The following is a 144,179-nucleotide window of genomic DNA, read 5'->3' as shown; positions in this document are numbered from 1 at the left end:
CCCAATGGGAGTCTCAGTAATTTACATTGAACACTATGGGAGTCTCACTGATTAACACTGAACCCTTTGGGAAGTCTTTCTGATTAACAATGAACCCTGTGGGAGTCTCACTGATTAACACTGAACCCTGTGTGAGTCTCATTGATTAACACTGAACCCTGTTGGAGTCTCACTGATTAACACTGAACCCTATGGGAGTCTCACTGATAAACACTGAACCCTGTGGGAGTCTCACTGATTAACACTGAACCCTATGGGAGTCTCACTGATTAACACTGAACCCTGTGGGAGTCTCACTGATTAACACCGAACCCTATGGGAGTCTCACTGCTTAACACTGAACCCTATGGGAAGTCTCACTGATTAACACAGAACCCTGTGGGAGAGTCACTGATTAACACTGAACCCTGTGGGAGTCTCACTGATCAACACTGAACCCTATGGGTGTCTCACTGATTAACACTGAACCTCATGGGAGTCTCACTGATTAACACTGAGCCCTGTGGGAGTCTCACTGATTAACACTGAGCCCTGTGGGAGTCTCACTGATTAACACTGAACCCTGTGGGAGTCTCACTGATTAACATGTGAACCCTGTGGGAGTCTCACTGATTAACACTGAACCCTATGGGAGTCTTACTGATTAACACTGAACCCTATGGGAGTCTCACTGATAAACACTGAACCCTGTGGGAGTCTCACTGATTAACACTGAACCCTATGGGAGTCTCACTGATTAACACTGAACCCTGTGGGAGTCTCACTGATTAACACCGAACCCTATGGGAGTCTCACTGCTTAACACTGAACCCTGTGGGAGTCTCACTGATTAACACAGAACCCTGTGGGAGTCTCACTGATTAACACTGAACCCTGTGGGAGTCTCACTGATCAACACTGAACCCTATGGGTGTCTCACTGATTAACACTGAACCTCATGGGAGTCTCACTGATTAACACTGAACCCTGTGGGAGTCTCACTGATTAACACTGAACCCTATGGGAGTCTCACTGATTAACACTGAACCCTGTGGGAGCACCAATGATTAACACTGAACCCTATGGGAGTCTCACTGATTAACACTGAACATGATGGGAGTCTCACTGATTAACACAGAACCCTGTGGGAGTCTCATTGATTAACACTGAACCCTGTGGGAGTCTCACTGATTAACACTGATCCCTGTGGGAGTCTCACAGATTAACAATGAACCCTGTGGGAGTCTCACTGATTAACACTGAATCCTATGGAAGTCTCACTGAATAACACTGAACCCTATGGGAGTCTCACTGATTAACACCGAACCCTATGGGAGTCTCAATGATTAACACCGAACCCAATGGGAGTCTCAATAATTTACACTGAACACTATGGGAGTCTCACTGATTAACACTGAACCCTTTGGGAAGTCTCTCTGATTAACAATGAACCCTGTGGGAGTCTCACTGATTAACACTGAACCCTGTGGGAGTCTCATTGATTAACACTGAACCCTGTTGGAGTCTCACTGATTAACACTGAACCCTATGGGAGTCTCACCGATTAACACTGAACCCTGTGGGAGTCTCACTGATTAACACCGAACCCTATGGGAGTCTCACTGCTTAACACTGAACCCTATGGGAGTCTCACTGATTAACACTGAACCCTGTGGGAGTCTCACTGATTAACACAGAACCCTGTGGGAGTCTCACTGATTAACACTGAACCCTGTGGGAGTTTCACTGATCAACACTGAACCCTATGGGTGTCTCACTGATTAACACTGAACCTCATGGGAGTCTCACTGATTAACACTGAACCCTGTGAGAGTCTCACTGATTAACACTGAACCCTATGGGAGTCTCACTGATTAACACTGAACCCTGTGGGAGCACCAATGATTAACACTGAACCCTATGGGAGTCTCACTGATTAACACTGAACATGATGGGAGTCTCACTGATTAACACTTAACCCTGTGGGAGTCTCATTGATTAACACTGAACCCTGTGGGAGTCTCACTGATTAACACTGATCCCTGTGGGAGTCTCACTGATTAACAATGAACACTGTGGGAGTCTCACTGATTAACACTGAATCCTATGGAAGTCTCACTGAATAACACTGAACCCTATGGGAGTCTCACTGATTAACACCGAACCCTATGGGAGTCTCAATGATTAACACCGAACCCAATGGGAGTCTCAGTAATTTACACTGAACACTATGGGAGTCTCACTGATTAACACTGAACCCTTTGGGAAGTCTCTCTGATTAACAATGAACCCTGTGGGAGTCTCACTGATTAACACTGAACCCTGTGGGAGTCTCATTGATTAACACTGAACCCTGTTGGAGTCTCACTGATTAACACTGAACCCTTTGGGAGTCTCACCGATTAACACTGAACCCTGTGGGAGTCTCACTGATTAACACCGAACCCTGTGGGAGCCCCACTGATTAACACCGAACCCTATGGGAGTCTCACTGATTAACACTGAACCCTATGGGAGTCTCGATGATTAACACTGAGCCCTGTGGGAGTCTCACTGATTAACACTGAACCCTGTGGGAGTCTCACTGATTAACACTGAACCCTATGGGAGTCTCACTGATTAACACTGAACCCTGTGGGAGCACCAATGATTAACACTGAACCCTATGGGAGTCTCACTGATTAACACTGAACATGATGGGAGTCTCACTGATTAACACTGAACCCTGTGGGAGTCTCATTGATTAACACTGAACCCTGTGGGAGTCTCACTGATTAACACTGATCCCTGTGGGAGTCTCACTGATTAACAATGAACCCTGTGGGAGTCTCACTGATTAACACTGAATCCTATGGAAGTCTCACTGAATAACACTGAACCCTATGGGAGTCTCACTGATTAACACCGAACCCTATGGGAGTCTCAATGATTAACACCGAACCCAATGGGAGTCTCAGTGATTTACACTGAACACTATGGGAGTCTCACTGATTAACACTGAACCCTGTGGGAGTCTCATTGATTAACACTGAACCCTGTTGGAGTCTCACTGATTAACACTGAACCCTATGGGAGTCTCACCGATTAACACTGAACCCTGTGGGAGTCTCACTGATTAACACCGAACCCTGTGGGAGCCCCACTGATTAACACCGAACCCTATGGGAGTCTCACCGATTAACACTGAACCCTATGGGAGTCTCACTGATTAACACTGAACATGATGGGAGTCTCACTGATTAACACTGAACCCTGTGGGAGTCTCATTGATTAACACTGAACCCTGTGGGAGTCTCACTGATTAACACTGATCCCTGTGGGAGTCTCACTGATTAACAATGAACCCTGTGGGAGTCTCACTGATTAACACTGAATCCTATGGAAGTCTCACTGAATAACACTGAACCCTATGGGAGTCTCACTGATTAACACCGAACCCTATGGGAGTCTCAATGATTAACACCGAACCCAATGGGAGTCTCAGTAATTTACACTGAACACTATGGGAGTCTCACTGATTAACACTGAACCCTTTGGGAAGTCTCTCTGATTAACAATGAACCCTGTGGGAGTCTCACTGATTAACACTGAACCCTGTGGGAGTCTCATTGATTAACACTGAACCCTGTTGGAGTCTCACTGATTAACACTGAACCCTATGGGAGCCTCACCGATTAACACTGAACCCTGTGGGAGTCTCACTGATTAACACCGAACCCTGTGGGAGCCCCACTGATTAACACCGAACCCTATGGGAGTCTCACTGATTAACACTGAACCCTATGGGAGTCTCGCTGATTAACACTGAGCCCTGTGGGAGTCTCACTGATTAACACTGAACCCTGTGGGAGTCTCACTGATTAACACTGAACCCTGTGGGAGTCTCACTGATTAACACTGAACCCTGTGGGAGTCTCACTGATTAACACTGAACCCTATGGGAGTCTTACTGATTAACACTGGACCCTATGGGGGTCTCACTGATAAACACTGAACCCTGTGGGAGTCTCACTGATTAAGACTGAACCCTATGGGAGTCTCACTGATTAACACTGAACCCTGTGGGAGTCTCACTGATTAACACCAAACCCTATGGGAGTCTCACTGATTAACACTGAACCCTATGGGAATCTCCCTGACTAACACTGAACCCTGTGGGAGTCTCACTTATTAACACCGAACCCTATGGGAGTCTGACTGATTAACACTGAACCCTATGGGAGTCACACTGATTAACACCGAACCCTGTGGGAGCCCCACTGATTAACACTGAACCCTATGGGAGTCTCACTGATTAACACTGAACCCTATGGGAGTCTCTCTGATTAACACTGAGCCCTGTGGGAGTCTCACTGATTAACACTGAGCCCTGTGGGAGTCTCACTGATTAACACTGAACCCTGTGGGAGTCTCACTGATTAACACTGAACCCTGTGGGAGTCTCACTGATTAACACTGAACCCTGTGGGAGTCTCACTGATTAACACTGAACCTATGGGAGTCTTACTGATTAACACTGAACCCTATGGGAGTCTCACTGATAAACACTGAACCCTGTGGGAGTCTCACTGATTAACACTGAACCCTATGGGAGTCTCACTGATTAACAATGAACCCTGTGGGAGTCTCACTGATTAACACCGAACACTATGGGAGTCTCACTGATTAACACTGAACCCTATGGGAGTCTCACTGATTAACACTGAACCCTGTGGGAGTCTCACTGATTAACACAGAACCCTGTGGAAGTCTCACTGATTAACACTGAACCCTGTGGGAGTCTCACTGATCAACACTGAACCCTATGGGTGTCTCACTGATTAACACTGAACCCCATGGGAGTCTCACTGATTAACACTGAACCCTGTGGGAGTCTCACTGATTAACACTGAACCCTATGGGAGTCTCACTGATTAATACTGAACCCTGTGGGAGCACCAATGATTAACACTGAACCCTATGGGAGTCTCACTGATTAACACTGAACACGATGGGAGTATCACTGATTAACACTGAACCCTGTGGGAGTCTCATTGATTAACACTGAACCCTGTGGGAGTCTCACTGATTAACACCGAACCCTGTGGGAGCCCCACTGATTAACACCGAACCCTATGGGAGTCTCACTGATTAACACTGAACCCTATGGGAGTCTCGCTGATTAACACTGAGCCCTGTGGGAGTCTCACTGATTAACACTGAACCCTGTGGGAGTCTCACTGATTAACACTGAACCCTGTGGGAGTCTCACTGATTAACACTGAACCCTGTGGGAGTCTCACTGATTAACACTGAACCCTGTGGGAGTCTCACTGATTAACACCAAACCCTATGGGAGTCTCACTGATTAACACTGAACCCTATGGGAATCTCGCTGATTAACACTGAACCCTGTGGGAGTCTCACTTATTAACACCAAACCCTATGGGAGTCTGACTGATTAACACTGAACCCTATGGGAGTCACACTGATTAACACCGAACCCTGTGGGAGCCCCACTGATTAACACTGAACCCTATGGGAGTCTCACTGATTAACACTGAACCCTATGGGAGTCTCTCTGATTAACACTGAGCCCTGTGGGATTCTCACTGATTAACACTGAGCCCTGTGGGAGTCTCACTGATTAACACTGAACCCTGTGGGAGTCTCACTGATTAACACTGAACCCTGTGGGAGTCTCACTGATTAACACTGAACCCTGTGGGAGTCTCACTGATTAACACTGAACCTATGGGAGTCTTACTGATTAACACTGAACCCTATGGGAGTCTCACTGATAAACACTGAACCCTGTGGGAGTCTCACTGATTAACACTGAACCCTATGGGAGTCTCACTGATTAACACTGAACCCTGTGGGAGTCTCACTGATTAACACCGAACACTATGGGAGTCTCACTGATTAACACTGAACCCTATGGGAGTCTCACTGATTAACACTGAACCCTGTGGGAGTCTCACTGATTAACACAGAACCCTGTGGAAGTCTCACTGATTAACACCGAACCCTGTGGGAGTCTCACTGATCAACACTGAACCCTTTGGGTGTCTCACTGATTAACACTGAACCCCATGGGAGTCTCACTGATTAACACTGAACACGATGGGAGTATCACTGATTAACACTGAACCCTGTGGGAGTCTCATTGATTAACACTGAACCCTGTGGGAGTCTCACTGATTAACACCGAACCCTATGGGAGTCTCACTGATTAACACTGAACCCTATGGGAGTCTCACTGATTAACACTGAACCCTGTGGGAGTCTCACTGATTAACACTGAACCCTATGGGAGTCTCACTGATTAACACTGAACCCTATGGGAGTCTCGCTGATTAACACTGAGCCCTGTGGGAGTCTCACTGATTAACACTGAACCCTGTGGGAGTCTCACTGATTAACACTGAACCCTATGGGAGTCTCACTGATTAACACTGAACCCTGTGGGAGCACCAATGATTAACACTGAACCCTATGGGAGTCTCACTGATTAACACTGAACATGATGGGAGTCTCACTGATTAACACTGAACCCTGTGGGAGTCTCATTGATTAACACTGAACCCTGTGGGAGTCTCACTGATTAACACTGATCCCTGTGGGAGTCTCACTGATTAACAATGAACCCTGTGGGAGTCTCACTGATTAACACTGAATCCTATGGAAGTCTCACTGAATAACACTGAACCCTATGGGAGTCTCACTGATTAACACCGAACCCTATGGGAGTCTCAATGATTAACACCGAACCCAATGGGAGTCTCAGTAATTTACACTGAACACTATGGGAGTCTCACTGATTAACACTGAACCCTTTGGGAAGTCTCTCTGATTAACAATGAACCCTGTGGGAGTCTCACTGATTAACACTGAACCCTGTGGGAGTCTCATTGATTAACACTGAACCCTGTTGGAGTCTCACTGATTAACACTGAACCCTATGGGAGTCTCACCGATTAACACTGAACCCTGTGGGAGTCTCACTGATTAACACCGAACCCTGTGGGAGCCCCACTGATTAACACCGAACCCTATGGGAGTCTCACCGATTAACACTGAACCCTATGGGAGTCTCACTGATTAACACTGAACATGATGGGAGTCTCACTGATTAACACTGAACCCTGTGGGAGTCTCATTGATTAACACTGAACCCTGTGGGAGTCTCACTGATTAACAGTGATCCCTGTGGGAGTCTCACTGATTAACAATGAACCCTGTGGGAGTCTCACTGATTAACACTGAATCCTATGGAAGTCTCACTGAATAACACTGAACCCTATGGGAGTCTCACTGATTAACACCGAACCCTATGGGAGTCTCAATGATTAACACCGAACCCAATGGGAGTCTCAGTAATTTACACTGAACACTATGGGAGTCTCACTGATTAACACTGAACCCTTTGGGAAGTCTCTCTGATTAACAATGAACCCTGTGGGAGTCTCACTGATTAACACTGAACCCTGTGGGAGTCTCATTGATTAACACTGAACCCTGTTGGAGTCTCACTGATTAACACTGAACCCTATGGGAGCCTCACCGATTAACACTGAACCCTGTGGGAGTCTCACTGATTAACACCGAACCCTGTGGGAGCCCCACTGATTAACACCGAACCCTATGGGAGTCTCACTGATTAACACTGAACCCTATGGGAGTCTCGCTGATTAACACTGAGCCCTGTGGGAGTCTCACTGATTAACACTGAACCCTGTGGGAGTCTCACTGATTAACACTGAACCCTGTGGGAGTCTCACTGATTAACACTGAACCCTGTGGGAGTCTCACTGATTAACACTGAACCCTATGGGAGTCTTACTGATTAACACTGGACCCTATGGGGGTCTCACTGATAAACACTGAACCCTGTGGGAGTCTCACTGATTAAGACTGAACCCTATGGGAGTCTCACTGATTAACACTGAACCCTGTGGGAGTCTCACTGATTAACACCGAACCCTATGGGAGTCTCACTGATTAACACTGAACCCTATGCGAATCTCGCTGATTAACACTGAACCCTGTGGGAGTCTCACTTATTAACACCGAACCCTATGGGAGTCTGACTGATTAACACTGAACCCTATGGGAGTCACACTGATTAACACCGAACCCTGTGGGAGCCCCACTGATTAACACTGAACCCTATGGGAGTCTCACTGATTAACACTGATCCCTATGGGAGTCTCTCTGATTAACACTGAGCCCTGTGGGAGTCTCACTGATTAACACTGAGCCCTGTGGGAGTCTCACTGATTAACACTGAACCCTGTGGGAGTCTCACTGATTAACACTGAACCCTGTGGGAGTCTCACTGATTAACACTGAACCCTGTGGGAGTCTCACTGATTAACACTGAACCTATGGGAGTCTTACTGATTAACACTGAACCCTATGGGAGTCTCACTGATAAACACTGAACCCTGTGGGAGTCTCACTGATTAACACTGAACCCTATGGGAGTCTCACTGATTAACACTGAACCCTGTGGGAGTCTCACTGATTAACACCGAACACTATGGGAGTCTCACTGATTAACACTGAACCCTATGGGAGTCTCACTGATTAACACTGAACCCTGTGGGAGTCTCACTGATTAACACAGAACCCTGTGGAAGTCTCACTGATTAACACTGAACCCTGTGGGAGTCTCACTGATCAACACTGAACCCTATGGGTGTCTCACTGATTAACACTGAACCCCATGGGAGTCTCACTGATTAACACTGAACCCTGTGGGAGTCTCACTGATTAACACTGAACAATTTGGGAGTCTCACTGATTAATACTGAACCCTGTGGGAGCACCAATGATTAACACTGAACCCTATGGGAGTCTCACTGATTAACACTGAACACGATGGGAGTATCACTGATTAACACTGAACCCTGTGGGAGTCTCATTGATTAACACTGAACCCTGTGGGAGTCTCACTGATTAACACCGAACCCTGTGGGAGCCCCACTGATTAACACCGAACCCTATGGGAGTCTCACTGATTAACACTGAACCCTATGGGAGTCTCGCTGATTAACACTGAGCCCTGTGGGAGTCTCACTGATTAACACTGAACCCTGTGGGAGTCTCACTGATTAACACTGAACCCTGTGGGAGTCTCACTGATTAACACTGAACCCTGTGGGAGTCTCACTGATTAACACTGAACCCTGTGGGAGTCTCACTGATTAACACCGAACCCTATGGGAGTCTCACTGATTAACACTGAACCCTATGGGAATCTCGCTGATTAACACTGAACCCTGTGGGAGTCTCACTTATTAACACCGAACCCTATGGGAGTCTGACTGATTAACACTGAACCCTATGGGAGTCACACTGATTAACACCGAACCCTGTGGGAGCCCCACTGATTAACACTGAACCCTATGGGAGTCTCACTGATTAAAACTGAACCCTATGGGAGTCTCTCTGATTAACACTGAGCCCTGTGGGATTCTCACTGATTAACACTGAGCCCTGTGGGAGTCTCACTGATTAACACTGAACCCTGTGGGAGTCTCACTGATTAACACTGAACCCTGTGGGAGTCTCACTGATTAATACTGAACCCTGTGGGAGTCTCACTGATTAACACTGAACCTATGGGAGTCTTACTGATTAACACTGAACCCTATGGGAGTCTCACTGATAAACACTGAACCCTGTGGGAGTCTCACTGATTAACACTGAACCCTATGGGAGTCTCACTGATTAACACTGAACCCTGTGGGAGTCTCACTGATTAACACCGAACACTATGGGAGTCTCACTGATTAACACTGAACCCTATGGGAGTCTCACTGATTAACACTGAACCCTGTGGGATTCTCACTGATTAACACAGAACCCTGTGGAAGTCTCACTGATTAACACTGAACCCTGTGGGAGTCTCACTGATCAACACTGAACCCTATGGGTGTCTCACTGATTAACACTGAACCCCATGGGAGTCTCACTGATTAACACTGAACACGATGGGAGTATCACTGATTAACACTGAACCCTGTGGGAGTCTCATTGATTAACACTGAACCCTGTGGGAGTCTCACTGATTAACACCGAACCCTATGGGAGTCTCACTGATTAACACTGAACCCTATGGGAGTCTCACTGATTAACACTGAACCCTGTGGGAGTCTCACTGATTAACACTGAACCCTATGGGAGTCTCACTGATTAATACTGAACCCTATCGGAGTCTCACTGATTAACACCGAACCCTGTGGGAGTCTCACTGATTAACACTGAATCCTATGGGAGTCTCACTGATTAACACTAAACCCTGTGGGAGTCTCACTAATTAACACTGAACCCTATGGGAGTCTCACTGATTAACACTGAACCCTGTGGGAGTCTCACTGATTAACACTGAACCCTATGGGAGTCTCACTGATTAATACTGAACCCTATGGGAGTCTCACTGATCAACTCCGAACCCTATGGGAGTCTCACTGATTAACACCGAACCCTGTGGGAGTCTCACTGATTAACACTGAACCCTCTGGGAGTCTCACTGATTAACCCTGAACCCTATGGGAGTCTCACTGATTAACACCGAACCCTGTGGGAGCCCCACTGATTAACACCGAACCCTATGGGAGTCTCACCGATTAACACTGAACCCTATGGGAGTCTCACTGATTAACACTGAACATGATGGGAGTCTCACTGATTAACACTGAACCCTGTGGGAGTCTCATTGATTAACACTGAACCCTGTGGGAGTCTCACTGATTAACAGTGATCCCTGTGGGAGTCTCACTGATTAACAATGAACCCTGTGGGAGTCTCACTGATTAACACTGAATCCTATGGAAGTCTCACTGAATAACACTGAACCCTATGGGAGTCTCACTGATTAACACCGAACCCTATGGGAGTCTCAATGATTAACACCGAACCCAATGGGAGTCTCAGTAATTTACACTGAACACTATGGGAGTCTCACTGATTAACACTGAACCCTTTGGGAAGTCTCTCTGATTAACAATGAACCCTGTGGGAGTCTCACTGATTAACACTGAACCCTGTGGGAGTCTCATTGATTAACACTGAACCCTGTTGGAGTCTCACTGATTAACACTGAACCCTATGGGAGCCTCACCGATTAACACTGAACCCTGTGGGAGTCTCACTGATTAACACCGAACCCTGTGGGAGCCCCACTGATTAACACCGAACCCTATGGGAGTCTCACTGATTAACACTGAACCCTATGGGAGTCTCGCTGATTAACACTGAGCCCTGTGGGAGTCTCACTGATTAACACTGAACCCTGTGGGAGTCTCACTGATTAACACTGAACCCTGTGGGAGTCTCACTGATTAACACTGAACCCTGTGGGAGTCTCACTGATTAACACTGAACCCTATGGGAGTCTTACTGATTAACACTGGACCCTATGGGGGTCTCACTGATAAACACTGAACCCTGTGGGAGTCTCACTGATTAAGACTGAACCCTATGGGAGTCTCACTGATTAACACTGAACCCTGTGGGAGTCTCACTGATTAACACCGAACCCTATGGGAGTCTCACTGATTAACACTGAACCCTATGCGAATCTCGCTGATTAACACTGAACCCTGTGGGAGTCTCACTTATTAACACCGAACCCTATGGGAGTCTGACTGATTAACACTGAACCCTATGGGAGTCACACTGATTAACACCGAACCCTGTGGGAGCCCCACTGATTAACACTGAACCCTATGGGAGTCTCACTGATTAACACTGATCCCTATGGGAGTCTCTCTGATTAACACTGAGCCCTGTGGGAGTCTCACTGATTAACACTGAGCCCTGTGGGAGTCTCACTGATTAACACTGAACCCTGTGGGAGTCTCACTGATTAACACTGAACCCTGTGGGAGTCTCACTGATTAACACTGAACCCTGTGGGAGTCTCACTGATTAACACTGAACCTATGGGAGTCTTACTGATTAACACTGAACCCTATGGGAGTCTCACTGATAAACACTGAACCCTGTGGGAGTCTCACTGATTAACACTGAACCCTATGGGAGTCTCACTGATTAACACTGAACCCTGTGGGAGTCTCACTGATTAACACCGAACACTATGGGAGTCTCACTGATTAACACTGAACCCTATGGGAGTCTCACTGATTAACACTGAACCCTGTGGGAGTCTCACTGATTAACACAGAACCCTGTGGAAGTCTCACTGATTAACACTGAACCCTGTGGGAGTCTCACTGATCAACACTGAACCCTATGGGTGTCTCACTGATTAACACTGAACCCCATGGGAGTCTCACTGATTAACACTGAACCCTGTGGGAGTCTCACTGATTAACACTGAACAATTTGGGAGTCTCACTGATTAATACTGAACCCTGTGGGAGCACCAATGATTAACACTGAACCCTATGGGAGTCTCACTGATTAACACTGAACACGATGGGAGTATCACTGATTAACACTGAACCCTGTGGGAGTCTCATTGATTAACACTGAACCCTGTGGGAGTCTCACTGATTAACACCGAACCCTGTGGGAGCCCCACTGATTAACACCGAACCCTATGGGAGTCTCACTGATTAACACTGAACCCTATGGGAGTCTCGCTGATTAACACTGAGCCCTGTGGGAGTCTCACTGATTAACACTGAACCCTGTGGGAGTCTCACTGATTAACACTGAACCCTGTGGGAGTCTCACTGATTAACACTGAACCCTGTGGGAGTCTCACTGATTAACACTGAACCCTGTGGGAGTCTCACTGATTAACACCGAACCCTATGGGAGTCTCACTGATTAACACTGAACCCTATGGGAATCTCGCTGATTAACACTGAACCCTGTGGGAGTCTCACTTATTAACACCGAACCCTATGGGAGTCTGACTGATTAACACTGAACCCTATGGGAGTCACACTGATTAACACCGAACCCTGTGGGAGCCCCACTGATTAACACTGAACCCTATGGGAGTCTCACTGATTAAAACTGAACCCTATGGGAGTCTCTCTGATTAACACTGAGCCCTGTGGGATTCTCACTGATTAACACTGAGCCCTGTGGGAGTCTCACTGATTAACACTGAACCCTGTGGGAGTCTCACTGATTAACACTGAACCCTGTGGGAGTCTCACTGATTAATACTGAACCCTGTGGGAGTCTCACTGATTAACACTGAACCTATGGGAGTCTTACTGATTAACACTGAACCCTATGGGAGTCTCACTGATAAACACTGAACCCTGTGGGAGTCTCACTGATTAACACTGAACCCTATGGGAGTCTCACTGATTAACACTGAACCCTGTGGGAGTCTCACTGATTAACACCGAACACTATGGGAGTCTCACTGATTAACACTGAACCCTATGGGAGTCTCACTGATTAACACTGAACCCTGTGGGATTCTCACTGATTAACACAGAACCCTGTGGAAGTCTCACTGATTAACACTGAACCCTGTGGGAGTCTCACTGATCAACACTGAACCCTATGGGTGTCTCACTGATTAACACTGAACCCCATGGGAGTCTCACTGATTAACACTGAACACGATGGGAGTATCACTGATTAACACTGAACCCTGTGGGAGTCTCATTGATTAACACTGAACCCTGTGGGAGTCTCACTGATTAACACCGAACCCTATGGGAGTCTCACTGATTAACACTGAACCCTATGGGAGTCTCACTGATTAACACTGAACCCTGTGGGAGTCTCACTGATTAACACTGAACCCTATGGGAGTCTCACTGATTAATACTGAACCCTATCGGAGTCTCACTGATTAACACCGAACCCTGTGGGAGTCTCACTGATTAACACTGAATCCTATGGGAGTCTCACTGATTAACACTAAACCCTGTGGGAGTCTCACTAATTAACACTGAACCCTATGGGAGTCTCACTGATTAACACTGAACCCTGTGGGAGTCTCACTGATTAACACTGAACCCTATGGGAGTCTCACTGATTAATACTGAACCCTATGGGAGTCTCACTGATCAACTCCGAACCCTATGGGAGTCTCACTGATTAACACCGAACCCTGTGGGAGTCTCACTGATTAACACTGAACCCTCTGGGAGTCTCACTGATTAACCCTGAACCCTATGGGAGTCTCACTGATTAACACAGAACCCTGTGGGATTCTCACTGATTAACACTGAAACCTGTGGGAGTCTCACTGATTAACATTGAACCCTATGGGAGTCTCACTGATTAACACTGAACCCTGTGTGAGTCTCACTGATTAACACAGAACCCTGTGGGGGTCTCACTGATCAACACTGAACCCTGTGGGAGTCTCAGTGATTAACACTGAACCCTGTGGGAGTCTCACTGATTAATACTGAAAACTATGGTAGTGTCACTGATTAACACGGAACCCTGTGGGAGTCTCACTGTTTAACACTGAACCCTATGGAAGTCTCACTGAATAACGCTGAACCCTATGGGAGTGTCACTGATTAACACTGAACCCTATGGGAGTGTCACTGATTAACACTGAACCCTGTGGGAGTCTCAATGATTAACACTGATCCCTGTGGGAGTCTCACTGATTAACACTGAACCCTGTGGGAGTCTCACTGATCAACACTGAACCCTATGGGTGTCTCACTGATTAACACTGAACCCCATGGGAGTCTCACTGATTAACACTGAACCCTGTGGGAGTCTCACTGATTAACACTGAACCCTATGGGAGTCTCACTGATTAATACTGAACCCTGTGGGAGCACCAATGATTAACACTGAACCCTATGGGAGTCTCACTGATTAACACTGAACACGATGGGAGTATCACTGATTAACACTGAACCCTGTGGGAATCTCATTGATTAACACTGAACCCTGTGGGAGTCTCACTGATTAACACCGAACCCTATGGGAGTCTCACTGATTAACACTGAACCCTATGGGAGTCTCACTGATTAACACTGAACCCTGTGGGAGTCTCACTGATTAACACTGAACCCTATGGGAGTCTCACTGATTAATACTGAACCCTATCGGAGTCTCACTGATTAACACCGAACCCTGTGGGAGTCTCACTGATTAACACTGAATCCTATGGGAGTCTCACTGATTAACACTAAACCCTGTGGGAGTCTCACTAATTAACACTGAACCCTATGGGAGTCTCACTGATTAACACTGAACCCTGTGGGAGTCTCACTGATTAACACTGAACCCTATGGGAGTCTCACTGATTAATACTGAACCCTATGGGAGTCTCACTGATCAACTCCGAACCCTATGGGAGTCTCACTGATTAACACCGAACCCTGTGGGAGTCTCACTGATTAACACTGAACCCTCTGGGAGTCTCACTGATTAACCCTGAACCCTATGGGAGTCTCACTGATTAACACAGAACCCTGTGGGATTCTCACTGATTAACACTGAAACCTGTGGGAGTCTCACTGATTAACATTGAACCCTATGGGAGTCTCACTGATTAACACTGAACCCTGTGTGAGTCTCACTGATTAACACAGAACCCTGTGGGGGTCTCACTGATCAACACTGAACCCTGTGGGAGTCTCAGTGATTAACACTGAACCCTGTGGGAGTCTCACTGATTAATACTGAAAACTATGGTAGTGTCACTGATTAACACGGAACCCTGTGGGAGTCTCACTGTTTAACACTGAACCCTATGGAAGTCTCACTGAATAACGCTGAACCCTATGGGAGTGTCACTGATTAACACTGAACCCTATGGGAGTGTCACTGATTAACACTGAACCCTGTGGGAGTCTCAATGATTAACACTGATCCCTGTGGGAGTCTCACTGATTAACACTGAACCCTGTGGGAGTCTCACTGATCAACACTGAACCCTATGGGTGTCTCACTGATTAACACTGAACCCCATGGGAGTCTCACTGATTAACACTGAACCCTGTGGGAGTCTCACTGATTAACACTGAACCCTATGGGAGTCTCACTGATTAATACTGAACCCTGTGGGAGCACCAATGATTAACACTGAACCCTATGGGAGTCTCACTGATTAACACTGAACACGATGGGAGTATCACTGATTAACACTGAACCCTGTGGGAATCTCATTGATTAACACTGAACCCTGTGGGAGTCTCACTGATTAACACCGAACCCTATGGGAGTCTCACTGATTAACACTGAACCCTATGGGAGTCTCACTGATTAACACTGAACCCTGTGGGAGTCTCACTGATTAACACTGAACCCTATGGGAGTCTCACTGATTAATACTGAACCCTATGGGAGTCTCACTGATTAACACCGAACCCTGTGGGAGTCTCACTGATTAACACTGAATCCTATGGGATTCTCACTGATTAACACTAAACCCTGTGGGAGTCTCACTAATTAACACTGAACCCTATGGAAGTCTCACTGATTAACACTGAACCCTGTGGGAGTCTCACTGATTAACACTGAACCCAATGGGAGTCTCACTGATTAATACTGAACCCTATGGGAGTCTCACTGATCAACACCGAACCCTATGGGAGTCTCACTGATTAACACCGAACCCTGTGGGAGTCTCACTGATTAACACTGAACCCTCTGGGAGTCTCACTGATTAACCCTGAACCCTATGGGAGTCTCACTGATTAACACAGAACCCTGTGGGAGTCTCACTGATTAACACTGAAACCTGTGGGAGTCTCACTGATTAACATTGAACCCTCTGGGAGTCTCACTGTTTAACACTGAACCCTATGGAAGTCTCACTGAATAAAGCTGAACCCTATGGGAGTGTCACTGATTAACACTGAACCCTATGGGAGTGTCACTGATTAACACTGAACCCTGTGGGAGTCTCAATGATTAACACTGATCCCTGTGGGAGTCTCACTGATTAACAATGAACCCTGTGGGAGTCTCACTGATTAACACTGAATCCTATGGAAGTCTCACTGATTAACACTGAACCCTATGGGAGTCTCACTGATTAACACCGAACCCTATGGGAGTCTCACTGATTAACACCGAACCCAATGGGAGTCTCAGTGATTTACACTGAACACTATGGGAGTCTCACTGATTAAAACTGAACCCTTTGGGAGTCTCTCTGATTAACAATGAACCCTGTGGGAGTCTCACTGATTAACACTGAACCCTGTGGGAGTCTCATTGATTAACACTGAACCCTGTTGGAGTCTCACTGATTAAAACTGAACCCTATGGGAGTCTCACCGATTAACACTGAACCCTGTGGGAGTCTCACTGATTAACACTGAACCCTATGGGAATCTCTATGATTAACACTGAACCCTGTGGGAGACTCACTTATTAACACTGAACCCTATGGGAGTCTGACTGATTAACACTGAACCCTATGGGAGTCTCACTGATTAACACCGAACCCTGTGGGAGCCCCACTGATTAACACTGAACCCTATGGGAGTCTCGCTGATTAACACTGAGCCCTGTGGGAGTCTCACTGATTAACACTGAGCCCTGTGGGAGTCTCACTGATTAACACTGAACCCTGTGGGAGTCTCACTGATTAACACTGAACCTTATGGGAGTCTTACTGATTAACACAGAACCCTATGGGAGTCTCACTGATAAACACTGAACCGTGTGGGAGTCTCACTGATTAACACTGAACCCTATGGGAGTCTCACTGATTAACACTGAACCCTGTGGGAGTCTCACTGATTAACACCGAACCCTATGGGAGTCTCACTGATTAACACTGAACCCTATGGGAGTCTCACTGATTAACACTGAACCCTGTGGGAGTCTCACTGATTAACACAGAACCCTGTGGGAGTCTCACTTATTAACACTGAACCCTGTGGGAGTCTCACTGATCAACACTGAACCCTATGGGTGTCTCACTGATTAACACTGAACCCCATAGGAGTCTCACTGATTAACACTGAACCCTGTGGGAGTCTCACTGATTAACACTGAACCCTATGGGAGTCTCACTGATTAACACTGAACCCTGTGGGAGCACCAAGGATTAACACTGAAACCTATGGGAGTCTCACTGATTAACACTGAACACGATGGGAGTCTTACTGATTAACACTGAACCCTGTGGGAGTCTCATTGATTAACACTGAACCCTGTGGGAGTCTCACTGATTAACACCGAACCCTATGGGAGTCTCACTGATTAACACTGAACCCTATGGGAGTCTCACTGATTAACACTGAACCCTGTGGGAGTCTCACTGATTAACACTGAACCCTATGGGAGTCTCACTGATTAATACTGAACCCTATGGGAGTCTCACTGATTAACACCGAACCCTGTGGGAGTCTCACTGATTAACACTGAATCCTAAGGGAGTCTCACTGATTAACACTGAACCCTGTGGGAGTCTCACTAATTAAAACTGAACCCTATGGGAGTCTCACTGATTAACACTGAACCCTGAGGGAGTCTCACTGATTAACACTGAACCCTATGGGAGTCTCACTGATTAATACTGAACCCTATGGGAGTCTCACTGATCAACACCGAACCCTATGGGAGTCTCACTGATTAACACCGAACCCTGTGGGAGTCTCACTGATTAACACTGAACCCTCTGGGAGTCTCACTGATTAACCCTGAACCCTATGGGAGTCTCACTGATTAACACAGAACCCTGTGGGAGTCTCACTGATTAACACTGAAACCTGTGGGAGTCTCACTGATTAACATTGAACCCTATGGGAGTCTCACTGATTAACACTGAACCCTGTGTGAGTCTCATTGATTAACACAGAACCCTGTGGGGGTCTCACTGATCAACACTGAACCCTGTGGGAGTCTCAGTGATTAACACTGAACCCTGTGGGAGTCTCACTGATTAACACTGAAAACTATGGTAGTGTCACTGATTAACACGGAACCCTGTGGGAGTCTCACTGTTTAACACTGAACCCTATGGAAGTCTCACTGAATAAAGCTGAACCCTATGGGAGTGTCACTGATTAACACTGAACCCTGTGGGAGTCTCAATGATTAACACTGATCCCTGTGGGAGTCTCACTGATTAACACTGAACCCTGTGGGAGTCTCACTGATCAACACTGAACCCTATGGGTGTCTCACTGATTAACACTGAACCCCATGGGAGTCTCACTGATTAACACTGAACCCTGTGGGAGTCTCACTGATTAACACTGAACCCTATGGGAGTCTCACTGATTAATACTGAACCCTGTGGGAGCACCAATGATTAACACTGAACCCTATGGGAGTCTCACTGATTAACACTGAACACGATGGGAGTATCACTGATTAACACTGAACCCTGTGGGAATCTCATTGATTAACACTGAACCCTGTGGGAGTCTCACTGATTAACACCGAACCCTATGGGAGTCTCACTGATTAACACTGAACCCTATGGGAGTCTCACTGATTAACACTGAACCCTGTGGGAGTCTCACTGATTAACACTGAACCCTATGGGAGTCTCACTGATTAATACTGAACCCTATGGGAGTCTCACTGATTAACACCGAACCCTGTGGGAGTCTCACTGATTAACACTGAATCCTATGGGATTCTCACTGATTAACACTAAACCCTGTGGGAGTCTCACTAATTAACACTGAACCCTATGGAAGTCTCACTGATTAACACTGAACCCTGTGGGAGTCTCACTGATTAACACTGAACCCTATGGGAGTCTCACTGATTAATACTGAACCCTATGGGAGTCTCACTGATCAACACCGAACCCTATGGGAGTCTCACTGATTAACACCGAACCCTGTGGGAGTCTCACTGATTAACACTGAACCCTCTGGGAGTCTCACTGATTAACCCTGAACCCTATGGGAGTCTCACTGATTAACACAGAACCCTGTGGGAGTCTCACTGATTAACACTGAAACCTGTGGGAGTCTCACTGATTAACATTGAACCCTCTGGGAGTCTCACTGATTAACACTGAACCCTGTGTGAGTCTCATTGATTAACACAGAACCCTGTGGGGGTCTCACTGATCAACACTGAACCCTGTGGGAGTCTCAGTGATTAACACTGAACCCTGTGGGAGTCTCACTGATTAACACTGAAAACTATGGTAGTGTCACTGATTAACACGGAACCCTGTGGGAGTCTCACTGTTTAACACTGAACCCTATGGAAGTCTCACTGAATAAAGCTGAACCCTATGGGAGTGTCACTGATTAACACTGAACCCTATGGGAGTGTCACTGATTAACACTGAACCCTGTGGGAGTCTCAATGATTAACACTGATCCCTGTGGGAGTCTCACTGATTAACAATGAACCCTGTGGGAGTCTCACTGATTAACACTGAATCCTATGGAAGTCTCACTGATTAACACTGAACCCTATGGGAGTCTCACTGATTAACACCGAACCCTATGGGAGTCTCACTGATTAACACCGAACCCAATGGGAGTCTCAGTGATTTACACTGAACACTATGGGAGTCTCACTGATTAAAACTGAACCCTTTGGGAGTCTCTCTGATTAACAATGAACCCTGTGGGAGTCTCACTGATTAACACTGAACCCTGTGGGAGTCTCATTGATTAACACTGAACCCTGTTGGAGTCTCACTGATTAAAACTGAACCCTATGGGAGTCTCACCGATTAACACTGAACCCTGTGGGAGTCTCACTGATTAACACTGAACCCTATGGGAATCTCTATGATTAACACTGAACCCTGTGGGAGACTCACTTATTAACACTGAACCCTATGGGAGTCTGACTGATTAACACTGAACCCTATGGGAGTCTCACTGATTAACACCGAACCCTGTGGGAGCCCCACTGATTAACACTGAACCCTATGGGAGTCTCGCTGATTAACACTGAGCCCTGTGGGAGTCTCACTGATTAACACTGAGCCCTGTGGGAGTCTCACTGATTAACACTGAACCCTGTGGGAGTCTCACTGATTAACACTGAACCTTATGGGAGTCTTACTGATTAACACAGAACCCTATGGGAGTCTCACTGATAAACACTGAACCGTGTGGGAGTCTCACTGATTAACACTGAACCCTATGGGAGTCTCACTGATTAACACTGAACCCTGTGGGAGTCTCACTGATTAACACCGAACCCTATGGGAGTCTCACTGATTAACACTGAACCCTATGGGAGTCTCACTGATTAACACTGAACCCTGTGGGAGTCTCACTGATTAACACAGAACCCTGTGGGAGTCTCACTTATTAACACTGAACCCTGTGGGAGTCTCACTGATCAACACTGAACCCTATGGGTGTCTCACTGATTAACACTGAACCCCATAGGAGTCTCACTGATTAACACTGAACCCTGTGGGAGTCTCACTGATTAACACTGAACCCTATGGGAGTCTCACTGATTAACACTGAACCCTGTGGGAGCACCAAGGATTAACACTGAACCCTATGGGAGTCTCACTGATTAACACTGAACACGATGGGAGTCTTACTGATTAACACTGAACCCTGTGGGAGTCTCATTGATTAACACTGAACCCTGTGGGAGTCTCACTGATTAACACCGAACCCTATGGGAGTCTCACTGATTAACACTGAACCCTATGGGAGTCTCACTGATTAACACTGAACCCTGTGGGAGTCTCACTGATTAACACTGAACCCTATGGGAGTCTCACTGATTAATACTGAACCCTATGGGAGTCTCACTGATTAACACCGAACCCTGTGGGAGTCTCACTGATTAACACTGAATCCTAAGGGAGTCTCACTGATTAACACTGAACCCTGTGGGAGTCTCACTAATTAAAACTGAACCCTATGGGAGTCTCACTGATTAACACTGAACCCTGAGGGAGTCTCACTGATTAACACTGAACCCTATGGGAGTCTCACTGATTAATACTGAACCCTATGGGAGTCTCACTGATCAACACCGAACCCTATGGGAGTCTCACTGATTAACACCGAACCCTGTGGGAGTCTCACTGATTAACACTGAACCCTCTGGGAGTCTCACTGATTAACCCTGAACCCTATGGGAGTCTCACTGATTAACACAGAACCCTGTGGGAGTCTCACTGATTAACACTGAAACCTGTGGGAGTCTCACTGATTAACATTGAACCCTATGGGAGTCTCACTGATTAACACTGAACCCTGTGTGAGTCTCATTGATTAACACAGAACCCTGTGGGGGTCTCACTGATCAACACTGAACCCTGTGGGAGTCTCAGTGATTAACACTGAACCCTGTGGGAGTCTCACTGATTAACACTGAAAACTATGGTAGTGTCACTGATTAACACGGAACCCTGTGGGAGTCTCACTGTTTAACACTGAACCCTATGGAAGTCTCACTGAATAAAGCTGAACCCTATGGGAGTGTCACTGATTAACACTGAACCCTATGGGAGTGTCACTGATTAACACTGAACCCTGTGGGAGTCTCAATGATTAACACTGATCCCTGTGGGAGTCTCACGGATAAACAATGAACCCTGTGGGAGTCTCACTGATTAACACTGAATCCTATGGAAGTCTCACTGATTAACTCTGAACCCTATGGGAGTCTCACTGATTAACACCGAACCCTATGGGAGTCTCACTGATTAACACCGAACCCAATGGGAGTCTCAGTGATTTACACTGAACTCTATGGGAGTCTCACTGATTAACACTGAACCCTTTGGGAGTCTCTCTGATTAACAATGAACCCTGTGGGAGTCTCACTGATTAACACTGAACCCTGTGGGAGTCTCATTGATTAACACTGAACCCTGTTGGAGTCTCACTGATTAAAACTGAACCCTATGGGAGTCTCACCGATTAACACTGAACCCTGTGGGAGTCTCACTGATTAACACTGAACCCTATGGGAATCTCGCTGATTAACACTGAACCCTGTGGGAGACTCACTTATTAACACTGAACCCTATGGGAGTCTGACTGATTAACACTGAACCCTATGGGAGTCTCACTGATTAACACCGAACCCTGTGGGAGCCCCACTGATTAACACTGAACCCTATGGGAGTCTCGCTGATTAACACTGAGCCCTGTGGGAGTCTCACTGATTAACACTGAGCCCTGTGGGAGTCTCACTGATTAACACTGAACCCTGTGGGAGTCTCACTGATTAACACTGAACCTTATGGGAGTCTTACTGATTAACACAGAACCCTATGGGAGTCTCACTGATAAACACTGAACCGTGTGGGAGTCTCACTGATTAACACTGAACCCTATGGGAGTCTCACTGATTAACACTGAACCCTGTGGGAGTCTCACTGATTAACACCGAACCCTATGGGAGTCTCACTGATTAACACTGAACCCCATGAGAGTCTCACTGATTAACACTGAACCCTGTGGGAGTCTCACTGATTAACACTGAACCCTATGGGAGTCTCACTGATTAACACTGAACCCTGTGGGAGCACCAAGGATTAACACTGAACCCTATGGGAGTCTCACTGATTAACACTGAACACGATGGGAGTCTTACTGATTAACACTGAACCCTGTGGGATTCTCATTGATTAACACTGAACCCTGTGGGAGTCTCACTGATTAACACCGAACCCTATGGGAGTCTCACTGATTAACACTGAACCCTATGGGAGTCTCACTGATTAACACTGAACGCTGTGGGAGTCTCACTGATTAACACTGAACCCTGTGGGAGTCTCATTGATTAACACTGAACCCTGTTGGAGTCTCACTGATTAAAACTGAACCCTATGGGAGTCTCACCAATTAACACTGAATCCTAAGGGAGTCTCACTGATTAACACTGAACCCTATGGGAATCTCGCTGATTAACACTGAACCCTGTGGGAGACTCACTTATTAACACTGAACCCTATGGGAGTCTGACTGATTAACACTGAACCCTATGGGAGTCTCACTGATTAACACCGAACCCTGTGGGAGCCCCACTGATTAACACCGAACCCTATGAGAGTCTCACTGATTAACACTGAACCCTATGGGAGTCTCACTGATTAACACTGAACCCTGTGGGAGTCTCACTGATTAACACTGAACCCTATGGGAGTCTCACTGATTAACACTGAACCCTATGGGAGTCTTACTGATTAACACAGAACCCTATGGGAGTCTCACTGATAAACACTGAACCGTGTGGGAGTCTCACTGATTAACACTGAACCCTATGGGTGTCTCACTGATTAACACTGAACCCTGTGGGAGTCTCACTGATTAACACCGAACCCTATGGGAGTCTCACTGATTAACACTGAACCCTATGGGAGTCTCACTGATTAACACTGAACCCTGTGGGAGCCCCACTGATTAACACTGAACCCTATGGGAGTCTCACTGATTAACACTGAACCGTGGGGGAGTCTCACTGATCAACACTGAACCCTATGGGTGTCTCACTGATTAACACTGAACCCCATGGGAGTTTCACTGATTATCACAGAACCCTGTGGGAGTCTCACTGATGAACACTGAACCCTATGGGAGTCTCACTGATTAACACTGAACCCTATGGGAGCACCAATGATTAACACCGAACCCTATGGGAGTCTCACTGATTAACACCGAACCATGTGGGAGTCTCACTGATTAACACTGAACCCTCTGGGAGTCTCACTGATTAACCCTGAACCCTATGGGAGTCTCACTGATTAACACAGAACCCTGTGGGAGTCTCACTGATTAACACTGAAACCTGTGGGAGTCTCACTGATTAACATTGAACCCTATGGGAGTCTCACTGATTAACACTGAACCCTGTGTCAGTCTCATTGATTAACACAGAACCCTGTGGGGGTCTCACTGATCAACACTGAACCCTGTGGGAGTCTCAGTGATTAACACTGAACCCTGTGGGAGTCTCACTGATTAACACTGAAAACTATGGTAGTCTCATTGATTAACACTGAACCCTGTTGGAGTCTCACTGATTAAAACTGAACCCTATGGGAGTCTCACCAATTAACACTGAACCCTATGTGAGTGTCACTGATTAACACTGAACCCTATGGGAGTGTCACTGATTAACACTGAACCCTGTGGGAGTCTCAATGATTAACACTGAACCCTATGGGAGTCTCACTGATTAACAATGAACCCTGTGGGAGTCTCACTGATTAACACTGAATCCTATGGAAGTCTCACTGATTAACACTGAACCCTATGGGAGTCTCACTGATTAACACCGAACCCTATGGGAGTCTCACTGATTAACACCGAACCCAATGGGAGTCTCAGTGATTTACACTGAACACTATGGGAGTCTCACTGATTAACACTGAACCCTATGGGAGTCTTACTGATTAACACAGAACCCTGTGGGAGTCTCACTGATAAACACTGAACCCTGTGGGAGTCTCATTGATTAACACTGAACCCTGTTGGAGTCTCACTGATTAAAACTGAACCCTATGGGAGTCTCACCGATTAACACTGAACCCTGTGGGAGTCTCACTGATTAACACTGAACCCTATGGGAATCTCGCTGATTAACACCGAACCCTGTGGGAGACTCACTTATTAACACTGAACCCTATGGGAGTCTGACTGATTAACACTGAACCTTATGGGAGTCTCACTGATTAACACCGAACCCTGTGGGAGCCCCACTGATTAACACTGAACCCCATGGGAGTCTCGCTGATTAACACTGAGCCCTGTGGGAGTCTCACTGATTAACACTGAGCCCTGTGGGAGTCTCACTGATTAACACTGAACCCTGTGGGAGTCTCACTGATTAACACCGAACCCTATGGGAGTCTCACTGATTAACACCGAACCCTGTGGGAGTCTCACTGATTAACACTGAACCGTGTGGGAGTCTCACTGATTAACACTGAACCCTATGGGAGTCTCACTGATTAACACTGAACCCTGTGGGAGTCTCACTGATTAACACCGAACCCTATGGGAGTCTCACTGATTAACACTGAACCCTATGGGAGTCTCACTGATTAACACTGAACCCTGTGGGAGTCTCACTGATTAACACAGAACCCTGTGGGAGTCTCACTTATTAACACTGAACCCTGTGGGAGTCTCACTGATCAACACTGAACCCTATGGGTGTCTCACTGATTAACACTGAACCCCATGGGAGTCTCACTGATTAACACTGAACCCTGTGGGAGTCTCACTGATTAACACTGAACCCTATGGGAGTCTCACTGATTAACACTGAACCCTGTGGGAGCACCAAGGATTAACACTGAACCCTATGGGAGTCTCACTGATAAACACTGAACCCTGTGGGAGTCTCATTGATTAACACTGAACCCTGTTGGAGTCTCACTGATTAAAACTGAACCCTATGGGAGTCTCACCGATTAACACTGAACCCTGTGGGAGTCTCACTGATTAACACTGAACCCTATGGGAATCTCGCTGATTAACACCGAACCCTGTGGGAGACTCACTTATTAACACTGAACCCTATGGGAGTCTGACTGATTAACACTGAACCCTATGGGAGTCTCACTGATTAACACCGAACCCTGTGGGAGCCCCACTGATTAACACTGAACCCCATGGGAGTCTCGCTGATTAACACTGAGCCCTGTGGGAGTCTCACTGATTAACACTGAGCCCTGTGGGAGTCTCACTGATTAACACTGAACCCTGTGGGAGTCTCACTGATTAACACCGAACCCTATGGGAGTCTCACTGATTAACACCGAACCCTGTGGGAGTCTCACTGATTAACACTGAACCGCGTGGGAGTCTCACTGATTAACACTGAACCCTATGGGAGTCTCACTGATTAACACTGAACCCTGTGGGAGTCTCACTGATTAACACCGAACCCTATGGGAGTCTCACTGATTAACACTGAACCCTATGGGAGTCTCACTGATTAACACTGAACCCTGTGGGAGTCTCACTGATTAACACAGAACCCTGTGGGAGTCTCACTTATTAACACTGAACCCTGTGGGAGTCTCACTGATCAACACTGAACCCTATGGGTGTCTCACTGATTAACACTGAACCCCATGGGAGTCTCACTGATTAACACTGAACCCTGTGGGAGTCTCACTGATTAACACTGAACCCTATGGGAGTCTCACTGATTAACACTGAACCCTATGGGAGTCTCACTGATTAACACTGAACCCTGTGGGAGCACCAAGGATTAACACTGAACCCTATGGGAGTCTCACTGATTAACACTGAAAACTATGGTAGTCTCATTGATTAACACTGAACCCTGTTGGAGTCTCACTGATTAAAACTGAACCCTATGGGAGTCTCACCAATTAACACTGAACCCTATGTGAGTGTCACTGATTAACACTGAACCCTATGGGAGTGTCACTGATTAACACTGAACCCTGTGGGAGTCTCAATGATTAACACTGAACCCTATGGGAGTCTCACTGATTAACAATGAACCCTGTGGGAGTCTCACTGATTAACACTGAATCCTATGGAAGTCTCACTGATTAACACTGAACCCTATGGGAGTCTCACTGATTAACACCGAACCCTATGGGAGTCTCACTGATTAACACCGAACCCAATGGGAGTCTCAGTGATTTACACTGAACACTATGGGAGTCTCACTGATTAACACTGAACCCTATGGGAGTCTTACTGATTAACACAGAACCCTGTGGGAGTCTCACTGATAAACACTGAACCCTGTGGGAGTCTCATTGATTAACACTGAACCCTGTTGGAGTCTCACTGATTAAAACTGAACCCTATGGGAGTCTCACCGATTAACACTGAACCCTGTGGGAGTCTCACTGATTAACACTGAACCCTATGGGAATCTCGCTGATTAACACCGAACCCTGTGGGAGACTCACTTATTAACACTGAACCCTATGGGAGTCTGACTGATTAACACTGAACCCTATGGGAGTCTCACTGATTAACACCGAACCCTGTGGGAGCCCCACTGATTAACACTGAACCCCATGGGAGTCTCGCTGATTAACACTGAGCCCTGTGGGAGTCTCACTGATTAACACTGAGCCCTGTGGGAGTCTCACTGATTAACACTGAACCCTGTGGGAGTCTCACTGATTAACACCGAACCCTATGGGAGTCTCACTGATTAACACCGAACCCTGTGGGAGTCTCACTGATTAACACTGAACCGTGTGGGAGTCTCACTGATTAACACTGAACCCTATGGGAGTCTCACTGATTAACACTGAACCCTGTGGGAGTCTCACTGATTAACACCGAACCCTATGGGAGTCTCACTGATTAACACTGAACCCTATGGGAGTCTCACTGATTAACACTGAACCCTGTGGGAGTCTCACTGATTAACACAGAACCCTGTGGGAGTCTCACTTATTAACACTGAACCCTGTGGGAGTCTCACTGATCAACACTGAACCCTATGGGTGTCTCACTGATTAACACTGAACCCCATGGGAGTCTCACTGATTAACACTGAACCCTGTGGGAGTCTCACTGATTAACACTGAACCCTATGGGAGTCTCACTGATTAACACTGAACCCTGTGGGAGCACCAAGGATTAACACTGAACCCTATGGGAGTCTCACTGATAAACACTGAACCCTGTGGGAGTCTCATTGATTAACACTGAACCCTGTTGGAGTCTCACTGATTAAAACTGAACCCTATGGGAGTCTCACCGATTAACACTGAACCCTGTGGGAGTCTCACTGATTAACACTGAACCCTATGGGAATCTCGCTGATTAACACCGAACCCTGTGGGAGACTCACTTATTAACACTGAACCCTATGGGAGTCTGACTGATTAACACTGAACCCTATGGGAGTCTCACTGATTAACACCGAACCCTGTGGGAGCCCCACTGATTAACACTGAACCCCATGGGAGTCTCGCTGATTAACACTGAGCCCTGTGGGAGTCTCACTGATTAACACTGAGCCCTGTGGGAGTCTCACTGATTAACACTGAACCCTGTGGGAGTCTCACTGATTAACACCGAACCCTATGGGAGTCTCACTGATTAACACCGAACCCTGTGGGAGTCTCACTGATTAACACTGAACCGTGTGGGAGTCTCACTGATTAACACTGAACCCTATGGGAGTCTCACTGATTAACACTGAACCCTGTGGGAGTCTCACTGATTAACACCGAACCCTATGGGAGTCTCACTGATTAACACTGAACCCTATGGGAGTCTCACTGATTAACACTGAACCCTGTGGGAGTCTCACTGATTAACACAGAACCCTGTGGGAGTCTCACTTATTAACACTGAACCCTGTGGGAGTCTCACTGATCAACACTGAACCCTATGGGTGTCTCACTGATTAACACTGAACCCCATGGGAGTCTCACTGATTAACACTGAACCCTGTGGGAGTCTCACTGATTAACACTGAACCCTATGGGAGTCTCACTGATTAACACTGAACCCTGTGGGAGCACCAAGGATTAACACTGAACCCTATGGGAGTCTCACTGATTAACACTGAACACGATGGGAGTCTTACTGATTAACACTGAACCCTGTGGGAGTCTCATTGATTAACACTGAACCCTGTGGGAGTCTCACTGATTAACACGGAACCCTATGGGAGTCTCACTGATTAACACTGAACCCTATGGGAGTCTCACTGATTCACACTGAACCCTGTGGGAGTCTCACTGATTAACACTGAACCCTATGGGAGTCTCACTGATTAACACTGAACCCTGTGGGAGTCTCACTGATTAACACTGAATCCTAAGGGAGTCTCACTGATTAACACTGAACCCTGTGGGAGTCTCACTAATTAAAACTGAACCCTATGGGAGTCTCACTGATTAAAACTGAACCCTATGGGAGTCTCACCGATTAACACTGAACCCTGTGGGAGTCTCACTGATTAACACTGAACCCTATGGGAATCTCGCTGATTAACACTGAACCCTGTGGGAGACTCACTTATTAACACTGAACCCTATGGGAGTCTCACTAATTAACACTGAACCCTGTGGGAGTCTCACTGATTAACACTGAACCCTATGGGAGTCTCACTGATTAAAACTGAACCCTGTGGGAGGCTCACTGATTAACACTGAACCCTATGGAAGTCTCCCTGATTACCACTGAACCCTGTGGGAGTCTCACTGATTAACACTGAACCCTATGGGTGTCTCACTGATTAACACTGAACCTTATGGGAGTCTCACTGATTAACACTGAACCCTATGGGAGTCTCACTGATAAACACTGAACCGTGTGGGAGTCTCACTGATTAACACTGAACCCTGTGGGAGCCCCACTGATTAACACTGAACCCTATGGGAGTCTCACTGATTAACACTGAACCCTGTGGGAGCCTCACTGATTAACACTGAACCCTATGGGAGTCTCACTGATAAACACTGAACCCTGTGGGAGTCTCATTGATTAACACTGAACCCTGTTGGAGTCTCACTGATTAAAACTGAACCCTATGGGAGTCTCACCGATTAACACTGAACCCTGTGGGAGTCTCACTGATTAACACTGAACCCTATGGGAATCTCGCTGATTAACACCGAACCCTGTGGGAGACTCACTTATTAACACTGAACCCTATGGGAGTCTGACTGATTAACACTGAACCCTATGGGAGTCTCACTGATTAACACCGAACCCTGTGGGAGCCCCACTGATTAACACTGAACCCCATGGGAGTCTCGCTGATTAACACTGAGCCCTGTGGGAGTCTCACTGATTAACACTGAGCCCTGTGGGAGTCTCACTGATTAACACTGAACCCTGTGGGAGTCTCACTGATTAACACCGAACCCTATGGGAGTCTCACTGATTAACACCGAACCCTGTGGGAGTCTCACTGATTAACACTGAACCGTGTGGGAGTCTCACTGATTAACACTGAACCCTATGGGAGTCTCACTGATTAACACTGAACCCTGTGGGAGTCTCACTGATTAACACCGAACCCTATGGGAGTCTCACTGATTAACACTGAACCCTATGGGAGTCTCACTGATTAACACTGAACCCTGTGGGAGTCTCACTGATTAACACAGAACCCTGTGGGAGTCTCACTTATTAACACTGAACCCTGTGGGAGTCTCACTGATCAACACTGAACCCTATGGGTGTCTCACTGATTAACACTGAACCCCATGGGAGTCTCACTGATTAACACTGAACCCTGTGGGAGTCTCACTGATTAACACTGAACCCTATGGGAGTCTCACTGATTAACACTGAACCCTGTGGGAGCACCAAGGATTAACACTGAACCCTATGGGAGTCTCACTGATTAACACTGAACACGATGGGAGTCTTACTGATTAACACTGAACCCTGTGGGAGTCTCATTGATTAACACTGAACCCTGTGGGAGTCTCACTGATTAACACGGAACCCTATGGGAGTCTCACTGATTAACACTGAACCCTGTGGGAGTCTCACTGATTAACACCGAACCCTATGGGAGTCTCACTGATTAACACTGAACCCTATGGGAGTCTCACTGATTAACACTGAACCCTGTGGGAGTCTCACTGATTAACACAGAACCCTGTGGGAGTCTCACTTATTAACACTGAACCCTGTGGGAGTCTCACTGATCAACACTGAACCCTATGGGTGTCTCACTGATTAACACTGAACCCCATGGGAGTCTCACTGATTAACACTGAACCCTGTGGGAGTCTCACTGATTAACACTGAACCCTATGGGAGTCTCACTGATTAACACTGAACCCTATGGGAGTCTCACTGATTAACACTGAACCCTGTGGGAGCACCAAGGATTAACACTGAACCCTATGGGAGTCTCACTGATTAACACTGAAAACTATGGTAGTCTCATTGATTAACACTGAACCCTGTTGGAGTCTCACTGATTAAAACTGAACCCTATGGGAGTCTCACCAATTAACACTGAACCCTATGTGAGTGTCACTGATTAACACTGAACCCTATGGGAGTGTCACTGATTAACACTGAACCCTGTGGGAGTCTCAATGATTAACACTGAACCCTATGGGAGTCTCACTGATTAACAATGAACCCTGTGGGAGTCTCACTGATTAACACTGAATCCTATGGAAGTCTCACTGATTAACACTGAACCCTATGGGAGTCTCACTGATTAACACCGAACCCTATGGGAGTCTCACTGATTAACACCGAACCCAATGGGAGTCTCAGTGATTTACACTGAACACTATGGGAGTCTCACTGATTAACACTGAACCCTATGGGAGTCTTACTGATTAACACAGAACCCTGTGGGAGTCTCACTGATAAACACTGAACCCTGTGGGAGTCTCATTGATTAACACTGAACCCTGTTGGAGTCTCACTGATTAAAACTGAACCCTATGGGAGTCTCACCGATTAACACTGAACCCTGTGGGAGTCTCACTGATTAACACTGAACCCTATGGGAATCTCGCTGATTAACACCGAACCCTGTGGGAGACTCACTTATTAACACTGAACCCTATGGGAGTCTGACTGATTAACACTGAACCCTATGGGAGTCTCACTGATTAACACCGAACCCTGTGGGAGCCCCACTGATTAACACTGAACCCCATGGGAGTCTCGCTGATTAACACTGAGCCCTGTGGGAGTCTCACTGATTAACACTGAGCCCTGTGGGAGTCTCACTGATTAACACTGAACCCTGTGGGAGTCTCACTGATTAACACCGAACCCTATGGGAGTCTCACTGATTAACACCGAACCCTGTGGGAGTCTCACTGATTAACACTGAACCGTGTGGGAGTCTCACTGATTAACACTGAACCCTATGGGAGTCTCACTGATTAACACTGAACCCTGTGGGAGTCTCACTGATTAACACCGAACCCTATGGGAGTCTCACTGATTAACACTGAACCCTATGGGAGTCTCACTGATTAACACTGAACCCTGTGGGAGTCTCACTGATTAACACAGAACCCTGTGGGAGTCTCACTTATTAACACTGAACCCTGTGGGAGTCTCACTGATCAACACTGAACCCTATGGGTGTCTCACTGATTAACACTGAACCCCATGGGAGTCTCACTGATTAACACTGAACCCTGTGGGAGTCTCACTGATTAACACTGAACCCTATGGGAGTCTCACTGATTAACACTGAACCCTGTGGGAGCACCAAGGATTAACACTGAACCCTATGGGAGTCTCACTGATAAACACTGAACCCTGTGGGAGTCTCATTGATTAACACTGAACCCTGTTGGAGTCTCACTGATTAAAACTGAACCCTATGGGAGTCTCACCGATTAACACTGAACCCTGTGGGAGTCTCACTGATTAACACTGAACCCTATGGGAATCTCGCTGATTAACACCGAACCCTGTGGGAGACTCACTTATTAACACTGAACCCTATGGGAGTCTGACTGATTAACACTGAACCCTATGGGAGTCTCACTGATTAACACCGAACCCTGTGGGAGCCCCACTGATTAACACTGAACCCCATGGGAGTCTCGCTGATTAACACTGAGCCCTGTGGGAGTCTCACTGATTAACACTGAGCCCTGTGGGAGTCTCACTGATTAACACTGAACCCTGTGGGAGTCTCACTGATTAACACCGAACCCTATGGGAGTCTCACTGATTAACACCGAACCCTGTGGGAGTCTCACTGATTAACACTGAACCGTGTGGGAGTCTCACTGATTAACACTGAACCCTATGGGAGTCTCACTGATTAACACTGAACCCTGTGGGAGTCTCACTGATTAACACCGAACCCTATGGGAGTCTCACTGATTAACACTGAACCCTATGGGAGTCTCACTGATTAACACTGAACCCTGTGGGAGTCTCACTGATTAACACAGAACCCTGTGGGAGTCTCACTTATTAACACTGAACCCTGTGGGAGTCTCACTGATCAACACTGAACCCTATGGGTGTCTCACTGATTAACACTGAACCCCATGGGAGTCTCACTGATTAACACTGAACCCTGTGGGAGTCTCACTGATTAACACTGAACCCTATGGGAGTCTCACTGATTAACACTGAACCCTGTGGGAGCACCAAGGATTAACACTGAACCCTATGGGAGTCTCACTGATTAACACTGAACACGATGGGAGTCTTACTGATTAACACTGAACCCTGTGGGAGTCTCATTGATTAACACTGAACCCTGTGGGAGTCTCACTGATTAACACGGAACCCTATGGGAGTCTCACTGATTAACACTGAACCCTATGGGAGTCTCACTGATTCACACTGAACCCTGTGGGAGTCTCACTGATTAACACTGAACCCTATGGGAGTCTCACTGATTAACACTGAACCCTGTGGGAGTCTCACTGATTAACACTGAATCCTAAGGGAGTCTCACTGATTAACACTGAACCCTGTGGGAGTCTCACTAATTAAAACTGAACCCTATGGGAGTCTCACTGATTAAAACTGAACCCTATGGGAGTCTCACCGATTAACACTGAACCCTGTGGGAGTCTCACTGATTAACACTGAACCCTATGGGAATCTCGCTGATTAACACTGAACCCTGTGGGAGACTCACTTATTAACACTGAACCCTATGGGAGTCTCACTAATTAACACTGAACCCTGTGGGAGTCTCACTGATTAACACTGAACCCTATGGGAGTCTCACTGATTAAAACTGAACCCTGTGGGAGGCTCACTGATTAACACTGAACCCTATGGAAGTCTCCCTGATTACCACTGAACCCTGTGGGAGTCTCACTGATTAACACTGAACCCTATGGGTGTCTCACTGATTAACACTGAACCTTATGGGAGTCTCACTGATTAACACTGAACCCTATGGGAGTCTCACTGATAAACACTGAACCGTGTGGGAGTCTCACTGATTAACACTGAACCCTGTGGGAGCCCCACTGATTAACACTGAACCCTATGGGAGTCTCACTGATTAACACTGAACCCTGTGGGAGCCTCACTGATTAACACTGAACCCTATGGGAGTCTCACTGATAAACACTGAACCCTGTGGGAGTCTCATTGATTAACACTGAACCCTGTTGGAGTCTCACTGATTAAAACTGAACCCTATGGGAGTCTCACCGATTAACACTGAACCCTGTGGGAGTCTCACTGATTAACACTGAACCCTATGGGAATCTCGCTGATTAACACCGAACCCTGTGGGAGACTCACTTATTAACACTGAACCCTATGGGAGTCTGACTGATTAACACTGAACCCTATGGGAGTCTCACTGATTAACACCGAACCCTGTGGGAGCCCCACTGATTAACACTGAACCCCATGGGAGTCTCGCTGATTAACACTGAGCCCTGTGGGAGTCTCACTGATTAACACTGAGCCCTGTGGGAGTCTCACTGATTAACACTGAACCCTGTGGGAGTCTCATTGATTAACACTGAACCCTGTGGGAGTCTCACTGATTAACACGGAACCCTATGGGAGTCTCACTGATTAACACTGAACCCTATGGGAGTCTCACTGATTCACACTGAACCCTGTGGGAGTCTCACTGATTAACACTGAACCCTATGGGAGTCTCACTGATTAACACTGAACCCTGTGGGAGTCTCACTGATTAACACTGAATCCTAAGGGAGTCTCACTGATTAACACTGAACCCTGTGGGAGTCTCACTAATTAAAACTGAACCCTATGGGAGTCTCACTGATTAAAACTGAACCCTATGGGAGTCTCACCGATTAACACTGAACCCTGTGGGAGTCTCACTGATTAACACTGAACCCTATGGGAATCTCGCTGATTAACACTGAACCCTGTGGGAGACTCACTTATTAACACTGAACCCTATGGGAGTCTCACTAATTAACACTGAACCCTGTGGGAGTCTCACTGATTAACACTGAACCCTATGGGAGTCTCACTGATTAAAACTGAACCCTGTGGGAGGCTCACTGATTAACACTGAACCCTATGGAAGTCTCCCTGATTACCACTGAACCCTGTGGGAGTCTCACTGATTAACACTGAACCCTATGGGTGTCTCACTGATTAACACTGAACCTTATGGGAGTCTCACTGATTAACACTGAACCCTATGGGAGTCTCACTGATAAACACTGAACCGTGTGGGAGTCTCACTGATTAACACTGAACCCTGTGGGAGCCCCACTGATTAACACTGAACCCTATGGGAGTCTCACTGATTAACACTGAACCCTGTGGGAGCCTCACTGATTAACACTGAACCCTATGGGGGTCTCACTGAATAACACAGAACCCCAGGGGAGTTTCACTGATTAACACAGAACCCTGTGGGAGTCTCACTGATGAACACTGAACCCTATGGGAGTCTCACTGATTAACACCGAACCCTGTGGGAGTCTCACTGATTAACACTGAACCGTGTGGGAGTCTCACTGATTAACACTGAACCCTATGGGAGTCTCACTGATTAACACTGAACCCTGTGGGAGTCTCACTGATTAACACCGAACCCTATGGGAGTCTCACTGATTAACACTGAACCCTATGGGAGTCTCACTGATTAACACTGAACCCTGTGGGAGTCTCACTGATTAACACAGAACCCTGTGGGAGTCTCACTTATTAACACTGAACCCTGTGGGAGTCTCACTGATCAACACTGAACCCTATGGGTGTCTCACTGATTAACACTGAACCCCATGGGAGTCTCACTGATTAACACTGAACCCTGTGGGAGTCTCACTGATTAACACTGAACCCTATGGGAGTCTCACTGATTAACACTGAACCCTGTGGGAGCACCAAGGATTAACACTGAACCCTATGGGAGTCTCACTGATAAACACTGAACCCTGTGGGAGTCTCATTGATTAACACTGAACCCTGTTGGAGTCTCACTGATTAAAACTGAACCCTATGGGAGTCTCACCGATTAACACTGAACCCTGTGGGAGTCTCACTGATTAACACTGAACCCTATGGGAATCTCGCTGATTAACACCGAACCCTGTGGGAGACTCACTTATTAACACTGAACCCTATGGGAGTCTGACTGATTAACACTGAACCCTATGGGAGTCTCACTGATTAACACCGAACCCTGTGGGAGCCCCACTGATTAACACTGAACCCCATGGGAGTCTCGCTGATTAACACTGAGCCCTGTGGGAGTCTCACTGATTAACACTGAGCCCTGTGGGAGTCTCACTGATTAACACTGAACCCTGTGGGAGTCTCACTGATTAACACCGAACCCTATGGGAGTCTCACTGATTAACACCGAACCCTGTGGGAGTCTCACTGATTAACACTGAACCGTGTGGGAGTCTCACTGATTAACACTGAACCCTATGGGAGTCTCACTGATTAACACTGAACCCTGTGGGAGTCTCACTGATTAACACCGAACCCTATGGGAGTCTCACTGATTAACACTGAACCCTATGGGAGTCTCACTGATTAACACTGAACCCTGTGGGAGTCTCACTGATTAACACAGAACCCTGTGGGAGTCTCACTTATTAACACTGAACCCTGTGGGAGTCTCACTGATCAACACTGAACCCTATGGGTGTCTCACTGATTAACACTGAACCCCATGGGAGTCTCACTGATTAACACTGAACCCTGTGGGAGTCTCACTGATTAACACTGAACCCTATGGGAGTCTCACTGATTAACACTGAACCCTGTGGGAGCACCAAGGATTAACACTGAACCCTATGGGAGTCTCACTGATTAACACTGAACACGATGGGAGTCTTACTGATTAACACTGAACCCTGTGGGAGTCTCATTGATTAACACTGAACCCTGTGGGAGTCTCACTGATTAACACGGAACCCTATGGGAGTCTCACTGATTAACACTGAACCCTATGGGAGTCTCACTGATTCACACTGAACCCTGTGGGAGTCTCACTGATTAACACTGAACCCTATGGGAGTCTCACTGATTAACACTGAACCCTGTGGGAGTCTCACTGATTAACACTGAATCCTAAGGGAGTCTCACTGATTAACACTGAACCCTGTGGGAGTCTCACTAATTAAAACTGAACCCTATGGGAGTCTCACTGATTAAAACTGAACCCTATGGGAGTCTCACCGATTAACACTGAACCCTGTGGGAGTCTCACTGATTAACACTGAACCCTATGGGAATCTCGCTGATTAACACTGAACCCTGTGGGAGACTCACTTATTAACACTGAACCCTATGGGAGTCTCACTAATTAACACTGAACCCTGTGGGAGTCTCACTGATTAACACTGAACCCTATGGGAGTCTCACTGATTAAAACTGAACCCTGTGGGAGGCTCACTGATTAACACTGAACCCTATGGAAGTCTCCCTGATTACCACTGAACCCTGTGGGAGTCTCACTGATTAACACTGAACCCTATGGGTGTCTCACTGATTAACACTGAACCTTATGGGAGTCTCACTGATTAACACTGAACCCTATGGGAGTCTCACTGATAAACACTGAACCGTGTGGGAGTCTCACTGATTAACACTGAACCCTGTGGGAGCCCCACTGATTAACACTGAACCCTATGGGAGTCTCACTGATTAACACTGAACCCTGTGGGAGCCTCACTGATTAACACTGAACCCTATGGGGGTCTCACTGAATAACACAGAACCCCAGGGGAGTTTCACTGATTAACACAGAACCCTGTGGGAGTCTCACTGATGAACACTGAACCCTGTGGGAGTCTCACTGATTAACACTGAACCCTATGGGTGTCTCACTGATTAACACTGAACCCTATGGGAGTCTCACTGATTAACACTGAACCCTGTGGGAGTCTCACTGATTAACACTGAACCCTATGGGAGTCTCACTGATTAACACTGAACCCTATGGGAGTCTCACTGATTAACACTGAACCCTATGGGAGTCTTACTGATTAACACAGAACCCTATGGGAGTCTCACTGATAAACACTGAACCGTGTGGGAGTCTCACTGATTAACACTGAACCCTATGGGTGTCTCACTGATTAACACTGAACCCTGTGGGAGTCTCACTGATTAACACCGAACCCTATGGGAGTCTCACTGATTAACACTGAACCCTATGGGAGTCTCACTGATTAACACTGAACCCTGTGGGAGCCCCACTGATTAACACTGAACCCTATGGGAGTCTCACTGATTAACACTGAACCGTGGGGGAGTCTCACTGATCAACACTGAACCCTATGGGTGTCTCACTGATTAACACTGAACCCCATGGGAGTTTCACTGATTATCACAGAAACCTGTGGGAGTCTCACTGATGAACACTGAACCCTATGGGAGTCTCACTGATTAACACTGAACCCTATGGGAGCACCAATGATTAACACCGAACCCTATGGGAGTCTCACTGATTAACACCGAACCATGTGGGAGTCTCACTGATTAACACTGAACCCTCTGGGAGTCTCACTGATTAACCCTGAACCCTATGGGAGTCTCACTGATTAACACAGAACCCTGTGGGAGTCTCACTGATTAACACTGAAACCTGTGGGAGTCTCACTGATTAACATTGAACCCTATGGGAGTCTCACTGATTAACACTGAACCCTGTGTGAGTCTCATTGATTAACACAGAACCCTGTGGGGGTCTCACTGATCAACACTGAACCCTGTGGGAGTCTCAGTGATTAACACTGAACCCTGTGGGAGTCTCACTGATTAACACTGAAAACTATGGTAGTCTCATTGATTAACACTGAACCCTGTTGGAGTCTCACTGATTAAAACTGAACCCTATGGGAGTCTCACCAATTAACACTGAACCCTATGTGAGTGTCACTGATTAACACTGAACCCTATGGGAGTGTCACTGATTAACACTGAACCCTGTGGGAGTCTCAATGATTAACACTGAACCCTATGGGAGTCTCACTGATTAACAATGAACCCTGTGGGAGTCTCACTGATTAACACTGAATCCTATGGAAGTCTCACTGATTAACACTGAACCCTATGGGAGTCTCACTGATTAACACCGAACCCTATGGGAGTCTCACTGATTAACACCGAACCCAATGGGAGTCTCAGTGATTTACACTGAACACTATGGGAGTCTCACTGATTAACACTGAACCCTATGGGAGTCTTACTGATTAACACAGAACCCTGTGGGAGTCTCACTGATAAACACTGAACCCTGTGGGAGTCTCATTGATTAACACTGAACCCTGTTGGAGTCTCACTGATTAAAACTGAACCCTATGGGAGTCTCACCGATTAACACTGAACCCTGTGGGAGTCTCACTGATTAACACTGAACCCTATGGGAATCTCGCTGATTAACACCGAACCCTGTGGGAGACTCACTTATTAACACTGAACCCTATGGGAGTCTGACTGATTAACACTGAACCCTATGGGAGTCTCACTGATTAACACCGAACCCTGTGGGAGCCCCACTGATTAACACTGAACCCCATGGGAGTCTCGCTGATTAACACTGAGCCCTGTGGGAGTCTCACTGATTAACACTGAGCCCTGTGGGAGTCTCACTGATTAACACTGAACCCTGTGGGAGTCTCACTGATTAACACCGAACCCTATGGGAGTCTCACTGATTAACACCGAACCCTGTGGGAGTCTCACTGATTAACACTGAACCGTGTGGGAGTCTCACTGATTAACACTGAACCCTATGGGAGTCTCACTGATTAACACTGAACCCTGTGGGAGTCTCACTGATTAACACCGAACCCTATGGGAGTCTCACTGATTAACACTGAACCCTATGGGAGTCTCACTGATTAACACTGAACCCTGTGGGAGTCTCACTGATTAACACAGAACCCTGTGGGAGTCTCACTTATTAACACTGAACCCTGTGGGAGTCTCACTGATCAACACTGAACCCTATGGGTGTCTCACTGATTAACACTGAACCCCATGGGAGTCTCACTGATTAACACTGAACCCTGTGGGAGTCTCACTGATTAACACTGAACCCTATGGGAGTCTCACTGATTAACACTGAACCCTGTGGGAGCACCAAGGATTAACACTGAACCCTATGGGAGTCTCACTGATTAACACTGAACACGATGGGAGTCTTACTGATTAACACTGAACCCTGTGGGAGTCTCATTGATTAACACTGAACCCTGTGGGAGTCTCACTGATTAACACCGAACCCTATGGGAGTCTCACTGATTAACACTGAACCCTATGGGAGTCTCAGTGATTCACACTGAACCCTGTGGGAGTCTCACTGATTAACACTGAACCCTATGGGAGTCTCACTGATTAACACTGAACCCTGTGGGAGTCTCACTGATTAACACTGAATCCTAAGGGAGTCTCACTGATTAACACTGAACCCTGTGGGAGTCTCACTAATTAAAACTGAACCCTATGGGAGTCTCACTGATTAAAACTGAACCCTATGGGAGTCTCACCGATTAACACTGAACCCTGTGGGAGTCTCACTGATTAACACTGAACCCTATGGGAATCTCGCTGATTAACACTGAACCCTGTGGGAGACTCACTTATTAACACTGAACCCTATGGGAGTCTCATTAATTAACACTGAACCCTGTGGGAGTCTCACTGATTAACACTGAACCCTATGGGAGTCTCACTGATTAAAACTGAACCCTGTGGGAGTCTCACTGATTAACACTGAACCCTATGGAAGTCTCACTGATTACCACTGAACCCTGTGGGAGTCTCACTGATTAACACTGAACCCTATGGGTGTCTCACTGATTAACACTGAACCTTATGGGAGTCTCACTGATTAACACTGAACCCTATGGGAGTCTCACTGATAAACACTGAACCGTGTGGGAGTCTCACTGATTAACACTGAACCCTGTGGGAGCCCCACTGATTAACACTGAACCCTATGGGAGTCTCACTGATTAACACTGAACCCTGTGGGAGCCTCACTGATTAACACTGAACCCTATGGGGGTCTCACTGAATAACACAGAACGCCATGGGAGTTTCACTCATTAACACAGAACCCTGTGGGAGTCTCACTGATGAACACTGAACCCTGTGGGAGTCTCACTGATTAACACTGAACCCTATGGGTGTCTCACTGATTAACACTGAACCCTATGGGAGTCTCACTGATTAACACTGAACCCTGTGGGAGTCTCACTGATTAACACTGAACCCTATGGGAGTCTCACTGATTAACACTGAACCCTGTGGGAGCACCAAGGATTAACACTGAACCCTATGGGAGTCTCACTGATTAACACTGAACACGATGGGAGTCTTACTGATTAACACTGAACCCTGTGGGAGTCTCACTAATTAAAACTGAACCCTTATGGAGTCTCACTGATTAACACTGAACCCTGAGGGAGTCTCACTGATTAACACTGAACCCTATGGGAGTCTCACTGATTAATACTGAACCCTATGGGAGTCTCACTGATCAACACCGAACCCTATGAGAGTCTCACTGATTAACACTGAACCCTATGAGAGTCTCACTGATTAACACTGAACCCTATGGGAGTCTCACTGATTAACACTGAACCCTGTGGGAGTCTCACTGATTAACACTGAACCCTATGGGAGTCTCACTGATTAACACTGAACCCTGTGGGAGTCTCACTGATTAACACTGAACCCTATGGGTGTCTCACTGATTAACACTGAACCCTGTGGGAGTCTCACTGATTAACACTGAACCCTGTGGGAGTCTCACTGATTAACACTGAACCCTATGGGAGTCTCACTGATTAACACTGAACCCTGTGGGAGCCCCACTGATTAACACTGAACCCTATGGGAGTCTCACTGATTAACACTGAACCCTATGGGAGTCTCACTGATTAACACTGAACCCTGTGGGAGTCTCACTGATTAACACTGAACCCTATGGGAGTCTCACTGATTAACACTGAACCCTGTGGGAGTCTCACTGATTAACACTGAACCCTATGGGAGTCTCACTGATTAATACTGAACCCTATGGGAGTCTCACTGATCAACACCGGACCCTATGAGAGTCTCACTGATTAACACTGAACCCTATGGGAGTCTCACTGATTAACACTGAACCCTGTGGGAGTCTCACTGATTAACACTGAACCCTATGGGAGTCTCACTGATTTACACCGAACCCTGGAGGAGTCTCACTGATCAACACTGAACCCTGTGGGAGTCTCATTGATTAACACTGAACCCTGTTGGAGTCTCACTGATTAAAACTGAACCCTATGGGAGTCTCACCAATTAACACTGAACCCTGTGGGAGTCTCACTGATTAACACTGAACCCTATGGGAGTCTGACTGATTAACACTGAACCCTATGGGAGTCTCACTGATTAACACCGAACCCTGTGGGAGCCCCACTGATTAACACTGAACCCTATGGGAGTCTCGCTGATTAACACTGAGCCCTGTGGGAGTCTCACTTATTAACACTGAACCCTATGGGAGTCTGACTGATTAACACTGAACCCTATGGGAGTCTCACTGATTAACACCGAACCCTGTGGGAGCCCCACTGATTAACACTGAACCCTATGGGAGTCTCGCTGATTAACACTGAGCCCTGTGGGAGTCTCACTGATTAACACTGAGCCCTGTGGGAGTCTCACTGATTAACACTGAACCCTGTGGGTGTCTCACTGATTAACACTGAACCCTATGGGAGTCTTACTGATTAACACAGAACCCTATGGGAGTCTCACTGATAAACACTGAACCGTGTGGGAGTCTCACTGATTAACACTGAACCCTATGCGAGTCTCACTGATTAACACTGAACCCTGTGGGAGTCTCACTGATTAACACCGAACCCTATGGGAGTCTCACTGATTAACACTGAACCCTATGGGAGTCTCACTGATTAACACTGAACCCTGTGGGAGTCTTACTGATTAACACAGAACCCTGTGGGAGTCTCACTGATTAACACTGAACCGTGGGGGAGTCTCACTGATCAACACTGAACCCTATGGGTGTCTCACTGATTAACACTGAACCCCATGGGAGTCTCACTGATTAACACTGAACCCTGTGGGAGTCTCACTGATTAACACTGAACCCTATGGGAGTCTCACTGATTAACACTGAACCCTGTGGGAGCACCAATGATTAACACTGAACCCTATGGGAGTCTCACTGATTAACACTGAACACGATGGGAGTCTTACTGATTAACACTGAACCCTGTGGGAGTCTCATTGATTAACACTGAACCCTGTGGGAGTCTCACTGATTAATAACGAACCCTATGGGAGTCTCACTGATTAACATTGAACCTTATGGGAGTCTCACTGATTAACACTGAACCCTGTGGGAGTCTCACTGATTAACACTGAACCCTATGGGAGTCTCACTGATTAACACTGAACCCTGTGGGAGCCCCACTGATTAACACTGAACCCTATGGGAGTCTCACTGATTAACACTGAACCCTGTGGGAGCCCCACTGATTAACACTGAACCCTATGGGAGTCTCACTGAATAACACAGAACCCCATGGGAGTTTCACTGATTATCACAGAACCCTGTGGGAGTCTCACTGATGAACACTGAACCCTGTGGGAGTCTCACTGATTAACACTGAAACCTATGGGAGTCTCACTGATTAACACTGAACCCTATGGGAGTCTCACTGATTAACACTGAACCCTGTGGGAGTCTCACTGATTAACACTGAACCCTATGGGAGTCTCACTGATTAACACTGAACCCTGTGGGAGTCTCACTGATTAACACTGAACCCTATGGGAGTCTCACTGATTAATACTGAACCCTATGGGAGTCTCACTGATCAACACCGGACCCTATGAGAGTCTCACTGATTAACACTGAACCCTATGGGAGTCTCACTGATTAACACTGAACCCTGTGGGAGTCTCACCGATTAACACTGAACCATATGGGAGTCTCACTGATTTACACCGAACCCTGGTGGAGTCTTACTGATCAACACTGAACCCTGTGGGAGTCTCATTGATTAACACTGAACCCTGTTGGAGTCTCACTGATTAAAACTGAACCCTATGGGAGTCTCACCAATTAACACTGAACCCTGTGGGAGTCTCACTGATTAACACTGAACCCTATGGGAATCTTGCTGATTAACACTGAACCCTGTGGGAGACTCACTTATTAACACTCAACCCTATGGGAGTCTGACTGATTAACACTGAACCCTATGGGAGTCTCACTGATTAACACCGAACCCTGTGGGAGCCACACTGATTAACACTGAACCCTATGGGAGTCTCGCTGATTAACACTGAGCCCTGTGGGAGTCTCACTGATTAACACTGAGCCCTGTGGGAGTCTCGCTGATTAACACTGAGCCCTGTGGGAGTCTCACTGATTAACACTGAACCCTATGGGAGTCTCGCTGATTAACACTGAGCCCTGTGGGAGTCTCACTGATTAACACTGAACCCTGTGGGAGTCTCACTGATTAACACTGAACCCTATGGGAGTCTTACTGATTAACACAGAACCCTATGGGAGTCTCACTGATAAACACTGAACCGTGTGGGAGCCTCACTGATTAACACTGAACCCTATGCGAGTCTCACTGATTAACACTGAACCCTGTGGGAGTCTCACTGATTAACACCGAACCCTATGGGAGTCTCACTGATTAACACTGAACCCTATGGGAGTCTCACTGATTAACACTGAACCCTGTGGGAGTCTCACTGATTAACACAGAACCCTGTGGGAGTCTCACTGATTAACACTGAACCGTGTGGGAGTCTCACTGATCAACACTGAACCCTATGGGTGTCTCACTGATTAACACTGAACCCCATGGGAGTCTCACTGATTAACACTGAACCCTGTGGGAGTCTCACTGATTAACACTGAACCCTATGGGAGTCTCACTGATTAACACTGAACCCTGTGGGAGCACCAATGATTAACACTGAACCCTATGGGAGTCTCACTGATTAACACTGAACCCTGTGGGAGTCTCATTGATTAACACTGAACCCTGTGGGAGTCTCACTGATTAACACCGAACCCTATGGGAGTCTCACTGATTAACACTGAACCTTATGGGAGTCTCACTGATTAACACTGAACCCTGTGGGAGTCTCACTGATTAACACTGAACCCTATGGGAGTCTCACTGATTAATACTGAACCCTATGGGAGTCTCACTGATTAACACCGAACCCTGTGGGAGTCTCACTGATTAACACTGAATCCTAAGGGAGTCTCACTGATTAACACTGAACCCTGTGGGAGTCTCACTAATTAAAACTGAACCCTATGGGAGTCTCACTGATTAACACTGAACCCTGTGGGAGTCTCACTGATTAACACTGAACCCTATGGGAGTCTCACTGATTAATACTGAACCCTATGGGAGTCTCACTGATCAACACCGAACCCTATGAGAGTCTCACTGATTAACACTGAACCCTATGGTAGTCTCACTGATTAACACTGAACCCTGTGGGAGTCTCACTGATTAACACTGAACCCTATGGGAGTCTCACTGATTAACACCGAACCCTGTGGGAGTCTCACTGATTAACACGGAACCCTATGGGAGCCTCACTGATTAACACAGAACCCTATGGAAGTCTCACTGATTAACAATGAACCCTGTGGGAGTCTCACTGATTAACACTGAACCCTGTGGGAGTCTTACTGATTAACACTGAACCCTGTGGGAGTCTCACTGATTAACACTGAACCCTATGGAAGTCTCACTGATTACCACTGAACCCTGTGGGAGTCTCACTGATTAACACTGAACCCTATGGGCATCTCACTGATTAACACTGAACCCTGTGGGAGTCTCACTGATTAACACTGAACCCTGTGGGAGTCTCACTGATTAACACTGAACCCTATGGGAGTCTCACTGATTAACACTGAACCCTGTGGGAGCCCCACTGATTAACACTGAACCCTATGGGAGTCTCACTGATTAACACTGAACCCTGTGGGAGCCCCACTGATTAACACTGAACCCTATGGGAGTCTCACTGAATAACACAGAACCCCATGGGAGTTTCACTGATTATCACAGAACCCTGTGGGAGTCTCACTGATGAACACTGAACCCTGTGGGAGTCTCACTGATTAACACTGAACCCTATGGGAATCTCGCTGATTAACACTGAACCCTGTGGGAGACTCACTTATTAACACTGAACCCTATGGGAGTCTGACTGATTAACACTGAACCCTATGGGAGTCTCACTGATTAACACCGAACCCTGTGGGAGCCCCACTGATTAACACTGAACCCTATGGGAGTCTCGCTGATTAACACTGAGCCCTGTGGGAGTCTCACTGATTAACACTGAGCCCTGTGGGAGTCTCACTGATTAACACTGAACCCTGTGGGAGTCTCACTGACTAACACTGAACCCTATGGGAGTCTTACTGATTAACACAGAACCCTATGGGAGTCTCACTGATAAACACTGAACCGTGTGGGAGTCTCACTGATTAACACTGAACCCTATGCAAGTCTCACTGATTAACACTGAACCCTGTGGGAGTCTCACTGATTAACACCGAACCCTATGGGAGTCTCACTGATTAACACTGAACCCTATGGGAGTCTCACTGACTAACAGTGAACCCTGTGGCAGTCTCACTGATTAACACAGAACCCTGTGGGAGTCTCACTGATTAACACTGAACCCTGTGGGAGTCTCACTGATCAACACTGAACCCTATGGGTGTCTCACTGATTAACACTGAACCCCATGGGAGTCTCACTGATTAACACTGAACCCTGTGGGAGTCTCACTGATTAACACTGAACCCTATGGGAGTCTCACTGATTAACACTGAACCCTGTGGGAGCACCAATGATTAACACTGAACCCTATGGGAGTCTCACTGATTAACACTGAACATGATGGGAGTCTTACTGATTAACACTGAACCCTGTGGGAGTCTCATTGATTAACACTGAACCCTGTGGGAGTCTCACTGATTAACACCGAACCCTATGGGAGTCTCACTGATTAACACTGAAACCTATGGGAGTCTTACTGATTAACACAGAACCCTATGGGAGTCTCACTGATAAACACTGAACCGTGTGGGAGTCTCACTGATTAACACTGAACCCTATGCGAGTCTCACTGATTAACACTGAACCCTGTGGGAGTCTCACTGATTAACACCGAACCCTATGGGAGTCTCACTGATTAACACTGAACCCTATGGGAGTCTCACTGATTAACACTGAACCCTGTGGGAGTCTCACTGATTAACACAGAACCCTGTGGGAGTCTCACTGATTAACACTGAACGGTGTGGGAGTCTCACTGATCAACACTGAACCCTATGGGTGTCTCACTGATTAACACTGAACCCCATGGGAGTCTCACTGATTAACACTGAACCCTGTGGGAGTCTCACTGATTAACACTGAACCCTATGGGAGTCTCACTGATTAACACTGAACCCTGTGGGAGCACCAATGATTAACACTGAACCCTATGGGAGTCTCACTGATTAACACTGAACACGATGGGAGTCTTACTGATTAACACTGAACCCTGTGGGAGTCTCATTGATTAACACTGAACCCTGTGGGAGTCTCACTGATTAACACCGAACCCTATGGGAGTCTCACTGATTAACACTGAACCTTATGGGAGTCTCACTGATTAACACTGAACCCTGTGGGAGTCTCACTGATTAACACTGAACCCTATGGGAGTCTCACTGATTAATACTGAACCCTATGGGAGTCTCACTGATTAACACCGAACCCTGTGGGAGTCTCACTGATTAACACTGAATCCTAAGGGAGTCTCACTGATTAACACTGAACCCTGTGGGAGTCTCACTAATTAAAACTGAACCCTATGGGAGTCTCACTGATTAACACTGAACCCTGTGGGAGTCTCACTGATTAACACTGAACCCTATGGGAGTCTCACTGATTAATACTGAACCCTATGGGAGTCTCACTGATCAACACCGAACCCTATGAGAGTCTCACTGATTAACACTGAACCCTATGGTAGTCTCACTGATTAACACTGAACCCTGTGGGAGTCTCACTGATTAACACTGAACCCTATGGGAGTCTCACTGATTAACACCGAACCCTGTGGGAGTCTCACTGATTAACACTGAACCCTATGGGAGCCTCACTGATTAACACAGAACCCTATGGAAGTCTCACTGATTAACAATGAACCCTGTGGGAGTCTCACTGATTAACACTGAACCCTGTGGGAGTCTTACTGATTAACACTGAACCCTGTGGGAGTCTCACTGATTAACACTGAACCCTATGGAAGTCTCACTGATTACCACTGAACCCTGTGGGAGTCTCACTGATTAACACTGAACCCTATGGGCATCTCACTGATTAACACTGAACCCTGTGGGAGTCTCACTGATTAACACTGAACCCTGTGGGAGTCTCACTGATTAACACTGAACCCTATGGGAGTCTCACTGATTAACACTGAACCCTGTGGGAGCCCCACTGATTAACACTGAACCCTATGGGAGTCTCACTGATTAACACTGAACCCTGTGGGAGCCCCACTGATTAACACTGAACCCTATGGGAGTCTCACTGAATAACACAGAACCCCATGGGAGTTTCACTGATTATCACAGAACCCTGTGGGAGTCTCACTGATGAACACTGAACCCTGTGGGAGTCTCACTGATTAACACTGAACCCTATGGGAATCTCGCTGATTAACACTGAACCCTGTGGGAGACTCACTTATTAACACTGAACCCTATGGGAGTCTGACTGATTAACACTGAACCCTATGGGAGTCTCACTGATTAACACCGAACCCTGTGGGAGCCCCACTGATTAACACTGAACCCTATGGGAGTCTCGCTGATTAACACTGAGCCCTGTGGGAGTCTCACTGATTAACACTGAGCCCTGTGGGAGTCTCACTGATTAACACTGAACCCTGTGGGAGTCTCACTGATTAACACTGAACCCTATGGAAGTCTCACTGATTACCACTGAACCCTGTGGGAGTCTCACTGATTAACACTGAACCCTATGGGCATCTCACTGATTAACACTGAACCCTGTGGGAGTCTCACTGATTAACACTGAACCCTGTGGGAGTCTCACTGATTAACACTGAACCCTATGGGAGTCTCACTGATTAACACTGAACCCTGTGGGAGCCCCACTGATTAACACTGAACCCTATGGGAGTCTCACTGATTAACACTGAACCCTGTGGGAGCCCCACTGATTAACACTGAACCCTATGGGAGTCTCACTGAATAACACAGAACCCCATGGGAGTTTCACTGATTACCACAGAACCCTGTGGGAGTCTCACTGATGAACACTGAACCCTGTGGGAGTCTCACTGATTAACACTGAACCCTATGGGAATCTCGCTGATTAACACTGAACCCTGTGGGAGACTCACTTATTAACACTGAACCCTATGGGAGTCTGACTGATTAACACTGAACCCTATGGGAGTCTCACTGATTAACACCGAACCCTGTGGGAGCCCCACTGATTAACACTGAACCCTATGGGAGTCTCGCTGATTAACACTGAGCCCTGTGGGAGTCTCACTGATTAACACTGAACCCTGTGGGAGTCTCACTGATTAACACTGAACCCTATGGGAGTCTTACTGATTAACACAGAACCCTATGGGAGTCTCACTGATAAACACTGAACCGTGTGGGAGTCTCACTGATTAACACTGAACCCTATGCGAGTCTCACTGATTAACACTGAACCCTGTGGGAGTCTCACTGATTAACACCGAACCCTATGGGAGTCTCACTGATTAACACCGAACCCAATGGGAGTCTCAGTGATTTACACTGAACACTATGGGAGTCTCACTGATTAACACTGGACCCTTTGGGAGTCTCTCTGATTAACAATGAACCCTGTGGGAGTCTCACTGATTAACACTGAACCCTGTGGAAGTCTCATTGATTAACACTGAACCCTGTTGGAGTCTCACTGATTAACACTGAACCCTATGGGAGTCTCACCGATTAACACTGAACCCTGTGGGAGTCTCACTGATTAACACTGAACCCTATGGGAATCTCGCTGATTAACACTGAACCCTGTGGGAGTCTCACTTATTAACACTAAACCCTATGGGAGTCTGACTGATTAACACTGAACCCTATGGGAGTCTCACTGATTAACACCGAACCCTGTGGGAGCCCCACTGATTAACACTGAACCCTATGGGAGTCTCACTGATTAACACTGAACCCTATGGGAGTCTCGCTGATTAACACTGAGCCCTGTGGGAGTCTCACTGATTAACACTGAGCCCTGTGGGAGTCTCACTGATTAACACTGAACCCTGTGGGAGTCTCACTGATTAACACTGAACCCTATGGGAGTCTTACTGATTAACACAGAACCCTATGGGAGTCTCACTGATAAACACTGAACCCTGTGGGAGTCTCACTGATTAACACTGAACCCTATTGGAGTCTCACTGATTAACACTGAACCCTGTGGGAGTCTCACTGATTAACACCGAACCCTATGGGAGTCTCACTGATTAACACTGAACCCTATGGGAGTCTCACTGATTAACACTGAACCCTGTGGGAGTCTCACTGATTAACACAGAACCCTGTGGGAGTCTCACTGATTAACACTGAACCCTGTGGGAGTCTCACTGATCAACACTGAACCCTATGGGTGTCTCACTGATTAACACTGAACCCCATGGGAGTCTCACTGATTAACACTGAACCCTGTGGGAGTCTCACTGATTAACACGGAACCCTATGGGAGTCTCACTGATTAACACTGAACCCTGTGGGAGCACCAATGATTAACACTGAACCCTATGGGAGTCTCACTGATTAACACTGAACACGATGGGAGTCTTACTGATTAACACTGAACCCTGTGGGAGTCTCATTGATTAACACTGAACCCTGTGGGAGTCTCACTGATTAACACCGAACCCTATGGGAGTTTCACTGATTAACACTGAACCCTATTGGAGTCTCACTGATTAACACTGAACCCTGTGGGAGTCTCACTGATTAACACTGAACCCTATGGGAGTCTCACTGAATAATACTGAACCCTATGGGAGTCTCACTGATTAACACTGAACCCTGTGGGAGTCTCACTGATTAACACTGAATCCTAAGGGAGTCTCACTGATTAACACTGAACCCTGTGGGAGTCTCACTAATTAACACTGAACCCTATGGGAGTCTCACTGATTAACACTGAACCCTGTGGGAGTCTCACTGATTAACACTGAACCCTATGGGAGTCTCACTGATTAATACTGAACCCTATGGGAGTCTCACTGATCAACACCGAACCCTATGAGAGTCTCACTAATTAACACTGAACCCTATGGGAGTCTCACTGATTAACACCGAACCCGGTGGGAGTCTCACTGATTAACACTGAACCCTATGGGAGTCTCACTGATTAACACTGAACCCTGTGGGAGCCCCACTGATTAACACTGAACCCTATGGGAGTCTCACTGATTAACACTGAACCCTGTGGGAGCCCCACTGATTAACACTGAACCCTATGGGAGTCTCACTGAATAACACAGAACCCCATGGGAGTTTCACTGATTATCACAGAACCCTGTGGGAGTCTCACTGATGAACACTGAACCCTGTGGGAGTCTCACTGATTAACACTGAACCCTATGGGAATCTCGCTGATTAACACTGAACCCTGTGGGAGACTCACTTATTAACACTGAACCCTATGGGAGTCTGACTGATTAACACTGAACCCTATGGGAGTCTCACTGATTAACACCGAACCCTGTGGGAGCCCCACTGATTAACACTGAACCCTATGGGAGTCTCGCTGATTAACACTGAGCCCTGTGGGAGTCTCACTGATTAACACTGAGCCCTGTGGGAGTCTCACTGATTAACACTGAACCCTGTGGGAGTCTCACTGATTAACACTGAACCCTATGGGAGTCTTACTGATTAACACAGAACCCTATGGGAGTCTCACTGATAAACACTGAACCGTGTGGGAGTCTCACTGATTAACACTGAACCCTATGCGAGTCTCACTGATTAACACTGAACCCTGTGGGAGTCTCACTGATTAACACCGAACCCTATGGGAGTCTCACTGATTAACACCGAACCCAATGGGAGTCTCAGTGATTTACACTGAACACTATGGGAGTCTCACTGATTAACACTGGACCCTTTGGGAGTCTCTCTGATTAACAATGAACCCTGTGGGAGTCTCACTGATTAACACTGAACCCTGTGGAAGTCTCATTGATTAACACTGAACCCTGTTGGAGTCTCACTGATTAACACTGAACCCTATGGGAGTCTCACCGATTAACACTGAACCCTGTGGGAGTCTCACTGATTAACACTGAACCCTATGGGAATCTCGCTGATTAACACTGAACCCTGTGGGAGTCTCACTTATTAACACTAAACCCTATGGGAGTCTGACTGATTAACACTGAACCCTATGGGAGTCTCACTGATTAACACCGAACCCTGTGGGAGCCCCACTGATTAACACTGAACCCTATGGGAGTCTCACTGATTAACACTGAACCCTATGGGAGTCTCGCTGATTAACACTGAGCCCTGTGGGAGTCTCACTGATTAACACTGAGCCCTGTGGGAGTCTCACTGATTAACACTGAACCCTGTGGGAGTCTCACTGATTAACACTGAACCCTATGGGAGTCTTACTGATTAACACAGAACCCTATGGGAGTCTCACTGATAAACACTGAACCCTGTGGGAGTCTCACTGATTAACACTGAACCCTATTGGAGTCTCACTGATTAACACTGAACCCTGTGGGAGTCTCACTGATTAACACCGAACCCTATGGGAGTCTCACTGATTAACACTGAACCCTATGGGAGTCTCACTGATTAACACTGAACCCTGTGGGAGTCTCACTGATTAACACAGAACCCTGTGGGAGTCTCACTGATTAACACAGAACCCTGTGGGAGTCTCATTGATCAACACTGAACCCTATGGGTGTCTCACTGATTAACACTGAACCCCATGGGAGTCTCACTGATTAACACTGAACCCTGTGGGAGTCTCACTGATTAACACGGAACCCTATGGGAGTCTCACTGATTAACACTGAACCCTGTGGGAGCACCAATGATTAACACTGAACCCTATGGGAGTCTCACTGATTAACACTGAACACGATGGGAGTCTTACTGATTAACACTGAACCCTGTGGGAGTCTCATTGATTAACACTGAACCCTGTGGGAGTCTCACTGATTAACACCGAACCCTATGGGAGTTTCACTGATTAACACTGAACCCTATTGGAGTCTCACTGATTAACACTGAACCCTGTGGGAGTCTCACTGATTAACACTGAACCCTATGGGAGTCTCACTGAATAATACTGAACCCTATGGGAGTCTCACTGATTAACACTGAACCCTGTGGGAGTCTCACTGATTAACACTGAATCCTAAGGGAGTCTCACTGATTAACACTGAACCCTGTGGGAGTCTCACTAATTAACACTGAACCCTATGGGAGTCTCACTGATTAACACTGAACCCTGTGGGAGTCTCACTGATTAACACTGAACCCTATGGGAGTCTCACTGATTAATACTGAACCCTATGGGAGTCTCACTGATCAACACCGAACCCTATGAGAGTCTCACTAATTAACACTGAACCCTATGGGAGTCTCACTGATTAACACCGAACCCGGTGGGAGTCTCACTGATTAACACTGAACCCTATGGGAGCCTCACTGATTAACACAGAACCCTATGGAAGTCTCACTGATTAACACTGAACCCTGTGGGAGACTCACTGATTAACACTGAACCCTGTGGGAGTCTCACTGATTAACACTGAACCCTGTGGGAGTCTCACTGATTAACACTGAACCCTATGGAAGTCTCACTGATTACCACTGAACCCTGTGGGAGTCTCACTGATTAACACTGAACCCTATGGGTGTCTCACTGATTAACACTGAACCCTGTGGGAGTCTCACTGATTAACACTGAACCCTGTGGGAGTCTCACTGATTAACATTGAACCCTATGGGAGTCTCACTGATTAACACTGAACCCTGTGGGAGCCCCACTGATTATCACAGAATCCTGTGGGAGTCTCACTGATTAACACTGAACCCTGTGGGAGTCTCACTGATTAACACTGAACCCTATGGGAGTCTCACTGATTAACACTGAACCCTGTGGGAGCCCCACTGATTATCACAGAATCCTGTGGGAGTCTTACTGATGAACACTGAACCCTGTGGGAGTCTCACTGATTAACACTGAAACCTATGGGAGTCTCACTGATTAACACTGAACCCTATGGGAGTCTCACTGATTAACACTGAACCCTGTGGGAGTCTCACTGATTAACACTGAACCCTATGGGAGTCTCACTGATTAATACTGAACCCTATGGGAGTCTCACTGATCAACACCGAACCCTATGAGAGTCTCACTGATTAACACTGAACCCTATGGGAGTCTCACTGATTAACACTGAACCCTGTGGGAGTCTCACTGATTAACACTGAACCCTATGGGAGTCTCACTGATTAACACCGAACCCTGTGGTAGTCTCACTGATCAACACTGAACCCTGTGGGAGTTTCAGTGATTAACACTGAACCCTGTGGGAGTCTCACTGATTAACACTGAAAACTATGGTAGTGTCACTGATTAACACTGAACCCTGTGGGAGTCTCACTGTTTAACACTGAACCCTATGGAAGTCTCACTGAAAAACACTGAACCCTATGGAAGTCTCACTGAATAACGCTGAACCCTATGGGAGTGTCACTGATTAACACTGAACCGTGTGGGAGTCTCACTTATTAACACTGAACCCTGTGGGAGTCTCACTGATTAACACTGAACACTGTGAGAGTCTCACTGATTAACACTGAACCCTGTGGGAGTCTCACTGATTAACACTGAACCCTATGGGAGTCTCACTGATTAACACTGATCCCTGTGGGAGTCTCACTGATTAACAATGAACCCTGTGGGAGTCTCACTGATTAACACTGAATCCTATGGAAGTCTCACTGATTAACACTGAACCCTATGGGAGTCTCACTGATTAACACCGAACCCTATGGGAGTCTCACTGATTATACCGAACCCAATTGGAGTCTCAGTGATTTACACTGACCACTATGGGAGTCTCACTGATTAACACTGAACCCTTTGGGAGTCTCTCTGATTAACAATGAACCCTGTGGGAGTCTCACTGATTAACACTGAACCCTGTGGGAGTCTCATTGATTAACACTGAACCCTGTTAGAGTCTCACTGATTAACACCGAACCCTATGGGAGTCTCACCGATTAACACTGAACCCTATGGGAGTCTCACTGATTAACACCGAACCCTGTGGGAGCCCCCTGATTAACACTGAAACCTATGGGAGTCTCACTGATTAACACTGAATCCTATGGGAGTCTCGCTGATTAACACTGAGCCCTGTGGGAGTCTCACTGATTAACACTGAGCCCTGTGGGAGTCTCACTGATTAACACTGAACCCTGTGGGAGTCTCACTGATTAACACTGAACCCTGTAGGAGTCTCACTGATTAACACTGAACCCTGTGGGAGTCTCACTGATTAACACTGAACCCCATGGGAGCCCCACTGATTAACACTGAACCCTGTGGGAGTCTCACTGATTAACACTGAACAATATGGGAGTCTCACTGATTAACACTGAACCCTGTGGGAGTCTCACTGATTAACACTGAACCCTATGGGAGTCTCACTGATTAACACTGAACCCCATGGGAGCCCCACTGATTAACACTGAACCCTGTGGGAGTCTCACTGATTAACACTGAACCCTATGGGAGTCTCACTGATTAATACTGAACCCTATGGGAGTCTCACTGATCAACACCGAACCCTATGAGAGTCTCACTGATTAACACTGAACCCTATGGGAGTCTCACTGATTAACACTGAACCCTGTGGGAGTCTCACTGATTAACACTGAACCCTATGGGAGTCTCACTGATTAACACCGAACCCTGTGGGAGTCTCACTGATCAACACTGAACCCTGTGGGAGTTTCAGTGATTAACACTGAACCCTGTGGGAGTCTCACTGATTAACACTGAAAACTATGGTAGTGTCACTGATTAACACTGAACCCTGTGGGAGTCTCACTGTTTAACACTGAACCCTATGGAAGTCTCACTGAAAAACACTGAACCCTATGGAAGTCTCACTGAATAACGCTGAACCCTATGGGAGTGTCACTGATTAACACTGAACCGTGTGGGAGTCTCACTGATTAACACTGAACCCTGTGGGAGTCTCACTGATTAACACTGAACACTGTGAGAGTCTCACTGATTAACACTGAACCCTGTGGGAGTCTCACTGATTAACACTGAACCCTATGGGAGTCTCACTGATTAACACTGATCGCTGTGGGAGTCTCACTGATTAACAATGAACCCTGTGGGAGTCTCACTGATTAACACTGAATCCTATGGAAGTCTCACTGATTAACACTGAACCCTATGGGAGTCTCACTGATTAACACCGAACCCTATGGGAGTCTCACTGATTACACCGAACCCAATTGGAGTCTCAGTGATTTACACTGACCACTATGGGAGTCTCACTGATTAACACTGAACCCTTTGGGAGTCTCTCTGATTAACAATGAACCCTGTGGGAGTCTCACTGATTAACACTGAACCCTGTGGGAGTCTCATTGATTAACACTGAACCCTGTTGGAGTCTCACTGATTAACACCGAACCCTATGGGAGTCTCACCGATTAACACTGAACCCTATGGGAGTCTCACTGATTAACACCGAACCCTGTGGGAGCCCCCTGATTAACACTGAAACCTATGGGAGTCTCACTGATTAACACTGAACCCTATGGGAGTCTCGCTGATTAACACTGAGCCCTGTGGGAGTCTCACTGATTAACACTGAGCCCTGTGGGAGTCTCACTGATTAACACTGAACCCTGTGGGAGTCTCACTGATTAACACTGAACCCTGTAGGAGTCTCACTGATTAACACTGAACCCTGTGGGAGTCTCACTGATTAACACTGAACCCTATGGGGGTCTTACTGATTAACACTGAACCCTATGGGAGCTCACTGATAAACACTGAACCCTGTGGGAGTCTCACTGATTAACACAGAACCCTGTGGGTCTCACTGATTAACACTGAACCCTGTGGGAGTCTCACTGATTAACACTGAACCCTGTGGGAGTCTCATTGATTAACACTGAACCCTGTTGGAGTCTCACTGATTAACACTGAACCCTATGGGAGTCTCACCGGTTAACACTGAACCCTGTGGGAGTCTCACTGATTAACACTGAACCCTATGGGAATCTCGCTGATTAACACTGAACCCTGTGGGAGTCTCACTTATTAACACTGAACACTGTGAGAGTCTCACTGATTAACACTGAACCCTGTGGGAGTCTCACTGATTAACACTGAACCCTATGGGAGTCTCACTGATTAACACTGAACCCTATGGGAGTCTCACTGATTAACACTGAACCCTATGGGATTGTCACTGATTAACACTGAACCCTGTGGGAGTCTCACTGATTAACACTGATCCCTGTGGGAGTCTCACTGATTAACAATGAACCCTGTGGGAGTCTCACTGATTAACACTGAATCCTATGGAAGTCTCACTGATTAACACTGAACCCCATGGGAGTCTCACTGATTAACACTGAACCCTGTGGGAGTCTCACTGATTAACACTGAACCCTATGGGAGTCTCACTGATTAACACTGAACCCTGTGGGAGCACCAATGATTAACACTGAACCCTATGGGAGTCTCACTGATTAACACTGAACACGATGGGAGTCTCACTGATTAACACTGAACCCTGTGGGAGTCTCATTGATTAACACTGAACCCTGTGGGAGTCTCACTGATTAACACCGAACCCTATGGGAGTCTCACTGATTAACACTGAACCCTATGGGAGTCTCACTGATTAACACTGCACCCTGTGGGAGTCTCACTGATTAACACTGAACCCTATGGGAGTCTCACTGATTAACACTGATCGCTGTGGGAGTCTCACTGATTAACAATGAACCCTGTGGGAGTCTCACTGATTAACACTGAATCCTATGGAAGTCTCACTGATTAACACTGAACCCTATGGGAGTCTCACTGATTAACACCGAACCCTATGGGAGTCTCACTGATTACACCGAACCCAATTGGAGTCTCAGTGATTTACACTGACCACTATGGGAGTCTCACTGATTAACACTGAACCCTTTGGGAGTCTCTCTGATTAACAATGAACCCTGTGGGAGTCTCACTGATTAACACTGAACCCTGTGGGAGTCTCATTGATTAACACTGAACCCTGTTGGAGTCTCACTGATTAACACCGAACCCTATGGGAGTCTCACCGATTAACACTGAACCCTATGGGAGTCTCACTGATTAACACCGAACCCTGTGGGAGCCCCCTGATTAACACTGAAACCTATGGGAGTCTCACTGATTAACACTGAACCCTATGGGAGTCTCGCTGATTAACACTGAGCCCTGTGGGAGTCTCACTGATTAACACTGAGCCCTGTGGGAGTCTCACTGATTAACACTGAACCCTGTGGGAGTCTCACTGATTAACACTGAACCCTGTAGGAGTCTCACTGATTAACACTGAACCCTGTGGGAGTCTCACTGATTAACACTGAACCCTATGGGGGTCTTACTGATTAACACTGAACCCTATGGGAGCTCACTGATAAACACTGAACCCTGTGGGAGTCTCACTGATTAACACAGAACCCTGTGGGTCTCACTGATTAACACTGAACCCTGTGGGAGTCTCACTGATTAACACTGAACCCTGTGGGAGTCTCATTGATTAACACTGAACCCTGTTGGAGTCTCACTGATTAACACTGAACCCTATGGGAGTCTCACCGGTTAACACTGAACCCTGTGGGAGTCTCACTGATTAACACTGAACCCTATGGGAATCTCGCTGATTAACACTGAACCCTGTGGGAGTCTCACTTATTAACACTGAACACTGTGAGAGTCTCACTGATTAACACTGAACCCTGTGGGAGTCTCACTGATTAACACTGAACCCTATGGGAGTCTCACTGATTAACACTGAACCCTATGGGAGTCTCACTGATTAACACTGAACCCTATGGGATTGTCACTGATTAACACTGAACCCTGTGGGAGTCTCACTGATTAACACTGATCCCTGTGGGAGTCTCACTGATTAACAATGAACCCTGTGGGAGTCTCACTGATTAACACTGAATCCTATGGAAGTCTCACTGATTAACACTGAACCCCATGGGAGTCTCACTGATTAACACTGAACCCTGTGGGAGTCTCACTGATTAACACTGAACCCTATGGGAGTCTCACTGATTAACACTGAACCCTGTGGGAGCACCAATGATTAACACTGAACCCTATGGGAGTCTCACTGATTAACACTGAACACGATGGGAGTCTCACTGATTAACACTGAACCCTGTGGGAGTCTCATTGATTAACACTGAACCCTGTGGGAGTCTCACTGATTAACACCGAACCCTATGGGAGTCTCACTGATTAACACTGAACCCTATGGGAGTCTCACTGATTAACACTGCACCCTGTGGGAGTCTCACTGATTAACAATGAACCCTGTGGGAGTCTCACTGATTAACACTGAATCCTATGGAAGTCTCACTGATTAACACTGAACCCTATGGGAGTCTCACTGATTAACACCGAACCCTATGGGAGTCTCACTGATTAACACCGAACCCAATTGGAGTCTCAGTGATTTACACTGACCACTATGGGAGTCTCACTGATTAACACTGAACCCTTTGGGAGTCTCTCTGATTAACAATGAACCCTGTGGGAGTCTCACTGATTAACACTGAACCCTGTGGGAGTCTCATTGATTAACACTGAACCCTGTTGGAGTCTCACTGATTAACACTGAACCCTATGGGAGTCTCACCGATTAACACTGAACCCTGTGGGAGTCTCACTGATTAACACTGAACCCTATGGGAATCTCGCTGATTAACACTGAACCCTGTGGGAGTCTCACTTATTAACACTGAACCCTATGGGAGTCTGACTAATTGACACTGAACCCTATGGGAGTCTCACTGATTAACACCGAACCCTGTGGGAGCCCCCTGATTAACACTGAAACCTATGGGAGTCTCACTGATTAACACTGAACCCTATGGGAGTCTCGCTGATTAACACTGAGCCCTGTGGGAGTCTCACTGATTAACACTGAGCCCTGTGGGAGTCTCACTGATTAACACTGAACCCTGTGGGAGTCTCACTGATTAACACTGAACCCTGTGGGAGTCTCACTGATTAACACTGAACCCTGTGGGAGTCTCACTGATTAACACTGAACCCTATGGGAGTCTTACTGATTAACACTGAACCCTATGGGAGTCTCACTGATAAACACTGAACCCTGTGGGAGTCTTACTGATTAACACTGAACAATATGGGAGTTTCACTGATTAACACTGAACCCTGTGGGAGTCTCACTGATTAACACTGAACCCTATGGGAGTCTCACTGATTAACACTGAACCCTATGGGAGTCTCACTGATTAACACTGAACCCTATGGGAGTGTCACTGATTAACACTGAACCCTGTGAGAGTCTCACTGATTAACACTGATCCCTGTGGGAGTCTCACTGATTAACAATGAACCCTGTGGGAGTCTCACTGATTAACACTGAATCCTATGGAAGTCTCACTGATTAACACTGAACCCCATGGGAGTCTCACTGATTAACACTGAACCCTGTGGGAGTCTCACTGATTAACACTGAACCCTATGGGAGTCTCACTGATTAACACTGAACCCTGTGGGAGCACCAATGATTAACACTGAACCCTATGGGAGTCTCACTGATTAACACTGAACACGATGGGAGTCTCACTGATTAACACTGAACCCTGTGGGAGTCTCATTGATTAACACTGAACCCTGTGGGAGTCTCACTGATTAACACCTAACCCTATGGGAGTCTCACTGATTAACACTGAACCCTATGGGAGTCTCACTGATTAACACTGCACCCTGTGGGAGTCTCACTGATTAACACTGAACCCTATGGGAGTCTCACTGGTTAATACTGAACCCTATGGGAGTCTCACTGATTAACACCGAACGCTGTGGGAGTCTCACTGATTAACACTGAATCCTATGGGAGTCTTACTGATTAACACTGAACCCTGTGGGAGTCTCACTGATTAACACTGAACCCTATGGGAGTCTCACTGATTAACACTGAACCCTGTGGGAGCACCAATGATTAACACTGAACCCTATGGGAGTCTCACTGATTAACACTGAACACGATGGGAGTCTCACTGATTAATAGTGAAGCCTATGGGAGCCTCACTGATCAACACCGAACCCTATGAGAGTCTCACTGATTAACACTGAACCCTATGGGAGTCTCACTGATTAACACTGAACCCTGTGGGAGTCTCACTGATTAACACTGAACCCTATGGGAGTCTCACTGATTAACACCGAACCCTGTGGGACTCACTGATTAAGACTGAACCCTATGGGAGCCTCACTGATTAACACAGAACCCTATGGAAGTCTCACTGATTAACACTGAACCCTGTGGGAGTCTCACTGATTAACACTGAACCCTGTGGGAGTCTCACTGATTAACACTGAACCCTGTGGGAGTCCCACTGATTAACACTGAACCCTATGGAAGTCTCATTGATTACCACTGAACCCTGTGGGAGTCTCACTGATTAACACTGAACCCTATGGGAGTCTCACTGATTAACACTTAACCCTGTGGGAGCCCCACTGATTAACACTGAACCCTATGGGAGTCTCACTGATTAACACTGAACACTATGGGAGTCTCACTGAATAACACAGAACCCCATGGGAGTTTCACTGATTATCACAGAACCCTGTGGGAGTCTCACTGATGAACACTGAACCCTGTGGGAGTCTCACTGATTAACACTGAAACCTATGGGAGTCTCACTGATTAACACTGAACCCTATGGGAGTCTCACTGATTAACACTGAACCCTGTGGGAGTCTCACTGATTAACACTGAACCCTATGGGAGTCTCACTGATTAACACTGAACCCTGTGGGAGTCTCACTGATTAACACTGAACCCTATGGGAGTCTCACTGATTAATACTGAACCCTATGGGAGTCTCACTGATCAACACCGAACCCTATGAGAGTCTCACTGATTAACACTGAACCCTATGGGAGTCTCACTGATTAACACTGAACCCTGTGGGAGTCTCACTGATTAACACTGAACCCTATGGGAGTCTCACTGATTAACACCGAACCCTGTGGGAGTCTCACTGATTAACACTGAACCCTATGGGAGTCTCACTGATTAACACTGAACCCTGTGGGAGCACCAATGATTAACACTGAACCCTATGGGAGTCTCACTGATTAACACTGAACACGATGGGAGTCTCACTGATTAACACTGAACCCTGTGGGAGTCTCATTGATTAACACTGAACCCTGTGGGAGTCTCACTGATTAACACCTAACCCTATGGGAGTCTCACTGATTAACACTGAACCCTATGGGAGTCTCACTGATTAACACTGAACACGATGGGAGTCTCACTGATTAATAGTGAAGCCTATGGGAGCCTCACTGATGAACACCGAACCCTATGAGAGTCTCACTGATTAACACTGAACCCTATGGGAGTCTCACTGATTAACACTGAACCCTGTGGGAGTCTCACTGATTAACACTGAACCCTATGGGAGTCTCACTGATTAACACCGAACCCTGTGGGACTCACTGATTAACACTGAACCCTATGGGAGCCTCACTGATTAACACAGAACCCTATGGAAGTCTCACTGATTAACACTGAACCCTGTGGGAGTCTCACTGATTAACACTGAACCCTGTGGGAGTCCCAGTGATTAACACTGAACCCTATGGAAGTCTCAATGATTACCACTGAACCCTGTGGGAGTCTCACTGATTAACACTGAACCCTATGGGTGTCTCACTGATTAACACTGAACCCTGTGGGAGTCTCACTGATTAATACTGAACCCTGTGGGAGTCTCACTGATTAACACTGAACCCTATGGGAGTCTCACTGATTAACACTTAACCCTGTGGGAGCCCCACTGATTAACACTGAACCCTATGGGAGTCTCACTGATTAACACTGAACACTATTGGAGTCTCACTGAATAACACAGAACCCCATGGGAGTTTCACTGATTATCACAGAACCCTGTGGGAGTCTCACTGATGAACACTGAACCCTATGGGAGTCTCACTGATTAACACTGAACCCTGTGGGAGTCTCACTGATTAACACTGAACCCTATGGGAGTCTCACTGATTAATACTGAACCCTATGGGAGTCTCACTTATCAACACCGAACCCTATGAGAGTCTCACTGATTAACACTGAACCCTATGGGAGTCTCACTGATTAACACTGAACCCTGTGGGAGTCTCACTGATTAACACTGAACCCTATGGGAGTCTCACTGATTAACACCGAACCCTGTGGGAGTCTCACTGATTAACACTGAACCCTATGGGAGTCTCACTGATTAACACTGAACCCTGTGGGAGCACCAATGATTAACACTGAACCCTATGGGAGTCTCACTGATTAACACTGAACACGATGGGAGTCTCACTGATTAACACTGAACCCTGTGGGAGTCTCATTGATTAACACTGAACCCTGTGGGAGTCTCACTGATTAACACCTAACCCTATGGGAGTCTCACTGATTAACACTGAACCCTATGGGAGTCTCACTGATTAACACTGCACCCTGTGGGAGTCTCACTGATTAACACTGAACCCTATGGGAGTCTCACTGGTTAATACTGAACCCTATGGGAGTCTCACTGATTAACACTGAACCCTATGGGAGTCTCACTGATTAACACTTAACCCTGTGGGAGCCCCACTGATTAACACTGAACCCTATGGGAGTCTCACTGATTAACACTGAACACTATTGGAGTCTCACTGAATAACACAGAACCCCATGGGAGTTTCACTGATTATCACAGAACCCTGTGGGAGTCTCACTGATGAACACTGAACCCTATGGGAGTCTCACTGATTAACACTGAACCCTGTGGGAGTCTCACTGATTAACACTGAACCCTATGGGAGTCTCACTGATTAATACTGAACCCTATGGGAGTCTCACTTATCAACACCGTAACCTATGAGAGTCTCACTGATTAACACTGAACCCTATGGGAGTCTCACTGATTAACACTGAACCCTGTGGGAGTCTCACTGATTAACACTGAACCCTATGGGAGTCTCACTGATTAACACCGAACCCTGTGGGAGTCTCACTGATTAACACTGAACCCTATGGGAGTCTCACTGATTAACACTGAACCCTGTGGGAGCACCAATGATTAACACTGAACCCTATGGGAGTCTCACTGATTAACACTGAACACGATGGGAGTCTCACTGATTAACACTGAACCCTGTGGGAGTCTCATTGATTAACACTGAACCCTGTGGGAGTCTCACTGATTAACACCTAACCCTATGGGAGTCTCACTGATTAACACTGAACCCTATGGGAGTCTCACTGATTAACACTGCACCCTGTGTCAGTCTCACTGATTAACACTGAACCCTATGGGAGTCTCACTGGTTAATACTGAACCCTATGGGAGTCTCACTGATTAACACCGAACCCTGTGGGAGTCTCACTGATTAACACTGAATCCTATGGGAGTCTCACTGATTAACACTGAACCCTGTGGGAGTCTCACTGATTAACACTGAACCCTATGGGAGTCTCACTGATTAACACCGAACCCTGTGGGAGCACGAATGATTAACACTGAACCCTATGGGAGTCTCACTGATTAACACTGAACACGATGGGAGTCTCACTGATTAACACTGAACCCTGTTGGAGTCTCACTGATTAACACCTAACCCTATGGGAGTCTCACTGATTAACACTGAACCCTATGGGAGTCTCACTGATTAACACTGCACCCTGTGGGAGTCTCACTGATTAACACTGAACCCTATGGGAGTCTCACTGATTAATACTGAACCCTATGGGAGTCTCACTGATTAACACCGAACCCTGTGGGAGTCTCACTGATTAACACTGAATCCTATGGGAGTCTCACTGATTAACACTAAACCCTGTGGGAGTCTCACTAATTAACACTGAACCCTATGGGAGTCTCACTGATTAACACTGAACCCTGTGGGAGTCTCACTGATTAACACTGAACCCTATGGAAGTCTCACTGATTAATAGTGAAGCCTATGGGAGCCTCACTGATCAACACCGAACCCTATGAGAGTCTCACTGATTAACACTGAACCCTATGGGAGTCTCACTGATTAACAGTGGACCCTGTGGGAGTCTCACTGATTAACACTGAACCCTATGGGAGTCTCACTGATTAACACCGAACCCTGTGGGACTCACTGATTAACACTGAACCCTATGGGAGCCTCACTGATTAACACAGAACCCTATGGAAGTATCACTGATTAACACTGAACCCTGTGGGAGTCTCACTGATTAACACTGAACCCTGTGGGAGTCTCACTGATTAACACTGAACCCTGTGGGAGTCCCACTGATTAACACTGAACCCTATGGAAGTCTCAATGATTACCACTGAACCCTGTGGGAGTCTCACTGATTAACACTGAACCCTATGGGTGTCTCACTGATTAACACTGAACCCTGTGGGAGTCTCACTGATTAATACTGAACCCTGTGGGAGTCTCACTGATTAACACTGAACCCTATGGGAGTCTCACTGATTAACACTTAACCCTGTGGGAGCCCCACTGATTAACACTGAACCCTATGGGAGTCTCACTGATTAACATGGAACCCTATGGGAGTCTCACTGAATAACACAGAACCCCATGGGAGTTTCACTGATTATCACAGAACCCTGTGGGAGTCTCACTGATGAACACTGAACCCTGTGGGAGTCTCACTGATTAACACTGAAACCTATGGGAGTCTCACTGATTAACACTGAACCCTATGGGAGTCTCACTGATTAACACTGAACCCTGTGGGAGTCTCACTGATTAACACTGAACCCTATGGGAGTCTCACTGATTAACACTGAACCCTGTGGGAGTCTCACTGATTAACACTGAACCCTATGGGAGTCTCACTGATTAATACTGAACCCTATGGGAGTCTCACTGATCAACACCGAACCCTATGAGAGTCTCACTGATTAACACTGAACCCTATGGGAGTCTCACTGATTAACACTGAACCCTGTGGGAGTCTCACTGATTAACACTGAACCCTATGGGAGTCTCACTGATTAACACCGAACCCTGTGGGAGTCTCACTGATTAACACTGAACCCTATGGGAGTCTCACTGATTAACACTGAACCCTATGGGAGTCTCACTGATTAACACCGAACCATATGGGAGTCTCACTGATTAACACAGAACCCTATGGGAGTCTCACTGATTAACATCGAACCCTATGGGAGTCTCACTGATTAACACTGAACCCTATGGGAGTCTCATTGATTAAAACTGAACCCTATGGGAGTCTCACTGATTAACACTGAACCCTATGGGAGTCTCACTGATTAACACTGAACCCTATGGGAGTCTCACTGATTAACACTGAACCCTGTGGGAGTCTCACTGATTAACACTGAAACCTATGGGAGTCTCACTGATTAACACTGAACCCTATGGGAGTCTCACTGATTAACACTGAACCCTGTGGGAGTCTCACTGATTAACACTGAACCCTATGGGAGTCTCACTGATTAACACTGAACCCTGTGGGAGTCTCACTGATTAACACTGAACCCTATGGGAGTCTCACTGATTAATACTGAACCCTATGGGAGTCTCACTGATCAACACCGAACCCTATGAGAGTCTCACTGATTAACACTGAACCCTATGGGAGTCTCACTGATTAACACTGAACCCTGTGGGAGTCTCACTGATTAACACTGAACCCTATGGGAGTCTCACTGATTAACGCCGAACCCTGTGGGAGTCTCACTGATTAACACTGAACCCTATGGGAGTCTCACTGATTAACACTGAACCCTGTGGGAGCACCAATGATTAACACTGAACCCTATGGGAGTCTCACTGATTAACACTGAACACGATGGGAGTCTCACTGATTAACACTGAACCCTGTGGGAGTCTCATTGATTAACACTGAACCCTGTGGGAGTCTCACTGATTAACACCTAACCCTATGGGAGTCTCACTGATTAACACTGAACCCTATGGGAGTCTCACTGATTAACACTGCACCCTGTGGGAGTCTCACTGATTAACACTGAACCCTATGGGAGTCTCACTGGTTAATACTGAACCCTATGGGAGTCTCACTGATTAACACCGAACCCTGTGGGAGTCTCACTGATTAACACTGAATCCTATGGGAGTCTCACTGATTAACACTGAACCCTGTGGGAGTCTCACTGATTAACACTGAACCCTATGGGAGTCTCACTGATTAACACTGAACCCTGTGGGAGCACCAATGATTAACACTGAACCCTATGGGAGTCTCACTGATTAACACTGAACACGATGGGAGTCTCACTGATTAACACTGAACCCTGTGGGAGTCTCATTGATTAACACTGAACCCTGTTGGAGTCTCACTGATTAACACCTAACCCTATGGGAGTCTCACTGATTAACACTGAACCCTATGGGAGTCTCACTGATTAACACTGCACCCTGTGGGAGTCTCACTGATTAACACTGAACCCTATGGGAGTCTCACTGATTAATACTGAACCCTATGGGAGTCTCACTGATTAACACCGAACCCTGTGGGAGTCTCACTGATTAACACTGAATCCTATGGGAGTCTCACTGATTAACACTAAACCCTGTGGGAGTCTCACTAATTAACACTGAACCCTATGGGAGTCTCACTGATTAACACTGAACCCTGTGGGAGTCTCACTGATTAACACTGAACCCTATGGGAGTCTCACTGATTAATAGTGAAGCCTATGGGAGCCTCACTGATCAACACCGAACCCTATGAGAGTCTCACTGATTAACACTGAACCCTATGGGAGTCTCACTGATTAACACTGAACCCTGTGGGAGTCTCACTGATTAACACTGAACCCTATGGGAGTCTCACTGATTAACACCGAACCCTGTGGGCCTCACTGATTAACACTGAACCATATGGGAGCCTCACTGATTAACACAGAACCCTATGGAAGTCTCACTGATTAACACTGAACCCTGTGGGAGTCTCACTGATTAACACTGAACCCTGTGGGAGTCTCACTGATTAACACTGAACCCTGTGGGAGTCCCACTGATTAACACTGAACCCTATGGAAGTCTCAATGATTACCACTGAACCCTGTGGGAGTCTCACTGATTAACACTGAACCCTATGGGTGTCTCACTGATTAACACTGAACCCTGTGGGAGTCTCACTGATTAATACTGAACCCTGTGGGAGTCTCACTGATTAACACTGAACCCTATGGGAGTCTCACTGATTAACACTTAACCCTGTGGGAGCCCCACTGATTAACACTGAACCCTATGGGAGTCTCACTGATTAACACTGAACCCTATGGGAGTCTCACTGAATAACACAGAACCCCATGGGAGTTTCACTGATTATCACAGAACCCTGTGGGAGTCTCACTGATGAACACTGAACCCTGTGGGAGTCTCACTGATTAACACTGAAACCTATGGGAGTCTCACTGATTAACACTGAACCCTATGGGAGTCTCACTGATTAACACTGAACCCTGTGGGAGTCTCACTGATTAACACTGAACCCTATGGGAGTCTCACTGATTAACACTGAACCCTGTGGGAGTCTCACTGATTAACACTGAACCCTATGGGAGTCTCACTGATTAATACTGAACCCTATGGGAGTCTCACTGATCAACACCGAACCCTATGAGAGTCTCACTGATTAACACTGAACCCTATGGGAGTCTCACTGATTAACACTGAACCCTGTGGGAGTCTCACTGATTAACACTGAACCCTGTGAGAGTCTCACTGATTAACACTGAACCCTATGGGAGTCTCACTGATTAATACTGAACCCTATGGGAGTCTCACTGATCAACACCGAACCCTATGAGAGCCTCACTGATTAACACTGAACCCTATGGGAGTCTCACTGATTAACACTGAACCCTGTGGGAGTCTCACTGATTAACACTGAACCCTGTGGGAGTCTCACTGATTAACACTGAACCCTATGGGAGTCTCACTGATCAACACCGAACCCTATGAGAGTCTCACTGATTAACACTGAACCCTATGGGAGTCTCACTGATTAACACTGAACCCTGTGGGAGTCTCACTGATTAACACCGAACCCTGTGGGAGTCTTACTGATTAACACTGAACCCTATGGGAGTCTCACTGATTAACACTGAACCCTATGGGAGTCTCACTGATTAACACCGAACCCTATGGGAGTCTCACTGATTAACACAGAACCCTATGGGAGTCTCACTGATTAACATCGAACCCTATGGGAGTCTCACTGATTAACACTGAACCCTATGGGAGTCTCATTGATTAAAACTGAACCCTATGGGAGTCTCACTGATTAACACTGAACCCTGTGGGAGCCCCACTGATTAACACTGAACCCTATGGGAGTCTCACTGATTAACACTGAACCCTATGGGAGTTTCACTGATTATCACAGAACCCTGTGGGAGTCTCACTGATGAACACTGAACCCTGTGGGAGTCTCACTGATTAACACTGAACCCTATGGGAGGCTCACCTGCAGCGCGAGGCGTGTGGGCCCTGAGTTCCGTCCCGTCCCGATGCACTGGAACGTCGCGTTCTGCCCCGCGTTCACCTCCACGTTCCCCAACTGCAGGAAGTGGGGGGCCTTGTCTGTATGTGCGAGAGTGGGGGGCGGGCGGGGGGGGCGGGCAAGAGTTCAGAGATTTGTGATCATCATCAGCCACGATTTATCCACTGCTGGACGAAGGCCCCCCTTAAGCCTTCGCCATGGTTCCACGGTCCTGCCTTCCAACGATCCACCTGTAGTGTTGAGTCTATGGGTGGTAGTGTTGAGTTATTGTTAAATGAGAATCGCAGTTCCTATGATTACTGTTGTAAAATAGTTTATTGAGCTTTTTTTTGGTGATTTCGAAAATATAGGGTTAATCTATCTTATGGTTGGTATTGTTTGACATGCATCACACTGGGATTTGAGCATACAGCGTTGTAATACTTTTTTAAAAAGATTTGCTGGTTTATCCATCATCAACACCATCACCCATCATCAACACTCCGGTAATCAATACATGTTCTTATGGAACATTCTTAATCTATAAGTAAATTAAATGTATATTCTTAGTTTTTTCGGTAAAGTCACGTTGAAAAAACTAAGAATATGAATTACTGCAGTCACGAAAGCTTTAAATCAAAATTTAAATTAAACGTAATTGAGGATTCAGGCTTTGCCTAGAAAAAGGTTAGTAGGCCTCAAGCATTAGGCCTAACGGTTTAAACTTTAATTTGGCTACCCAACTAAGGTGTTTAAAAACTTAATTGCAGAGATCGATAGGTGGCAGATCTTCAGTCACCCCTAAATCTGTTAGTGCATTTTTTACTAATTTGAGGATTAATTCTCACGCCGCAGGCTTCGTCTATCGTCAGTGTGTGTGTGAGGTTGTCAGTGTGTGAGTGTGAGGTTGTCAGTGTGTGTGAGATTGTCAGCCTGTGTGAGTGTGAGGTTGTCAGTGTGTGAGTGTGAGGTTGTCAGTGTGTGAGTGTGAGGTTGTCAGTGTGTGTGAGATTGTCAGTGTGTGTGAGTGTGAGATTGTCAGTGTGTGTGAGTGTGAGTTTGTCAGTGTGTGTGTGAGGTCTTTGCGTGGGAGCGTTGGCACCACGCGGGCTAGGCCGCAGGCTTTCGGCCGTCTGCTCCCTGAGTCGCTGCGATTTTTATATTTTATTATTTTTAATTGTGATTTAGTGTGCCGTGTGTATAATGTGTACACGTGTGTATAATGTATGTGTGTAATGTGTACAAGTGTGTGTATAATGTATGTGTGTAATGTGTACAAGTGTGTGTATAATTTATGTGGTAATGTGTACAAGTGTGTGTATTATGTATGTGTATAATGTGTACATGTGTGTTTAATGTGCGTATAATGTGTTCGTGTGTATATGTGTATCATGTGTATAAGTGTGTGTATAGGTCTATGTATAATGTATGTGTGTATATGAAGTGTGTGTATATTGCGCACTGTGTTGGTGTGTACTGTTGAGAAGAGTTGAATGGACTTAGTGTGTCACTACCCAACCACGTGTCTCTCTCCCCGTGTCCCTCTCCTTGTGTCTGTCTCCCCGTGTCTCTCTCCTCGTGTCTGTGTCCTTGTGTCTCTCTCCAATAGTGTCTCTCCCCGTGTCTCTGTATCCTAGTTGTCTCTGTCTTTTTCCCGTGTCTCTCTCCCCGTGTCTCTCTCCCCGTGTATGTCTCCTAGTGTCTCTTTCCCGTGTCTCTCCTTGTGTTTCTCCCCGTGTCTCTCTCCCCTTGTGTCTCTTCCCCCAAACACGAACGATACAACACGACGTTCGGAGTGCAAAGTTGAGAGAGAGAGAAATGAGCATTTTCCCGGCAGGCGTAACTGGGTGGGGCCGTGGGCTTCCAGTTATTGTAGCGGCCTAGTGCGTGCTCCGTCCACTGCTACTGTTGAGAAGAGTTGAATGGACTTAGTGTGTCACTACCCAACCACGTGTCTCTCTCCCCGTGTCCCTCTCCTTGTGTCTGTGTCTCCCCGTGTCTCTCTCCTCGTGTCTGTGTCCTTGTGTCTCTCTCCAATAGTGTCTCTCCCCGTGTCTCTGTATCCTAGTTGTCTCTGTCTTTTTCCCGTGTCTCTCTCCCCGTGTCTCTCTCCCCGTGTCTCTCTCCCCGTGTCTCTCTCCCCGTGTCTCTCTCCCCGTGTCTCTCTCCCCGTGTCTCTCTCCCCGTGTCTCTCTCCCCGTGTCTCTCTCCCCGTGTCTCTCTCCCCGTGTCTCTCTCCCCGTGTATGTCTCCCCGTGTATGTCTCCTAGTGTCTCTTTCCCGTGTCTCTCCTTGTGTTTCTCTCCCCGTGTCTCTCTCCCCTTGTGTCTCTTCCCCCAAATACGAACGATACAACACGACGTTCGGAGTGCAAAGTTGAGAGAGAGAGAAATGAGCATTTTCCCGGCAGGCGTAACTGGGTGGGGCCGTGGGCTTCCAGTTATTGTAGCGGCCTAGTGCGTGCTCCGTCCACTGCTGCCCTGAGGGAAAGCCACGCTCTCTCCACTGCTGCCCTGGGGCAGAGCCGTGCTCTGTCCACTGCTGCCCTGGGGTGGGGTCGTGCTCTCTCCGCTGCTGCCCTGAGGGAGAGCCGTGCTCTCTCCACTGCTGCCCTGAGGCAGGGCCGTGCCCCGTCCACTGCTGCCCGGAGGGAGCCCCGTGCTCTCCACTACTGGCTTGAGGGAGAGCCGCGCTATCTCCACCGCTGCCGTGAGGGAGCCAGACTCTCTCTCTCCTCTGCTGCCTTGAGGCAGGGTTGTGTTCCATCCACTGCTGCCCTGAGGGAGAGCCGTGCTCTGTCCACTGCTGCCCTGAGAGAGAGTCGCGCTCTCTCCACTGCTGCTGCCCCGAGATGTCGCGGGCGCTGCCCCAGAGCAAGGAGGTGCTGCTGCAGTCGTTCAACAAGCGGCTCAAGGACGACGTGCGCTCCATCCTGGACAACTTCACGGAGATCATTCGAGACGGCCGGGGGCTGTTAAACCCTAGCACATGGGCGAGAAGCCGTGCATGTGTGACGAGTGCGGCAAGACGTTTATCTCACCCTCGGCCTACAAGTATATATTTTTCTATTTCCACTTGTGTGTAAATCTGTGTATACCCCGGATATTTTAGAGATGGCAATTCTCCTGCTGTGTATCCTACTGCTGTCCCTCCCGGCCATATCTAGTGCCACACTCAACTCTACAAATGGCTACCCTCGTTATTTTGCGTCAATACTTGTTGCTCGATTTGCCACTACACCTGCAAATGAAACAGCTCATAGACACTTCTACACTCCATCATTGTATCCTTTTAAACCCTATCTTTGTCCCATTACTTCACCAGCACTCCTTCCAAACTTCATTCTGCTCTTAAAAATAACACCATCTGCGAGCTGCTGCTATTCGTCCAAGGTTCGCCGCTCTTCATCCTTTCACAGAAAATACTTATGCAAACTGTTAATTCTACTTTTCTTATTCCTGGGTGGCATTGAGCTTCATCCTGGCCCAAATGAAAAGAGCTCGTATAATTCTGTAGATTTTTCTGGCAGGAAAGGTGTTGGTGTTCTACATGTCAACATCAGAGGGCTTGTGATTAAGTCAACTAAAATTAGAAGTGGCAAATCTTGACCCGGACATTTTTTGCCTAACAGAAACATTTCTCACTCCTGCCGTCAATGACTTGCAGATTACGATTGAAAACTACAACCTTTTTCGGCTTGACCGAGGATATAAAGGAGGTGGAATTGCCATCTATGTTCGTAACACTATTGCATGTTCACCAGCTCACTCCTTGTTTAAAAAAAATTGCTTTGAAGGTCTGGCTCTCAGAATAACTCTCACAAATAATCAACAGATGTTGGTAGTGTGCTGCTATAGACCGCCTTGTGGGAAGGATGTTGAAGCTGCATCGGCACTGAGAGAGCTTTTTGGGGGCCTCCCTAAAGGTGAAATAATGGCTAAACCCATCAGCCGTGGCCACAAACTTTACAGATGAATTTAACTTGTTTCAATTAATAAATGTCCCCACAAGACCCAACCTAAAAAATCCGGGACAGTCAACTCTGCTTGATGTCCTATTGACAAATGCCCCTCACAATTTCGCACTGACTGGTGTTCTGGGTAATAACCTTAGTGATCACTCCTTCATTTTTGGTGTGAGATCATCAGCCAGACCCAAAGCCCCCCCTAAAATTGTTGAGAAGCACTCTTTGAGGCACTTCAGCACTCAGGCATTTACAAATGATGTGCTTTACTCGGATATTGGTAAGGTCCGTGATATCCCCAACCTGACTACGGCTTGGGAGACTTTCAGGTACACGTTTCTCCAAATTTTTAACAAACATGCTCCGTTGGTTAGATTTAAAACTAAAGGCAACCGCCCACCATCCTTTGATTACAAAGCTCATGGAAACTAGGGACAAGGCTTGGGCATGTGCTCAGAAAAGTAATTTGGTAAATGACTGGCTAGAATACAGGATTTTAAGGAATAGATGCGTAAAAAAAGTACGGCATGCAAAAAATGCCTATTTTTCCTCCACTCTCCTGGAATCACATGGAAATGCCAGGATTTTTTGGAAAACAATCAAATCTATCGAAAAGGCATCCAAAACAGAAAATCTGCCCGTTGAGCTTCACAGAAATGGGGAATATTTTTCAGATCCCAAAAAAATAGTTGACAATTTTAACCTTCATTTTTCTGAAGCTGGTAATTTTTTTGATAATGTATTGGGAGTCACCCCTGCTCCTGCAAATTCCTACACCCCTGTCCAAACATTAAACAAATTTAGTTTCCAACCAATCCACGAAAGTAATGTTCTGAAACAACTGTCCTACCTCAAAGGGTCCTCTACCGGAGCAGATAGTTTTCCCGTCTTTGCTCTACTAACTGTTGGTCACCTAATATACAAACCTATAGCCCATATTTCCAACCTGTCCATCAAAGAAGCATCAGTTCCTCTGGAATGGAAACATTCCTATGTCCGTCCACTTCACAAAGGGGGCCCTAAAGATGATCCCAATAACTACCGACCTATCTCAATTTTGTCCCCATTGATGACAAATTTTGAAAAATTATTGAACTACCAAATTAGCAGTTTTCTGTCCACCAACAATCTACTACATCTAAAACAATCTGGGTTCTGGAAAAAATACAGCACCACATCTGCTGCATTAGACTCTTTGAATCAAATTTACAATAGCCTTGATAATAAGCAGTACTGTGCCTGTCTTTTTCTTGACCTGTCCAAAGCTTTTGATACAGTTGACCACAACACCCTGCTTAGTAAACTAAGTTGCCTCGGTTTTTCCGAGAACACAGTACAATGGTTAAAAAATTACCTCTTTTCTCGCACCCAAACTGTATTCACAGATGGTTGAGGTCAAACAGTGTTAAGATAACAAAAGGGGTTCCACAGGGTTCCATCCTCGGCCCCCTCTTGTTCTCTCTTTATGTCAATGACTTGGGCACTGAACTGGATCATTCCAGGGTAAATCTTTTTGCAGATGACACGATACTGATTACTGCTGGCTGCTCTCTGGATGACGTGATTGCTAAGCTCCAGGGTGATTTCAACAAACTACAACATCAGCTAGTTTCTCTTAAATTAGTCCTGAATACCTCCAAAACCAAGGAGCTATGCTTCTCTCCGGGACTAAAGCAGGAAGTTATTTTTCCCCAATTACATTCCTTGAATAATTATCAAATAGAGCAAGTCAAGATCTATAAGTATCTTGGGGTCATCCTGGATTCAAAACTTTGTTTTGAAGATCACATTGATTATATTGGTAAAAAGACAAAAATAAAAATTGGTTTTCTGTATCGACACAAGCACTGCTTCCCCCCAATGTTCCGTTTGGAATTGATAAAAGCTACCATACTGCCTCTACTTGACTACTGTGACATCGTGTATAAATCAGCCTCAAGTACTGTACTGAAGAAGCTTGATTCCATCTATCACTCGGCCTTAAGATTTGCATTGAACTGCCCATATAGGACTCACCACTGTGATCTCTACATTGGGTCAAACTTAACATCTCTTAATGTTCGACGGCTTGTGCACCAGATCTTATTTATTCACGATGTACTTACAAACAATTCCACAGACTACCTACTGGATCTCCTCTCTGTTTCAAAGAACAAATTTTACCTCAGGTCTTCGCTCATTTACCAGCTTCACATTCCCTATTGCCATACAAAAACTGGAGGAAGGGCCTTTGCTATTGATGCCCCCAGGGTCTGGAATGCTATTGCCAATAAACTGCAACTTGAATCACTACCTATGAGATCTTCACTCAAAACTGCTCTAGAGGAGTTGTACAACCCTAGCTGCCACTGCTATTCAGTGGCCTAAAATATGGCTCTAGATTTTGGTGTTATAATTTATTTATGTAGTTTATTGTTAAAAATTCGGTCACAGTCCCTATGATCACTGTTACATTGGATTTATGGCTTTTATTTTAGTGATTTCGAAAAGTTTTTTTGGCCATGTTTTTGTTTATTGTAGTACGGAGTTAGACTGATGGCCTTAATCTTAGTTGTCTTGTGGTTGTTGTTATTTGACTTGCATCCCACTGGGATTTTTGCACACAGCGTTGGTGTACGGTGCTATTTCAGGAATATTTTGATATTTTTTTCCTGTATTTTCTGTTTGCACAGTCACATAATCACTTTAAGATGTTTTCTTGTTCATGTTTTTTGTTTGTTGCGGTTGCACCCGATTCAAGAGCCGAATGGCTCACAGGGCTATACCAAATAAATGAACTATGAAATAAATGAACTATGAACTGTGGGAGTCTCACTGATTAACACTGAACCCTGTGGTAGTCTCACCGATTAACACTGAACCCTGTGGGAGTCTCACTGATTAACACTGAACCCTGTGGGAGTCTCACTGATTAACACTCAACCCTGTGGGAGTCTCACTGATTAACACTGAACGCTATGGGAGTCTTACTGATTAACACCGAACCCTTTGGGAGTCTCACTGATTAACACTGAACCCTATGGGAGTCTCACTGATTAACACTGAACCCTGTGGGAGTCTCACTGATTAACACTGAACTCTATGGGAGTCTCACTGTTTAACACTGAACCCTATGGGAGTCTCACTGATTAGCACTGAACCCTATGGGAGTCTCACTGATTAACACTGAACCCTGTGGGAGTCTCACTGATTAACACTGAACCCTGTGGGAGTCTCACTGATTAACACTGAACGCTATGGGAGTCTTACTGATTAACACCGAACCCTTTGGGAGTCTCACTGTTTAACACTGAACCCTATGGGAGTCTCACTGATTAGCACTGAACCCTATGGGAGTCTCACTGATTAACACTGAACCCTGTGGGAGTCTCACTGATTAACACTGAACCCTGTGGGAGTCTCACTGATTAACACTGAACCCTATGGGAGTCTTACTGATTAACACTGAACCCTGTGGGAGTCTCACTAATTAACACTGAACCCTATGGGAGTCTCACTGATGAACACTGAACCCAATGGGGGTCTCAATGATTTACACTGAACACTATGGGAGTCTCACTGATTAACACTGAACCCTATGGGAGTCTCACTGATTAACACTGAACCCTGTGGGAGTCTCACTGATGAACACTGAACCCTATGGTAGTCTTACTGATTAACACATGAACCCCGTGGGAGTCTCACTGATTAACACAACCCTATGGGAGTCTCACTGATTAACACTGAACCCTATGGGAGTCTTGTGGAGGCTACCGTCCCCCGCCATCACTGAATTGTCGGGGCCGCTGCTCACCGACTTCCCCGTTCCACTCACACCGCTACCCCCCGGCTACTCCGTCAGGTCCAGACTAACGACCCCTAACGTCTCGCCCCCCTGTACCTCTGCCTGGGATGTAGACCGCGTTTGCATAGTTTAATTAGCGGCTCGTACGCTCCGCGCTTGCGATGCGTTACACTGTGCAAAGGCGGGGTGGGGCTGTAAGCGCGCTCACCAGTAAATCTCCGTCCCGCCCGTAAACAAACAGGCGCGACGCGTGTTTCCCTCTCACCCGCGCTCCACGTGTGCCGACAATAACAAACACGCCCCTACCCTCTGCCCGTAAACAGACCAATCGCACACGAAGGGGTTGGAGCCGTGGGACGGGCGGGCGGGGTTTCTGCCGTGCGCGCGCCGCTGATTGGGGACGCTCGCTTGGCTCTGAGTTAAAGGTCCCGCTCAAACAGTCGCGCGAATACGCGCACGCTCGGCACTCTAACTCGCTATCTCGCGACCAGACCCGTGTGCGGGTGCGTGACCGCGGCACCGCCACCCAGGTACGCGATCGCTAAGCACTATGGTGGGCAATCGTGCGGGCACGTAAACACCACCCACTTCGTCTCGAGGTGCACAGCCGCGCATACACGTAGACACCCAGCGCACACTGCCCTCCACTTCACGCTCCCAAAAGACCACGCAACACAGTTGTTTTTCCCCCCACTAGCGAATTTTATTTACCTGTGATGGTATGGTCAGTGGACGCTAACCTATCCCTCGGAGGTCTACGAGTCGATTTCCCCTACCGCTCGCCCCGCTCTCTATCCTGGATGTAAAACGGCTGAACTTACGCCTCTCTCACTCGTACTTACTTCTCTCCGATGTACTGACCGCTGTGAGGGAATGAGGCGACGAGCCTGCCGATGCTGGAGTACGTCTCACGGACGTCTCGGATGGCTGACTCTCCTGCTCCCGGGACCGCGATGATCTTGAACCAGAAAAAACCCCCTTGCTACCCCGATCCCCCCCCTTTTTATCCTACCTACAACAAAGGAATGTTTGCTCTTTCTGACCCTTGGCCTCCCGTCCAATCAGGGGCTCGGATTCTCCCGCCCTTTCGATGTCCGGATCCCAGCTCAGATGACGTCGCCGCAGTGATCTCACCGACGTCCGCTCTCTGTTCTCCCGCTACCAGTCCACTGACCCGTGCATGTGTGAGGCTCCACTCGCGGTGGTTCGATGGCCCTTGCCGCGACCATGCAACTTTAATATCAGGTCGCGGCGCCGCAGTGCATGTCAGCTACAGGGGGAGGATCGCCCAATTTCCCGGCCGCAGGAAACCATGAAGTTCGATCCCACTAGGGACTTCTGGACAAAAACCTATCAGCCGGGTGACCTCCCCTCCTGGCTCTACGTGGGGCGTGTGTACGTTCGTGTGTGGGGGGGGGGGGGGGGGTGGTGAGGGTGCGCAGCGTCGGCGTCGACATCCCCCGGTGGCGGCTTTGCAGCGGTGAGCACGACCTCGGCAGAGTGGCCCTGCTGCAGCGGCCTCACGACTGTGCAGGGGCCAAAACGCGGACGTCTGAGAAGGCACCGGCCCCGGGAGAGTGGCGGGAAATCCGCGGCATAGGTGATGGCGCCGCGGTAGTGGGCGCGGTTCCGCTGGAGCGGCTCCACTGCGGCGGCACCACAGTCTCACTGATTAACACTGAACCCTATGGGAGTCTCACCGATTAACACTGAACCCTATCGGAGTCTCACTGATTAACACTGAACCCTATGGGAGTCTCACTGATTAACACTGAACCCTGTGGGAGTCTCACTGATTAACACTGAACCCTATGGGAGTCTCACTGATTAACACAACCCTATGGGAGTCTCACTGATTAACACTGAACCCTATGGGAGTCTCACTGATGAACACTGAACCCTATGGTAGTCTCACTGATTAACACATGAACCCCGTGGGAGTCTCACTGATTAACACTGAACCCTATGGGAGTCTCACTGATTAACACTGAACCCTATGGGAGTCTCACTGATTAACACTGAACCCTATGGGAGTCTCACTGATTAACACTGAACCCTATGGGAGTCTCACTGATTAACACTGAACCCTATGGGAGTCTCACTGATTAACACTGAACCCTATGGGAGTCTCACTGATGAACACTGAACCCAATGGGAGTCTCCGTGATTTACACTGAACACTATGGGAGTCTCACTGATTAACACTGAACCCAATGGGAGTCTCACTGATTAACACTGAACCTTGTGGGAGTCTCACTGATTAACACTGAACCCTGTGGAAGCCTCACTGATTAACACTGAACCCTATGGGAGTCTCACTGATTAACACTGAGCCCTATGCGAGTCTCACTAATTAACACTGAACCATATGGGAGCCTCACTGATTAACACAGAACCCTATGGAAGTCTCACTGATTAACACTGAACCCTGTGGGAGTCTCACTGATTAACACTGAACCCTGTGGGAGTCTCACTGATTAACACTGAACCCTGTGGGAGTCCCACTGATTAACACTGAACTCTATGGAAGTCTCAATGATTACCACTGAACCCTGTGGGAGTCTCACTGATTAACACTGAACCCTATGGGTGTCTCACTGATTAACACTGAACCCTATGGGAGTCTCACTGATTAATACTGAACCCTGTGGGAGTCTCACTGATTAACACTGAACCCTATGGGAGTCTCACTGATTAACACTTAACCCTGTGGGAGCCCCACTGATTAACACTGAACCCTATGGGAGTCTCACTGATTAACACTGAACCCTATGGGAGTCTCACTGATTAATACTGAACCCTATGGGAGTCTCACTGATCAACACCGAACCCTATGAGAGTCTCACTGATTAACACTGAACCCTATGGGAGTCTCACTGATTAACACTGAACCCTGTGGGAGTCTCACTGATTAACACTGAACCCTATGGGAGTCTCACTGATTAACACCGAACCCTGTGGGAGTCTCACTGATTAACACTGAACCCTATGGGAGTCTCACTGATTAACACTGAACCCTATGGGAGTCTCACTGATTAACACCGAACCCTATGGGAGTCTCACTGATTAACACAGAACCCGATGGGAGTCTCACTGATTAACATCGAACCCTATGGGAGTCTCACTGATTAACACTGAACCCTATGGGAGTCTCATTGATTAAAACTGAACCCTATGGGAGTCTCACTGATTAACACTGAACCCTATGGGAGTCTCACTGATTAACACTGAACCCTATGGGAGTCTCACTGATTAACACTGAACCCTGTGGGAGTCTCACTGATTAACACATGAACCCGTGGGAGTCTCACTGATTAACACTGAACCCTATGGGAGTCTCAATGATTAACACTGAACCCTATGGGAGTCTCACTGATTAACACTGAACCCTATGGGAGTCTCACCGATTAACACTGAACCCTATCGGAGTCTCACTGATTAACACTGAACCCTATGGGAGTCTCACTGATTAACACTGAACCCTATGGGAGTCTCACTGATTAACACTGAACCCTATGGAATCTCACTGATTAACACTGAACCCTATGGGAGTCTCACTGATTAACACTGAACCCTATGGGAGTCTCACTGATTAACACTGAACCCTGTGGGAGTCTCACTAATTAACACTGAACCCTATGGGAGTCTCACTGATGAACACTAAACCCTATGGTAGTCTCACTGATTAACACATGAACCCCGTGGGAGTCTCACTGATTAACACTGAACCCTATGGGAGTCTCAATGATTAACACTGAACCCTATGGGAGTCTCACTGATTAACACTGAACCCTGTGGGAGTCTCACTGATTAACACTGAACCCTATAGGAGTCTCACTGATTAACACTGAACCCTATGGGAGTCTCACTGATTAACACTGAACCCTATGGGAGTCTCACTGATTAACACTGAACCCTATGGGAGTCTCACTGATTAACACTGAACCCTATGGGAGTCTCACTGATTAACACTGAACCCTGTGGGAGTCTCACTAATTAACACTGAACCCTATGGGAGTCTCACTGATGAAGACTGAACCCAATGGGAGTCTCATTGATTTACACTGAACCCTATTGGAGTCTCACTGATTAACACTGAACCCTATGGGAGTCTCACTGATTAACACTGAACCCTATGGGAGTCTCACTGATTAACACTGAACCCTATGGGAGTCTCACTGATTAACACTGAACCCTATGGGAGTCTCACTGATTAACACTGAACCCTGTGGGAGTCTCACTAATTAACACTGAACCCTATGAGAGTCTCACTGATGAAGACTGAACCCAATGGGAGTCTCATTGATTTACACTGAACCCTATTGGAGTCTCACTGATTAACACTGAACCCTGTGGGAGTCCCACTGATTAACACTGAACTCTATGGAAGTCTCAATGATTACCACTGAACCCTGTGGGAGTCTCACTGATTAACACTGAACCCTATGGGTGTCTCACTGATTAACACTGAACCCTATGGGAGTCTCACTGATTAATACTGAACCCTGTGGGAGTCTCACTGATTAACACTGAACCCTATGGGAGTCTCACTGATTAACACTTAACCCTGTGGGAGCCCCACTGATTAACACTGAACCCTATGGGAGTCTCACTGATTAACACTGAACCCTATGGGAGTCTCACTGATTAATACTGAACCCTATGGGAGTCTCACTGATCAACACCGAACCCTATGAGAGTCTCACTGATTAACACTGAACCCTATGGGAGTCTCACTGATTAACACTGAACCCTGTGGGAGTCTCACTGATTAACACTGAACCCTATGGGAGTCTCACTGATTAACACCGAACCCTGTGGGAGTCTCACTGATTAACACTGAACCCTATGGGAGTCTCACTGATTAACACTGAACCCTATGGGAGTCTCACTGATTAACACCGAACCCTATGGGAGTCTCACTGATTAACACAGAACCCGATGGGAGTCTCACTGATTAACATCGAACCCTATGGGAGTCTCACTGATTAACACTGAACCCTATGGGAGTCTCATTGATTAAAACTGAACCCTATGGGAGTCTCACTGATTAACACTGAACCCTATGGGAGTCTCACTGATTAACACTGAACCCTATGGGAGTCTCACTGATTAACACTGAACCCTGTGGGAGTCTCACTGATTAACACATGAACCCGTGGGAGTCTCACTGATTAACACTGAACCCTATGGGAGTCTCAATGATTAACACTGAACCCTATGGGAGTCTCACTGATTAACACTGAACCCTATGGGAGTCTCACCGATTAACACTGAACCCTATCGGAGTCTCACTGATTAACACTGAACCCTATGGGAGTCTCACTGATTAACACTGAACCCTATGGGAGTCTCACTGATTAACACTGAACCCTATGGAATCTCACTGATTAACACTGAACCCTATGGGAGTCTCACTGATTAACACTGAACCCTATGGGAGTCTCACTGATTAACACTGAACCCTGTGGGAGTCTCACTAATTAACACTGAACCCTATGGGAGTCTCACTGATGAACACTAAACCCTATGGTAGTCTCACTGATTAACACATGAACCCCGTGGGAGTCTCACTGATTAACACTGAACCCTATGGGAGTCTCAATGATTAACACTGAACCCTATGGGAGTCTCACTGATTAACACTGAACCCTGTGGGAGTCTCACTGATTAACACTGAACCCTATAGGAGTCTCACTGATTAACACTGAACCCTATGGGAGTCTCACTGATTAACACTGAACCCTATGGGAGTCTCACTGATTAACACTGAACCCTATGGGAGTCTCACTGATTAACACTGAACCCTATGGGAGTCTCACTGATTAACACTGAACCCTGTGGGAGTCTCACTAATTAACACTGAACCCTATGGGAGTCTCACTGATGAAGACTGAACCCAATGGGAGTCTCATTGATTTACACTGAACCCTATTGGAGTCTCACTGATTAACACTGAACCCTATGGGAGTCTCACTGATTAACACTGAACCCTATGGGAGTCTCACTGATTAACACTGAACCCTATGGGAGTCTCACTGATTAACACTGAACCCTATGGGAGTCTCACTGATTAACACTGAACCCTGTGGGAGTCTCACTAATTAACACTGAACCCTATGGGAGTCTCACTGATGAAGACTGAACCCAATGGGAGTCTCATTGATTTACACTGAACCCTATTGGAGTCTCACTGATTAACACTGAACCCTGTGGGAGTCCCACTGATTAACACTGAACTCTATGGAAGTCTCAATGATTACCACTGAACCCTGTGGGAGTCTCACTGATTAACACTGAACCCTATGGGTGTCTCACTGATTAACACTGAACCCTATGGGAGTCTCACTGATTAATACTGAACCCTGTGGGAGTCTCACTGATTAACACTGAACCCTATGGGAGTCTCACTGATTAACACTTAACCCTGTGGGAGCCCCACTGATTAACACTGAACCCTATGGGAGTCTCACTGATTAACACTGAACCCTATGGGAGTCTCACTGATTAATACTGAACCCTATGGGAGTCTCACTGATCAACACCGAACCCTATGAGAGTCTCACTGATTAACACTGAACCCTATGGGAGTCTCACTGATTAACACTGAACCCTGTGGGAGTCTCACTGATTAACACTGAACCCTATGGGAGTCTCACTGATTAACACCGAACCCTGTGGGAGTCTCACTGATTAACACTGAACCCTATGGGAGTCTCACTGATTAACACTGAACCCTATGGGAGTCTCACTGATTAACACTGAACCCTATGGGAGTCTCACTGATTAACACTGAACCCTATGGGAGTCTCACTGATTAACACTGAACCCTGTGGGAGTCTCACTAATTAACACTGAACCCTATGGGAGTCTCACTGATGAAGACTGAACCCAATGGGAGTCTCATTGATTTACACTGAACCCTATTGGAGTCTCACTGATTAACACTGAACCCTGTGGGAGTCCCACTGATTAACACTGAACTCTATGGAAGTCTCAATGATTACCACTGAACCCTGTGGGAGTCTCACTGATTAACACTGAACCCTATGGGTGTCTCACTGATTAACACTGAACCCTATGGGAGTCTCACTGATTAATACTGAACCCTGTGGGAGTCTCACTGATTAACACTGAACCCTATGGGAGTCTCACTGATTAACACTTAACCCTGTGGGAGCCCCACTGATTAACACTGAACCCTATGGGAGTCTCACTGATTAACACTGAACCCTATGGGAGTCTCACTGATTAATACTGAACCCTATGGGAGTCTCACTGATCAACACCGAACCCTATGAGAGTCTCACTGATTAACACTGAACCCTATGGGAGTCTCACTGATTAACACTGAACCCTGTGGGAGTCTCACTGATTAACACTGAACCCTATGGGAGTCTCACTGATTAACACCGAACCCTGTGGGAGTCTCACTGATTAACACTGAACCCTATGGGAGTCTCACTGATTAACACTGAACCCTATGGGAGTCTCACTGATTAACACCGAACCCTATGGGAGTCTCACTGATTAACACAGAACCCGATGGGAGTCTCACTGATTAACATCGAACCCTATGGGAGTCTCACTGATTAACACTGAACCCTATGGGAGTCTCATTGATTAAAACTGAACCCTATGGGAGTCTCACTGATTAACACTGAACCCTATGGGAGTCTCACTGATTAACACTGAACCCTATGGGAGTCTCACTGATTAACACTGAACCCTGTGGGAGTCTCACTGATTAACACATGAACCCGTGGGAGTCTCACTGATTAACACTGAACCCTATGGGAGTCTCAATGATTAACACTGAACCCTATGGGAGTCTCACTGATTAACACTGAACCCTATGGGAGTCTCACCGATTAAAACTGAACCCTATCGGAGTCTCACTGATTAACACTGAACCCTATGGGAGTCTCACTGATTAACACTGAACCCTATGGGAGTCTCACTGATTAACACTGAACCCTATGGAATCTCACTGATTAACACTGAACCCTATGGGAGTCTCACTGATTAACACTGAACCCTATGGGAGTCTCACTGATTAACACTGAACCCTGTGGGAGTCTCACTAATTAACACTGAACCCTATGGGAGTCTCACTGATGAACACTAAACCCTATGGTAGTCTCACTGATTAACACATGAACCCCGTGGGAGTCTCACTGATTAACACTGAACCCTATGGGAGTCTCAATGATTAACACTGAACCCTATGGGAGTCTCACTGATTAACACTGAACCCTGTGGGAGTCTCACTGATTAACACTGAACCCTATAGGAGTCTCACTGATTAACACTGAACCCTATGGGAGTCTCACTGATTAACACTGAACCCTATGGGAGTCTCACTGATTAACACTGAACCCTATGGGAGTCTCACTGATTAACACTGAACCCTATGGGAGTCTCACTGATTAACACTGAACCCTGTGGGAGTCTCACTAATTAACACTGAACCCTATGGGAGTCTCACTGATGAAGACTGAACCCAATGGGAGTCTCACTGATTAACACTGAACCCTGTGGGAGTCTCACTGATTAACACTGAACCCTATGGGAGTCTCGTTGATTAACACTGAACCCTGTGGGAGTCTCACTGATTAACACATGAACCCTGTGGGAGTCTCACTGATTAACACTGAACCCTATGGGAGTCTCACTGATTAACACTGAACCCTGTGGGAGTCTCACTGATGAAGACTGAACCCTGTGGGAGTCTCACTGATTAACACCGAACCCTGTGGGAGTTTCACTGATGAACACTGAACCCTGTGGGAGTCTCACTGATTACCCCTGAACCCTGTGGGAGTCTCACTGATTACCCATGAACCCTGTGGGAGTCTCACTGATTAACACTGAACCCTATGGGAGTCTCACTGATTAACACTGAACCCTGTGGGAGTCTCACTGATTAAGACTGAACCCTGTGGGAGTCTCAGTGATTAACACTGAACTCTGTGGGAGTCTCACTGATTAACACTGAACCCTGTGGGAGTCTCACTGATTAACACTGAACCCTGTGGGAGTCTCACTGATTAACACTGAACCCTGTGGGAGTCTCAGTGATAAACACTGAAATGTGTGGGAGTCTCACTGATTAACACTGAACCCTGTGGGAGTCTCACTGATTAACACTGAACCCTGTGGGACCCTCACTGATTAACACTGAACCCTGTGGGAGTCTCACTGATTAACACATGAACCCTGTGGGAGTCTCACTGATTTACACAAAACCTATGGGAGTCTCACCGATTAACACTGAACCCTATGGGAGTCTCACTGATTAACACTGATCCCTGTGGGAGTCTCACTGCATAACACTGAACCCTATGGGAGTCTCACTGATTAACACTGAACCCTGTGAGAGTCTCACTGATTAAGACTGAACCCTATGGGAGTCTCACTGATGAACACTGCACCCTGTGGGAGTCTCACTGATTAAGACTGAACCCTGTGGGCGTCTCAGTGATTAACAATGAACTCTGTGGGAGTCATACTGATTAACACTGAACCCTGTGGGAGTCTCACTGATTAACACTGAACCCTGTGGGAGTCTCACTGATTAACACTGAACGCTGTGGGAGTCTCAGTGATAAACACTGAACCGTGTGGGAGTCTCACTGATTAACACTGATCCCTGTGGGAGTCTCATTGATTAACACTGAACCCTGTGGGAGCCTCACTGATTAACACTGAACCCTGTGGGTGTCTCACTGATTACCCCTGAACCCTGTGGGAGTCTCAGTGATTAACACTGAACTCTGTGGGAGTCTCACTGATTAACACTGATCCCTGTGGGAGTCTCACTGATTAACACTGAACCCTGTGGGAGTCTCACTGATTAACACTGAACCCTGTGGGAGTCTCACTGATTAACACTGAACCCTGTGGGAGTCTCACTGATTAAGACTGAACCCTATGGGAGTCTAACTGATTAACACTGAACCCTATGGGAGTCTCACTGATTAACACTGAACCCTATGGGAGTCTCACTGATTAACACTGAACCCTGTGGGTGTCTGACTGATTAAGACTGAACCCTATGGGAGTCTCACTGATTAACACTGAACTCTAATGGATTCTCACTGATTAACACTGAACCCTATGGGAGTCTCACTGATTAACACTGAACCCTATGGGAATCTCACTGATTAACACATGAACCCTGAGGGAGTCTCACTGATTAACACTGAACCCTGTGGGAGTCTCACTGATTAACACTGAACCCTGTGGGAGTCTCACTGATTAACACTGAACCCTATGGGAGTCTCGTTGATTAACACTGAACCCTGTGGGAGTCTCACTGATTAACACATGAACCCTGTGGGAGTCTCACTGATTAACACTGAACCCTATGGGAGTCTCACTGATTAACACTGAACCCTGTGGGAGTCTCACTGATTAACACCGAACCCTGTGGGAGTTTCACTGATGAACACTGAACCCTGTGGGAGTCTCACTGATTACCCCTGAACCCTGTGGGAGTCTCACTGATTACCCATGAACCCTGTGGGAGTCTCACTGATTAACACTGAACCCTATGGGAGTCTCACTGATTAACACTGAACCCTGTGGGAGTCTCACTGATTAAGACTGAACCCTGTGGGAGTCTCAGTGATTAACACTGAACTCTGTGGGAGTCTCACTGATTAACACTGAACCCTGTGGGAGTCTCACTGATTAACACTGAACCCTGTGGGAGTCTCACTGATTAACACTGAACCCTGTGGGAGTCTCAGTGATAAACACTGAAATGTGTGGGAGTCTCACTGATTAATACTGAACCCTGTGGGAGTCTCACTGATTAACACTGAACCCTGTGGGACCCTCACTGATTAACACTGAACCCTGTGGGAGTCTCACTGATTAACACATGAACCCTGTGGGAGTCTCACTGATTTACACAAAACCTATGGGAGTCTCACCGATTAACACTGAACCCTATGGGAGTCTCACTGATTAACACTGAACCCTGTGGGACCCTCACTGATTAACACTGAACCCTGTGGGAGTCTCACTGATTAACACATGAACCCTGTGGGAGTCTCACTGATTTACACAAAACCTATGGGAGTCTCACCGATTAACACTGAACCCTATGGGAGTCTCACTGATTAACACTGATCCCTGTGGGAGTCTCACTGCATAACACTGAACCCTATGGGAGTCTCACTGATTAACACTGAACCCTGTGAGAGTCTCACTGATTAAGACTGAACCCTATGGGAGTCTCACTGATGAACACTGCACCCTGTGGGAGTCTCACTGATTACCCCTGCACCCTGTGGGAGTCTCACTGCCTAACACTGATCCCTGTGGGAGTCTCACTGCCTAACACTGAACCCTATGGGAGTCTCACTGCCTAACACTGAACCCTATGGGAGTCTCACTTATTAACACTGAACCCTGTGAGAGTCTCACTGATTAACACTGAACCCTTTGGGAGTCTCACTGATGAACACTGCACCCTGTGGGAGTCTCACTGATTACCCCTGCACCCTGTGGGAGTCTCACTGATTACCCCTGAACCCTGTGGGAGTCTCACTGATTAACACTGAACCCTATGGGAGTCTCACTGATTAACACTGAACCCTGTGGGAGTCTCACTGATTAAGACTGAACCCTGTGGGAGTCTCAGTGATTAACACTGAACTCTGTGGGAGTCATACTGATTAACACTGAACCCTGTGGGAGTCTCACTGATTAACACTGAACGCTGTGGGAGTCTCACTGATTAACACTGAACCCTGTGGGAGTCTCACTGATTAACACTGAACGCTGTGGGAGTCTCAGTGATAAACACTGAACCGTGTGGGAGTCTCACTGATTAACACTGAACCCTGTGGGAGTCTCATTGATTAACACTGAACCCTGTGGGAGCCTCACTGATTAACACTGAACCCTGTGGGAGTCTCACTGATTACCCCTGCACCCTGTGGGAGTCTCACTGATTTCCCCTGAACCCTGTGGGAGTCTCACTGATTAACACTGAACCCTATGGGAGTCCCACTGATTAACACTGAACCCTGTGGGAGTCTCACTGATTAAGACTGAACCCTGTGGGCGTCTCAGTGATTAACACTGAACTCTGTGGGAGTCATACTGATTAACACTGAACCCTGTGGGAGTCTCACTGATTAACACTGAACCCTGTGGGAGTCTCACTGATTAACACTGAACGCTGAGGGAGTCTCAGTGATAAACACTGAACCGTGTGGGAGTCTCACTGATTAACACTGAACCCTGTGGGAGTCTCATTGATTAACACTGAACCCTGTGGGAGCCTCACTGATTAACACTGAACCCTGTGGGTGTCTCACTGATTACCCCTGAACCCTGTGGGAGTCTCAGTGATTAACACTGAACTGTGTGGGAGTCTCACTGATTAACACTGATCCCTGTGGGAGTCTCACTGATTAACACTGAACCCTGTGGGAGTCTCACTGATTAACACTGAACCCTGTGGGAGTCTCACTGATTAACACTGAACCCTGTGGGAGTCTCACTGATTAAGACTGAACCCTATGGGAGTCTAACTGATTAACACTGAACCCTATGGGAGTCTCACTGATTAACACTGAACCCTATGGGAGTCTCACTGATTAACACTGAACCCTGTGGGTGTCTGACTGATTAAGACTGAACCCTATGGGAGTCTCACTGATTAACACTGAACTCTAATGGATTCTCACTGATTAACACTGAACCCTATGGGAGTCTCACTGATTAACACTGAACCCTATGGGAATCTCACTGATTAACACATGAACCCTGAGGGAGTCTCACTGATTAACACTGAACCCTGTGGGAGTCTCACTGATTAACACTGAACCCTGTGGGAGTCTCACTGATTAACACTGAACCCTATGGGAGTCTCGTTGATTAACACTGAACCCTGTGGGAGTCTCACTGATTAACACATGAACCCTGTGGGAGTCTCACTGATTAACACTGAACCCTATGGGAGTCTCACTGATTAACACTGAACCCTGTGGGAGTCTCACTGATGAAGACTGAACCCTGTGGGAGTCTCACTGATTAACACCGAACCCTGTGGGAGTTTCACTGATGAACACTGAACCCTGTGGGAGTCTCACTGATTACCCCTGAACCCTGTGGGAGTCTCACTGATTACCCATGAACCCTGTGGGAGTCTCACTGATTAACACTGAACCCTATGGGAGTCTCACTGATTAACACTGAACCCTGTGGGAGTCTCACTGATTAAGACTGAACCCTGTGGGAGTCTCAGTGATTAACACTGAACTCTGTGGGAGTCTCACTGATTAACACTGAACCCTGTGGGAGTCTCACTGATTAACACTGAACCCTGTGGGAGTCTCACTGATTAACACTGAACCCTGTGGGAGTCTCAGTGATAAACACTGAAATGTGTGGGAGTCTCACTGATTAACACTGAACCCTGTGGGAGTCTCACTGATTAACACTGAACCCTGTGGGACCCTCACTGATTAACACTGAACCCTGTGGGAGTCTCACTGATTAACACATGAACCCTGTGGGAGTCTCACTGATTTACACAAAACCTATGGGAGTCTCACCGATTAACACTGAACCCTATGGGAGTCTCACTGATTAACACTGATCCCTGTGGGAGTCTCACTGCATAACACTGAACCCTATGGGAGTCTCACTGATTAACACTGAACCCTGTGAGAGTCTCACTGATTAAGACTGAACCCTATGGGAGTCTCACTGATGAACACTGCACCCTGTGGGAGTCTCACTGATTAAGACTGAACCCTGTGGGCGTCTCAGTGATTAACAATGAACTCTGTGGGAGTCATACTGATTAACACTGAACCCTGTGGGAGTCTCACTGATTAACACTGAACCCTGTGGGAGTCTCACTGATTAACACTGAACGCTGTGGGAGTCTCAGTGATAAACACTGAACCGTGTGGGAGTCTCACTGATTAACACTGATCCCTGTGGGAGTCTCATTGATTAACACTGAACCCTGTGGGAGCCTCACTGATTAACACTGAACCCTGTGGGTGTCTCACTGATTACCCCTGAACCCTGTGGGAGTCTCAGTGATTAACACTGAACTCTGTGGGAGTCTCACTGATTAACACTGATCCCTGTGGGAGTCTCACTGATTAACACTGAACCCTGTGGGAGTCTCACTGATTAACACTGAACCCTGTGGGAGTCTCACTGATTAACACTGAACCCTGTGGGAGTCTCACTGATTAAGACTGAACCCTATGGGAGTCTAACTGATTAACACTGAACCCTATGGGAGTCTCACTGATTAACACTGAACCCTATGGGAGTCTCACTGATTAACACTGAACCCTGTGGGTGTCTGACTGATTAAGACTGAACCCTATGGGAGTCTCACTGATTAACACTGAACTCTAATGGATTCTCACTGATTAACACTGAACCCTATGGGAGTCTCACTGATTAACACTGAACCCTATGGGAATCTCACTGATTAACACATGAACCCTGAGGGAGTCTCACTGATTAACACTGAACCCTGTGGGAGTCTCACTGATTAACACTGAACCCTGTGGGAGTCTCACTGATTAACACTGAACCCTATGGGAGTCTCGTTGATTAACACTGAACCCTGTGGGAGTCTCACTGATTAACACATGAACCCTGTGGGAGTCTCACTGATTAACACTGAACCCTATGGGAGTCTCACTGATTAACACTGAACCCTGTGGGAGTCTCACTGATGAAGACTGAACCCTGTGGGAGTCTCACTGATTAACACCGAACCCTGTGGGAGTTTCACTGATGAACACTGAACCCTGTGGGAGTCTCACTGATTACCCCTGAACCCTGTGGGAGTCTCACTGATTACCCATGAACCCTGTGGGAGTCTCACTGATTAACACTGAACCCTATGGGAGTCTCACTGATTAACACTGAACCCTGTGGGAGTCTCACTGATTAAGACTGAACCCTGTGGGAGTCTCAGTGATTAACACTGAACTCTGTGGGAGTCTCACTGATTAACACTGAACCCTGTGGGAGTCTCACTGATTAATACTGAACCCTGTGGGAGTCTCACTGATTAACACTGAACCCTGTGGGAGTCTCAGTGATAAACACTGAAATGTGTGGGAGTCTCACTGATTAATACTGAACCCTGTGGGAGTCTCACTGATTAACACTGAACCCTGTGGGACCCTCACTGATTAACACTGAACCCTGTGGGAGTCTCACTGATTAACACATGAACCCTGTGGGAGTCTCACTGATTTACACAAAACCTATGGGAGTCTCACCGATTAACACTGAACCCTATGGGAGTCTCACTGATTAACACTGATCCCTGTGGGAGTCTCACTGCATAACACTGAACCCTATGGGAGTCTCACTGATTAACACTGAACCCTGTGAGAGTCTCACTGATTAAGACTGAACCCTATGGGAGTCTCACTGATGAACACTGCACCCTGTGGGAGTCTCACTGATTACCCCTGCACCCTGTGGGAGTCTCACTGCCTAACACTGAACCTTATGGGAGTCTCACTGCCTAACACTGAACCCTATGGGAGTCTCACTGATTAACACTGAACCCTGTGAGAGTCTCACTGATTAAGACTGAACCCTATGGGAGTCTCACTGATGAACACTGCACCCTGTGGGAGTCTCACTGATTACCCCTGCACCCTGTGGGAGTCTCACTGCCTAACACTGATCCCTGTGGGAGTCTCACTGCCTAACACTGAACCCTATGGGAGTCTCACTGCCTAACACTGAACCCTATGGGAGTCTCACTTATTAACACTGAACCCTGTGAGAGTCTCACTGATTAACACTGAACCCTTTGGGAGTCTCACTGATGAACACTGCACCCTGTGGGAGTCTCACTGATTACCCCTGCACCCTGTGGGAGTCTCACTGATTACCCCTGAACCCTGTGGGAGTCTCACTGATTAACACTGAACCCTATGGGAGTCTCACTGATTAACACTGAACCCTGTGGGAGTCTCACTGATTAAGACTGAACCCTGTGGGAGTCTCAGTGATTAACACTGAACTCTGTGGGAGTCATACTGATTAACACTGAACCCTGTGGGAGTCTCACTGATTAACACTGAACGCTGTGGGAGTCTCACTGATTAACACTGAACCCTGTGGGAGTCTCACTGATTAACACTGAACGCTGTGGGAGTCTCAGTGATAAACACTGAACCGTGTGGGAGTCTCACTGATTAACACTGAACCCTGTGGGAGTCTCATTGATTAACACTGAACCCTGTGGGAGCCTCACTGATTAACACTGAACCCTGTGGGAGTCTCACTGATTACCCCTGAACCCTGTGGGAGTCTCAGTGATTAACACTGAACTCTGTGGGAGTCTCACTGATTAACACTGATCCCTGTGGGAGTCCCACTGATTAACACTGAACCCTGTGGGAGTCTCACTGATTAACACTGAACCCTATGGGAGTCTCACTGATTACCCATGAACCCTGTGGGAGTCTCACTGATTAACACTGAACCCTATGGGAGTCTCACTGATTAACACTGAACGCTGTGGGAGTCTCACTGATTAAGACTGAACCCTGTGGGAGTCTCAGTGATTAACACTGAACTCTGTGGGAGTCTCACTGATTAACACTGAACCCTGTGGGAGTCTCACTGATTAACACTGAACCCTGTGGGAGTCTCACTGATTAACACTGAACCCTGTGGGAGTCTCAGTGATAAACACTGAAATGTGTGGGAGTCTCACTGATTAACACTGAACCCTGTGGGAGTCTCACTGATTAACACTGAACCCTGTGGGACCCTCACTGATTAACACTGAACCCTGTGGGAGTCTCACTGATTAACACATGAACCCTGTGGGAGTCTCACTGATTTACACAAAACCTATGGGAGTCTCACCGATTAACACTGAACCCTATGGGAGTCTCACTGATTAACACTGATCCCTGTGGGAGTCTCACTGCATAACACTGAACCCTATGGGAGTCTCACTGATTAACACTGAACCCTGTGAGAGTCTCACTGATTAAGACTGAACCCTATGGGAGTCTCACTGATGAACACTGCACCCTGTGGGAGTCTCACTGATTAAGACTGAACCCTGTGGGCGTCTCAGTGATTAACAATGAACTCTGTGGGAGTCATACTGATTAACACTGAACCCTGTGGGAGTCTCACTGATTAACACTGAACCCTGTGGGAGTCTCACTGATTAACACTGAACGCTGTGGGAGTCTCAGTGATAAACACTGAACCGTGTGGGAGTCTCACTGATTAACACTGAACCCTGTGGGAGTCTCATTGATTAACACTGAACCCTGTGGGAGCCTCACTGATTAACACTGAACCCTGTGGGTGTCTCACTGATTACCCCTGAACCCTATGGGAGTCTCGTTGATTAACACTGAACCCTGTGGGAGTCTCACTGATTAACACATGAACCCTGTGGGAGTCTCACTGATTAACACTGAACCCTATGGGAGTCTCACTGATTAACACTGAACCCTGTGGGAGTCTCACTGATGAAGACTGAACCCTGTGGGAGTCTCACTGATTAACACCGAACCCTGTGGGAGTTTCACTGATGAACACTGAACCCTGTGGGAGTCTCACTGATTACCCCTGAACCCTGTGGGAGTCTCACTGATTACCCATGAACCCTGTGGGAGTCTCACTGATTAACACTGAACCCTATGGGAGTCTCACTGATTAACACTGAACCCTGTGGGAGTTTCACTGATTAAGACTGAACCCTGTGGGAGTCTCAGTGATTAACACTGAACTCTGTGGGAGTCTCACTGATTAACACTGAACCCTGTGGGAGTCTCACTGATTAACACTGAACCCTGTGGGAGTCTCACTGATTAACACTGAACCCTGTGGGAGTCTCAGTGATAAACACTGAAATGTGTGGGAGTCTCACTGATTAATACTGAACCCTGTGGGAGTCTCACTGATTAACACTGAACCCTGTGGGACCCTCACTGATTAACACTGAACCCTGTGGGAGTCTCACTGATTACCCCTGCACCCTGTGGGAGTCTCACTGATTTCCCCTGAACCCTGTGGGAGTCTCACTGATTAACACTGAACCCTATGGGAGTCCCACTGATTAACACTGAACCCTGTGGGAGTCTCACTGATTAAGACTGAACCCTGTGGGCGTCTCAGTGATTAACACTGAACTCTGTGGGAGTCATACTGATTAACACTGAACCCTGTGGGAGTCTCACTGATTAACACTGAACCCTGTGGGAGTCTCACTGATTAACACTGAACGCTGAGGGAGTCTCAGTGATAAACACTGAACCGTGTGGGAGTCTCACTGATTAACACTGAACCCTGTGGGAGTCTCATTGATTAACACTGAACCCTGTGGGAGCCTCACTGATTAACACTGAACCCTGTGGGTGTCTCACTGATTACCCCTGAACCCTGTGGGAGTCTCAGTGATTAACACTGAACTGTGTGGGAGTCTCACTGATTAACACTGATCCCTGTGGGAGTCTCACTGATTAACACTGAACCCTGTGGGAGTCTCACTGATTAACACTGAACCCTGTGGGAGTCTCACTGATTAACACTGAACCCTGTGGGAGTCTCACTGATTAAGACTGAACCCTATGGGAGTCTAACTGATTAACACTGAACCCTATGGGAGTCTCACTGATTAACACTGAACCCTATGGGAGTCTCACTGATTAACACTGAACCCTGTGGGTGTCTGACTGATTAAGACTGAACCCTATGGGAGTCTCACTGATTAACACTGAACTCTAATGGATTCTCACTGATTAACACTGAACCCTATGGGAGTCTCACTGATTAACACTGAACCCTATGGGAATCTCACTGATTAACACATGAACCCTGAGGGAGTCTCACTGATTAACACTGAACCCTGTGGGAGTCTCACTGATTAACACTGAACCCTGTGGGAGTCTCACTGATTAACACTGAACCCTATGGGAGTCTCGTTGATTAACACTGAACCCTGTGGGAGTCTCACTGATTAACACATGAACCCTGTGGGAGTCTCACTGATTAACACTGAACCCTATGGGAGTCTCACTGATTAACACTGAACCCTGTGGGAGTCTCACTGATGAAGACTGAACCCTGTGGGAGTCTCACTGATTAACACCGAACCCTGTGGGAGTTTCACTGATGAACACTGAACCCTGTGGGAGTCTCACTGATTACCCCTGAACCCTGTGGGAGTCTCACTGATTACCCATGAACCCTGTGGGAGTCTCACTGATTAACACTGAACCCTATGGGAGTCTCACTGATTAACACTGAACCCTGTGGGAGTCTCACTGATTAAGACTGAACCCTGTGGGAGTCTCAGTGATTAACACTGAACTCTGTGGGAGTCTCACTGATTAACACTGAACCCTGTGGGAGTCTCACTGATTAACACTGAACCCTGTGGGAGTCTCACTGATTAACACTGAACCCTGTGGGAGTCTCAGTGATAAACACTGAAATGTGTGGGAGTCTCACTGATTAACACTGAACCCTGTGGGAGTCTCACTGATTAACACTGAACCCTGTGGGACCCTCACTGATTAACACTGAACCCTGTGGGAGTCTCACTGATTAACACATGAACCCTGTGGGAGTCTCACTGATTTACACAAAACCTATGGGAGTATCACCGATTAACACTGAACCCTATGGGAGTCTCACTGATTAACACTGATCCCTGTGGGAGTCTCACTGCATAACACTGAACCCTATGGGAGTCTCACTGATTAACACTGAACCCTGTGAGAGTCTCACTGATTAAGACTGAACCCTATGGGAGTCTCACTGATGAACACTGCACCCTGTGGGAGTCTCACTGATTAAGACTGAACCCTGTGGGCGTCTCAGTGATTAACAATGAACTCTGTGGGAGTCATACTGATTAACACTGAACCCTGTGGGAGTCTCACTGATTAACACTGAACCCTGTGGGAGCCTCACTGATTAACACTGAACCCTGTGGGTGTCTCACTGATTACCCCTGAACCCTGTGGGAGTCTCAGTGATTAACACTGAACTCTGTGGGAGTCTCACTGATTAACACTGATCCCTGTGGGAGTCTCACTGATTAACACTGAACCCTGTGGGAGTCTCACTGATTAACACTGAACCCTGTGGGAGTCTCACTGATTAACACTGAACCCTGTGGGAGTCTCACTGATTAAGACTGAACCCTATGGGAGTCTAACTGATTAACACTGAACCCTATGGGAGTCTCACTGATTAACACTGAACCCTATGGGAGTCTCACTGATTAACACTGAACCCTGTGGGTGTCTGACTGATTAAGACTGAACCCTATGGGAGTCTCACTGATTAACACTGAACTCTAATGGATTCTCACTGATTAACACTGAACCCTATGGGAGTCTCACTGATTAACACTGAACCCTATGGGAATCTCACTGATTAACACATGAACCCTGAGGGAGTCTCACTGATTAACACTGAACCCTGTGGGAGTCTCACTGATTAACACTGAACCCTGTGGGAGTCTCACTGATTAACACTGAACCCTATGGGAGTCTCGTTGATTAACACTGAACCCTGTGGGAGTCTCACTGATTAACACATGAACCCTGTGGGAGTCTCACTGATTAACACTGAACCCTATGGGAGTCTCACTGATTAACACTGAACCCTGTGGGAGTCTCACTGATGAAGACTGAACCCTGTGGGAGTCTCACTGATTAACACCGAACCCTGTGGGAGTTTCACTGATGAACACTGAACCCTGTGGGAGTCTCACTGATTACCCCTGAACCCTGTGGGAGTCTCACTGATTACCCATGAACCCTGTGGGAGTCTCACTGATTAACACTGAACCCTATGGGAGTCTCACTGATTAACACTGAACCCTGTGGGAGTCTCACTGATTAAGACTGAACCCTGTGGGAGTCTCAGTGATTAACACTGAACTCTGTGGGAGTCTCACTGATTAACACTGAACCCTGTGGGAGTCTCACTGATTAACACTGAACCCTGTGGGAGTCTCACTGATTAACACTGAACCCTGTGGGAGTCTCACTGATTTACACAAAACCTATGGGAGTCTCACCGATTAACACTGAACCCTATGGGAGTCTCACTGATTAACACTGATCCCTGTGGGAGTCTCACTGCATAACACTGAACCCTATGGGAGTCTCACTGATTAACACTGAACCCTGTGAGAGTCTCACTGATTAAGACTGAACCCTATGGGAGTCTCACTGATGAACACTGCACCCTGTGGGAGTCTCACTGATTACCCCTGCACCCTGTGGGAGTCTCACTGCCTAACACTGAACCTTATGGGAGTCTCACTGCCTAACACTGAACCCTATGGGAGTCTCACTGATTAACACTGAACCCTGTGAGAGTCTCACTGATTAAGACTGAACCCTATGGGAGTCTCACTGATGAACACTGCACCCTGTGGGAGTCTCACTGATTACCCCTGCACCCTGTGGGAGTCTCACTGCCTAACACTGATCCCTGTGGGAGTCTCACTGCCTAACACTGAACCCTATGGGAGTCTCACTGCCTAACACTGAACCCTATGGGAGTCTCACTTATTAACACTGAACCCTGTGAGAGTCTCACTGATTAACACTGAACCCTTTGGGAGTCTCACTGATGAACACTGCACCCTGTGGGAGTCTCACTGATTACCCCTGCACCCTGTGGGAGTCTCACTGATTACCCCTGAACCCTGTGGGAGTCTCACTGATTAACACTGAACCCTATGGGAGTCTCACTGATTAACACTGAACCCTGTGGGAGTCTCACTGATTAAGACTGAACCCTGTGGGAGTCTCAGTGATTAACACTGAACTCTGTGGGAGTCATACTGATTAACACTGAACCCTGTGGGAGTCTCACTGATTAACACTGAACGCTGTGGGAGTCTCACTGATTAACACTGCACCCTGTGGGAGTCTCACTGATTAACACTGAACGCTGTGGGAGTCTCAGTGATAAACACTGAACCGTGTGGGAGTCTCACTGATTAACACTGAACCCTGTGGGAGTCTCATTGATTAACACTGAACCCTGTGGGAGCCTCACTGATTAACACTGAACCCTGTGGGAGTCTCACTGATTACCCCTGAACCCTGTGGGAGTCTCAGTGATTAACACTGAACTCTGTGGGAGTCTCACTGATTAACACTGATCCCTGTGGGAGTCCCACTGATTAACACTGAACCCTGTGGGAGTCTCACTGATTAACACTGAACCCTATGGGAGTCTCACTGATTAACACTGAACCCTGTGGGAGTCTCACTGATTAAGACTGAACCCTGTGGGAGTCTCACTGATTAACACTGAACCCTGTGGGAGTCTCACTGATTAAGACTGAACCCTATGGGAGTCTCACTGATTAACACTGAACCCTATGGGAGTCTCACTGATTACCCCTGCACCCTGTGGGAGTCTCACTGCCTAACACTGAACCCTATGGGAGTCTCACTGCCTAACACTGAACCCTATGGGAGTCTCACTGATTAACACTGAACCCTGTGAGAGTCTCAATGATTAAGACTGAACCCTATGGGAGTCTCACTGATGAACACTGCACCCTGTGGGAGTCTCACTGATTACCCCTGCACCCTGTGGGAGTCTCACTGCCTAACACTGATCCCTGTGGGAGTCTCACTGCCTAACACTGAACCCTATGGGAGTCTCACTGCCTAACACTGAACCCTATGGGAGTCTCACTTATTAACACTGAACCCTGTGAGAGTCTCACTGATTAACACTGAACCCTTTGGGAGTCTCACTGATGAACACTGCACCCTGTGGGAGTCTCACTGATTACCCCTGCACCCTGTGGGAGTCTCACTGATTACCCCTGAACCCTGTGGGAGTCTCACTGATTAACACTGAACCCTATGGGAGTCTCACTGATTAAGACTGAACCCTGTGGGAGTCTCAGTGATTAACACTGAACTCTGTGGGAGTCATACTGATTAACACTGAACCCTGTGGGAGTCTCACTGATTAACACTGAACCCTGTGGGAGTCTCACTGATTAACACTGAACGCTGTGGGAGTCTCAGTGATAAACACTGAACCGTGTGGGAGTCTCACTGATTAACACTGAACCCTGTGGGAGTCTCATTGATTAACACTGAACCCTGTGGGAGCCTCACTGATTAACACTGAACCCTGTGGGAGTCTCACTGATTACCCCTGAACCCTGTGGGAGTCTCAGTGATTAACACTGAACTCTGTGGGAGTCTCACTGATTAACACTGATCCCTGTGGGAGTCCCACTGATTAACACTGAACCCTGTGGGAGTCTCACTGATTAACACTGAACCCTATGGGAGTCTCACTGATTAACACTGAACCCTGTGGGAGTCTCACTGATTAAGACTGAACCCTGTGGGAGTCTCACTGATTAACACTGAACCCTGTGGGAGTCTCACTGATTAAGACTGAACCCTATGGGAGTCTCACTGATTAACACTGAACCCTATGGGAGTCTCACTGATTAACACTGAACCCTATGGGAGTCTCACTGATCAACACTGAACCCTGTGGGTGTCTGACTGATTAAGACTGAACCCTATGGGAGTCTCACTGATAACCCCTGCACCCTGTGGGAGTCTCACTGATTAAGACTGAACCCTGTGGGAGTCTCAGTGATTAACACTGAACTCTGTGGGAGTCATACTGATTAACACTGAACCCTGTGGGAGTCTCACTGATTAACACTGAACCCTGTGGGAGTCTCACTGATTAACAGTGAACGCTGTGGGAGTCTCAGTGATAAACACTGAACCGTGTGGGAGTCTCACTGATTAACACTGAACCCTGTGGGAGTCTCATTGATTAACACTGAACCCTGTGGGAGCCTCACTGATTAACACTGAACCCTGTGGGAGTCTCACTGATTACCCCTGAACCCTGTGGGAGTCTCAGTGATTAACACTGAAATCTGTGGGAGTCTCACTGATTTACACTGATCCCTGTGGGATTCTCTCTGATTAACACTGAACCCTGTGGGAGTCTCACTGATTAACACTGAACCCTATGGGAGTCTCACTGATTAACACTGAACCCTGTGGAAGTCTCACTGATTAACACTGAACCCTGTGGGAGTCTCACTGATTAACACTGAACCCTGTGGGAGTCTCACTGATTAAGACTGAACCCTATGGGAGTCTCAGTGATTAACACTGAACCCTATGGGAGTCTCACTGATTAACACTGAACCCTATGGGAGTCTCACTGATTAACACTGAACCCTGTGGGTGTCTGACTGATTAAGACTGAACCCTATGGGAGTCTCACTGATTAACACTGAACTCTAATGGATTTTCACTGATTAACACTGAACCCTATGGGAGTCTCACTGATTAACACTGAACCCTATGGGAATCTCACTGATTAACACATGAACCCTGAGGGAGTCTCACTGATTAACACTGAACCCTGTGGGAGTCTCACTGATTAACACTGAACCCTGTGGGAGTCTCACTGATTAACACTGAACCCTATGGGAGTCTCGTTGATTAACACTGAACCCTGTGGGAGTCTCACTGATTAACACATGAACCCTGTGGGAGTCTCACTGACTAACACTGAACCCTGTGGGAGTCTCACTGATTAACACTGAACCCTGTGGGAGTCTCACTGATGAAGACTGAACCCTGTGGGAGTCTCACTGATTAACACTGAACCCTGTGGGAGTCTCTCTGATGAACACTGAACCCTGTGGGAGTCTCACTGATTACCCTTGAACCCTGTGGGAGTCTCACTGATTACCCCTGAACCCTGTGGGAGTCTCACTGATTAACACTGAACCCTATGGGAGTCTCACTGATTAACACTGAACCCTGTGGGAGTCTCACTGATTAACACTGAACCCTGTGGGACCCTCACTGATTAACACTGAACCCTGTGGGAGTCTCACTGATTACCCCTGAACCCTGTGGGAGTCTCACTGATTAACACTGAACCCTATGGGAGTCTCACTGATTAACACTGAACCCTGTGGGAGTCTCACTGATTAACACTGAACGCTGTGGGAGTCTCAGTGATAAACACTGAACCGTGTGGGAGTCTCACTGATTAACACTGAACCCTGTGGGAGTCTCATTGATTAACACTGAACCCTGTGGGAGCCTCACTGATTAACACTGAACCCTGTGGGAGTCTCACTGATTACCCCTGAACCCTGTGGGAGTCTCAGTGATTAACACTGAACTCTGTGGGAGTCTCACTGATTAACACTGATCCCTGTGGGAGTCTCTCTGATTAACACTGAACCCTGTGGGAGTCTCACTGATTAACACTGAACCCTATGGGAGTCTCACTGATTAACACTGAACCCTGTGGAAGTCTCACTGATTAACACTGAACCCTGTGGGAGTCTCACTGATTAACACTGAACCCTGTGGGAGTCTCACTGATTAAGACTGAACCCTATGGGAGTCTCAGTGATTAACACTGAACCCTATGGGAGTCTCACTGATTAACACTGAACCCTTTGGGAGTCTCACTGATTAACACTGAACCCTGTGGGTGTCTGACTGATTAAGACTGAATCCTATGGGAGTCTCACTGATTAACACTGAACTCTAATGGATTCTCACTGATTAACACTGAACCCTATGGGAGTCTCACTGATTAACACTGAACCCTATGTGAATCTCACTGATTAACACATGAACCCTGAGGGAGTCTCACTGATTAACACTGAACCCTGAGGGAGTCTCACTGATTAACACTGAACCCTGTGGGAGTCTCACTGATTAACACTGAACCCTATGGGAGTCTCGTTGATTAACAATGAACCCTGTGGGAGTCTCACTGATTAACACATGAACCCTGTGGGAGTCTCACTGATTAACACTGAACCCTGTGGGAGTCTCACTGATTAACACTGGACCCTGTGGGAGTCTCACTGATGAAGACTGAACCCTGTGGGAGTCTCACTGATTAACACTGAACCCTGTGGGAGTCTCACTGATGAACACTGAACCCTGTGGGAGTCTCACTGATTACCCCTGAACCCTGTGGGAGTCTCACTGATTACCCCTGAACCCTGTGGGAGTCTCACTGATTAACACTGAACCCTATGGGAGTCTCACTGATTAACACTGAACCCTGTGGGAGTCTCACTGATTAAGACTGAACCCTGTGGGAGTCTCACTGATTAACACTGAACCCTGTGGGAGTCTCACTGATTAACACTGAACCCTGTGGGAGTCTCACTGATTAACACTGAACCCTGTGGGAGTCTCAGTGATAAACACTGAAATGTGTGGGAGTCTCACTGATTAACACTGAACCCTGTGGGAGTCTCACTGATTAACACTGAACCCTGTGGGACCCTCACTGATTAACACTGAACCCTGTGGGAGTCTCACTGATTAACACATGAACGCTGTGGGAGTCTCACTGATTTACACAAAACCTATGGGAGTCTCCCTGATTAACACTGAACCCTATGGGAGGTTCACTGATTAACACTGAACCCTGTGGGAGTCTCACTGATTAACACTGAACCATATGGGAGTCTCACTGATTAACACTGAACCCTGTGGGTGTCTCACTGATTAACACTGCACCCTATGGGAGTTTGACTGATTAACACTGAACCCTGTGGGAGTCTCACTGCTTTACACTGAACCCTATGGGAGTCTCACTGATTAACACTGAACCCTGTGGGAGTCTCACTGATTAAGACTGAACCCTATGGGAGTCTCAGTGATTAACACTGAACCCTATGGGAGTCTCACTGATTAACACTGAACCCTTTGGGAGTCTCACTGATTAACACTGAACCCTGTGGGTGTCTGACTGATTAAGACTGAATCCTATGGGAGTCTCACTGATTAACACTGAACTCTAATGGATTCTCACTGATTAACACTGAACCCTATGGGAGTCTCACTGATTAACACTGAACCCTATGTGAATCTCATTGATTAACACATGAACCCTGAGGGAGTCTCACTGATTAACACTGAACCCTGAGGGAGTCTCACTGATTAACACTGAACCCTGTGGGAGTCTCACTGATTAACACTGAACCCTATGGGAGTCTCGTTGATTAACAATGAACCCTGTGGGAGTCTCACTGATTAACACATGAACCCTGTGGGAGTCTCACTGATTAACACTGAACCCTGTGGGAGTCTCACTGATTAACACTGGACCCTGTGGGAGTCTCACTGATGAAGACTGAACCCTGTGGGAGTCTCACTGATTAACACTGAACCCTGTGGGAGTCTCACTGATGAACACTGAACCCTGTGGGAGTCTCACTGATTACCCCTGAACCCTGTGGGAGTCTCACTGATTACCCCTGAACCCTGTGGAAGTCTCACTGATTAACACTGAACCCTATGGGAGTCTCACTGATTAACACTGAACCCTGTGGGAGTCTCACTGATTAAGACTGAACCCTGTGGGAGTCTCACTGATTAACACTGAACCCTGTGGGAGTCTCACTGATTAACACTGAACCCTGTGGGAGTCTCACTGATTAACACTGAACCCTGTGGGAGTCTCAGTGATAAACACTGAAATGTGTGGGAGTCTCACTGATTAACACTGAACCCTGTGGGAGTCTCACTGATTAACACTGAACCCTGTGGGACCCTCACTGATTAACACTGAACCCTGTGGGAGTCTCACTGATTAACACATGAACGCTGTGGGAGTCTCACTGATTTACACAAAACCTATGGGAGTCTCCCTGATTAACACTGAACCCTATGGGAGGTTCACTGATTAACACTGAACCCTGTGGGAGTCTCACTGATTAACACTGAACCATATGGGAGTCTCACTGATTAACACTGAACCCTGTGGGTGTCTCACTGATTAACACTGCACCCTATGGGAGTTTGACTGATTAACACTGAACCCTGTGGGAGTCTCACTGCTTTACACTGAACCCTATGGGAGTCTCACTGATTAACACTGAACCCTGTGAGAGTCTCACTGATTAAGACTGAACCCTATGGGAGTCTCACTGATTAACACTGAACTCTAATGGATTTTCACTGATTAACACTGAACCCTATGGGAGTCTCACTGATTAACACTGAACCCTATGGGAATCTCACTGATTAACACATGAACCCTGAGGGAGACTCACTGATTAACACTGAACCCTGTGGGAGTCTCACTGATTAACACTGAACCCTGTGGGAGTCTCACTGATTAACACTGAACCCTATGGGAGTCTCGTTGATTAACACTGAACCCTGTGGGAGTCTCACTGATTAACACATGAACCCTGTGGGAGTCTCACTGACTAACACTGAACCCTGTGGGAGTCTCACTGATTAACACTGAACCCTGTGGGAGTCTCACTGATGAACACTGAACCCTGTGGGAGTCTCACTGATTACCCTTGAACCCTGTGGGAGTCTCACTGATTACCCCTGAACCCTGTGGGAGTCTCACTGATTAACACTGAACCCTATGGGAGTCTCACTGATTAACACTGAACCCTGTGGGAGTCTCACTGATTAAGACTGAACCCTGTGGGAGTCTCAGTGATTAACACTGAACTCTGTCGGAGTCTCACTGATTAACACTGAACCCTGTGGGAGTCTCACTGATTAACACTGAACCCTGTGGGAGTCTCACTGATTAACACTGAACCCTGTGGGAGTCTCAGTGATAAACACTGAAATGTGTGGGAGTCTCACTGATTAACACTGAACCCTGTGGGAGTCTCACTGATTAACACTGAACCCTGTGGGACCCTCACTGATTAACACTGAACCCTGTGGGAGTCTCACTGATTACCCCTGAACCCTGTGGGAGTCTCAGTGATAAACACTGAACCGTGTGGGAGTCTCAGTGATTAACACTGAACTCTGTGGGAGTCATACTGATAAACACTGAACCCTGTGGGAGTATCACTGATTAACACTGAACCCTGTGGGAGTCTCACTGATTAACACTGAACGCTGTGGGAGTCTCAGTGATAAACACTGAACCGTGTGGGAGTCTCACTGATTAACACTGAACCCTGTGGGAGTCTCATTGATTAACACTGAACCCTGTGGGAGCCTCACTGATTAACACTGAACCCTGTGGGAGTCTCACTGATTACCCCTGAACCCTGTGGGAGTCTCAGTGATTAACACTGAACTCTGTGGGAGTCTCACTGATTAACACTGATCCCTGTGGGAGTCTCTCTGATTAACACTGAACCCTGTGGGAGTCTCACTGATTAACACTGAACCCTATGGGAGTCTCACTGATTAACACTGAACCCTGTGGAAGTCTCACTGATTAACACTGAACCCTGTGGGAGTCTCACTGATTAACACTGAACCCTGTGGGAGTCTCACTGATTAAGACTGAACCCTATGGGAGTCTCAGTGATTAACACTGAACCCTATGGGAGTCTCACTGATTAACACTGAACCCTTTGGGAGTCTCACTGATTAACACTGAACCCTGTGGGTGTCTGACTGATTAAGACTGAATCCTATGGGAGTCTCACTGATTAACACTGAACTCTAATGGATTCTCACTGATTAACACTGAACCCTATGGGAGTCTCACCGATTAACACTGAACCCTATGTGAATCTCACTGATTAACACATGAACCCTGAGGGAGTCTCACTGATTAACACTGAACCCTGAGGGAGTCTCACTGATTAACACTGAACCCTGTGGGAGTCTCACTGATTAACACTGAACCCTATGGGAGTCTCGTTGATTAACACTGAACCCTGTGGGAGTCTCACTGATTAACACATGAACCCTGTGGGAGTCTCACTGATTAACACTGAACCCTGTGGGAGTCTCACTGATTAACACTGGACCCTGTGGGAGTCTCACTGATGAAGACTGAACCCTGTGGGAGTCTCACTGATTAACACTGAACCCTGTGGGAGTCTCACTGATGAACACTGAACCCTGTGGGAGTCTCACTCATTACCCCTGAACCCTGTGGGAGTCTCACTGATTACCCCTGAACCCTGTGGGAGTCTCACTGATTAACACTGAACCCTATGGGAGTCTCACTGATTAACACTGAACCCTGTGGGAGTCTCACTGATTAAGACTGAACCCTGTGGGAGTCTCACTGATTAACACTGAACCCTGTGGGAGTCTCACTGATTAACACTGAACCCTGTGGGAGTCTCACTGATTAACACTGAACCCTGTGGGAGTCTCAGTGATAAACACTGAAATGTGTGGGAGTCTCACTGATTAACACTGAACCCTGTGGGAGTCTCACTGATTAACACTGAACCCTGTGGGACCCTCACTGATTAACACTGAACCCTGTGGGAGTCTCACTGATTAACACATGAACCCTGTGGGAGTCTCACTGATTTACACAAAACCTATGGGAGTCTCACTGATTAACACTGAACCCTATGGGAGGCTCACTGATTAACACTGAACCCTGTGGGAGTCTCACTGATTAACACTGAACCATATGGGAGTCTCACTGATTAACACTGAACCCTGTGGGTGTCTCACTGATTAACACTGCACCCTATGGGAGTTTGACTGATTAACACTGAACCCTGTGGGAGTCTCACTGATTAACACTGAACCCTGTGGGAGTCTCACTAATTAACACTGATCCCTGTGGGAGTCTCACTGCTTTACACTGAACCCTATGGGAGTCTCACTGATTAACACTGAACCCTGTGAGAGTCTCACTGATTAAGACTGAACCCTATGGGAGTCTCACTGATTAACACTGAACTCTAATGGATTCTCACTGATTAACACTGAACCCTATGGGAGTCTCATTGATTAACACTGAACCCTATGGGAATCTCACTGATTAACACATGAACCCTGAGGGAGTCTCACTGATTAACACTGAACCCTGTGCGAGTCTCACTGATTAACACTGAACCCTGTGGGAGTCTCACTGATTAACACTGAACCCTATGGGAGTCTCGTTGATTAACACTGAACCCTGTGGGAGTCTCACTGATTAACACATGAACCCTGTGGGAGTCTCACTGATTAACACTGAACCCTGTGGGAGTCTCACTGATTAACACTGAACCCTGTGGGAGTCTCACTGATGAAGACTGAACCCTGTGGGAGTCTCACTGATTAACACTGAACCCTGTGGGAGTCTCACTGATTACCCCTGAACCCTGTGGGAGTCTCACTGATTACCACTGAACCCTGTGGGAGTCTCACTGATTACCCCTGAACCCCTGTGGGAGTCTCACTGATTACCCCTGAACCCTGTGGGAGTCTCACTGATTAACACTGCACCCTATGGGAGTCTCACTGATTAACACTGAACCCTGTGGGAGTCTCACTGATTAAGACTAAACCCTGTGGGTCCCAGTGATTAACACTGAACTCTGTGGGAGTCTCACTGATTAACACTGAACCCTGTGGGAGTCTCACTGATTAACACTGAACCCTGTGGGAGTCTAACTGATTAACACTGAACCCTGTGGGAGTCTCAGTGATAAACACTGAAATGTGTGGGAGTCTCACTGATTAACACTGAACCCTGTGGGAGTCTCACTGATTAACACTGAACCCTGTGGGACCCTCACTGATTAACAATGAACCCTGTGGGAGTCTCACTGATTACCCCTGAACCCTGTGGGAGTCTCAGTGATTAACACTGAACTCTGTGGGAGTCTCACTGATTAACACTGAACCCTGTGGGAGTCTCACTGATTAACACTGAACCCTGTGGGAGTCTCACTGATTAACACTGAACCCTATGGGAGTCTCACTGATTAACACTGAACCCTGTGGAAGTCTCTCTGATTAACACTGAACCCTGTGGGAGTATCACTGATTAACACTGAACCCTGTGGGAGTCTCACTGATTACCCCTGAACCCTGTGGGAGTCTCACTGATTAACACTGAACCCTATGGGAATCTCATTGATTAACACTGAACCCTATGGGAGTCTCACTGATTAACACATGAACCCTGTGGGAGTCTCACTGATTTACACTGAACCCTGTGGGAGCCTCACTGATTAACACTGAACCCTGTGGGAGTCTCACTGATTAACACTGAACCCTGTGGGAGTCTCACTGATTAACACTGAACCCTGTGGGAGTCTCAGTGATAAACACTGAAATGTGTGGGAGTCTCACTGATTAACACTGAACCCTGTGGGAGTCTCACTGATTAACACTGAACCCTGTGGGAGTCTCACTGATTAACACTGAACCCTATGGGAGTCTCGTTGATTAACACTGAACCCTGTGGGAGTCTCACTGATTAACACATGAACCCTGTGGGAGTCTCACTGATTAACACTGAACCCTGTGGGAGTCTCACTGATTAACACTGAACCCTGTGGGAGTCTCACTGATGAAGACTGAACCCTGTGGGAGTCTCACTGATTAACACTGAACCCTGTGGGAGTCTCACTGATTACCCCTGAACCCTGTGGGAGTCTCACTGATTACCACTGAACCCTGTGGGAGTCTCACTGATTACCCCTGAACCCTGTGGGAGTCTCACTGATTACCCTTGAAACCTGTGGGAGTCTCACTGATTAACACTGCACCCTATGGGAGTCTCACTGATTAACACTGAACCCTGTGGGAGTCTCACTGATTAAGACTGAACCCTGTGGGAGTCTCAGTGATTAACACTGAACTCTGTGGGAGTCTCACTGATTAACACTGAACCCTGTGGGAGTCTCACTGATTAACACTGAACCCTGTGGGAGTCTCACTGATTAACACTGAACCCTGTGGGAGTCTCAGTGATAAACACTGAAATGTGTGGGAGTCTCACTGATTAACACTGAACCCTGTGGGAGTCTCACTGATTAACACTGAACCCTGTGGGACCCTCACTGATTAACACTGAACCCTGTGGGAGTCTCACTGATTACCCCTGAACCCTGTGGGAGTCTCACTGATTACCACTGAACCCTGTGGGAGTCTCACTGATTACCCCTGAACCCCTGTGGGAGTCTCACTGATTACCCCTGAACCCTGTGGGAGTCTCACTGATTAACACTGCACCCTATGGGAGTCTCACTGATTAACACTGAACCCTGTGGGAGTCTCACTGATTAAGACTAAACCCTGTGGGTCCCAGTGATTAACACTGAACTCTGTGGGAGTCTCACTGATTAACACTGAACCCTGTGGGAGTCTCACTGATTAACACTGAACCCTGTGGGAGTCTCACTGATTAACGCTGAACCCTGTGGGAGTCTCACTGATGAAGACTGAACCCTGTGGGAGTCTCACTGATTAACACTGAACCCTGTGGGAGTCTCACTGATTACCCCTGAACCCTGTGGGAGTCTCACTGATTACCACTGAACCCTGTGGGAGTCTCACTGATTACCCCTGAACCCTGTGGGAGTCTCACTGATTACCCCTGAAACCTGTGGGAGTCTCACTGATTAACACTGCACCCTATGGGAGTCTCACTGATTAACACTGAACCCTGTGGGAATCTCACTGATTAAGACTGAACCCTGTGGGAGTCTCAGTGATTAACACTGAACTCTGTGGGAGTCTCACTGATTAACACTGAACCCTGTGGGAGTCTCACTGATTAACACTGAACCCTGTGGGAGTCTCACTGATTAACACTGAACCCTGTGGGAGTCTCAGTGATAAACACTGAAATGTGTGGGAGTCTCACTGATTAACACTGAACCCTGTGGGAGTCTCACTGATTAACACTGAACCCTGTGGGACCCTCACTGATTAACACTGAACCCTGTGGGAGTCTCACTGATTACCCCTGAACCCTGTGGGAGTCTCACTGATTACCACTGAACCCTGTGGGAGTCTCACTGATTACCCCTGAACCCCTGTGGGAGTCTCACTGATTACCCCTGAACCCTGTGGGAGTCTCACTGATTAACACTGCACCCTATGGGAGTCTCACTGATTAACACTGAACCCTGTGGGAGTCTCACTGATTAAGACTAAACCCTGTGGGTCCCAGTGATTAACACTGAACTCTGTGGGAGTCTCACTGATTAACACTGAACCCTGTGGGAGTCTCACTGATTAACACTGAACCCTGTGGGAGTCTCACTGATTAACACTGAACCCTGTGGGAGTCTCAGTGATAAACACTGAAATGTGTGGGAGTCTCACTGATTAACACTGAACCCTGTGGGAGTCTCACTGATTAACACTGAACCCTGTGGGACCCTCACTGATTAACAATGAACCCTGTGGGAGTCTCACTGATTACCCCTGAACCCTGTGGGAGTCTCAGTGATTAACACTGAACTCTGTGGGAGTCTCACTGATTAACACTGAACCCTGTGGGAGTCTCACTGATTAACACTGAACCCTGTGGGAGTCTCACTGATTAACACTGAACCCTATGGGAGTCTCACTGATTAACACTGAACCCTGTGGAAGTCTCTCTGATTAACACTGAACCCTGTGGGAGTATCACTGATTAACACTGAACCCTGTGGGAGTCTCACTGATTACCCCTGAACCCTGTGGGAGTCTCACTGATTAACACTGAACCCTATGGGAATCTCATTGATTAACACTGAACCCTATGGGAGTCTCACTGATTAACACATGAACCCTGTGGGAGTCTCACTGATTTACACTGAACCCTGTGGGAGCCTCACTGATTAACACTGAACCCTGTGGGAGTCTCACTGATTAACACTGAACCCTGTGGGAGTCTCACTGATTAACACTGAACCCTGTGGGAGTCTCAGTGATAAACACTGAAATGTGTGGGAGTCTCACTGATTAACACTGAACCCTGTGGGAGTCTCACTGATTAACACTGAACCCTGTGGGAGTCTCACTGATTAACACTGAACCCTATGGGAGTCTCGTTGATTAACACTGAACCCTGTGGGAGTCTCACTGATTAACACATGAACCCTGTGGGAGTCTCACTGATTAACACTGAACCCTGTGGGAGTCTCACTGATTAACACTGAACCCTGTGGGAGTCTCACTGATGAAGACTGAACCCTGTGGGAGTCTCACTGATTAACACTGAACCCTGTGGGAGTCTCACTGATTACCCCTGAACCCTGTGGGAGTCTCACTGATTACCACTGAACCCTGTGGGAGTCTCACTGATTACACCTGAACCCTGTGGGAGTCTCACTGATTACCCTTGAAACCTGTGGGAGTCTCACTGATTAACACTGCACCCTATGGGAGTCTCACTGATTAACACTGAACCCTGTGGGAGTCTCACTGATTAAGACTGAACCCTGTGGGAGTCTCAGTGATTAACACTGAACTCTGTGGGAGTCTCACTGATTAACACTGAACCCTGTGGGAGTCTCACTGATTAACACTGAACCCTGTGGGAGTCTCACTGATTAACACTGAACCCTGTGGGAGTCTCAGTGATAAACACTGAAATGTGTGGGAGTCTCACTGATTAACACTGAACCCTGTGGGAGTCTCACTGATTAACACTGAACCCTGTGGGACCCTCACTGATTAACACTGAACCCTGTGGGAGTCTCACTGATTACCCCTGAACCCTGTGGGAGTCTCACTGATTACCACTGAACCCTGTGGGAGTCTCACTGATTACCCCTGAACCCCTGTGGGAGTCTCACTGATTACCCCTGAACCCTGTGGGAGTCTCACTAATTAACACTGCACCCTATGGGAGTCTCACTGATTAACACTGAACCCTGTGGGAGTCTCACTGATTAAGACTAAACCCTGTGGGTCCCAGTGATTAACACTGAACTCTGTGGGAGTCTCACTGATTAACACTGAACCCTGTGGGAGTCTCACTGATTAACACTGAACCCTGTGGGAGTCTCACTGATTAACGCTGAACCCTGTGGGAGTCTCACTGATGAAGACTGAACCCTGTGGGAGTCTCACTGATTAACACTGAACCCTGTGGGAGTCTCACTGATTACCCCTGAACCCTGTGGGAGTCTCACTGATTACCACTGAACCCTGTGGGAGTCTCACTGATTACCCCTGAACCCTGTGGGAGTCTCACTGATTACCCCTGAAACCTGTGGGAGTCTCACTGATTAACACTGCACCCTATGGGAGTCTCACTGATTAACACTGAACCCTGTGGGAATCTCACTGATTAAGACTGAACCCTGTGGGAGTCTCAGTGATTAACACTGAACTCTGTGGGAGTCTCACTGATTAACACTGAACCCTGTGGGAGTCTCACTGATTAACACTGAACCCTGTGGGAGTCTCACTGATTAACACTGAACCCTGTGGGAGTCTCAGTGATAAACACTGAAATGTGTGGGAGTCTCACTGATTAACACTGAACCCTGTGGGAGTCTCACTGATTAACACTGAACCCTGTGGGACCCTCACTGATTAACACTGAACCCTGTGGGAGTCTCACTGATTACCCCTGAACCCTGTGGGAGTCTCACTGATTACCACTGAACCCTGTGGGAGTCTCACTGATTACCCCTGAACCCCTGTGGGAGTCTCACTGATTACCCCTGAACCCTGTGGGAGTCTCACTGATTAACACTGCACCCTATGGGAGTCTCACTGATTAACACTGAACCCTGTGGGAGTCTCACTGATTAAGACTAAACCCTGTGGGTCCCAGTGATTAACACTGAACTCTGTGGGAGTCTCACTGATTAACACTGAACCCTGTGGGAGTCTCACTGATTAACACTGAACCCTGTGGGAGTCTCAGTGATTAACACTGAACTCTGTGGGAGTCTCACTGATTAACACTGAACCCTGTGGGAGTCTCACTGATTAACACTGAACCCTGTGGGAGTCTCACTGATTAACACTGAACCCTATGGGAGTCTCACTGATTAACACTGAACCCTGTGGAAGTCTCTCTGATTAACACTGAACCCTGTGGGAGTATCACTGATTAACACTGAACCCTGTGGGAGTCTCACTGATTACCCCTGAACCCTGTGGGAGTCTCACTGATTAACACTGAACCCTATGGGAATCTCATTGATTAACACTGAACCCTATGGGAGTCTCACTGATTAACACATGAACCCTGTGGGAGTCTCACTGATTTACACTGAACCCTGTGGGAGTCTCACTGATTAACACTGAACCCTGTGGGAGTCTCACTGATTAACACTGAACCCTGTGGGAGTCTCACTGATTAACACTGAACCCTGTGGGAGTCTCAGTGATAAACACTGAAATGTGTGGGAGTCTCACTGATTAACACTGAACCCTGTGGGAGTCTCACTGATTAACACTGAACCCTGTGGGAGTCTCACTGATTAACACTGAACCCTTTGGGAGTCTCGTTGATTAACACTGAACCCTGTGGGAGTCTCACTGATTAACACATGAACCCTCTGGGAGTCTCACTGATTAACACTGAACCCTGTGGGAGTCTCACTGATTAACACTGAACCCTGTGGGAGTCTCACTGATGAAGACTGAACCCTGTGGGAGTCTCACTGATTAACACTGAACCCTGTGGGAGTCTCACTGATTACCCCTGAACCCTGTGGGAGTCTCACTGATTACCACTGAACCCTGTGGGAGTCTCACTGATTACCCCTGAACCCTGTGGGAGTCTCACTGATTACCCCTGAAACCTGTGGGAGTCTCACTGATTAACACTGCACCCTATGGGAGTCTCACTGATTAACACTGAACCCTGTGGGAGTCTCACTGATTAAGACTGAACCCTGTGGGAGTCTCAGTGATTAACACTGAACTCTGTGGGAGTCTCACTGATTAACACTGAACCCTGTGGGAGTCTCACTGATTAACACTGAACCCTGTGGGAGTCTCACTGATTAACACTGAACCCTGTGGGAGTCTCAGTGATAAACACTGAAATGTGTGGGAGTCTCACTGATTAACACTGAACCCTGTGGGAGTCTCACTGATTAACACTGAACCCTGTGGGACCCTCACTGATTAACACTGAACCCTGTGGGAGTCTCACTGATTAACCCTGAACCCTGTGGGAGTCTCAGTGATTAACACTGAACCCTGTGGGAGTCTCACTGATTAACACTGAACCCTGTGGGAGTCTCACTGATTAACACTGAACTCTAATGGATTCTCACTGATTAACACTGAACCCTATGGGAGTCTCACTGATTAACACTGCACCCTATGGGAATCTCACTGATTAACACTGAACTCTGTGGGAGTCTCACTGATTAACACTGAACCCTGTGGGAGTCTCACTGATTAACACTGAACCCTGTGGGAGTCTCACTGATTAACACTGAACCCTGTGGGAGTCTCACTGATGAAGACTGAACCCTGTGGGAGTCTCACTGATTAACACTGAACCCTGTGGGAGTCTCACTGATTACCCCTGAACCCTGTGGGAGTCTCACTGATTACCACTGAACCCTGTGGGAGTCTCACTGATTACCCCTGAACCCTGTGGGAGTCTCACTGATTACCCCTGAAACCTGTGGGAGTCTCACTGATTAACACTGCACCCTATGGGAGTCTCACTGATTAACACTGAACCCTGTGGGAGTCTCACTGATTAAGACTGAACCCTGTGGGAGTCTCAGTGATTAACACTGAACTCTGTGGGAGTCTCACTGATTAACACTGAACCCTGTGGGAGTCTCACTGATTAACACTGAACCCTGTGGGAGTCTCACTGATTAACACTGAACCCTGTGGGAGTCTCAGTGATAAACACTGAAATGTGTGGGAGTCTCACTGATTAACACTGAACCCTGTGGGATCTCACTGATTAACACTGAACCCTGTGGGACCCTCACTGATTAACACTGAACCCTGTGGGAGTCTCACTGATTAACACTGAACCCTGTGGGAGTCTCACTGATTAACACTGAACCCTGTGGGAGTCTCACTGATTACCCCTGAACCCTGTGGGAGTCTCACTGATTACCCCTGAACCCTGTGGGAGTCTCACTGATTAACACTGAACTCTAATGGATTCTCACTGATTAACACTGAACCCTATGGGAGTCTCACTGATTAACACTGCACCCTATGGGAATCTCACTGATTAACACTGAACTCTGTGGGAGTCTCACTGATTAACACTGAACCCTGTGGGAGTCTCACTGATTAACACTGAACCCTGTGGGAGTCTCACTGATTAACACTGAACCCTGTGGGAGTCTCACTGATGAAGACTGAACCCTGTGGGAGTCTCACTGATTAACACTGAACCCTGTGGGAGTCTCACTGATTACCCCTGAACCCTGTGGGAGTCTCACTGATTACCACTGAACCCTGTGGGAGTCTCACTGATTACCCCTGAACCCTGTGGGAGTCTCACTGATTACCCCTGAAACCTGTGGGAGTCTCACTGATTAACACTGCACCCTATGGGAGTCTCACTGATTAACACTGAACCCTGTGGGAGTCTCACTGATTAAGACTGAACCCTGTGGGAGTCTCAGTGATTAACACTGAACTCTGTGGGAGTCTCACTGATTAACACTGAACCCTGTGGGAGTCTCACTGATTAACACTGAACCCTGTGGGAGTCTCACTGATTAACACTGAACCCTGTGGGAGTCTCAGTGATAAACACTGAAATGTGTGGGAGTCTCACTGATTAACACTGAACCCTGTGGGATCTCACTGATTAACACTGAACCCTGTGGGACCCTCACTGATTAACACTGAACCCTGTGGGAGTCTCACTGATTAACACTGAACCCTGTGGGAGTCTCACTGATTAACACTGAACCCTGTGGGAGTCTCACTGATTACCCCTGAACCCTGTGGGAGTCTCACTGATTACCCCTGAACCCTGTGGGAGTCTCACTGATTAACACTGAACCGTATGGGAGTCTCACTGATTAACACTGAACCCTGTGGTAGTCTCACTGATTAAGACTGAACCCTGTGGGAGTCTCAGTGATTAACACTGAACTCTGTGGGAGTCTCACTGATTAACACTGACCCCTGTGGGAGTCTCACTGATTAACACTGAACCCTGTGGGAGTCTCACTGATTAACACTGAACCCTGTGGGAGTCTCAGTGATAAACACTGAAATGTGTGGGAGTCTCACTGATTAACACTGAACCCTGTGGGAGTCTCACTGATTAACACTGAACCCTGTGGGACCCTCACTGATTAACACTGAACCCTGTGGGAGTCTCACTGATTAACACATGAACCCTGTGGGAGTCTCACTGATTTACACAAAACCTATGGGAGTCTCACTGATTAACACTGAACCCTATGGGAGTCTCACTGATTAACACTGATCCCTGTGGGAGTCTCACTGCTTAACACTGAACCCTATGGGAGTCTCACTGATTAACACTGAACCCTGTGAGAGTCTCACTGATTAAGACTGAACCCTATGGGAGTCTCACTGATTAACACTGAACCCTGTGCGAGTCTCACTGATGAACACTGAGCCCTGTGGGAGTCTCACTGATAACCCCTGCACCCTGTGGGAGTCTCACTGATTACCCCTGAACCCTGTGGGAGTCTCACTGATTAACACTGACGCCTATGGGAGTCTCACTGATTAACACTGAACCCTGTGGGAGTCTCACTGATTAAGACTGAACCCTGTGGGAGTCTCACTGATTAAGACTGAACCCTGTGGGAGTCTCAGTGATTAACACTGAACTCTGTGGGAGTCATACTGATTAACACTGAACCCTGTGGGAGTCTCACTGATTAACACTGAACCCTGTGGGAGTCTCACTGATTAACACTGAACGCTGTGGGAGTCTCAGTGATAAACACTGAACCGTGTGGGAGTCTCACTGATTAACACTGAACTCCGTGTGAGTCTCATTGATTAACACTGAACCCTGTGGGAGCCTCACTGATTAACACTGAACCCTGTGGGAGTCTCACTGATTACCCCTGAACCCTGTGGGAGTCTCAGTGATTAACACTGAACTCCGTGGGAGTCTCACTGATTAACACTGATCCCTGTGGGAGTCTCACTGATTAACACTGAACCCTGTGGGAGTCTCACTGATTAACACTGAACCCTATGGGAGTCTCACTGATTAACACTGAACCCTGTGGAAGTCTCACTGATTAACACTGAACCCTGTGGGAGTCTCACTGATTAACACTGAACCCTGTGGGAGTCTCACTGATTAAGACTGAACCCTAAGGGAGTCTCACTGATTAACACTGAACCCTATGGGAGTCTCACTGATTAACACTGAACCCTATGGGAGTCTCACTGATTAACACTGAACCCTGTGGGTGTCTGACTGATTAAGACTGAACCCTATGGGAGTCTCACTGATTAACACTGAACTCTAATGGATTCTCACTGATTAACACTGAACCCTATGGGAGTCTCACTGATTAAGACTGAACCCTATGGGAGTCTCACTGATTAACACTGAACCCTGTGGGAGTCTCACTGATGAACACTGAACCCTGTGGGAGTCTCACTGATTACCCCTGCACCCTGTGGGAGTCTCACAGATTACCCCTGAACCCTGTGGGAGTCTCACTGATTAACACTGAACCCTATGGGAGTCTCACTGATTAACACTGAACCCTGTGGGAGTCTCACTGATTAAGACTGAACCCTGTGGGAGTCTCAGTGATTAACACTGAACTCTGTGGGAGTCATACTGATTAACACTGAACCCTGTGGGAGTCTCACTGATTAACACTGAACCCTGTGGGAGTCTCACTGATTAACACTGAACGCTGTGGGAGTCTCAGTGATAAACACTGAACCGTGTGGGAGTCTCACTGATTACCCCTGAACCCTGTGGGAGTCTCAGTGATTAACACTGAACTCTGTGGGAGTCTCACTGATTAACACTGATCCCTGTGGGAGTCTCACTGATTAACACTGAACCCTATGGGAGTCTCACTGATTAACACTGAACCCTGTGGGTGTCTGACTGATTAAGACTGAACCCTATGGGAGTCTCACTGATTAACACTGAACTCTAATGGATTCTCACTGATTAACACTGAACCCTATGGGAGTCTCACTGATTAAGACTGAACCCTATGGGAGTCTCACTGATTAAGACTGAACCCTATGGGAGTCTCACTGATTAACACTGAACCCTGTGGGAGTCTCACTGATGAACACTGCACCCTGTGGGAGTCTCACTGATTACCCCTGCACCCTGTGGGAGTCTCACAGATTACCCCTGAACCCTGTGGGAGTCTCACTGATTAACACTGAACCCTATGGGAGTCTCACTGATTAACACTGAACCCTGTGGGAGTCTCACTGATTAAGACTGAACCCTGTGGGAGTCTCAGTGATTAACACTGAACTCTGTGGGAGTCATACTGATTAACACTGAACCCTGTGGGAGTCTCACTGATTAACACTGAACCCTGTGGGAGTCTCACTGATTAACACTGAACGCTGTGGGAGTCTCAGTGATAAACACTGAACCGTGTGGGAGTCTCACTGATTACCCCTGAACCCTGTGGGAGTCTCAGTGATTAACACTGAACTCTGTGGGAGTCTCACTGATTAACACTGATCCCTGTGGGAGGCTCACTGATTAACACTGAACTCTGTGGGAGTCTCAAAGATTAACACTGAACCCTATGGGAGTCTCACTGATTAACACTGAACCCTGTGGAAGTCTCACTGATTACCCCTGAACCCTGTGGGAGTCTCACTGATTACCCCTGAACCCTGTGGGAGTCTCACTGATTAACACTGAACCCTATGGGAGTCTCACTGATTAACACTGAACCCTGTGGGAGTCTCACTGATTAAGACTGAACCCTGTGGGAGTCTCAGTGATTAACACTGAACTCTGTGGGAGTCTCACTGATTAACACTGAACCCTGTGGGAGTCTCACTGATTAACACTGAACCCTGTGGGAGTCTCACTGATTAACACTGAACCCTGTGGGAGTCTCAGTGATAAACACTGAAATGTGTGGGAGTCTCACTGATTAACACTGAACCCTGTGGGAGTCTCACTGATTAACACTGAACCCTGTGGGACCCTCACTGATTAACACTGAACCCTGTGGGAGTCTCACTGATTAACACATGAACCCTGTGGGAGTCTCACTGATTTACACAAAACCTATGGGAGTCTCACTGATTAACACTGAACCCTATGGGAGTCTCACTGATTAACACTGATCCCTGTGGGAGTCTCACTGCTTAACACTGAACCCTATGGGAGTCTCACTGATTAACACTGAACCCTGTGAGAGTCTCACTGATTAAGACTGAACCCTATGGGAGTCTCACTGATTAACACTGAACCCTGTGCGAGTCTCACTGATGAACACTGAACCCTGTGGGAGTCTCACTGATAACCCCTGCACCCTGTGGGTGTCTCACTGATTACCCCTGAACCCTGTGGGAGTCTCACTGATTAACACTGAAGCCTATGGGAGTCTCACTGATTAACACTGAACCCTGTGGGAGTCTCACTGATTAAGACTGAACCCTGTGGGAGTCTCAGTGATTAACACTGAACTCTGTGGGAGTCATACTGATTAACACTGAACCCTGTGGGAGTCTCACTGATTAACACTGAACCCTGTGGGAGTCTCACTGATTAACACTGAACGCTGTGGGAGTCTCAGTGATAAACACTGAAATGTGTGGGAGTCTCACTGATTAACACTGAACCCTGTGGGAGTCTCACTGATTAACACTGAACCCTGTGGGACCCTCACTGATTAACACTGAACCCTGTGGGAGTCTCACTGATTAACCCTGAACCCTGTGGGAGTCTCAGTGATTAACACTGAACCCTGTGGGAGTCTCACTGATTAACACTGAACCCTGTGGGAGTCTCACTGATTACCCCTGAACCCTGTGGGAGTCTCACTGATTACCCCTGAACCCTGTGGGAGTCTCACTGATTAACACTGAACTCTAATGGATTCTCACTGATTAACACTGAACCCTATGGGAGTCTCACTGATTAACACTGAACCCTATGGGAATCTCACTGATTAACACTGAACTCTGTGGGAGTCTCACTGATTAACACTGAACCCTGTGGGAGTCTCACTGATTAACACTGAACCCTGTGGGAGTCTCACTGATTAACACTGAACCCTGTGGGAGTCTCACTGATGAAGACTGAACCCTGTGGGAGTCTCACTGATTAACACTGAACCCTGTGGGAGTCTCACTGATTACCCCTGAACCCTGTGGGAGTCTCACTGATTACCACTGAACCCTGTGGGAGTCTCACTGATTACCCCTGAACCCTGTGGGAGTCTCACTGATTACCCCTGAAACCTGTGGGAGTCTCACTGATTAACACTGCACCCTATGGGAGTCTCACTGATTAACACTGAACCCTGTGGGAGTCTCACTGATTAAGACTGAACCCTGTGGGAGTCTCAGTGATTAACACTGAACTCTGTGGGAGTCTCACTGATTAACACTGAACCCTGTGGGAGTCTCACTGATTAACACTGAACCCTGTGGGAGTCTCACTGATTAACACTGAACCCTGTGGGAGTCTCAGTGATAAACACTGAAATATGTGGGAGTCTCACTGATTAACACTGAACCCTGTGGGATCTCACTGATTAACACTGAACCCTGTGGGACCCTCACTGATTAACACTGAACCCTGTGGGAGTCTCACTGATTAACACTGAACCCTGTGGGAGTCTCACTGATTAACACTGAACCCTGTGGGAGTCTCACTGATTACCCCTGAACCCTGTGGGAGTCTCACTGATTACCCCTGAACCCTGTGGGAGTCTCACTGATTAACACTGAACCGTATGGGAGTCTCACTGATTAACACTGAACCCTGTGGGAGTCTCACTGATTAAGACTGAACCCTGTGGGAGTCTCAGTGATTAACACTGAACTCTGTGGGAGTCTCACTGATTAACACTGACCCCTGTGGGAGTCTCACTGATTAACACTGAACCCTGTGGGAGTCTCACTGATTAATACTGAACCCTGTGGGAGTCTCAGTGATAAACACTGAAATGTGTGGGAGTCTCACTGATTAACATTGAACCCTGTGGGAGTCTCACTGATTAACACTGAACCCTGTGGGACCCTCACTGATTAACACTGAACCCTGTGGGAGTCTCACTGATTAACACATGAACCCTGTGGGAGTCTCACTGATTTACACAAAACCTATGGGAGTCTCACTGATTAACACTGAACCCTATGGGAGTCTCACTGATTAACACTGATCCCTGTGGGAGTCTCACTGCTTAACACTGAACCCTATGGGAGTCTCACTGATTAACACTGAACCCTGTGAGAGTCTCACTGATTAAGACTGAACCCTATGGGAGTCTCACTGATTAACACTGAACCCTGTGCGAGTCTCACTGATGAACACTGAACCCTGTGGGAGTCTCACTGATAACCCCTGCACCCTGTGGGAGTCTCACTGATTACCCCTGAACCCTGTGGGAGTCTCACTGATTAACACTGAAGCCTATGGGAGTCTCACTGATTAACACTGAACCCTGTGGGAGTCTCACTGATTAAGACTGAACCCTGTGGGAGTCTCACTGATTAAGACTGAACCCTGTGGGAGTCTCAGTGATTAACACTGAACTCTGTGGGAGTCATACTGATTAACACTGAACCCTGTGGGAGTCTCACTGATTAACACTGAACCCTGTGGGAGTCTCACTGATTAACACTGAACGCTGTGGGAGTCTCAGTGATAAACACTGAACCGTGTGGGAGTCTCACTGATTAACACTGAACTCCGTGTGAGTCTCATTGATTAACACTGAACCCTGTGGGAGCCTCACTGATTAACACTGAACCCTGTGGGAGTCTCACTGATTACCCCTGAACCCTGTGGGAGTCTCAGTGATTAACACTGAACTCTGTGGGAGTCTCACTGATTAACACTGATCCCTGTGGGAGTCTCACTGATTAACACTGAACCCTGTGGGAGTCTCACTGATTAACACTGAACCCTATGGGAGTCTCACTGATTAACACTGAACCCTGTGGAAGTCTCACTGATTAACACTGAACCCTGTGGGAGTCTCACTGATTAACACTGAACCCTGTGGGAGTCTCACTGATTAAGACTGAACCCTAAGGGAGACTCACTGATTAACACTGAACCCTATGGGAGTCTCACTGATTAACACTGAACCCTATGGGAGTCTCACTGATTAACACTGAACCCTGTGGGTGTCTGACTGATTAAGACTGAACCCTATGGGAGTCTCACTGATTAACACTGAACTCTAATGGATTCTCACTGATTAACACTGAACCCTATGGGAGTCTCACTGATTAAGACTGAACCCTATGGGAGTCTCACTGATTAACACTGAACCCTGTGGGAGTCTCACTGATGAACACTGAACCCTGTGGGAGTCTCACTGATTACCCCTGCACCCTGTGGGAGTCTCACAGATTACCCCTGAACCCTGTGGGAGTCTCACTGATTAACACTGAACCCTATGGGAGTCTCACTGATTAACACTGAACCCTGTGGGAGTCTCACTGATTAAGACTGAACCCTGTGGGAGTCTCAGTGATTAACACTGAACTCTGTGGGAGTCATACTGATTAACACTGAACCCTGTGGGAGTCTCACTGATTAACACTGAACCCTGTGGGAGTCTCACTGATTAACACTGAACGCTGTGGGAGTCTCAGTGATAAACACTGAACCGTGTGGGAGTCTCACTGATTACCCCTGAACCCTGTGGGAGTCTCAGTGATTAACACTGAACTCTGTGGGAGTCTCACTGATTAACACTGATCCCTGTGGGAGTCTCACTGATTAACACTGAACTCTGTGGGAGTCTCACTGATTAACACTGAACCCTATGGGAGTCTCACTGATTAACACTGAACCCTGTGGAAGTCTCACTGATTACCCCTGAACCCTGTGGGAGTCTCACTGATTACCCCTGAACCCTGTGGGAGTCTCACTGATTAACACTGAACCCTATGGGAGTCTCACTGATTAACACTGAACCCTGTGGGAGTCTCACTGATTAAGACTGAACCCTGTGGGAGTCTCAGTGATTAACACTGAACTCTGTCGGAGTCTCACTGATTAACACTGAACCCTGTGGGAGTCTCACTGATTAACACTGAACCCTGTGGGAGTCTCACTGATTAACACTGAACCCTGTGGGAGTCTCAGTGATAAACACTGAAATGTGTGGGAGTCTCACTGATTAACACTGAACCCTGTGGGAGTCTCACTGATTAACACTGAACCCTGTGGGACCCTCACTGATTAACACTGAACCCTGTGGGAGTCTCACTGATTAACACATGAACCCTGTGGGAGTCTCACTGATTTACACAAAACCTATGGGAGTCTCACTGATTAACACTGAACCCTATGGGAGTCTCACTGATTAACACTGATCCCTGTGGGAGTCTCACTGCTTAACACTGAACCCGATGGGAGTCTCACTGATTAACACTGAACCCTGTGAGAGTCTCCCTGATTAAGACTGAACCCTATGGGAGTCTCACTGATTAACACTGAACCCTGTGCGAGTCTCACTGATGAACACTGAACCCTGTGGGAGTCTCACTGATAACCCCTGCACCCTGTGGGAGTCTCACTGATTACCCCTGAACCCTGTGGGAGTCTCACTGATTAACACTGAAGCCTATGGGAGTCTCACTGATTAACACTGAACCCTGTGGGAGTCTCACTGATTAAGACTGAACCCTGTGGGAGTCTCAGTGATTAACACTGAACTCTGTGGGAGTCATACTGATTAACACTGAACCCTGTGGGAGTCTCACTGATTAACACTGAACCCTGTGGGAGTCTCACTGATTAACACTGAACGCTGTGGGAGTCTCAGTGATAAACACTGAACCGTGTGGGAGTCTCACTGATTAACACTGAACCCTGTGGGAGTCTCACTGATGAACACTGAACCCTGTGGGAGTCTCACTGATTACCCCTGCACCCTGTGGGAGTCTCACTGATTACCCCTGAACCCTGTGGGAGTCTCACTGATTAACACTGAACCCTATGGGAGTCTCACTGATTAACACTGAACCCTGTGGGTGTCTGACTGATTAAGACTGAACCCTATGGGAGTCTCACTGATTAACACTGAACTCTAATGGATTCTCACTGATTAACACTGAACCCTATGGGAGTCTCACTGATTAAGACTGAACCCTATGGGAGTCTCACTGATTAACACTGAACCCTGTGGGAGTCTCACTGATGAACACTGAACCCTGTGGGAGTCTCACTGATTACCCCTGCACCCTGTGGGAGTCTCACAGATTACCCCTGAACCCTGTGGGAGTCTCACTGATTAACACTGAACCCTATGGGAGTCTCACTGATTAACACTGAACCCTGTGGGAGTCTCACTGATTAAGACTGAACCCTGTGGGAGTCTCAGTGATTAACACTGAACTCTGTGGGAGTCATACTGATTAACACTGAACCCTGTGGGAGTCTCACTGATTCACACTGAACCCTGTGGGAGTCTCACTGATTAACACTGAACGCTGTGGGAGTCTCAGTGATAAACACTGAACCGTGTGGGAGTCTCACTGATTACCCCTGAACCCTGTGGGAGTCTCAGTGATTAACACTGAACTCTGTGGGAGTCTCACTGATTAACACTGATCCCTGTGGGAGTCTCACTGATTAACACTGAACTCTGTGGGAGTCTCACTGATTAACACTGAACCCTATGGGAGTCTCACTGATTAACACTGAACCCTGTGGAAGTCTCACTGATTACCCCTGAACCCTGTGGGAGTCTCACTGATTACCCCTGAACCCTGTGGGAGTCTCACTGATTAACACTGAACCCTATGGGAGTCTCACTGATTAACACTGAACCCTGTGGGAGTCTCACTGATTAAGACTGAACCCTGTGGGAGTCTCAGTGATTAACACTGAACTCTGTCGGAGTCTCACTGATTAACACTGAACCCTGTGGGAGTCTCACTGATTAACACTGAACCCTGTGGGAGTCTCACTGATTAACACTGAACCCTGTGGGAGTCTCAGTGATAAACACTGAAATGTGTGGGAGTCTCACTGATTAACACTGAACCCTGTGGGAGTCCCACTGATTAACACTGAACCCTGTGGGACCCTCACTGATTAACACTGAACCCTGTGGGAGTCTCACTGATTAACACATGAACCCTGTGGGAGTCTCACTGATTTACACAAAACCTATGGGAGTCTCACTGATTAACACTGAACCCTATGGGAGTCTCACTGATTAACACTGATCCCTGTGGGAGTCTCACTGCTTAACACTGAACCCGATGGGAGTCTCACTGATTAACACTGAACCCTGTGAGAGTCTCACTGATTAAGACTGAACCCTATGGGAGTCTCACTGATTAACACTGAACCCTGTGCGAGTCTCACTGATGAACACTGAACCCTGTGGGAGTCTCACTGATAACCCCTGCACCCTGTGGGAGTCTCACTGATTACCCCTGAACCCTGTGGGAGTCTCACTGATTAACACTGAAGCCTATGGGAGTCTCACTGATTAACACTGAACCCTGTGGGAGTCTCACTGATTAAGACTGAACCCTGTGGGAGTCTCAGTGATTAACACTGAACTCTGTGGGAGTCATACTGATTAACACTGAACCCTGTGGGAGTCTCACTGATTAACACTGAACCCTGTGGGAGTCTCACTGATTAACACTGAACGCTGTGGGAGTCTCAGTGATAAACACTGAACCGTGTGGGCGTCTCACTGATTAACACTGCACCCTGTGGGAGTCTCACTGATGAACACTGAACCCTGTGGGAGTCTCACTGATTACCCCTGCACCCTGTGGGAGTCTCACTGATTACCCCTGAACCCTGTGGGAGTCTCACTGATTAACACTGAACCCTATGGGAGTCTCACTGATTAACACTGAACCCTGTGGGAGTCTCACTGATTAAGACTGAACCCTGTGGGAGTCTCAGTGATTAACACTGAACTCTGTGGGAGTCATACTGATTAACACTGAACCCTGTGGGAGTCTCACTGATTAACACTGAACCCTGTGGGAGTCTCACTGATTAACACTGAACGCTGTGGGAGTCTCAGTGATAAACACTGAACCGTGTGGGAGTCTCACTGATTAACACTGAACCCTGTGGGAGTCTCATTGATTAACACTGAACCCTATGGGAGCCTCACTGATTAACACTGAACCCTGTGGGAGTCTCACTGATTACCCCTGAACCCTGTGGGAGTCTCAGTGATTAACACTGAACTCTGTGGGAGTCTCACTGATAAACACTGAACCCTGTGGAAGTCTCACTGATTGCCCCTGAACCCTGTGGGAGTCTCACTGATTACCCCTGAACCCTGTGGGAGTCTCACTGATTAACACTGAACCCTATGGGAGTCTCACTGATTAACACTGAACCCTGTGGGAGTCTCACTGATTAAGACTGAACCCTGTGGGAGTCTCAGTGATTAACACTGAACTCTGTGGGAGTCTCACTGATTAACACTGAACCCTGTGGGAGTCTCACTGATTAACACTGAACCCTGTGGGAGTCTCACTGATTAACACTGAACCCTGTGGGAGTCTCAGTGATAAACACTGAAATGTGTGGGAGTCTCACTGATTAACACTGAACCCTGTGGGAGTCTCACTTATTAACACTGAACCCTGTGGGACCCTCACTGATTAACACTGAACCCTGTGGGAGTCTCACTGATTAACACATGAACCCTGTGGGAGTCTCACTGATTTACACAAAACCTATGGGAGTCTCACTGATTAACACTGAACCCTATGGGAGTCTCACTGATTAACACTGATCCCTGTGGGAGTCTCACTGCTTAACACTGAACCCTATGGGAGTCTCACTGATTAACACTGAACCCTGTGAGAGTCTCACTGATTAAGACTGAACTCTATGGGAGTCTCACTCATTAACACTGAACCCTGTGCGAGTCTCACTGATGAACAATGAACCCTGTGGGAGTCTCACTGATAACCCCTGCACCCTGTGGGAGTCTCACTGATTACCCCTGAACCCTGTGGGAGTCTCACTGATTAACACTGAAGCCTATGGGAGTCTCACTGATTAACACTGAACCCTGCGGGAGTCTCACTGATTAAGACTGAACCCTGTGGGAGTCTCAGTGATTAACACTGAACTCTGTGGGAGTCATACTGATTAACACTGAACCCTGTGGGAGTCTCACTGATTAACACTGAACCCTGTGGGAGTCTCACTGATTAACACTGAACGCTGTGGGAGTCTCAGTGATAAACACTGAACCGTGTGGGAGTCTCACTGATTAACACTGAACCCTGTGGGAGTCTCATTGATTAACACTGAACCCTGTGGGAGCCTCACTGATTAACACTGAACCCTGTGGGAGTCTCACTGATTACCCCTGAACCCTGTGGGAGTCTCACTGATTAACACTGAAGCCTATGGGAGTCTCACTGATTAACACTGAACCCTGTGGGAGTCTCACTGATTAAGACTGAACCCTGTGGGAGTCTCAGTGATTAACACTGAACTCTGTGGGAGTCATACTGATTAACACTGAACCCTGTGGGAGTCTCACTGATTAACACTGAACCCTGTGGGAGTCTCACTGATTAACACTGAACGCTGTGGGAGTCTCAGTGTTAAACACTGAACCGTGTGGGAGTCTCACTGATTAACACTGAACCCTGTGGGAGTCTCACTGATGAACACTGAACCCTGTGGGAGTCTCACTGATTACCCCTGCACCCTGTGGGAGTCTCACTGATTACCCCTGAACCCTGTGGGAGTCTCACTGATTAACACTGAACCCTATGGGAGTCTCACTGATTAACACTGAACCCTGTGGGAGTCTCACTGATTAAGACTGAACCCTGTGGGAGTCTCAGTGATTAACACTGAACTCTGTGGGAGTCATACTGATTAACACTGAACCCTGTGGGAGTCTCACTGATTAACACTGAACCCTGTGGGAGTCTCACTGATTAACACTGAACGCTGTGGGAGTCTCAGTGATAAACACTGAACCGTGTGGGAGTCTCACTGATTAACACTGAACCCTGTGGGAGTCTCATTGATTAACACTGAACCCTATGGGAGCCTCACTGATTAACACTGAACCCTGGGAGTCTCACTGATTACCCCTGAACCCTGTGGGAGTCTCAGTGATTAACACTGAACTCTGTGGGAGTCTCACTGATAAACACTGAACCCTGTGGAAGTCTCACTGATTGCCCCTGAACCCTGTGGGAGTCTCACTGATTACCCCTGAACCCTGTGGGAGTCTCACTGATTAACACTGAACCCTATGGGAGTCTCACTGATTAACACTGAACCCTGTGGGAGTCTCACTGATTAAGACTGAACCCTGTGGGAGTCTCAGTGATTAACACTGAACTCTGTGGGAGTCTCACTGATTAACACTGAACCCTGTGGGAGTCTCACTGATTAACACTGAACCCTGTGGGAGTCTCACTGATTAACACTGAACCCTGTGGGAGTCTCAGTGATAAACACTGAAATGTGTGGGAGTCTCACTGATTAACACTGAACCCTGTGGGAGTCTCACTTATTAACACTGAACCCTGTGGGACCCTCACTGATTAACACTGAACCCTGTGGGAGTCTCACTGATTAACACATGAACCCTGTGGGAGTCTCACTGATTTACACAAAACCTATGGGAGTCTCACTGATTAACACTGAACCCTATGGGAGTCTCACTGATTAACACTGATCCCTGTGGGAGTCTCACTGCTTAACACTGAACCCTATGGGAGTCTCACTGATTAACACTGAACCCTGTGAGAGTCTCACTGATTAAGACTGAACTCTATGGGAGTCTCACTCATTAACACTGAACCCTGTGCGAGTCTCACTGATGAACAATGAACCCTGTGGGAGTCTCACTGATAACCCCTGCACCCTGTGGGAGTCTCACTGATTACCCCTGAACCCTGTGGGAGTCTCACTGATTAACACTGAAGCCTATGGGAGTCTCACTGATTAACACTGAACCCTGCGGGAGTCTCACTGATTAAGACTGAACCCTGTGGGAGTCTCAGTGATTAACACTGAACTCTGTGGGAGTCATACTGATTAACACTGAACCCTGTGGGAGTCTCACTGATTAACACTGAACCCTGTGGGAGTCTCACTGATTAACACTGAACGCTGTGGGAGTCTCAGTGATAAACACTGAACCGTGTGGGAGTCTCACTGATTAACACTGAACCCTGTGGGAGTCTCATTGATTAACACTGAACCCTGTGGGAGCCTCACTGATTAACACTGAACCCTGTGGGAGTCTCACTGATTACCCCTGAACCCTGTGGGAGTCTCACTGATTAGCACTGAACCCTGTGGGAGTTTCACTGATTAACACTGAACCCTATGGGAGTCTCACTGATTAACACTGAACCCTGTGGAAGTCTCACTGATTAACACTGAACCCTGTGGGAGTCTCACTGATTAACACTGAACCCTGTGGGAGTCTCACTGATTAAGACTGAACCCTATGGGAGCCTCACTGATTAACACTGAACCCTATGGGAGTCTCACTGATTAACACTGAACCCTATGGGAGTCTCACTGATTAACACTGAACCCTGTGGGTGTCTGACTGATTAAGACTGAACCCTATGGGATTCTCACTGATTAACACTGAACTCTAATGGATTCTCACTGATTAACACTGAACCCTATGGGAGTCTCACTGATTAACACTGAACCCTGTGGGAGTCTCAGTGATTAACACTGAACTCTGTGGGAGTCATACTGATTAACACTGAACCCTGTGGGAGTCTCACTGATTAACACTGAACCCTGTGGGAGTCTCACTGATTAACACTGAACGCTGTGGGAGTCTCAGTGATAAACACTGAACCGTGTGGGAGTCTCACTGATTAACACTGAACCCTGTGGGAGTCTCATTGATTAACACTGAACCCTGTGGGAGCCTCACTGATTAACACTGAACCCTGTGGGAGTCTCACTGATTACCCCTGAACCCTGTGGGAGTCTCAGTGATTAACACTGAACTCTGTGGGAGTCTCACTGATTAACACTGATCCCTGTGAGAGTCTCACTGATTAAGACTGAACTCTATGGGAGTCTCACTCATTAACACTGAACCCTGTGCGAGTCTCACTGATGAACAATGAACCCTGTGGGAGTCTCACTGATAACCCCTGCACCCTGTGGGAGTCTCACTGATTACCCCTGAACCCTGTGGGAGTCTCACTGATTAACACTGAAGCCTATGGGAGTCTCACTGATTAACACTGAACCCTGCGGGAGTCTCACTGATTAAGACTGAACCCTGTGGGAGTCTCAGTGATTAACACTGAACTCTGTGGGAGTCATACTGATTAACACTGAACCCTGTGGGAGTCTCACTGATTAACACTGAACCCTGTGGGAGTCTCACTGATTAACACTGAACGCTGTGGGAGTCTCAGTGATAAACACTGAACCGTGTGGGAGTCTCACTGATTAACACTGAACCCTGTGGGAGTCTCATTGATTAACACTGAACCCTGTGGGAGCCTCACTGATTAACACTGAACCCTGTGGGAGTCTCACTGATTACCCCTGAACCCTGTGGGAGTCTCACTGATTAGCACTGAACCCTGTGGGAGTTTCACTGATTAACACTGAACCCTATGGGAGTCTCACTGATTAACACTGAACCCTGTGGAAGTCTCACTGATTAACACTGAACCCTGTGGGAGTCTCACTGATTAACACTGAACCCTGTGGGAGTCTCACTGATTAAGACTGAACCCTATGGGAGCCTCACTGATTAACACTGAACCCTATGGGAGTCTCACTGATTAACACTGAACCCTATGGGAGTCTCACTGATTAACACTGAACCCTGTGGGTGTCTGACTGATTAAGACTGAACCCTATGGGATTCTCACTGATTAACACTGAACTCTAATGGATTCTCACTGATTAACACTGAACCCTATGGGAGTCTCACTGATTAACACTGAACCCTGTGGGAGTCTCACTGATTAAGACTGAACCCTGTGGGAGTCTCAGTGATTAACACTGAACTCTGTGGGAGTCATACTGATTAACACTGAACCCTGTGGGAGTCTCACTGATTAACACTGAACCCTGTGGGAGTCTCACTGATTAACACTGAACGCTGTGGGAGTCTCAGTGATAAACACTGAACCGTGTGGGAGTCTCACTGATTAACACTGAACCCTGTGGGAGTCTCATTGATTAACACTGAACCCTGTGGGAGCCTCACTGATTAACACTGAACCCTGTGGGAGTCTCACTGATTACCCCTGAACCCTGTGGGAGTCTCAGTGATTAACACTGAACTCTGTGGGAGTCTCACTGATTAACACTGATCCCTGTGGGAGTCTCACTGATTAACACTGAACCCTGTTGGAGTCTCACTGATTAACACTGAACCCTATGGGAGTCTCACTGATTAACACTGAACCCTGTGGAAGTCTCAGTGATTAACACTGAACTCTGTGGGAGTCATACTGATTAACACTGAACCCTGTGGGAGTCTCACTGATTAACACTGAACCCTGTGGGAGTCTCACTGATTAACACTGAACGCTGTGGGAGTCTCAGTGATAAACACTGAACCCTGTGGGAGTCTCATTGATTAACACTGAACCCTGTGGGAGCCTCACTGATTAACACTGAACCCTGTGGGAGTCTCACTGATTAACACATGAACCCTGTGGGAGTCTCACTGATTTACACAAAACCTATGGGAGTCTCACTGATTAACACTGAACCCTATGGGAGTCTCACTGATTAACACTGATCCCTGTGGGAGTCTCACTGCTTAACACTGAACCCTATGGGAGTCTCACTGATTAACACTGAACCCTGTGAGAGTCTCACTGATTAAGACTGAACTCTATGGGAGTCTCACTCATTAACACTGAACCCTGTGCGAGTCTCACTGATGAACAATGAACCCTGTGGGAGTCTCACTGATAACCCCTGCACCCTGTGGGAGTCTCACTGATTACCCCTGAACCCTGTGGGAGTCTCACTGATTAACACTGAAGCCTATGGGAGTCTCACTGATTAACACTGAACCCTGCGGGAGTCTCACTGATTAAGACTGAACCCTGTGGGAGTCTCAGTGATTAACACTGAACTCTGTGGGAGTCATACTGATTAACACTGAACCCTGTGGGAGTCTCACTGATTAACACTGAACCCTGTGGGAGTCTCACTGATTAACACTGAACGCTGTGGGAGTCTCAGTGATAAACACTGAACCGTGTGGGAGTCTCACTGATTAACACTGAACCCTGTGGGAGTCTCATTGATTAACACTGAACCCTGTGGGAGCCTCACTGATTAACACTGAACCCTGTGGGAGTCTCACTGATTACCCCTGAACCCTGTGGGAGTCTCACTGATTAGCACTGAACCCTGTGGGAGTTTCACTGATTAACACTGAACCCTATGGGAGTCTCACTGATTAACACTGAACCCTGTGGAAGTCTCACTGATTAACACTGAACCCTGTGGGAGTCTCACTGATTAACACTGAACCCTGTGGGAGTCTCACTGATTAAGACTGAACCCTATGGGAGCCTCACTGATTAACACTGAACCCTATGGGAGTCTCACTGATTAACACTGAACCCTATGGGAGTCTCACTGATTAACACTGAACCCTGTGGGTGTCTGACTGATTAAGACTGAACCCTATGGGATTCTCACTGATTAACACTGAACTCTAATGGATTCTCACTGATTAACACTGAACCCTATGGGAGTCTCACTGATTAACACTGAACCCTGTGGGAGTCTCACTGATTAAGACTGAACCCTGTGGGAGTCTCAGTGATTAACACTGAACTCTGTGGGAGTCATACTGATTAACACTGAACCCTGTGGGAGTCTCACTGATTAACACTGAACCCTGTGGGAGTCTCACTGATTAACACTGAACGCTGTGGGAGTCTCAGTGATAAACACTGAACCGTGTGGGAGTCTCACTGATTAACACTGAACCCTGTGGGAGTCTCATTGATTAACACTGAACCCTGTGGGAGCCTCACTGATTAACACTGAACCCTGTGGGAGTCTCACTGATTACCCCTGAACCCTGTGGGAGTCTCAGTGATTAACACTGAACTCTGTGGGAGTCTCACTGATTAACACTGATCCCTGTGGGAGTCTCACTGATTAACACTGAACCCTGTGGGAGTCTCACTGATTAACACTGAACCCTATGGGAGTCTCACTGATTAACACTGAACCCTGTGGAAGTCTCAGTGATTAACACTGAACTCTGTGGGAGTCATACTGATTAACACTGAACCCTGTGGGAGTCTCACTGATTAACACTGAACCCTGTGGGAGTCTCACTGATTAACACTGAACGCTGTGGGAGTCTCAGTGATAAACACTGAACCCTGTGGGAGTCTCATTGATTAACACTGAACCCTGTGGGAGCCTCACTGATTAACACTGAACCCTGTGGGAGTCTCACTGATTACCCCTGAACCCTGTGGGAGTCTCAGTGATTAACACTGAACTCTGTGGGAGTCTCACTGATTAACACTGATCCCTGTGGGAGTCTCACTGATTAACACTGAACCCTGTGGGAGTCTCACTGATTAACACTGAACCCTATGGGAGTCTCACTGATTAACACTGAACCCTGTGGAAGTCTCACTGATTACCCCTGAACCCTGTGGGAGTCTCACTGATTACCCCTGAACCCTGTGGGAGTCTCACTGATTAACACTGAACCCTATGGGAGTCTCACTGATTAACACTGAACCCTGTGGGAGTCTCACTGATTAAGACTGAACCCTGTGGGAGTCTCAGTGATTAACACTGAACTCTGTGGGAGTCTCACTGATTAACACTGAACCCTGTGGGAGTCTCACTGATTAACACTGAACCCTGTGGGAGTCTCACTGATTAACACTGAACCCTGTGGGAGTCTCAGTGATAAACACTGAAATGTGTGGGAGTCTCACTGATTAACACTGAACCCTGTGGGAGTCTCACTGATTAACACTGAACCCTGTGGGACCCTCACTGATTAACACTGAACCCTGTGGGAGTCTCACTGATTAACACATGAACCCTGTGGGAGTCTCACTGATTTACACAAAACCTATGGGAGTCTCACTGATTAACACTTAACCCTATGGGAGTCTCACTGATTAACACTGATCCCTGTGGGAGTCTCACTGCTTAACACTGAACCCTATGGGAGTCTCACTGATTAACACTGAACCCTGTGAGAGTCTCACTGATTAAGACTGAACCCTATGGGAGTCTCACTGATTAACACTGAACCCTGTGCGAGTCTCACTGATGAACACTGAACCCTGTGGGAGTCTCACTGATAACCCCTGCACCCTGTGGGAGTCTCACTGATTACCCCTGAACCCTGTGGGAGTCTCACTGATTAACACTGAAGCCTATGGGAGTCTCACTGATTAACACTGAACCCTGTGGGAGTCTCACTGATTAAGACTGAACCCTGTGGGAGTCTCAGTGATTAACACTGAACTCTGTGGGAGTCATACTGATTAACACTGAACCCTGTGGGAGTCTCACTGATTAACACTGAACCCTGTGGGAGTCTCACTGATTAACACTGAACGCTGTGGGAGTCTCAGTGATAAACACTGAACCATGTGGGAGTCTCACTGATTAACACTGAACCCTGTGGGAGTCTCATTGATTAACACTGAACCCTGTGGGAGCCTCACTGATTAACACTGAACCCTGTGGGAGTCTCACTGATTACCCCTGAACCCTGTGGGAGTCTCAGTGATTAACTCTGAACTCTGTGGGAGTCTCACTGATTAACACTGAACCCTATGGGAGTCTCACTGATTAACACTGAACCCTGTGGAAGTCTCACTGATTAACACTGAACCCTGTGGGAGTCTCACTGATTAACACTGAACCCTGTGGGAGTCTCACTGATTAAGACTGAACCCTATGGGAGTCTCACTGATTAACACTGAACCCTATGGGAGTCTCACTGATTAACACTGAACCCTATGGGAGTCTCACTGATTAACACTGAACCCTGTGGGTGTCTGACTGATTAAGACTGAACCCTATGGGAGTCTCACTGATTAACACTGAACTCTAATGGATTCTCACTGATTAACACTGAACCCTATGGGAGTCTCACTGATTAAGACTGAACCCTATGGGAGTCTCACTGATTAACACTGAACCCTGTGGGAGTCTCACTGATGAACACTGAACCCTGTGGGAGTCTCACTGATTACCCCTGCACCCTGTGGGAGTCTCACTGATTACCCCTGAACCCTGTGGGAGTCTCACTGATTAACACTGAACCCTATGGGAGTCTCACTGATTAACACTGAACCCTGTGGGAGTCTCACTGATTAAGAATGAACCCTGTGGGAGTCTCAGTGATTAACACTGAACTCTGTGGGAGTCATACTGATTAACACTGAACCCTGTGGGAGTCTCACTGATTAACACTGAACCCTGTGGGAGTCTCACTGATTAACACTGAACGCTGTGGGAGTCTCAGTGATAAACACTGAACCGTGTGGGAGTCTCACTGATTAACACTGAACTCTGTGGGAGTCTCATTTATTAACACTGAACCCTGTGGGAGCCTCACTGATAACCCCTGCACCCTGTGGGAGTCTCACTGATTACCCCTGAACCCTGTGGGAGTCTCACTGATTAACACTGAACCCTGTGGGAGTCTCACTGATGAACACTGAACCCTGTGGGAGTCTCACTGATTACCCCTGCACCCTGTGGGAGTCTCACTGATTACCCCTGAACCCTGTGGGAGACTCACTGATTAACACTGAACCCTATGGGAGTCTCACTGATTAACACTGAACCCTGTGGGAGTCTCACTGATTAAGAATGAACCCTGTGGGAGTCTCAGTGATTAACACTGAACTCTGTGGGAGTCATACTGATTAACACTGAACCCTGTGGGAGTCTCACTGATTAACACTGAACCCTGTGGGAGTCTCACTGATTAACACTGAACGCTGTGGGAGTCTCAGTGATAAACACTGAACCGTGTGGGAGTCTCACTGATTAACACTGAACTCTGTGGGAGTCTCATTTATTAACACTGAACCCTGTGGGAGTCTCACTGATAACCCCTGCACCCTGTGGGAGTCTCACTGATTACCCCTGAACCCTGTGGGAGTCTCACTGATTAACACTGAAGCCTATGGGAGTCTCACTGATTAACACTGAACCCTGCGGGAGTCTCACTGATTAAGACTGAACCCTGTGGGAGTCTTAGTGATTAACACTGAACTCTGTGGGAGTCATACTGATTAACACTGAACCCTGTGGGAGTCTCACTGATTAACACTGAACCCTGTGGGAGTCTCACTGATTAACACTGAACGCTGTGGGAGTCTCAGTGATAAACACTGAACCGTGTGGGAGTCTCACTGATTAACACTGAACCCTGTGGGAGTCTCATTGATTAACACTGAACCCTGTGGGAGCCTCACTGATTAACACTGAACCCTGTGGGAGTCTCACTGATTACCCCTGAACCCTGTGGGAGTCTCACTGATTAGCACTGAACCCTGTGGGAGTTTCACTGATTAACACTGAACCCTATGGGAGTCTCACTGATTAACACTGAACCCTGTGGAAGTCTCACTGATTAACACTGAACCCTGTGGGAGTCTCACTGATTAACACTGAACCCTGTGGGAGTCTCACTGATTAAGACTGAACCCTATGGGAGCCTCACTGATTAACACTGAACCCTATGGGAGTCTCACTGATTAACACTGAACCCTATGGGAGTCTCACTGATTAACACTGAACCCTGTGGGTGTCTGACTGATTAAGACTGAACCCTATGGGATTCTCACTGATTAACACTGAACTCTAATGGATTCTCACTGATTAACACTGAACCCTATGGGAGTCTCACTGATTAACACTGAACCCTGTGGGAGTCTCACTGATTAAGACTGAACCCTGTGGGAGTCTCAGTGATTAACACTGAACTCTGTGGGAGTCATACTGATTAACACTGAACCCTGTGGGAGTCTCACTGATTAACACTGAACCCTGTGGGAGTCTCACTGATTAACACTGAACGCTGTGGGAGTCTCAGTGATAAACACTGAACCGTGTGGGAGTCTCACTGATTAACACTGAACCCTGTGGGAGTCTCATTGATTAACACTGAACCCTGTGGGAGCCTCACTGATTAACACTGAACCCTGTGGGAGTCTCACTGATTACCCCTGAACCCTGTGGGAGTCTCAGTGATTAACACTGAACTCTGTGGGAGTCTCACTGATTAACACTGATCCCTGTGGGAGTCTCACTGATTAACACTGAACCCTGTGGGAGTCTCACTGATTAACACTGAACCCTATGGGAGTCTCACTGATTAACACTGAACCCTGTGGAAGTCTCAGTGATTAACACTGAACTCTGTGGGAGTCATACTGATTAACACTGAACCCTGTGGGAGTCTCACTGATTAACACTGAACCCTGTGGGAGTCTCACTGATTAACACTGAACGCTGTGGGAGTCTCAGTGATAAACACTGAACCCTGTGGGAGTCTCATTGATTAACACTGAACCCTGTGGGAGCCTCACTGATTAACACTGAACCCTGTGGGAGTCTCACTGATTAACACATGAACCCTGTGGGAGTCTCACTGATTTACACAAAACCTATGGGAGTCTCACTGATTAACACTGAACCCTATGGGAGTCTCACTGATTAACACTGATCCCTGTGGGAGTCTCACTGCTTAACACTGAACCCTATGGGAGTCTCACTGATTAACACTGAACCCTGTGAGAGTCTCACTGATTAAGACTGAACTCTATGGGAGTCTCACTCATTAACACTGAACCCTGTGCGAGTCTCACTGATGAACAATGAACCCTGTGGGAGTCTCACTGATAACCCCTGCACCCTGTGGGAGTCTCACTGATTACCCCTGAACCCTGTGGGAGTCTCACTGATTAACACTGAAGCCTATGGGAGTCTCACTGATTAACACTGAACCCTGCGGGAGTCTCACTGATTAAGACTGAACCCTGTGGGAGTCTCAGTGATTAACACTGAACTCTGTGGGAGTCATACTGATTAACACTGAACCCTGTGGGAGTCTCACTGATTAACACTGAACCCTGTGGGAGTCTCACTGATTAACACTGAACGCTGTGGGAGTCTCAGTGATAAACACTGAACCGTGTGGGAGTCTCACTGATTAACACTGAACCCTGTGGGAGTCTCATTGATTAACACTGAACCCTGTGGGAGCCTCACTGATTAACACTGAACCCTGTGGGAGTCTCACTGATTACCCCTGAACCCTGTGGGAGTCTCACTGATTAGCACTGAACCCTGTGGGAGTTTCACTGATTAACACTGAACCCTATGGGAGTCTCACTGATTAACACTGAACCCTGTGGAAGTCTCACTGATTAACACTGAACCCTGTGGGAGTCTCACTGATTAACACTGAACCCTGTGGGAGTCTCACTGATTAAGACTGAACCCTATGGGAGCCTCACTGATTAACACTGAACCCTATGGGAGTCTCACTGATTAACACTGAACCCTATGGGAGTCTCACTGATTAACACTGAACCCTGTGGGTGTCTGACTGATTAAGACTGAACCCTATGGGATTCTCACTGATTAACACTGAACTCTAATGGATTCTCACTGATTAACACTGAACCCTATGGGAGTCTCACTGATTAACACTGAACCCTGTGGGAGTCTCACTGATTAAGACTGAACCCTGTGGGAGTCTCAGTGATTAACACTGAACTCTGTGGGAGTCATACTGATTAACACTGAACCCTGTGGGAGTCTCACTGATTAACACTGAACCCTGTGGGAGTCTCACTGATTAACACTGAACGCTGTGGGAGTCTCAGTGATAAACACTGAACCGTGTGGGAGTCTCACTGATTAACACTGAACCCTGTGGGAGTCTCATTGATTAACACTGAACCCTGTGGGAGCCTCACTGATTAACACTGAACCCTGTGGGAGTCTCACTGATTACCCCTGAACCCTGTGGGAGTCTCAGTGATTAACACTGAACTCTGTGGGAGTCTCACTGATTAACACTGATCCCTGTGGGAGTCTCACTGATTAACACTGAACCCTGTGGGAGTCTCACTGATTAACACTGAACCCTATGGGAGTCTCACTGATTAACACTGAACCCTGTGGAAGTCTCAGTGATTAACACTGAACTCTGTGGGAGTCATACTGATTAACACTGAACCCTGTGGGAGTCTCACTGATTAACACTGAACCCTGTGGGAGTCTCACTGATTAACACTGAACGCTGTGGGAGTCTCAGTGATAAACACTGAACCCTGTGGGAGTCTCATTGATTAACACTGAACCCTGTGGGAGCCTCACTGATTAACACTGAACCCTGTGGGAGTCTCACTGATTACCCCTGAACCCTGTGGGAGTCTCAGTGATTAACACTGAACTCTGTGGGAGTCTCACTGATTAACACTGATCCCTGTGGGAGTCTCACTGATTAACACTGAACCCTGTGGGAGTCTCACTGATTAACACTGAACCCTATGGGAGTCTCACTGATTAACACTGAACCCTGTGGAAGTCTCACTGATTACCCCTGAACCCTGTGGGAGTCTCACTGATTACCCCTGAACCCTGTGGGAGTCTCACTGATTAACACTGAACCCTATGGGAGTCTCACTGATTAACACTGAACCCTGTGGGAGTCTCACTGATTAAGACTGAACCCTGTGGGAGTCTCAGTGATTAACACTGAACTCTGTGGGAGTCTCACTGATTAACACTGAACCCTGTGGGAGTCTCACTGATTAACACTGAACCCTGTGGGAGTCTCACTGATTAACACTGAACCCTGTGGGAGTCTCAGTGATAAACACTGAAATGTGTGGGAGTCTCACTGATTAACACTGAACCCTGTGGGAGTCTCACTGATTAACACTGAACCCTGTGGGACCCTCACTGATTAACACTGAACCCTGTGGGAGTCTCACTGATTAACACATGAACCCTGTGGGAGTCTCACTGATTTACACAAAACCTATGGGAGTCTCACTGATTAACACTTAACCCTATGGGAGTCTCACTGATTAACACTGATCCCTGTGGGAGTCTCACTGCTTAACACTGAACCCTATGGGAGTCTCACTGATTAACACTGAACCCTGTGAGAGTCTCACTGATTAAGACTGAACCCTATGGGAGTCTCACTGATTAACACTGAACCCTGTGCGAGTCTCACTGATGAACACTGAACCCTGTGGGAGTCTCACTGATAACCCCTGCACCCTGTGGGAGTCTCACTGATTACCCCTGAACCCTGTGGGAGTCTCACTGATTAACACTGAAGCCTATGGGAGTCTCACTGATTAACACTGAACCCTGTGGGAGTCTCACTGATTAAGACTGAACCCTGTGGGAGTCTCAGTGATTAACACTGAACTCTGTGGGAGTCATACTGATTAACACTGAACCCTGTGGGAGTCTCACTGATTAACACTGAACCCTGTGGGAGTCTCACTGATTAACACTGAACGCTGTGGGAGTCTCAGTGATAAACACTGAACCATGTGGGAGTCTCACTGATTAACACTGAACCCTGTGGGAGTCTCATTGATTAACACTGAACCCTGTGGGAGCCTCACTGATTAACACTGAACCCTGTGGGAGTCTCACTGATTACCCCTGAACCCTGTGGGAGTCTCAGTGATTAACTCTGAACTCTGTGGGAGTCTCACTGATTAACACTGAACCCTATGGGAGTCTCACTGATTAACACTGAACCCTGTGGAAGTCTCACTGATTAACACTGAACCCTGTGGGAGTCTCACTGATTAACACTGAACCCTGTGGGAGTCTCACTGATTAAGACTGAACCCTATGGGAGTCTCACTGATTAACACTGAACCCTATGGGAGTCTCACTGATTAACACTGAACTCTGTGGGAGTCTCACTGATTAACACTGATCCCTGTGGGAGTCTCACTGATTAACACTGAACCCTGTGGGAGTCTCACTGATTAACACTGAACCCTATGGGAGTCTCACTGATTAACACTGAACCCTGTGGAAGTCTCACTGATTACCCCTGAACCCTGTGGGAGTCTCACTGATTACCCCTGAACCCTGTGGGAGTCTCACTGATTAACACTGAACCCTATGGGAGTCTCACTGATTAACACTGAACCCTGTGGGAGTCTCACTGATTAAGACTGAACCCTGTGGGAGTCTCAGTGATTAACACTGAACTCTGTGGGAGTCTCACTGATTAACACTGAACCCTGTGGGAGTCTCACTGATTAACACTGAACCCTGTGGGAGTCTCACTGATTAACACTGAACCCTGTGGGAGTCTCAGTGATAAACACTGAAATGTGTGGGAGTCTCACTGATTAACACTGAACCCTGTGGGAGTCTCACTGATTAACACTGAACCCTGTGGGACCCTCACTGATTAACACTGAACCCTGTGGGAGTCTCACTGATTAACACATGAACCCTGTGGGAGTCTCACTGATTTACACAAAACCTATGGGAGTCTCACTGATTAACACTTAACCCTATGGGAGTCTCACTGATTAACACTGATCCCTGTGGGAGTCTCACTGCTTAACACTGAACCCTATGGGAGTCTCACTGATTAACACTGAACCCTGTGAGAGTCTCACTGATTAAGACTGAACCCTATGGGAGTCTCACTGATTAACACTGAACCCTGTGCGAGTCTCACTGATGAACACTGAACCCTGTGGGAGTCTCACTGATAACCCCTGCACCCTGTGGGAGTCTCACTGATTACCCCTGAACCCTGTGGGAGTCTCACTGATTAACACTGAAGCCTATGGGAGTCTCACTGATTAACACTGAACCCTGTGGGAGTCTCACTGATTAAGACTGAACCCTGTGGGAGTCTCAGTGATTAACACTGAACTCTGTGGGAGTCATACTGATTAACACTGAACCCTGTGGGAGTCTCACTGAT

The sequence above is a fragment of the Petromyzon marinus genome, chromosome 56 (genome assembly GCF_048934315.1).
Source record: "Petromyzon marinus isolate PM22_M1 ecotype Great Lakes invasive population chromosome 56, UKy_Petmar_22M1.pri1.0, whole genome shotgun sequence".
Classification (NCBI taxonomy): domain Eukaryota; kingdom Metazoa; phylum Chordata; class Hyperoartia; order Petromyzontiformes; family Petromyzontidae; genus Petromyzon; species Petromyzon marinus.
The sequence above is the reverse complement of the archived record's forward strand: the minus strand, read 5'-3'. Positions refer to the sequence as shown.